We start from the raw sequence: 144,179 nt of genomic DNA, 5'->3' as shown, positions 1-144,179 counted from the left end.
AGTATAGGCTTTATCTTAATGTATTCTGTATTTCATGTATTTGTTCATTACTATTGCAAAATGGTATAACTATACAAAGCCTTTTTATTTAACTGCACTGCTGGCCATAATTCTCTGCTACTGTCCAACAGTTGTCGCAGCACATATAACCAGTACTAGAATAACAACTGTGCAATACATTTTATTGTAAACACACCCAACTGTTTCTTCTATGTACTTCTCTGAGATGAGTGACTGAATGAAAAGTAGTATATTGTTTCCATTATCCTGAGGGATGTGGGTTTTATGTTATGTGGTTGCCAGAAGCCATTCCCTTCTTGTCTTCAAGAAGTTTCTAGTGGCCTCTGAGCTAGCTGGTACACAGTAATTAAGTTTAATATACATAATAGGGGCATACAGACCTCAGTCCTATGCCAAGCCTATCGTGTATGTTATTCCAATGCGCAGAACCTATAAGGGATATAGGAACTACACTACATGGCGCCCAACCGTGATTGCGGACTTATTTAACAGTAGAATCTGAGTAATTCAGTCATGCTTATTCTCAGAGACCCTACTCACAAAACGCCAGAGACGTCTGGAGTGGGTAGGCACAAAATTCCGCCACAGCCGAGTAGGCAAACCTCCTATGAAGAAGCTGTTGGTTAATCAAGCTTGAAGGAAAAAGTTCCCGAACAATTGTGCCTTTTTAAAACCTTATCTGAAAACCCTTTTTTAGGACATTTTGTTTTCACAACACAATGTCTGCCGAGGAAGCTGCTTCTGTCACTGGGACACAGGTCTCAGACGATGAAGAGGAAGCAAATGCAATACATTTTGTACCCAAAATCAGGCATGGACTCACACAAAAACACTTCAGACATGATTTAACAGACCGAGGAGTTACAGTGATAATTATAGAGGCAAACGAAGATTATCAAACAGATGTGTTCTATTCCCAGCAGTAAATGCAATAACTCAGACTTTTCATTCTTACATACATGAAAAAGTCCCAGCGGTCTACACTCCTTTTGAGGAGATTAAGATTCCGCTCACTAACCAGAATCACAATTTCTGGTTTAATGGCGCCCTACAAACAAATAAATAAAACCAGGCTCAGTCCACTCCGTAGACTAGGAGCTACATGGCCAACATTAGCCTGCTACACACAACATCCTGACATTGATATAATGCCACAAGATGCACTACTCTTACAACACAAAGAGTTAGTGAAACTCTTACAGAGCCATGACACAACTCATCATGAGGACACTTGGTGTCCAGCCCACAGTAGCTACAAATAATACAGCTCCTACACAGAGCACCGCTTCTAAAAATCACTCCACAAAACACACACACAGTAATGGGTAAACTGCCCATGAAACGGAACAGATTCCTTTCTGGGTAGCTCAGAAAATCACCCAGTTAGAAGAAGTATTTCTAAATAACACACCATTTGAAAGCATATAGTGCTAACACTCTGCTTGCCCATAGGGATAACACCACAGTTAGAGGACTGCACCAATTGAGGTACAGTCTTTGCTGCCATATATACCAGAACTCATGGTATTCCTTCCTTAGCAGTAATTCCAGATGTCTTACGACAGATACAGAACAAGTATGGAGCTGAACCAGCTCTGACCTTAGGTATGAAATTACTAGGTAATTATGACCAGGTATCAACAATAATACTAGCTAACATTAAAGGGGAAGCAGCTTCAGTGGCGATCCACCAACACCTAAGAGAGGTCAGTCTTATAGACCAACCACAAGAACTTCCCAAAATAATTAAAACTGCATATGCAGAACTGGGAAGGGACAGTTTGGGTGGAAAAACTTTTAAAAATCACAGCTAATGGGCAGTCCTGAGAAGGACACTTCTAAGCAGACACATACTTCTTCTAAAGAAGAAGTGGGAAAATAATTTTTTAAAAAAAGCATTTTTCAGAAAAGATTCTCAGTCCCAAGGTAGGTCTCCTCAACAGGATCCCTCTGCAAAGAGGTATAACCTTTGGAATATGGATAATATTAGGAAAACTGCAGTGCTTAATTTGTAAAAAAAAAAAGTAGTACTGGGCTCTCAGCAGGAGGACACTAGAGCTTGCACCACCGGTTGCCCCTGGCAGCTCTGCCAATGACAGCACCTACACACTACTAATCATCACACTCTTAAAAGTGTGACAATTCATACTATTACAGGCCCCCCAAAGCTATAAAAATGGCTTTGGAGGCAAATACTACTAATTGCAAATTTAAATTTAAATAATGAACAGAAGTTGTTGTGCTAGTACCTAAACTGGCAGACATCACTACCATGTGGCAGACAGTCATAGGCCCCGGCACAAATTAAGCACTGGAAACCTGACAGGTATCAGGATACTGATACAAATTCCTCCAGATATACAACACAGGGAGTGAAGGAAAGTCAGCACACAAAGAAGAGCGCAAGCAGTCCAGGGACAAGCACGCTCAGGACTCTTCTAAAACAGAAGACAAGTCACACCTCAATTTAAAAAATAAAACAACACTTATCTTTACTTTAAGAAAGCAATGATTTGCGAGATTTCCTAATGGGACCTCGCAAACCACGTCAAAAACGTTTTATATACGCCGGTATATGTACTGCATACAAGGAGGCATGGAAAGTGACACAAATAAAGACTGCGGAAAGAATACGAGAGATTGATCGTATTAATTTAGAGAAAACACTCTCTGTAGTAGACAATGGTTTAACAACTCTGTCCTCCAGAATATATTCATTGGACGCCATTGTATCATATGCAATTGATATAATAGAACAAGACTTGCTAATGTTACAACATGGCCAGTCTCAAATACGATTTTCCAGTTTCAGTATTGTCTGCAGCATATACCAGAAGGCCTATATGAAAGGTTGGGTAAAGAATACATTAAGTCAACATGGACTTTACCTTACACTACATAAAGGGAAAGAAGTAGTCCTTAGGGTCAACAACTGCAGAAATTCACTAATTGGTACACTTTTGTGCAAAGGTATTAATTTACACAGAGCCTGTAATGGTACTGCGAATAACCTTTCATGCCATCTGCACGGGACTCCCTCCACAGTGATAGAACCAGTTTTCAGGCAACTATGTCAGGGAGCGTCCAAAGGGAGAAAGTATATTTTTCCTGAATTTTGCAACCATGTTCCCTGTTGACCTTAGACATGCATAATGCACAGGAGTGGGCAGTAGCCCAAGCTCCAGAAATGTATAAAAATCACGCTGGATGGGATGAAGGCTCAACCCACCATGTGATCCTGTTAATAGTTTCACCACTTGCACAAAGACACATGCTGTCCAACATGCAGATAGTGCCGCATTAATGAATAACATTATGCGGGAGAAAATACAAATAAACACTTGTTATCTCAAATGAATGTTTCTGTCAAACTTTAGCACCTGAAAACAGGTACTTAACAGCATTTAGTATATTAGAGTCCCAGAGACAATTTTTTGTCATCTCCCCCGTGGGTATAAGAACAGGTCAGGGGTATTTTCTGAAAGAATTACTGAATTGCTAAAGCACTTTGATGAAGAAGCGTTGTCCTATATTGTGTGATATTTGTCTAAACGGACAACCTTTTTGGGAAACACTTGACCAGGGGGAGTACCATTATTATGGGATTGGCTCTGGGGGCTACAAATTAAATTTCGAGAAATCAGAAATTGCCCACCTCAGTATTCTATTGTTGGGATATGAGCTTTCAAGTAAAGGGAAAAGCCTGGCAGCTAACTTTTAAAACAAAAGTGTGCACTGCTCCAGCCTCCAAATACATTAAACAACTTCATATCAGTACTGGGATTCCTAGATTTTGGCAGAACATAAATTTTTGATTTCACAAACCTTTCTACGACATTTTTCAAACATGACTTTTCAGTCAAACACTGGACATAAGAACACACCAATATTCTTTGTTCACACCGGGAAGATATTATTGCTTCCAAATACATACACAGACATGTAAACTGGCACCTATTGGTACTCAGTATCATTTTGGGTCAATTTGGGTACATTTATTTTAACTTTTAATAAAGGTGAAACTGTACCATTCACATACGATTCTCATCTGTACACAAACACAGAAATGAGTTTTAATTCAACAGAAAAATAAATAAATTCTGACAACCATACAGGCTGTAGCAAAAGAAAGAACACTGGCTAAGGGGAAGAGGCATGATTGTTGTCACCCCAGTACATGGGCTAGCATTCCTAATGCCAAAGCCTTTCATCCAGAATGGATACAAAGAGCTATCTCTTTTGCTGCATCAGACTTTGAATGCAGACTTGATTCAAGTTTAAAAACACAGGCATTCCTGCAATATGAAAAAGAACACCATCTACCAAATGAAATCTTGCCTCTAGATCAGTATGAATTTTAATTTACACTGATGGGTCTGCCCCACCGGCCGCTTTTGTTAAAGATCAGATGCTGGATGGCAAGTTCCGTCCTCTTTGCACCAAAAAAACTACCTCTAGGTAATAGCGTGGCTTGGTTGGCAGCTTTTAAAGTCCTGATACTTGCACCTTTAAACACGGATCGAGAATTCCCCACACTCATTGTGTGTGATTCCTTTTACTGTGTGCAATAATATAATGAAAATTTACACCATTGGGAACAAAATGGGTTTAAAGATGAAACAAGGTGGCACAATTAAAATACTAAATTATGGGAACAGTTGGTAGAGTTCAGAAACGACCTACCAAAAACTCACGTGATTAACACACTGAGTCATCAACGTGATGGCGTGCACGTTGAAGGGAATTCATTGGCTGTTGAAGCCACAAAGGGGGGCTGTTCACACAGCTTCCATAGCTGCGCACACTCGTCCAACAACGAGAATAGACGGTTAGAATATGGTGGCTGTAATTGCTTCACGCAAAGCAGCACAGCAGTGCCTAAGAAATTTCCACTCAAATACTCCTACAAGTTAGATGCAAATAACATTCCATATGCTCAGATTCCTGGAGTGGGGGATAGAGTATTTTCAAAATATGGATAGTAGGCAGGAATTAATCATTTAAAGCACACAAGGGTTTGGGCTCCGCGCATTCAGGAGTAATAGCTACTATTTATTCCTTGCAACAGTGCTATTGGTGGCCTGGGATCAGAAGACAGACTATTGGCTTTGTCTTGAACTGCAACATCAATAAACAAATGCCAGGCTACACCATCACAAGACCCGTGCAGGTCCCATTGCTAGACAGCCTCAGACTGTCCACTTGATCGTGTCGTGTAAAGGACCACTGCGGCCCCTCACATTTTGAGGTGGCTTAAAAATATATCTTAGTGGCAGTGGGTCCTTGCTCAAGTTTCCTATAAGTATGGCCTCAATACTTGGCTGACGCTCAAAACTGTTATAGAAAGATTTGCAAGTCCACAACAGGAGATACGCAATCAACGTTACACCCTGACTGTGGCCCCACACTTGGCTCTCGAGCCTGCTGAGAGGCCATGGAAGGGATGGATGCAGTATTGCGGTACTCCTCTCCAACGCCATCCTGAGGGAATTAAGGTAGAGCAGAGGAAGGACTGGGGCATAGAGCAATCCTTAACAGCTAGGGTATTAGGCGGGGTATTAGTGGGGTCAAATACTTATATGGATTCAGGGGGAAATACACACTCAGCCAAGAAGCTCTCTAGGAGGTGTCACCTCATTTACAAATATGGGAACCTGATCATACATGTGAAGGCACAGTGGCGGATGAAAACCATTCTGTATCTATGATCATTTGGCTGTTTTACAGGAACTAAAGGAAACAAAGAAACAAACAAAGATTCTGTCAAAGTGAAACAGGCCGCCACTGGGAAGTTGAGGTAATCACGGCAAGTCTTGTCTGAATCCAAAAGTCATGGATCTGGGCAGAGAGAGAAAAAGATCGCGGACACAAAGGAATTTGGGCCCTCATACAGAAATACATGTGCAACTCCTTAAAGTGAAAGGAACAAGAACTGAACTTTTGCCGCATCCTGCCGTGATAAAAACACCAGATTCATTTCAAATGAAAGAATCAACCAAAACCTCTGTGGCCAATACTGAGCAGTAGGCCTCGTGAATTCCACAATAGTAGATGTCCCTCTCACTACTATTCCAGAAAGTCAAACTGAAAGGCTCATCAGGTTTGAGCAATCAAATCCATGGAGTGGGGGACTATGCAACAATGCAATGGAACCAGTTCTCCTTGAACCAAGCTTTCAAATAAAAAATAAAAATCAAGACTACACTCAAGTTGCAATTTGGCCAAAAACAAATGTGTACACCAACGTTTTTTCAACAAAAGCACCTAATAATAAAAGCTTCTGCGTTTTCTCAACAAAAACTTCAAATAAAAAAGGATTCAATGTTTTTCAACAGAAGCATCAATTAATAAAAGCTTCAACGTTTTTCAACAAAAACATCAAATAATAAAAGCTTCAAAGTTTTTCAACAAAAGCATCAAATAATAAAAGCTTCAAAGTTTTTCAACAAAAACATCAAATAATAACTTCAACATCTGAATGATTTTTCAGCAAAGACATCAACTATTAATTTCAACATTTCAAGGTTTTCAACAATAACAGCAAGGATAACTTCAACTAAATACGATGCAATTTCAACAATTGAACTTACAGCTACTGGCTATTTCATTAACTGTGATACATTTTCCATGGCTCCACGTGAACAGGAGGCGACAGCCAGCCCAAAAACAAACAACAAACATACAAGTACGAACTTTTGAACCTTTTCCTTTCCAAAAGATACAGACCTGGCTTCTCCATGAATAGAACTATGGGGTATTTCTGGGTTCCTCTTTTTCTGTTCTGGCTTTGCTTAGAGCTAGCTCTTAGTATGACTCTTAGTGGACACTTTCTACAACACAGGAACTACATAAAACTGAAGCCACGTCCATTTTCAATTCAAATGCAAAAGAGACTTATAAATGTATCGACCTGAACAAACCTTAAAATTCTAAATGATGTACTTTATCATCCAGTTTTTAATTCTGATTAATGTATTTTGAACTTTCAATAATTTTCATTTATTTTTATCATGCATTCAGTGATGTAATTACATTCAGTACATTATTCTGAAAATTGGGTTACTGATACAGGGTGTAATATGCTGTCTGTTTTAAGAATAATTGCTACATTTTCAGATCATGAAATGTTAGAGATTTATTCATATTGCAATGCTTTATACCTGTTACCTACATTAAGGTTATCAATTCCTACAGAATTGAAAATGCATCTAGAAATGTGGTTGTTTAAACACCAGTAGGAACGTTGCCAAACACCACCATACATACATCAGCAGGGGCAACTTTAGATGCTATTTACAACACAACAGGACAGACCCAGTTAGGAAAGCATGGGTGGTTTGGCCTTTTGACACAAATACCTGTCACAGAAATGATTCCTGAACGTCACCAAGGGACTCAGTATACATAGGCCAGACCTACTTTATGTACAGATAACATCCAAAGGTAGTGAAATCCTACAGTGTAGGGAAGCTGTGCCCCAACACTGACAGTAGTAAAAACGAAAGTTTCCTTTATAAAATTCAATGCTTAAAGGCAGTCTGAAAACCATGCTTGTGCAGCATCTTTTAATTTTTCACTTTACATCAGCTAAAGAAATATTTTTTTCCTTTTTGCAAAATGGCACTCTTAAATACAGACTGCCCCTTTTTCCTTTTTGATAAATTCGGTCTTTCACATACAAGCAGTTTGATACACCTTGGGAATACCTCGAACATGGTTTCTAATTTAAAAGACCAGTCTGACAAGACTGCAACTTACCTGTTCTTGCAATAGAGAATGTGCATCTGTCTGATACTTCCAAAGGAAAACGCCAGTGGCAATTACCACCATGCAGGGTCTGCTGAAGTCCCATGCTTGGCTGTGTCCCAAGCGTATTCCCATCAAACCAAAGCATTCCTTGCAAATCCAGTGGGTGCCTTGTGCTTCATTTAGCAATGGATTGATACCTCATCGGCGAATATGGCTGAAGGTGAGGTACGAGTAAATCCAGGCACACTGGTACAATCTTCAGCACTGGCTGCCTCAGAACCAGCAACTGGCAGCACTGTCTTTCTGTGCTTCCACAACGAATATGCGAGGTATTAAAAAGGTCTGTTCACTGCAGCAAATGGCTACGAGAAATGTTGTGACTACCAGCACTTTTTATCTCTAGTTCTTCAAAACATGTCCTGAAACACATTTTTTCTGTTATTGTTTCAACTTTCACCGAGTGCTTGGAGCTTTCCCTCTAAATTGACTTTTTTAAAGAAAGCTTGGTCTTCTGAAAAAAGCATGAAAGAGTTTTCAATTTTATAAACAGAAACTTTTATAAGTAACTACTAAAGAGTATATATATCTTTTTTAATGACACTATAGATTTTTCCTGTCTCCACAGAGTCTATAGTAATTTTACATATTTTAACAGCTGCTATTTTTTTCAGCTCATTCAACTCTCATGCAACTACCTGCCAATTATATGCAAATGCCTATTTTAGTCACGTAGTTTGCTTTTAATGGGTTATTAACTCTTGTCCATAGATTGGAGTGGGTGTTATGAATGAAATTGAGACCTTAACATAGGTACTGTCTCAGAGGCACAAATCCTTTGTATCACAGAGACAAGCAGGCCCTTTCAGAGACAGGCAGGCCCTTTGACCTAGATTAGCCCTCATTTCACAATAACGAGCAACAGAGAGGCTGTCCCCTTATCTGATCACTGTGTGCTCTGTGCACAGAAAACGGTTCATCCTAAATACGTAATCTCCATGTCCAACAGTGACTAACCTACGTCACAATAAATTCTAGGAAACAGACCAAGAACACATCTTCCTCTGACCAACATTACGTCAATCCAAGACACCTATCCAGTATAAGTATACCTCCCTTTGCCCAAGCAAATGAGAGGAGACAGAGACTTCCAGGCCGACACTCTGACCGAGGCGCTGCAACCTGCGTCATGCCACAGCTCCAGCTGGCAGAGGTCCATCACCCATCTGTGGGTGTCCAGCTCAAGATCAGGATGAAGTCCCACTAAGGTAAAGGGGTTAGACTAACTCCTAGGGGGATTCTTGGCTCTCTAAGACCTACACACATGCTAGGTACACTTAGGTACATCTAGTTAGGCATCATAGGAGTATAGGATTTATCTTAATGTATTCTGTATTTCATGTATTTGTTCATTACTATTGCAAAATGGTATAACTATACAAAGCCTTTTTATTTAACTGCACTGCTGGCCATAATTCTCTGCTACTGTCCAACAGTTGTCGCAGCACATATAACCAGTACTAGAATAGCAACTGTGCAATACATTTTATTGTAAACACACCCAACTGTTTCTTCTATGTACTTCTCTGAGATGAGTGACTGAATGAAAAGTAGTATATTGTTTCCATGATCCTGAGGGATGTGGGTTTTATGTTATGTGGTTGCCAGAAGCTATTCCCTTCTTGTCTTCAAGAAGTTTCTAGTGGCCTCTGAGCTAGCTGGTACACAGTAATTAAGTTTAATATACATAATAGGGGCATACAGACCTCAGTCCTATGCCAAGCCTATCGTGTATGTTATTCCAATGCGCAGAACCTATAAGGGATATAGGAACTACACTACAGTTGGATCTCCCCCAAAAATACCTCATAGAACTCGAGTGGTACCGCATCAGGGCCACAGGCCTTACCATTTGCTAGAGACTTCACCGCAAATTCCACCTCTTCCCATTGAATAGGAGTGGATAATGCTTCACACTGCTCCTGAGACAACTTTAGAGTATTCGCCCCTGATAAAAAATCCTCTACTACTGTATCTCTCTGGGGCATGAGGATATCCTCCTTATACAGATTGGTATAATAGTTTAAAAACACTTTATTTATACCCTCCTGAGTGTCGTGCACTACCCCTATATCATCTTGGATTTTTATAACACGACTCTATACACTACGCTGGTGAAGTCTCCTGGCAAGAACCCTGCCAGAGTTCTCACTGAACTCGAACATCTCTGTACGATATTGCAAATATTTCGTTGCGAGGTCCTCTCCAAAAGACTCCAACAGCCCAGCCTTTATTATAGCTACCTCCTGTTGATCAGATTCGATATTAAGACCCTGCTTAATTTTACTAACAAGGTCTACTTCCGCATCCCTTAGCTCTTTCATTCGTCTCTTTAGCTGCTCTTGATCTGACTTCCACCTATATGAGGAGAAGCTTTTAGTCTCTCCACGCAGACCAGCTTTTAAAGTGTCCCACACTTTCTGATCGGTTGCAGTGACCCTATTGATTTTTAAAAATTCAACTAGCCAGTTCCGAATATGGGCGCAATAAGCCTCATCAAATAACAACTTTCTTTCAAAGGTCCACTCCCGAGGAGGTTTTCTGGTTCGCGGCCACGGACAATCAGCTATCAACGGATTATGATCCGAAAGGATCTGGGGAGGAGAAAAAATTGAAGAGACAGCTGCCACCTGCTCTGAAAGAAAAACATATGTTAATAAAGCATTTGTAAGCGCACTATCACCGATTGGTTTCTTGGCGCTGAGATCAACAGTAACACAAACACGGAAGGTAGATGGTAGGTTTAATGGAAAGCTTGTCTGTAGAGCCAGGTCTTCAAGGCTCTCCGAAATGAGAGGAGGTCCTGGCAGATCCGGATCTCAAGAGGGAATGAGTACCACAAGTGAGGTGCCAGTGTTGCAAACCTAAGACCTCCAGAGCGTTTGAGTCTGAAAGAAGGTATCTGGAGGAGGTCAAGATGGGAGGATCGGAGGTTGCGAGATGGGACATACTTTGTAATTAGATTGTCAATAAATTTGGGGCTTTTACAGTGCAAGGATTTAAAAATCATACATCCTGTTTTAAAAGCACAGCGCTGGGCCCTTGGAAGCCAATGGAGCTTCATGAGTAAAGGAGTAGCCGCATGCCACCTAGGTTGACTCAAAATCAATCTAGTGGCATAGTTCTGTACCATTTGGAGGCGTTTTAACAAATAAAGGGGAGACCTAAATAGATAAAGTTCGCATAATCCAAATGGGACAGCACGGTGGCGATCACAACCTGGGTAATCGCATCCAAGGTAAGAAGGCGTCGGACCTTTCGGATCTTTTTTAATTGAAAGAAGCATTTAGAGACCACCTGGCCTACTTGTGCTTTTAGTGAAAGTTCACAGTCCACAGTAACCCCAAGTGTTTTAGCCGATGGTGAAGGGGTCGGGCCTGACCCAGGTCCGATGGCCAGTAGTGGGGACCCCAATTCTTAGCGCTGTCTCCGGTAAGGATCAACTCGGTTTTTCCCGGGTTTAATTTTAGCTGATTTTGGTCCATCCAAGCTTTAATGAACCTCATGGTCGATTGGAAATGCAAGGTGGAGGTTTCAGAGTTACCGACCATGAATAGCAGCTGTAAATCATCAGCATAATTAAAAACCTTCACTTGCTCCTCTCTAAGGGCTTGGATCAAGGGGAGGATGTAGAGATTGAACAAGTGGGATGACAGGGACGAGCCCTGTGGGACTCCACAAGTAATGGACTGTTTTGAGCCAGATAGATCTCCGAGACGTACTGCTTGAGTACGATTCTCCAAAAAGGACATCAGCCAACCGGCCGCTGTGTCCCGGATTCCGGCCTGTTCGACATGGTCGATCAGAATGTTGTGATCGACCGTGTCGAATGCGGCCGACAGATCCCGGAGCACCAGAGCCTGAGGGGAACGTCTGTCGGCACAGTCCCGTAGCGTATCCAGCACTGTGGTTACCACTGCCTCGGTTGAGTGTGCCGGCCGGAACCCTGCTTGATGGGAATCAAAGCAGCTGGATTCCTCTAAAAAGTTGGAGAGGCATTTGGCAACGTGGGCCTCCAACACCTTTGCCAAGTAAGGCAACAAGGAGATGGGCCGATAGTTTGCCTTACAGGATGGGTCAGCCCCAGGTTTTTTCAGGAGCGGTATGACCGTGGCTTCCTTAAACGCTAGAGGAACTAAGCCGGAGGTCAGGGAGTCATTCAGAAGCGAAAGAGCAGGGTCCGGGAGGGCAGAAAAGCACTCTCTCACAATGTGAGGGGGGCAGCTGTCTGAGGGGGCACCAGATTTGACTCTTGTTAGTAATTCCTGGAATAGAGCCTGGGTTATAGGTGGAAAACTACACAGAGTGTTAGGGTTCTTCTTAATTGCCATTCCGAAAGTAATTAGGGTCTCAGACTGGGGGATACTGGCTTTAATATTTACAATTTTCTCAGTAAAGTAGGTGTTAAGTGAGTTACATAGGGATTGGGTAGGAATTGTCTTAGGGCGGACATTATCCATGTTTGTAAGTTCATTAAGGATGTTAAAAATGTCCTTGGATCTATTAGAAGATTTAAGGATACGGGATGAGAAATGGGCCGCCTTCGCGACCGAGATGGCATTCATATATTCCTTCCTAGCTCTTGTATATTTGATCTTTGACTCAGGGTTATAGTCGCGACGCCATTGGCGTTCTAACTGACGCAAGGCCAGTTTCCTGGATTTTAAATCAGAGGAGAACCATCTATGGGCGTCAGCTCGCCGTGCCAGTCTGACTCTTTTGTAAGGGGCATGCAAGTTACTAGCGGCTTGTAACCAGCCGGAAAGAATGGATTCTGAGGAGTTAATATCACCATAGAAGGTGTGGGTGGTATTGGCTAGTGATTGTAGAAATGCTACTTTATCCGTAGCATTCCAATTCCTAGCTAAGCCACCTATGGCCGGTGTGATAGTCCTAGCGGGGGCAAAAAGTAGATTGAATTTGAGAATTAAGTGATCAGACCAGAGACAGGGGAGGGTTGTCGGGGTAGTTACACAGGTGGTGTTGGTCCACACCTGGTCTAGGATGTGGCCCTTACAGTGAGTAGGGGAAAGCACTAATTGAGAAAAATTTAAGTTGGACATAAGTTCAGTTAGTTCGACCGATTGCGGGCTTTCCATGGGATCGTTATACCAATAGTTTAGATCACCTACTAAGAAGATCCTAGCATGATCCAGAACTAGATTAGCAATTTGGTCGCAGAGTGACATGGGGAATGTTGGCATCGAATTAGGAGGTCTGTACAGGAGTACACATGCCATTGTCATATGGGAAAATCTAACCAAACAAATTTATTGTGGGGAGCTGAGTAATATGTATAACCATCATCCAATTTATTTAGCAAAATCCATAAATCTATAACTCCATGCTCCTGAAGTAGCGTGTGGAGTGCTTTAAACACCTTTGGCTTCCTGCCAGTATAATTGCAGTCCTTAGTAAGATTAAAGTCACTTGTTAAATTAATATTCATATCACCACAGAAAAAGAGCGGACTCGGCCAGGGAGCTAATTCAATGTTTAAATACTTGACTACCTCAGGATCGTCTATATTAGAACCATAAACAGTACAAACCATTAATGGCCTTCCCCCAATCAGCAATTCAGCAATGGCCCATCTACCCATTCGATCTTCTCGAGCTCTTTTACAAGCCCCCACTCGCCTCTTCATCAGGATACCCACACCTCTTATCATTGAAGACTGTTTGGAGCATACTATAATTTCAAACCCTGGCAGCTTCAAACAGTCCCGCCTCCCCCATGGTATATGCGTCTCCTGTATGCATAAGATGTCAAGATGCATAGTTTGTACTATTTTAGAAAATAAAGCCCGCTTCTTAACATCATTGAGACCGCATACATTCCATGTACCTATGATAAGTTTATCCTGCCCCATCTGTACTATCCATGCTGAAACCGACTTTGTAACTTTCCCAATTTTTGGAAAATACCAAAAAATACACAAATATTTGAACAAAATGTAATGCCAGTTCTGCTACACCTTTCAAGACCCTACCTAATCTTGTCCCTGCCTCACACCCCCCTACACCAGCCCCCCTCCCTACCCCTAACCACCCACCCAAACAGCCCCACGCCCCATTCAGCCCCCCATCCCTTACAACACCCTTAAGTGGCAACAGAACTGATGTCCTTGGGATGGAATGAGCTGGTGACTCCCTCCCACAGGGGTTCTTTCACCCCATCAAAACGAACAGAAAAACAATAAATGGAAGGACTAAGGACAATAGCACTAGCTATTAACTACTGAGGATTTTTTTTTGTGAACATTCTGCTAATGCTTGCCTCACCTCCTTCCCTCTCTACCTAGTGAAAAAAGAGCTAAAGCACCCATAAGGCAGCTACCCCTAAGAACACTACAACACTATAACTAAGCATGAGCGCAAAATCCGCTCCGATCGCGGATTTTGCGGATTTTCGGTAAATTCGCGGTCCGCGAACTCTCGCGAATTTACCGAAAATCCGCAATCCGCGAGCGGCGGATTCCGCGGTCAAAAGTTCAAGCCTAATTTACGATGGCGCCGGCAAGCTGCCAGCGCCATCCTCAAATAGTTACTTAATTAGCTTCAACAGGAAGCTCTAATAGATAAGATAAAGCAGGGGCTCGAGCGCCTGCTTTATTTTACCAATTGGAGCTTCCTGTTGAAGCTAATTAAGTAACTTTTTCAGGATGGCGCTGGCAGCTTGCCGGCGCCATCGTAAATTATTTACAGCAGGCACAAAACGGTGGTGTCTTCTTGAATAAATATGAAGGGCAGGGTTCATTCTGGCACGACGGTCCTGGCACAAAAATTAAACCTCAACAGGAAGCACTTACAGATATCAATAAAGCATGTGCCCTAGTTGAAGCTTAAATTCAGTGACTCATTCATCAGCCCAAAAACAATCGAGAGCATTGTGGAGGCTGGGCAGGTGTGCCTTCTTCCCAAATATACCATCGAAAATCCGCTGTGATGCTGGCCAGAGGCATTTGCATCTTTGACTTTCACGAGCGCAATCCCCGTGCTGTTCCTGTGACCAGGAGCTTCTGTCTCTTAATCTGCTGCTCTGATCGGTCTCTGACCTTTTATACACACAAGAGGCATGTGCGCTCGCATGGAAGCCCCGTCCGTTTGGCCCCGCCCACACACTCGAGGAAGCCCCGCCCCCAAATCCGCCGATCCGCAAAATCCGCGGATTTTGCGGATCCACGATCCGTGAATTCGCAAATTCGTGAATCGTGGATCCGCAAAATCCGCCCATGCTTAACTATAACGGATTATATTGTGGAGAGGAATTCCTTAGCCTGTATTTCAGAAGAGAAAAATTTGGTCTGGCCTTGATGAATATTTTTTAGCTTAGAAGGGAACAACAAAAAAGCCTGCGCCCCTTTCGCCTGAAAGGGGGCAATCAGCTGACGGAGCTGCCACCTCTGTTCCACTGTAGCAGGACAAAAATCAGGCCGAACAAAAAAATGGCAGCCCTCACCGCGCCTTTTCCTATCCGGCCTTGCTAGATCATAGAGCATTTCCCTCGCTAAAAATTATTAAGACAAATCAAGATTGCACGAGGCTTATCGCCAGTCTTTTGCCGCTGTTTAAAAGGGAATCGATGAGCGCGGAGAACCTCCAACTGCCAATCCCACTGTGAAATTTCCGGAAGGGCCTCTTTGAAGAGCTCCACCACAAATTGTCTTACCTCTCCCCCTTCACAGCCTTCTGGAACACCTAAAATCCTAAGATTATTCCTTCTCGCTCTATTTTCCAAGTCAGTTAATTTCCATAGTATGTCCTGCTTCTGCGCCCCAATCAGTTCAGTTGTGCTTTTCTGTGCAGCAAGAGAATCTTCCAAACTAGAGATCCTTTCCTCTGCTTCCCCGATTCTAGCTGCTATCTCCGTGCATGTTTTTGCAAGTCTCCGGACAGAATTCTGGACACTTCAGCAGACCCCCTGAGTACGAGCACTCTCTTGGCGCGATATCTTGCGATGCGCAATAATTGTTTGGTAGATGAGTGTAAGCGTAATCTCAGATGGTGGTATATCAGATTCTTGAGCCTGCTTCAAAGTACCTGCAACTAACTTGCCTTCCACTAGGTCACATCCATCATTTAATGATTTGTCCACAAATGAGGATCCATGAGTCCCTGAGTCCTCTCTCACAGGACCCGAGGTCTCTGACCCGCTCTTTTCCGAACTGTACGGGGGTGCCGAGGACCCAGCCCATTGCTCAAGATATCATTCTGCCTCCAATCACCAATGTCACTGCCCTCGTCTGTCCAGTCACGGTCAAACTCATCCCCATCTAGAGACGGCCAGGAATGCTCAGAGAGGGAAAAATGTTTTCGCCTTCTAATTCCTTAGATATCTGGTTAGAAATATGAATGCCTTGATTAGCAGCTTCTCATTTTATCGACGGGTATACTGACTGCAGATGCACAGATCAAGCCTAGAGCTTCGTCTCCTGTTTGAACTACATTTCCCAAGGTGCAGTTCACTGGTTTGCTAAAGTCAGTACCGGATCCGATTCTTAAAATTATTTTGTGGAAGACTATCTGCCAAGGTCACCTGCCCAGACACCCCAGGAATCTTTAAAGTTTTATCCTGAGCAGGGGGCACACTGTCATCATTACCATCATTACTAAGACAGCCTGACATAGAAATCGCAGTTGTAGATGCCACCCCCGTCTCTACGGCAGTACCTTTCAGCGAGTCATCAGCCACTTGGCCATCAGGGTTAACCGCTACAGCATAGTTTTTTGATTTGGCGTTTAGTTTATTAAACAGGGCAGGGACTGTCTTCGCGCTGCCTCTCGAGTTGGTACCATTGCGAGCCGGTCCGACCTTCTTCTCACTGCTGGCGTTGCCCTTCGTGAGACTCGCTGAATCACTCCCTCCCTCTTGGCCAATCAGAGAGGCTGCGGTTGCAGCTGCCAGGGACCGTGCTCTCGCCGCTAATGCTGCCTTGGAAATCACCTTTGGCGCCATGCTAGAGCCGCTGACACAGAGCCGCTGAGAAGTTGGGACCGCACACCAGGCTGAAAAGCGGAACAACCGATATGCGCTAAGTGTACAAGACGCTGAAAAGCAGGTAATCAGTCTTTGCATCTCATTTCAATCGCTTGGGAAACCACCTAGGATGCCCGCAACCTCGGGTGAAGACTCCGTGTAAGAGAGCCGCCGGCTCACAAAGCCGAACGCGCGGCCGCCATCTTGCCCCCAAATTGGGAGTTGCATCTCGGCATTCCTCTTAGTCCTTTTTTTCCTTGGATGCTCAGTCCGTCAATCTTGGGTGCCTCTGCCTGCCTGGCGGATGCGGATTGGTAAGGTAAGTGTGAGTTGGTTTTCCCACTATAACACAGGGTAAAGGCCGGCCTGTAAGTGTAGATGGAAAAACAAAAGGGATATTGAAAAATAAAGGAGAAAATAAAAATGCATAAATTAATGAGGTGTGGAATAAGAACTCTTTCAAAGGCAGCATGGCTAAATCATGTCTACTCTGTTTCCAGCATTAACTTACAACAACAACAACAGGACAGAGGCAGGCCCACAGCACCCAACCAACCTCCACTTAGCTTAGATTTTGAGCCAGACAACACTGAGCAGTGCACACATATACAGAAACATAGAATTTTCCAAATTAAGTAACTAAATCAATGCACCGCTGTCAGTCGTACCACTACACTCACCCCCACCACTGCACAGAGATGTAGGTCTGGTGTGGTTGCTATTGACTTGTTTACCTTTTAGGCCACTTCATGAAACGCCTGAGTTATTCCATAAGTCATCTCCGATCCTACTGATTGACTGCGAGTATGGTATGGTAATCATGGTCCAACTCTATATTATACCAATTGAGTCCAGAATACAAAATGCAATGGATCGGCCTGCTGTAGTACAGTTTTGATATTAAACAACAAGGGAAACATTGACCTGAGTCACTTTTTTGTGTGTAGATTAAATACTAGTAGACATCATGCACAACAACAACACAAACACCAATCACTCAGAGTCAGCTTCCAATGCATGCCATCGTGTATCTGTTCTTACGCAGCAGTCTGTCTTGGCTCGGAAAGGAGGATAACTATAGTCAGGTTCTTTGGAGGTACTCTACGAGGAAGTCACACATTTCTTGTACTATTCTCCATCCAATGTCTGGCTTGAGGGAAATAGATTTAGGGCAAGTCAGGAATGGACTGGAGCAGGACTTGGAGTAGTGGACTTACTTCTTCAATGATTGCACACAGTTTCAACTCTAATCCAGCAGTAAAAGAGTAAGACGGTGGTGATGGATTTGTTGTGATTCGAACCAGAAAGACAGAGAGACACACAAATAATAAAATAAGTAAATTAGCATGAAAGAAAGTAACAAGTCGAAAGCCTAGTTGTTGTCAGGGAAGTCGTGCTCGTACTCAAACTCTTTTGGTTCACCCAGAAGTAGGTCATCTAACACACTACTTCCATGACCTAAGTCACTGTCATCATCTTCCTGCTGTGCTACTTCAGGTATGGTGTAATTCGGTGGTATAAAGTGCTGATTCATTTCATCATGGTTAACTTCTCCACATTTTAGGATGAGAGGCTGGTCATTCTCACTGTTAGAATGGCATCAGTGGCACTGAAAACACGCTCAGAAGAGACACTTGTGACAGGGCAAGTCAGATAGTTTTTCACCAGCCTGCTGCAAAATGGCCATTGGCGCCTTTTCCCATACCAATACACTAATGGTTTTGATCAATGTAGTCCTCTGTTGGGTCATCCAGATAGGCCTGGACCATCCCCTCAATGCTCAGGGGTGCTCCACTTTGCTCAGCCTCTTTTGCCTTTGCCTCAGCACTTAATAAGCCCTTGCTGTAATAACCATTCCTGTGCTGATTTTGGTGGGGCTGATGCTCCTGTTCTTCTTGTTGTTGATGTTATTCTTGGTGGTGTTGTTGGATTTGACTGCTGTGAGCCGACTGCACAGCCCTCAGTCTCTGAAGTTCAACTTGATGCCGGCTGCCCTGCAGTACTTGTTGTGGCCTGGAGTAGCGGGCCTCTAATTCCTAGCCGTTCCTTTTCTAAGCGACTGGCTTCCGCAGCTATCCAAGTTTTGTACTTGGAAACATCCCTTCTAAAAAAGGAATCAATGTGTTCAGTACTGGTTTGTACCGTGGATCCAGAATTGTGGCAGAAATGTAATGGTTGGATGACACAAAGCCTATTTCCACACTTGTATTTTCAGATAAGCGAAGGGTTAAGCTCTTCACCAACTCATATGCTTCTTTTTTTCTTCCACACCTGCATACATTGCAGACAACCCCTTCAGCTGTTTCTGTAGCATGTGCAACAATGGGATATCTTGGCCCATTGAACAGCCATCATTGTTGATTTCACATGTGAAGAGCTCGAAAGGAAGTAGAATCTCTGTCAGGCATTTAACTAAGCACCTTTGGTCCAGCTCAATGATCTTGCCTTTTACAGTAGCATCACCTCTTTGCATGACATATTCATTGTTTGGTCTGTACTGCTCAAACAGACGTTCAATCATATAATAGGTTGAGTTCCAATGTGTTGGCACCTCCTGGATGAGTGCTTTAACTGGCATTCTATGCTCATGTTGAATCATCTTAAGCTGCTTCCAGGCTTTAAAAGAATGACTGAAATGTGTGGAGATTCTTCTGCAGGTGGTCAGTAAGTTGCTGACTCGGTCTTCTTTTTCAGAAAGTCTTGAACAATGATGTTATTATAGTGCGCTAAACACAGCACCCTGAAAGCCACCATCGGACATGGCGTTATGACTGCCATTGTCTGTGGCAACAAAACCAATGTTAAGCCCTCTTGGGAGCAGCCAACCTTGCTGTCAAAGTCTTCCAAAGTCTTCCAAAATGTTTGCAGCAGTATGAGATTTCTCCATGGCGAACATGGCTACAGTTGCATGTTTACGAGTGGCATTCCAAATCTCAGCAGTGTCAACATCACCTGCTGCAGGTATCTTTTCTCTAACACCCACAAAAGAGATCGAGTATGCAGTGATGCACATGTAATAAGTGGCTTGGCAACTTGTCCACATGCCTGTTGTCAGGTGGATAGTGTGAACAACACTCTGCTGCAAAGCGTGTCCAAGCAACTCCAGCACGTCGTGATGCAGTGCTGGTACAGCAACTCTGGCTAAAAAGGACCGGCTGGGAACCTTTCATTTTGGGCAGATGGCTGTCACAAATTCAGGAAACCCCCCCCCTTCCACAAAAGAAAAAGGGTGGAGGTCCAGCATTAACATTTTAGCCAGCTTCGCATTGTACAAACTGCCGTTGGGTGTTTGCGTTCGTACGGCCCTCCCACCTAACCAAGCTGAGAATGGTAGGCTGGATTTTTTTCTTTTATTGTACCACTGATGCAAGTGACTTCTTGATGCCAGATGTTTATAGGCTCAACGCATTTTTTTTCATTGGGGTACTCTCTTGCCTGGGACCCCTTGGTGTCTCACTCTCAGCCTGACTCTTACTCTTTTGCCACTGCGATGTTGCTGATGAGGTACCACTGCACTGCTGAGGACAGGGCTACTTTGTGTACCAGAGAAAATGTCTCCCTCTTGTTCACCTTCCACCGCAATCGTATCTTCCACTCCTTCATCCCCATCAAAAGCAATGGCTGCAGTTTTTTGGCAGCTAAGGTGTGCCTCCCACTGGATCAAGTGGTGCTATTACAGGTGGGTTGTTTGACTTCCGGTACCATAGTTTGTACCAAGCATACCCCGACTAACACCGTGTTCACAAATGGAGCATATAGCAATGTTCACCTCCTTCATGCTAACCGAAAAGAAGTCCCAAACTGGGGAGGTCAACTTTCTGGCCCTGCGTCTGGTGCCACTTGCAATGCTGGATGAACTGGTAGGTGGGTGTGAAGTTTGACTCTATCTAGGACCTACTTCTACTTGAGGTGGATGCACGTGGCTGTTGGCGAAATATGGAAGCTGTAGGTGGTGTTGTTGGTATTATCTGTTTTGGTGGTATCCGTGCCACATCCCTCACAGCAATTTCGGATGGGGTATTGTTGGTCTCCACTGGGGTGCGACTAATGTCCATGATGATGACTGGCTCATCATTATCCTCCTCTTCTACATCTACCTCCATAACTCTAAGGCTTTCTAGAACCTTCCTTTTCCCTAGCCTTGTCTCGTGGTGTGTCTCACTCTCAGACTGAGGTGGTAAGATCCAAGTGGCATCTAGTTAATCAGAAGGGCAGCTTGCAGAAGACGTTAATGGACTAACCCTCCTTTTCCTTGCTGGGGATCTGGAAGACAATGGAACTTCTGAAAGTGTGGCTTGCTCTCTTTCCTCTGCAGTAAGCTCTATCTCCTGAACTTCCCCTACTTCGGGAGGAAAAACTTCTATTGGGGCAGTTGTGGCTGTTGTTGCCCACTTATCTAATTTCCCTGCATTGATTGGGTACTACTTTGTGATAACAATAAGTCAATTTCGACATCACTGCTCGTCGGTGTTGTCGTTATTAGCCTGGCTGCCTCTGCGACAAACATGGGCTTGGACTTAGGTTGGTGGGATGGGACCACAGATGTGGGGTTGCTGCTCCCAGATTGCCCTCCGGACACTGCTGTTGCAGGCACAATTTTTGGTTTCCCCAAAAAGATCTTGGGCGGCACACCAGTCTTGGTAAGTGGCGGTGTCTTCTTCTCTCTGGCAACTTTCTTGGTACTGGAAGACCTGGTATCGTTCTTTAGGGCTATCCTCTTCAGGTGTCAGCGGCACGCAGTGGCAGAAATTGAAGAGATGTTTGTGGTCACAGGTCACGTGACATTGTGCGCAGCAGGACTTCTGTCTGGCAGTACAATGGGTGATGAAGCCTCCTCTTCTTTTGTGCGCCTAAAAGCAAAGAAGCAAGAAGATCATCAGTGAAACTTGTTATACATTGTTGTTGTTCAATTACTACTAGTACAAACAAATAAATATACTATATAACTTTGTACGTGGTCACACTTATTAATATTATAAAATGTATTACCTCAGTTATTAAAAAAACGTATTATAGTGTAGACATTTGTGAGACTTTGAAAAAACAAGGTCGTTCATGGTTGGTGTACTAGTGTATAGTACACTGAGGAAGTAAAAGAAAGAAGAACAACAACAACAAAAATACAAATGTAACGGACCCTGTTTGGCATTGTGCATCATGTGAGATTCAGCATTCAGGGAGCTGTAGCTGACAATGGATAGAAGCAATAAGCCAAGAGAAAGTAAGGAAAGAGAAAGACATTCTGGCCTAATGCAGAAGCACACTGGCTGCCTTCACCAGCCACATAGCCAGGCCGCAACAACAACAAAGTAGGCCTCTGGCAGAAGCACACTGGCTGCCTTCACAAAATAGCCACCACTCACATGACCAGGCTACCCAAACAAGAAGCAATAAGCTAAGAGAAACAAAGGAAAGAAGTCATGCAGGCCTATGGCAAAAGCAAGCACACTAACTACCACCTCCACAAAATGGCCACCAACCACATGGTCACTCACAGGCAACAACAAAAAGCAGGAGACCTGAAAAAACAATGAACTCAAGCAAGCCTTTTATGGAAACAGACTTTACAAAATGGCCTCTGGCCACACAAAGAGGCTCAGCCTAGGCAAATGCTGGCCCACTAGCAGTGGCAGACTAGGCAACATAGTGCATCAATTCAAATCAATAATGTTGCAAATTTATTAGAAAATGTAGTGAACTGTGCTATATTTTTTGCTGGATAAAAGAAGAAAGAATTGCATGCAAATCAACAACAAGCAAGAAGGCATGGCCACCACAAAGAGGGCTTGCAAGCCTAACATAGAAGCACACTAGCTTCTCCTTCACAAAATGGCCACCAGCGGCATGGCCAGGTCACAACAACAAGAAAGGGAAGACAGACAATGCAGGCCAATGGCAAAAGTACACTGGCTGCCTTAACAAAATGGCCACCAGCCACATGGCCTGGCAGGCCACAACAACAAGAACGTGAAGACAGACAATGCAGTCCTAGTCCTATGGCAAAAGCACACTGGTTGTCTTCACAAAATGGCCACCAGTCATGTGGCCAGGCAGACCACAATAACAAGAAAGGAAAGACAGACCATGCAGGCCTATGGCAAAAGCAATCTGACAGCCTTCACAAAATGGCCACCAGCCACATGGCAAGGCAGGCCACAACTGTAATGACCACAGGAACTTCTCGGGATTTGTGCGATGCCCAAAGGGGTCAACCTCCTGACATCCTCAACTCTGAAATATACCCAGAGTAGTGAGGCGATCAAGCGAGGGATAGGGTTAAGGAAGGTGCTGCAGGGGAATAGGGATACCTGTAACAAAAGGAACATGGAATTAGTAAGACATACCAGACAGATTACTCTCAATGTGGTCTCACTAATAACACTCCCATACCTTCCACACTTCTGTGCTGGACTTCATAGTAGTAAGATTCTTCTCTCACCCTGGAACAGTTCTGTAGGCACCTATAAACCAAGCACAGGTACATCAATGATTCATTCAATATTCCCCCTGAGTATATACCAAGAATATCAAGGCTCATAGATACCCTAACTCATGCAGCAACAAAAAGGGATAAAAAAGGCCAACTCCAGATCACAAAAGGAAAAAATAAACAAATAGTGCTAAGATAACCAGAATACTTCCAGCAGGATTTCTTGCGAATGTCACGAGATCTAGTCCAGGACCCAAGAAGAATTATGCCAGAACTTGGTATCCTCTTGTAATAGTCAGAGGATTCCCACAAAAGTCATGAAAGAATGAAAAAACAAGAAAGTGAAACCTCAAATGCACAGCAGGGTTTCCAGTACCAGTAACAATGTACCCCCAGCCATAAGAATACACAGCTTCAACAAGTATCAGGAATAATCCGGGAAATAGGCAAAGGGAATCCCCTTCAACTCCACAGGCAAGGAAAACCTGCGAGGGAACCCCGCGAACATCTGGACAGTAAATTAATTCAGAACATATCCTTACCATTTCTCACATTGTCTACGGAAGAGAACAAGGCAATTTAGAAGCCGGCGCACGTCCGTGCTACTGCTTCTCAGGTTTTAAAGAGCCACGAGGAATCCTTCCGTACAGGCACAGGCAGAAGGAACAAAGGCTCAGTAAATCAAGCGCTCGTCTCTTGAGCGAACTCTCAGGCAAGGAGGCAACTCTTCCGCCGGAAGGAATGTTTCCGCATCAACAATGCGAAAAGGAAATTTTTGTGTTCCTGACAGTGGACACGATACAAAGAAATCTCCTCAAGACCAAAAATCCAAAGACACGCAGAGCAGCCGCTCTGCATAGGAACCTCCAGGTACAACTCGAATCCCGTACAATGTTCCCGGTGTTGTGCGTGATGAATAAAGTATTCCACTTCCCAGAAGGATGGCCTTCTGGGAAATGTAGTTTGGCCGCTATCCTGTTGGCACACCATGAGTTCAAGGCCTGACAACAACAACAAGAAAGGGAAGACAGACCATGCAGGCCTATTGCAAAAGCACTCTGAATGTCTTCACAAAATGGCCACCAGCCACAAGGTCAGGCAGGCCACAACAAGAAGCAATATGCCAAGAAGTACAAAGGAAAGAAGACATGCAGGTCTATGGAAAATGCACTACCACATGGTCACTCACAACAACAACAAGCAGGAGGCCAGGAAAGCAATTAACTCAAGCAGGTCTATATGGACACAGACTTTACAAAATGGCCCCTTGCCACATGTGGAGGCTCAGGCAAGGCAAATGCTGGCCCACTATTACAAACACACTCACAGACTGGACCGACAAAGGAGGCATGCTAAACAACACAGCTTTAATGCAACAATGCCAAAAATGAAAATCCCAAGGGCTAAAAAATGTTTGCAAGTTACATCCACACACAACAAACAAAGACATTTATTTAACACACATAAAAAAGTGAAATACCAAAAAAACACATTTTGCATTTCAATCCAATGCCATCAATGCCCTAGATGATGTTTAAATTCAACAGACACCACAGAAGCAGTTGTTTAATGAACCCATGAGTAGCTCCGAGCCTACTGTCTGAAAGACCTATTGGCAGACTACGGGCTAGTGAATTAAATAAATATTGCAGATTGATTTAATAAGTTGGAGAAAATGTAGTGAACTTTGCAACATGTTTCCTTTATAAATGAAAACTAGAAGAAAAATTACATACAAAGAAACAACTAGGCCCCTACTGAAACTACAGGCCACCCACCACAATACAGTTTGAAAAAACAATGAAAAGTACAAATAAATGTAGGTGGAATGCCCCAATCAAACAAACAACACCAATTTTTCAACTTACTTGTGAAACCTCAAATCCAAAAGTCCTTAAAACCAATGATATATGATGCAACAAACACAAAGAGGGATCCTTCCAGCTCCAAATCCAAATGAAAAGTGAACAGTAGATGGACAAAGCACTGGGAGGAGCCTGCTGGACAGGAACAGGAAGTTAGAGACTCTGGGGCTTATTCTTCCTCTTCCAAAAAAAAGTTATAAAAAAAAGGACTCCTTGCACAAAAATGTACAGCCAAATGTCAATCAGAGGAGTTTTTAAAATCCAAATCATCATTTCGAGAAGGTTTTGAAGCTTCTCAAGAGATATTCTTGTCCGGATTGCAATTTCTGCATGTTCAGGATCACGATCTTCACAAAACTTCAGCTGGAAGTCCGATGGCACGCACGAATGACATGTTCACGATTGCACACTCTCGTGGGCCCGTGCGGACGGATACCAAATCTCGTGGTGCTCGCGAACGGATGGGAGATCTCGTCAGCGATTGAAAACATCCCCGTAAGTCGCTTCCGCATGCGTAATAATGCATTTTGAGCATGCAAACTAAAAAAAAATTCCGATCCGGTGCAGAGCGTGGAGTTTTTGGTAACTCTGCTTTCTACTCGGAGTTGCCAAAAATCCCAAAACTCCGCAAGTGGAGCAGACTTTTACGGCCATAGTTAGTTTAAACTGTGGACTGTGGAGGCTTGAAACGTATCGCTCCTCTGTGCAAAGGAATTTGTGAGGAGTGAACTAAGATGGACGGTCCAGCCCAGGACTAGATTAGAAAGAATTGCAGCAGCTTTACAAATGAAAATTTTAAGCTGGCAGAAGCCTCCCACCTCTCGAAAAGTGAATTCAAAAAATCATGTAGAAGACAGTCAAGGTTGTTGGATTTAGAATATGTAAAGAGTAAACCCTCAGCAAACTATGGGCCATATTACAATGAGGTTTTGATAGCCTCCAATCGCAGGTCGGAGGCTTTCCGAGCCTCATTGCGGTCTCAGTTTTGACCGCCACATTATGATGCAGGCTGTCAAAACTGAAACCGTCCGGCTAAATTCTGACGGGCTGAAGAAGCCCGTTTGCCAGTCGGACACTGGCACGTAATACCAATGGATGCTGTTTCTGCTGTTGGGATTACGATGTTGGTTTCCAACAGGCTTTGCATTTTGGGCTTTCTGACATGGAAATACTGTTGGAAAGCAACATTGTGGGCCCCCAGCAGGGCCCCCTTCACCATGCGACCTCCGGGTGGCGTCCAAGTGTGAATCCCTGAACTGTGTGACAGGCACCATGAGGGGTTGACACAAGCTCCCATTTCTCTATGGAAGCTTGTGCTACAGCTGGTTTACGGTTGTAGCACAAGCTCCCATTGGGAAATGGGAGTTTGCAACCCCACCATGTATGGTCGCATTGTAATTAGGTATGCAAAACTGCCGACCAATGGTCGGGTGGTTCCCATACTGATATGGTGTTGTGTGGACGCAAGTCTGCCGGACTTCATAATAAAGCCGAGAATGTTGAAATCATGGGAGAACCAGTGGGTGTTCCAGTATATAGCCACCTTGACTAGTGCCCAGTTACACCTATTACTTTGAAGTTCTGGGCTGCTCTGAATGTGAGTTATCTAAAGCCTGAGCATTTCAATATTGAGAACAATTGTATGTGTGGTCTAGAATTTCAAAATGTTAATGTTCATCTTATATTAAATTGTTTACATTTTTATAGGATCCGCTGTGTGATTTTAAAAAAACACTTTTTATAAAATGTAATTTTTCTCGTCACACAGAAGCACTTGCACTTTTGACCAACATGGAATTTTTGGATGTTGCTTGTGCCCCTGCAAAGTTTATAAAAGCACGTTTGGACTATAAATATGGAGATCACAAAACTTTGGGCTTGAAGTCATATATAATGGATTGGCTGGCAGAAGTACTATATGGAGATATATCAGGAATCTAGCTGGCTGTGCAGAGTTGTCATTGTAGGGTTCTCTGGGTAGATGGGGTTTGGTGAATGGTAAGGGTGGAGTGGGGCTGTGGGGAGTACTATTTTATATACATATGTATTTATTGTTTTAAAAACTTTTTTGTCTCAGAATAAATACTAGGGGTGGGCGGAATTTGCATAATCGCGTTACGCAAATCTCCGCGAAACGGTAAAAAATCTCCGTGAACACGCAGAAATTCCGCAAACCCGCGGGATTGCTTGTTCGCGATGCTTTTTCACTGTTCAGAATCGCTGTTTGCTTGCTCGGGGGGAAATATCTCGCGAACACACATTTGAGAACGCGAACAAGCAAAAAATTTCGCGAAGTCGCGGAACGCAGAATTTAGGGCAATTTTGCGCTCTCCGCATAACACAAAATTACCCAAATTCCGCAAATTCCGCGAGCAGAACGGAAGTTACCGCCCAGGCCTAATAAATAAACTTGAACTGCAGAGGTCAGCACCAATCTTTGAATGGCCCCTACTGCAACAGGCTATCTCTGTGCAGATACCAGGCTGAGTTGAGCAGTAATCTCACATGTTCAGTTCACACGTGTGCATGTGCACACATGTTCAAGGGCATTAATGTGCAGCCAAGCCACAGCTTCTTCCCCACCTGCACAGCAGCAGACCTTGTTTTTCAAGATGGACACTGACGGCAAGCACTCCCAATTCAACAGAGTTTACAGTGAGTGAGACACAGTTAGTGAGACTCACTCACAGTAAAAGTAAAAAATTGGTCAGAACCAATTTTCCTACAAGGAGCCAGTGTGCTTTACCAGTAGAATAACAGTTGAGATGAGGGGCCATAATACGAAAGTGCCTCAGAATGCAAAGTTTATTAGTACCTGCTTTGACACCCCTAGGGCCCTTTGGTACTATAGAAGGAGGTGCAGAGCTTATGCGTCCCCTTCTGTTATACTGAAAGCACAGGCGCACATACAGCACCAGCGCTTTCTCAAGAGGGCATTCAATTCTTTGCATGGGTGTGTGACCCCATGGAAATGAGGGAATCCCTTTCCCTCTGTGCCTGTGCTGTATGTTAGATGCAGGTGCAGAGGCAAAGAAGGTGTCAGGTGGCACACTGACTGTGCACCACCTTAAAACTGGTGCACTGTCAGTGTGTCCCCTGATATCAGCACTCTGGAGGGGATAAAGGGGTTCCTATGGAATCCCCAGTCACCCAATTGCAGCTTGGTGCAGCCACTCACTGCACCAATCTGCAAGGGGACCTCTAATCCCCCTTAAAAGTGCAGGTGTTGAAACACAGAGCAGCTTCTTCAATGCTACTCTGTTTTTTAATTGAATGTGCTACCCCCAGGACAGTGCGAGTTAGTGGCTTCCCCGAGGGCAGTGCATTCATTGTCATAGGGTGTACTTTCAATGTTTGTGCACCTGGTTTACTGTGCAATATGAAGCAAACAGGGTGAGTGCGCCCTGTCCATGATATAGCCCTAGGTATCTCCTTATAATCAACAAATAAAAAAAGCCTGAAGGAAACATGAAATCCAAAACAAAACTTCAGCTCCAACAAGCCATAGACAGGGAGTTAGAAACATGGAGAGAGGTTCAGAGAGGGAAAGAAAACTGAAGATGTCAAAAATGAAGTTAGCAAATGAATTCAATGGTTCTGGTAAAAGGACACACTGAATTTAGAGATCTAAAAACATAATGATTCATGCACAGAGGTTTTGTTCTATTATGAAAAAGTTACCGGTTTAACAGTTAGGGAGATCTTCCTGGTTTACAATGCCAGTTAGTAGGAAATCATAGTGCTAGGTTGCCTGGGAGACAGGCAACATTTGGTACATTCGCTGTGACAGATCACCAACAGGCCCAATCGATCTCACCCTCTATGATAAACTAGTTTCACTCAGGAACTCTTCTCTTGACTCAACCTGCAGTGCCCATCAGATGATGTATTATATGTTAAAGAGATGATAATTCAACAAGGCAAATGGAACAAAATGAAGGAACTGAGATACAGAAAAACGAAATGTATAAATTAAACAGTAGACTCCCAAAAGGATAATATTGAATAAAGACAGTCAATGCTATCTTATTGAAAATGCCCAAAAATTGGAAAAAATATAAAAGTGGATTCCATGTTGTTGACTGTGATGTCGGTGATCACCAAGTGAACAAAACTGGGTAACAGATTTTGGTTGTTAGGTTAAAAAAAAATTACCTTTAGATTTAAAATCTTTACTAAAAGACAAAAATATTCAAGGGACAAGGATGGCAGCTGCAGCCAGAAAGGCATCCGTGAGGATGACCATATTTGTTATGGGGTATGGCTTAGACTCACACTTCACCACCAAAACTTTAAGGAGAATTAATATGAGGCGATCAAATTTCAGAAATTTGTCTTGCTCCTTCCCAAGCCAAATTGCCTTTTCAAGATCTGCGATCTCTGCTATTTGAAAAAATAAAAGATCTCAGTCATGAATTCTCAAGACTCCAACATATTTTTCCGATGTTGCAGGAGAATTACCACAGCTCTGCTTTCTTTTTCCCAAAAAATGTTTAATTTGTAAAATGTTGACTGGAATCATTCAAGGAATGTAACAGCTAATCTGACTGTAACTACTACACCTTGTAGCCTCAGGGGGATGTTCCATGGGAAGTTACCAGTAGAAATGTCCAGAATACATGGGCATACTGGAATTCTCAAAAAGTTCAATGGTTTTTATGGTGTAGGGATTTCTGTACAAATCATCTTCAGGAACTTGGCTTCTAACCCAAAGTTAGATGGAGTGCTTTAGAAATAAAAAGGACGCAAGGCAACCCAATTACGTTAGCTGTTTCCAAGAAACCATTTAGAAGGGCAGCTTTCAGATTCCAACAAGAATTATTCATATATCTAATATAGACATATATTACCTAGTGGCAGTAGCCAGTAGGTAGTTATAGTTAGGATGTAGTTTCCAAATGAGAAGTGTTTATTCATTAACCAATAACTTTAGCATTGTTTGATGAATCTTGGCAACATTTTCAAAACTAATTTGCCAGTCACTTCAGCTGCAATCTTGAAAATGTTTTGTGATCCATCAAGTGGGTGCTGAGAAAAAGGGGGGGTCCCAAAACGCTTGTTCGCCATGTTCATTTCTATAGGAAACTTTAGACATGGCTACAACCTAAACTGCTGAACAGAATTACACAATATTTAGGAGAAAGTTAGCTCCTGGTCCAGAAAGTTAAATGGTGTAAATCTGCTCAGTTGTTGCAGAGAAATTTAAAGATTTTGAAGATATACTACTGACACGGCAAAGTATCCCCTTCTGATACCAGATTGTCTGCCAACACTTCCAACCGCGTCCCAAGAAAAATCGTAAAACAAAAAGGGGGCAGGATAGAAACACCCTGACCCCCTAAACCTCTTGGTGGGGTACCACCCCAGGTCCAAAAAAGCATTCAAAAAATGAAAATTGTCGGGAGTCGCACCGGTGCGACTCCTGATGATTTAAAAAAAAAAAACAAGCGTGGGCTCCTGTGATTCGTTTAATACAGGCCCTAATGAAATTCAATAGTTATAGTCAGCTGAGTTAACTATAACTCGTGTCCCCCAATGCACTGCTCCTGACCTCACATATTACATCACTCATGACATGGTCAGTGACATCACTGATGACATCTCAAATGACATCACTGATGACATCATCCAGTGACTGTGAGTGTTTTAAAAAGGTTTATGAGTGTTAAATATATATCCTAAGGTGTATTGATGAATCATTGGTTGTATGAATGCCTGTATCCATGAATCCGTGGGTGCATGACTGACTGTATAAGTGAGTGATGAGATGTCTCAGTGAATGTATGTGTCACTGACTAGGTTGTCTGAATGTCTGTATCAGTCTGTCAACTACTCGACCGATTTGCATCAAATAACAAAATGCTCAGAGTGAAAAAAATTGACATAGTTCTCCTTGATACACCTCCCCTGGGAAGGTGTATAGGGGCATATTATCAAGGACAGGCGATACATTATCGCAGCTTTTATCGGCAGGAAACTGCTGATAAAGTGACGATAATGGCCTTGATAATATGCTTTATGAATTCCAATCGAAGCCCATGTTAGATGTGAACACATCTAACATGGGCTTCGATTGGAATTCATAGAGCATATTATCAAGGCCAATATCGCAGCTTTATCGGAAGTTTCCTGCCAATAAAAGCGGCGATATTGTATCCCCTGTTCTTGATAATATGCCCCATAGTTTTAACACATTCCTAGGTCTTCCACTCATGGTAACTCTGGGAATGCACCAAAATCTATTGGTTGATATGTGGGACCACCCATGCTCCACTAATGGAATGCCTCCAAGGTGCGGAGTAACACAAGGCAGTGCAAGTCGCTGCCTTGCTATACTCCACATTTACAAAGCAATGCCGGGCCACATGAGGTGGTCTTACGTTGCTTATTAAATCTGACTTAGGGATTGAGTTGCCCTTGTCACACCCCTTGCGACGAAAGGACAAAGATCAATAAAATGATAAATTGATTAATCTGGCCCTGGATGTAGTATGAAGTGTAACACTTTAGCTGTAGTTTTGTATCATTAGCATATAAATGGTTGAGATACCTTGTCTTTCAAGGTGGATGCTTAGGGAAGAGAGAACCTTGTGGGACTCAATGTTTGACAGGAAGCTGTTGAACCCTTTTGAAGCTGGTTAGAGGGAAACAGGATAACTTGTTGTATATGGTATTAAATATGTACAAGTAGGAGCCATTTGTATGAAATAAAACTTGTAGAAAAATGGTGTCGAATTCCATAATAGCATCAACGAGGACCTTGATTTAGGCAATTACTTTATCAGTGATATGGAGAGCACTGTTTACCACTTGCAGGGCAACCGTTTTGGTGATAGGGTAGGGGTGCAAGCCTCAAAAGTGTCACTGAGTAGGTTTGCATGATCAGTATGGTTCAAAGAGACCTGCTATTTTCAGGACCTTGCCAAGGAAAGTAACATGAGTAATCGGACAGTAGTTGGTGCGGTCTCAAGTAAGGATGGACATACATCTCTTTGGATGAAAACAATGATGTTGAAGCAAAGAGGGATAGCATCAGATTACAGGGATTTGAATTTTGATGATGGGAATTATTGATATAGTAAGATGTTACTTTAAGGTATTTGGAGAATGGACGAGAATAGAGGTTGGCTTAAATAGGAAGCTGAAAAGAATGTGGATAGTTTATATTTCTTGAGGAAGAAACTGTGGGCCTGATTCACAAAGGTAACTTACACTTTTTAGTAAGTTTACTACTTTTCAGTATCCATTAACTGCACCTTTGCAATAAACGTATTACACATTTGCTGTAAGTCCAACACTACACACACCCAAACACTTGTAATGTCACAACCTTCTATAAAAAAAAGGGAGGTATGGTCTTACTATAAATATGTTACTAAAATAGTGCAAGTTACCGCAAAAGTGCAGTTTGTGATTACAACTTTACAGAAAGTATTGTAGTACTGCAGTAGTACTATAAACTTACTACAAAGTGAGATTTGTGAATCAGGCCCTAAGCATTTGATTTACATTTTGTCAGACAGTTTACTCCATCACAAATATGATATATCCTGACCGCATTAACACAAATTTTATATCCTACAGCACTTGTAATAAAGCATAAAGGATATGCATCCTGTTTGGTACAGAGTAAACAATCGGTTAAATCGCACATCCAGGCGTAAGACTGTTGTGTTGATTGGTTTCTTAGCAGAATGATAAATAATGGATGATGAGAGTAGATGTTGCATCATTTAAATGTTTTTAAGAATGACTTTTATTCTCAGCTTTTGTAACGGTCTTGATGGAATGATTTGACTTGGCACTCTGGATGCCTTGTTTTGTGACAGTTCTTTCTTCCTTCAGGCTCCTTTGGAGATGAGTTTGGTACAGCTACATGCACTGTTGCTCCCATTGTGAGAAGCTACAAGCTTTGGGCAAATAAATCAATTATTTAATAGCTTCTTGGACCCCGGATGCACTAACTAAAAGATAATTAAAGGAAGATAATCATACTATTGACCAGATGATTTCTCAATACAACTCAGATACTGATATACTACATTGGTATCTGCAATCCCTGTATACAAATCCGTCTCTAATTTCTTTATAATAGGTGACTTGTGACACACCCTGTCACCTATTATGAAGAAATGATGCCAGGACTCAACTGTAGTAATTATTATAATTCAGTTCTGATGGCACAATGCATGCTACCAGCTACAGCATGCAGAGGAAAAAGGCCAGTCATGTCAAGGAACATAATTGAAGCAGCTGTTAAAGGAACAAAACAACATGTTGATTTTCTTTCTTCTGCTCTGTTTTTCTAACTGTGTATTGGCAAGCACAAAAGACATATTTATGGCAACATGTTTTTTTTTAATTAAAGAAACGTTAGAATCTTCCTGCTGTTTCTACACATTCTGAGCTCTTGCGCCTTTTTTTTTTAAACTGGCTTTTATTACACTGACTCTAATATGGTTTGGTTAGAAATATCTAACAACCTTTTTGATGAGTTTAATTCTGCACTAGAGATTCGATTTGTATGCTTCATGTGTGCACACATGCTCTCTCATTTTCATATAAAAGAGCGACCAACCAAAGATTTAAGTAGTTTGTGGGGTAGGAGATGGTGTGACCATGTATTATAGGGAATAAAGTACAATCTGTGGTACACGATATGAGTATTGCAAGTCACCTCGAAGTTCTATAACCATATAAAGGAACTTCGCCTTCAGCTTAGTTCCTCTTTATGGTAATGGAACCCCTCAGTGACTTGCAATATCCTTATTTTGTATAGCAGTGGCTACCTTATCCCATATATAATATTCCCCTAGATTGTACTTAGCACACAATCATTCAGGCCACTGTTCTTGTTAGATGCTTGTAATTGAACAAGTATCTCACTTTTAGTTATAGGAGTAGTTGGATTAAACCTTTACATAAAAAATGTACAGCTTAGACACATGACATAGAGCATTTGCAATGTAGTACAGCATGCAGATGAACTGTCCTATTCTATGTGGAAATTATTTTCTTCCTGGAACAGAACCGGGGAATAATACAACATATTATCTTGTGTTAGTGTTTTGTCATTTTCTTATGTTGCCAAACTTGGAAGCTTCTAGTGTTGATATTATGGTGTTCTCATTTTGACATACAATGCTTTTAAAATGTCATGTGCAGCATAATGGCCATAGTGTGATGCGATAATGTTGATATTAAAATGATTTCTAGGTGTCATATGTGTCAAGTTTTGCAAAATAGGTTGAAGAGGCCGTACAGAATTCTAAGCAGGAAATATATTACAATATGACGTAACCCAGCATTGCAACCAAAGTTGCTGCACTGAATTGCATCAAAGCGAGAGTGACTAATATATATGACGCTGATTTTCTCTCCCTCGGCACTGGTGCACTTTAGTCTCCCATGTGCCAATGCACAAGCTATTGCATCATAGTGCAAGGATTTGTGCGTTCTGTCAAGCATATGTTTCGTACTAGAAGGGAGCCCTTCCAGTACAAAAACTATGCTTTAATACTTTTCTCACTTGGCATGTGTCCTGTAAAATGCTGCACACATGCGAAGTTTGAAAGTATGGAGAAATTAAAACGTTTCCCCATTGTTACACCTGCCTCAAGGAGACATCCGTTTTTGGCCAAATCCATATCTGCTATTGATAGTAGATAGGGATTTGCATCAAAGATCATGGGTAGCTGCAGAGGATTGCCCATGTGTCGCCCATGGTATGCTCCCTTGATGTAAAGTAGTGAAAAGTAGTGCATTGAAATACTTTGGGGTCGATTCCGATTCGGGAAAACAACGTCCGTACGATGTGTATCCGGAGCCCTCTCCGTCCGAATCATACCCGTCCGTCCGAGTCGCGTAGTACGATCAGTACGTATTGCAAGGCTGAAACCGTGAACCGTACAACTCGTACACATGCCGTACGACCCGACAAGTACGATCCGGACCGGGGTATGAGGACGCGATTCGTACGGTCCACGTCAGGTAAGGGCAAGTCGTACGGAAAAACACACAAACGCATACACACCGTACGGTCCATACACCCCATGATTGCAGGGGTACGCACCGTACCCCTGCCATCATGGGGTGTACGCACCGTACCCCATGTACGATGCGTGTACGCACTGTACCCCATGTACGATGGGTTTATGCACCGTCCCCTATGTACAATGGGTGTACGCACAGTACCCCATGTACGATAAGTACACCCATCGTACATGGGGTACGGTGCGTACACCCATCGTGCATGGGGTACGGTGCGTACACCCAGCGCACATGGGGTACGGTGCGTACACCCATCATACATGGGGTAGGGTGCGTACACCCATCGTACATGGGTTACAGTGCGTACACCCAGCGTACATGGGGTACGGTGCGTACACCCAGCATACATGGGGTACGGTGCGTACACCCCATGATCGCAGGGGTACGCACCATACCCATTTCGGCACGAACTCTGCTTTTATGGCTGTTTTCAGCTCCCGTAGTAAAAGGGTCGTACGGTGCGTACCCGACACGTATCGTACTTGCTGGGTCGTAAAAACCAGCCGCGAACCATACAGATGTCGCGTACATCGGGTTCCGAGGGAGAATCGTACAGAGATTAGAGTCGTACGGTCTCTGTACGACTCGTACGGAGTACGGCTCCTGGTACGAATCGTACTTCGTCATACGTACAGGGGACATTGCAGGGTACGATTCGTACGGTAAAAACGCTCCGAACGGCTATTCGGGGTGGTTTTTCCTGAATCGGAATCGGCCACTTTGTGTTACTTCAGCCAACTTTCCAATGTAAACCCTAATTTGTGTTGAAAAGTAAAACTCAGCTGTAATGCGTTGTGCAGGGTATGTGTTTTAATAGTAACCCAAACTCCACTCAAAGTGTTAGTAAATCTGGGCATGGACATCATTTAGGGGTCACCAAGGGATGCAGCTGTGAATCTTGGCTTTACCCTTATGTCTCCTGGCACTGTCTTAGTGACCTTTGTCCTCAGAAGTGGCAAAAATCAGTGTGAGGTAGACAGGGGCAGCTCATCCTTTTGTGTGTTGATTGGGGCTCCATTGTCCTGTTTTCTGCCAATTTTACATTACACCAATTACTAGTATTATGTCCCAAAATGTTCGAAGTTCATGTCAGCACCATAATATAGGTGGTATCTAAAATGTATACCTGCTGTTTTGTTATTAATCATGCAGTTACTATGGTACGTCAGTCAAATCACTTATTGTGATGTCTTTAGGGATAAGGTCGTTTGACATGACCTCCTGGAAAAATTCATGCTCAAAGGTCATATGATGTCAATCCTAGTGATGTCATTATAGTTGAACAGGCATGTGATGTCACTTTGGATGCCCTGACATTTTGTTGAATCAACGTCCATGAATTTGGGGCAAAATTTTATTTTAGAAACAGTATTTAGACACTTCGACCCTTTAAGGTATAAATGCTGGTCTCTAAGACCATACTTCTAACACAGTTTTTATTTTCTTCCTGAATTAACATACAGATGCAGTTTTTTTAGCTGTGTGTGCTGAGTAGGAAAGTGAATGGTTAACATGATTTTTAATCATACTGGAAAGCTGCAGCTTGCTTCCTTCTAAATTAATGATGATTTGCTTGGTGACAATACAGGCACATGTCAATAATAATTTGCACGCTGACAGTGATGGACTATATGTAGTTTTTTACCCAAAATAAAAACGTTTATTCACAGGCAAATTATGAAGTGCACGTATAGTGTTTTTACTTCAAGCGAACCGGTGGCTTGATTTCATAATCTTGTGTATTTCCATTCAATCTTCTTTTTTTTTCTTTTTTTATTAGGAAATGGATTTAGGCAGTGTGCTGTAACCTGCATGATTTGTGGTTGTGTTGACAATCATCATTTTTGCAGCTGTTACATTTACAAGGCTGTCCTTACCCAACTTAAATTTCCATTATTACTTTAATTTTGTCAGTCAATTTGACATCCTCTGAGCATCTGTCAGAGGGGCCAAGGCAAATTAAGAGTATGAGACCCCAATTATTACAACTGGGGATTTTAGGCACTAATGTCTTAGAACCACCCTAATGCATGCCCCTCAAATGGGAACCAAACATCTTTTTTTAAGCACTTGACTCTCAGACTCAGGATACAACACAGAGCAGTCCAATGATTTCTTAGAGGCGTTCTGTGGTCTAGAGACTCCCCATTCAGCAATCCAAAAACAACATTTTAGCTGTGCAGTCAGTGCCTTTTCTTATAAAAAGAAAAGGCCCTTTAAAAAGCACTTCTCTAAAACTAGACTAAAAATAACACAAAAACAAACACAAATGGCAGGTGGAAATTAGGGGTGGGTGAAGAATTCCGCACCACCTGTGGAGTTCACAGAGTTTTTCCCACTATGTGACATGTGTGGAGCATGGAGTTCCAAAACACTCTACCAAGTGAAGCAGAGAAGAGTTTTTTTCTTTCGAGTGGCTCGCCCATGCTAAGTTGGCACGATCAGAAGAAAAAAGTATGTGCTAGACCTACCCCCTGTGAGATTTCTCAATGGGTATGGTCACAGCAGGTCGCATTAGCTCACATTGAGAAATCTGTACAATGTCTGCTCAAGCACCAGATATCAGCGGCACAGTCTGATGAGAGCCATAGTGCAGTTCGTGCTGATTTTACAGCTTGGGACAAACTCCCATCACTAAAAATCTGTGCAAGCCGCACTACTTAACAGGCTCCGCCCCTCTAGGAACTCTGTGGAGCATGGCAGAGTTTTGTATTGGATGACATTGATGAGTAGCTGTGATTAATTTTGATGTACCTTAGCTCATAATAGCCTTTGTGGTTTTTTTACCATGTTTATATTGTCTCAGTTGTATGATGAAATATAGCCAACAAAAATATTCCCCGAAAAAAATATTGAGGACACAAATATTTACATTCCATACTTAAAATCAAAAATATCAACAGCAAAACTATAGAAAAGTGAAATATTGTGGCAAATTATGGTAAGTATAGAGAATTCTAATTATTCTACACTAAATTACCTTTAAACCATGTATACATTTGCAAATTATATTACATTTCAATTAATATACTTAGAATATGAAATATATATATATCAATATGCATGATTTACAAACATCAAATTTAAGTAAATCCTTCAAAATAATTTGCAAAAGGATAATATAAAGATAATATTTGTAAAATAAATTTATAAAATACAAATAGGAAACAAGGAATAGTTTTTTTAAAAAGCCATCAAATTATAAATCTATAACGATGCCAAATTTGCAAAATAAATATTTAAAAATATTTAGCTTACTTTTAAAATGTATTTAAAAATGTTTATGAAACTAATTCAAAAAAATAAAAAACAAATGACACTTGGAGTGGTCAAGTTCACTACTCCCAGTCCAACCTGAGTAAAAGTAGGGAAGTGTTGAACTTTGGAGGGATCAGATTTTCTATTCCCATTCCACTGTACGCAACAACAGAGAAAATGCTGGGCTTTGGAGGGTTTTGATCTACTATTCACACTCCAATGTAATGAACAGTAGGGAAAGTCATAGACTTTAGAGGGGTCAGATTTACTATTCTCGCTACAATCTGTGCAATTGTAGATTTACAATCGCGGCTGAAACATAAGCAATAGAAGGGTAAGTTCTGGACCTTAAAGGGGCTAGACGTGCTATTCCCACTCTAACATAAGCAGTAGTAGGGAAAGTGTTGTTATTGGTGTGGGGGTGGGTTAGGATTTAATTTTCCCTATCCTAAATTGATACAGAATAGATTACATATTTTAAATATATAGGCCTTGATTCACAAATGTAAGTTAAACTATTGTGCAAGTTCAAACTTTGAGGTAAGTTTACTACTTTTGGTATTTACAAACTCTGAGGGTCTGATTCACAAAGGGAAACTTACCCTTATGTGTAAGTTTACAATTGTTTGCTATTCACAAAGGTATTTTGCTGGTAAAACATATATGATTGTCAATCAATCAATCAGGGTTTTGTAGAGCGCACTACACACCCCTGAGGGTCTGAAGGCGCGGGGGGGGGGCGGGGGGATTGAGCAGCTCCATTGGGGTCAATCGACGAGCCTGATCTTGAGGTCCTTTCTGAACTGGTGCAGTGTTGGGGTTTGTTGGAGGTGGAGTGGGAGTTTGTTCCAGGTCTTGGCTGTGAGGTAGGAGATGAATCTTTCACCTGCTCTGGTCCTGTAGAAATGAGGGACGGTGCCTAGGGCAATGTCAGCTGAGCAGAGGTTTCTCTTGGGGTGTGGAAGGTGAATTCGTCCTTGAGATATTGGGTTCCGGTGTTCTGGAGGGCTTTGTAGGCGTGTGTGAGCATCTTGAAGGTTATTCTTCTTTAGACGTGGAGATAGTGGAGGTCGAGGAGATGTTTAGGGCAATGTGGTCGTGTAATGGGATGTTAAGCATGAGTCTGGCTGCGGCCTTCTGGGTGGTCTGGAGTTTGCGGAGGAGTTTTTTGTTGATTCCTGCGTAGGGAGCATTGCCGTAGTCCAGTCTGCTGGTGATGGGTGCGTAAGTGGCTGTTTTCCTGGAGTTGGTGGGTATCCACTTGAATGCCTTACGAAGTATGCGGAGGGTGTTGAAGCATATGGAAGATACAGGGTTGATCTGGTGATTCATTGTGAGTGAACAGTCAAGTTTAATGCCGAGGTTGCATGCGTGGTCCTTTGTGGTGAGTGGGTTTCCGAGGGTGGGGGCCAACAGGTGTTGTCCCATGCGGATGGGGTGCAGCCAAAAATGAGGACTTCTGTTTTATCCAAGTTGAGCTTCAGGAAACTGTTGCTCATCCAGGTTGCAACAACTTCCATCCCTTTTTGGACATTGTATCTTGTGATGTCACGTTCCTTGGTGAGGGAGAGGATGAGCTGGGTGTCATCGGCATAGCAGATGAGATTGAGCCTGTGGTTTCTGACGATGGTAGCAAGGTTGGTCATGTACATGTTGAAGAGTGTGGGGCTGATGGAGGATCCTTGGGGTACTCTGCATCTGATCTCTGTCAGTTCTGAGAGTAAAGGCGGGAGTCCTATTCTCTGTATTTTACCTGAGAGGAAAGATCGTATCCTGTCTAAGGCTTTTCCTTGGATGCTGGTGTCATAGAGTCTGGTGGCTAGTGTGTGGTGGGAGACGGTGTCAAAGGCTGCCGATAGGTCTAGGAGGATGAGGGCTGCCTTGTGGCCTTGGTTGAGGAGGGTTCAGATGTCGTCGGTGGTGGTGAGGAGGGCGGTCTCGTGCTGTGGTTGCTGCGGACTCCAGATTGAGAGGTGTCCAGGATGATGTTGCTTTCAATAAAGTGTGCTAGCTGGGTGTTGACAGCCTTTTCAATTACTTTGGTGGCAAAGGGAAGCATTGAGATGGGCCTGAAGTTCTTGAGGTCCGCCGGGTCTGCGGAGGGCTTCTTTAGGAGGGGGTTGACCAGCATGCTTCCAGTTGTCGGGGAATGTGGTGGTCTTGAGGGAGTAGTTGATGGTTCAGCGCATCTTGGGTACAATGGCAGTGGCGGCCCTGTGAAAGATGTGAGGCGGCCAGGGGTCAGAAGGAGCTCCGGAGTGAATGCACTTTATTGTCTTTAAGGTGTCTTCTGTGGTGAGAGGGGTCCAGGTGAGAAGGGTCTGTTGGATTGCGTTGTTGGGGTGGGAGTTGTGGTAGTGCCGTGGTCTTGGTTGTCGAAGTTTTCATAGAATATCTTGATCTTGAGGTGAAAGAAGGAGCTGAGTTTTTTGCAGCGGTCCTGGAAGGGAGGGATGTCAGTTGTTTCGCTGTTGAATTTGGCAAATTCCTTTATGCTGGTGCAGAGTTCCTTAGAGTTGTGGGCGTTGGAGAGGATTCTGTCTTGGATTAAGTTTTTCTTTGTTGATTTGATGAATTGGTCGTGTGCTGTGATGGCTATTTTGTCGACAGAGTGTGCTTCCTGGGTTGTGCTGTTTCTCCACATCTTCTACAGTCATCAGCAGGAGCGATTGGACTCTCAGAGATCCATAGTGAACCAGTTGGCTTTCTCGTTGTGTCATCTCGTGGTGTTCTGGAGGGTGACAAGAGTGTTGGCGCAGTTGGTGATCCATTAGTGGATGTCCGCTATGTTGGCATCTGTTGTAGTTGGGGGAGGAGTGGAGGTGAGAGTGGGGGTGAGGTGTTCTTCAGAGACTTTATTCCAGATTCGGCATGGCAGACTGAGCATGTGATTGTGTGTGGTGTGTTTCGTAAAGGAGAAGTGGATGCATTGGTGGTCTTTCCAGGGCAGTTTCGTGATGTGGCTGAAGCGAAAGTTGTTTCCTCCAGCGAAGATGTGTTCGAGTGTGTATCCTGCTGTGTGAGTGAAGGTGGAGGCAAGTTGCTTCAGTCCTATATGGTGAGGTTCACCAGGAGGGCGGTGGTGTTGGGATCGCTGTGGTTGACCAGTTGTAAGTTCAGGTCTCTGAGTAGTATGTAGTCCATGGAGGCGAGAGCATGGGATGCGATGTGGTCGGCAATGGCGTTGATGAAGGGGATGCGGTGTCCAGGAGTTCTGTAGGTGAGTGGTCTGCGGAGCATCGTTCTGGGGTGTCTGTGGAGTCTCTGCACATTAATAGATAAGACAGTACAATCAGGCCTGATTTAAATTTACTTAAAGAGTGTAAGTTACATACTTCCCCCCTCAGAGTAATCCAGCTGGATTGCGCTAGTGTAGGTGGAAGAGATTCCTCGCTAAACTGAGACTGATCTTTACAACGCGGTCTTTACACCCTGATAGCTTTACAGCGCGGTCATTACAACGCAAGCTGTTACAACGACTTGCGCTGGATGGCGCTCTACACTAAGGAATAGTATGATTTACTATTCCAACACCTTCCCTACTGTTCCACACACTGGAGTTGAAATAGTGAATCATACTATCCTAAGACCAGCGCCTCTAGCGCAAGTCATTGTAAAAACTTGCGTTGTAACGAACGCGATGTAAACTATCGTGTTAGTGAATGTATGTGATGTAATGTCATACATTCTTGTTAAACATCACTCTGAGCCTCTCTAAACCTCTTACTACTCTCTAATCACATTCCCTTTATTTGTAGGTCTGCCAGTTTTTCATGTAGTCCCCTGTGTCCCTTTCATATTTACTACTAAAATCTATACTTACATGTGAGGAAACTCCACTGTCGGGCCAGAGAACTCAACACCTATAAGTATTTGTAAAACATATACTTTGTGGTACATTTTGTAGTATTGCAAAACATACTACAATTTCAGTTTGAGAATTAGTCCCTACAAAATTGATATAAAATATAAAAAATGAAAAACATAAAATTAAGATATACAATTCTTAATAAAATTATATTAAAAATATATCACAAGAAAATTAAAATAGAATTAGAATAAATCCTGCACTCTTTTCTTAAAATTCCAATCAGAAAACCGAATGTAATTACTAACTGAAAAAATAACAATACATGTCATTTTAAAGAATAGTAACACTTTAAAATGATTATACAAAATATTTAAACATAATATAATTAAGTAATCTCCAAGTTATTAAAATTACTGAAAATAGTTACATTCTTAACGCAAGTAATTAGTTTATCTAATTACCAAATAAAAATGTTGCCATATTTTTAAATGATCAATAATATAACAAAAAATACACACAATTATATCATTACTGAATTAAAACAAAACTTTATATTCAAATAAAAATAAATATGTAAAAGGCTTCCTAACCTATTACCCTACAAACTCAACAACTTAAAAAAAAACTTTAACTATTTTACACAGTCAAAAAACGTACTAAAAGTAGTTAAAGATGCTTAACAGCACAATAATAACAAAGTAGAACACATAAATTAAAATGACAAATAAATAACTAAAGAAGTTACAACTGTCTTAAGAACCAAATGATATAAAAGACTTAAAAAAGATATTACTTTCCATATTCCGTCCCACAATATTTTGGACAACAGTATTTTTTTGACACAATATTTGTGTCTCACAATATTTTTTAAACAATAATTTGGCAGAATACCATTTTCTCTGTTTTAATTTTACAAGTGCTGTTTTTGCATTTTGTGGAAAAGAGAGTTAAGGTTTAGTTTGACGGTTTCACCTTTGCATCTGAAGGCAAGGGTGGTTTAAAAGGTATCGACCTATAATTTGTAGTGATTACTTTATCTTTCTATTCTAATTTCACTTGTTCAGACTTTGATTTCAATTCATGTGACTCCTCCAAACAGGCTTGATTGCTTCCCGCAGAGTTAGTGCAGATGAACTTCGGCCTTTATTGCCCTTTATGTAGGTATGAATATCGAATTAGGGATCTCCTTATGAGAAGGCTATATGTATTTCAGAACATGCATACACCATGCACACACCATAGTACAGGTAGTGGAACAATATTCCTAAATTGAGTCCCAAGTATGGGCCCAATTATGTCTTTCGTTGCAGTCTGCCAAATTAGGAGTTTCCCGTCTGGCGGGCTGTTTTTCTGCGTTCCCTCATCTGTGGCTCAGAAAATGGGCACTGCATTGAGAATGGCAAAAACAGTTCCTGCACCACATGGACTTTAAAGTCCATGCTGTGCAGGAACTGGGGTGCATGTATACAGGGGGGGCCATTTGTTTATTCTCCACCACAGTTTTCATGGCGGTGGAACTGCCAGTAAAACTGCAGCGGAAAGGGAACTCGTAATATGCTTGGCAGGACTGTGGTGGTACTGCCAAGCATATTGAGGCCTCAAGACTGCCACACCACCACTAGGTAATGGCAGTTCCCTGGCAGTGGTCACAGGGCGGTCTGAATGGCAAACTAGTAATATGGTGGTCAGAACACCGGTGCGGCGGTGACTGGGGCTCCACCACAATGCCAACATGAGTCTGATGGTCCTCGGACCTCTAGACTCGTAATTACAGCCTATGTGTGGAAATGGTCAGTAATCAACATTTCTATTATGTGGCAGTGCATGATATCTGAAAGAAAAAACACTGAAATTAGAAAGTAGAGGATTTTCAAGGATATGCTATGTAAACAAGACACCAATGTTGTATTTTTGTCATTGATCTATAGGCGTTGACATACAGACATCAATTAAGAAATCATTATTTAATTGATCAAAAAATATGGCTCTGTCATTAACATCACAAATATCCAGTTTTCCCAATATATCTAGGATAGGGTCTGATGCTACTTTACAGTCATTTCCAATCACTACTGTCATGGAGCCAAACTCAACTAGCAGTCTTATTAACATCAAAGAGAAGTGTGTTTTGTGTCAGTTTGCTACATGTAGATACCTGTAATACTGATTGCCTATTCAGTGTTCACAAAATAGAATTTTCTCTAGGCTCCGAGCCTTTCTGTAACTTCTGTGTGTAGCAATTGCCTCATGACAATGGCCATTCCACATTTCTTCAAACTGATGCAGGTCGCAAAGACCACTCTTTGATAGCCCGTTGAGCATCTACAGCTGATTACCATACCCACCTAGTTCTTCTGTTTCAAGCATTCCTGGTCAGACAAGTGAATCTTGTGCAACAGTGCTATGTCTCAACTTTTCATTAAAGGTTGTGTAATATTTCTTTTGTTTTGTATAATGAGACAGACCATTATCATTCAGGCAGTTAGTTGCTAGTGTTTTAATCAAAGTGTTAGTTGAGACTGTGAGTTGTAACATGGTGATTGCCTATTCAGTTTTCACAAAAGACAAGTGCCTCTAGGTTCTGAGCATTTTTGAGACTTCTGTTTGTATCAATTAGATGGGGACAATGGTCATTACACATTTCTTGGAACTGATGCAGCTAATAAGGGCACTCTCAGGTAGCTCAATGTGCATCTACTGCTGATTATCGTTCCCACCTAGTTCTTCTTCTGTTTCAAGCATTCCTGGTCAGACAAGTGAGTCTACTGAAAGAGTGCTATGTCTCAACTCTTCACTAAAGTTTGTATAATACTTTGTTTTGTATAACGAGATAGACCATTATCATTCAGGCAGTAAATTGCTAGTGTTTTAGTCGAAGTGTTGGTTGAGACTGTGAGTTGTGACATGGTGAGTGAGGTCCTTATGATATTTAATAGGCCTACAAATGGTGTCTGACTATGATGCCCTGGGTTATGTGTGAATTGAGTTTTATTGGTGTTAATGTAGTTGTGCAGGGCAGTGGTCCAAACACTCCTAAGAAGTATATGTTTTAGTTATGTCTAATAGTCTGAGACAAGATAAAGGCCAGGCAAATAGCAGTGGAATTGATCCAGTGGTCTAGTCAGTAAGAGCTCTCTCTAATAAAATAGAATCAGAATGAAAAGGCAATGCTTTAAATGCTGAGTCAGCAGGATCCGTTAAGGAAGAGGTAAGTAGGCAGAGAAAGTTGTGTGAAGATAGAAAAAACAGGAAATCAAAGCAAAGAAACAGGAGCAGAGACAGCAACCTGTGGGAGGGGAAAGAGGCATTGTAGGATCACAAAGGTGCGGAGAGGAGAAAGAGAGCAGAAAGAGCTCTCAGAGCAGAAGACCAATAAAAAGAGGCCCTGGAGAATACCTGAGTCTTCTTATCAGCCCAATAGTTGTGTTTTTCTATGACTACAATTAAAGGGACGCTAAGCATCTGCTGAATCATAGCAGAAGGATATCAGCTTCAGATCATTTTTTTGTGACACATTTTCCTTTTTTTAACTATCAAGGTTTGTTAATTTTGACCATTATTGCATTCTGTTTACATATATTTATTAATGTAGATCCAATCTTCCTACCTTCTTCCTCCCTCTTCCTCTATTTCCTTCTCCCTAGGTGCTGTGCAAGAAACAGGTTTTCATTCAGAAATCTGAACACACGCCTCTTCCAGGGTCACTCATTGGGTGATTGCTGGGCAACCATTAGGCTGGGCCTGCATGTTAGCCCATGAGCCTGAAAGAGGGTGACATGACATAATGAAAAGCCTATAATAGCCCTCTTCCCTCAGAACCTCAGCGTCAACGGGCAAAGAGGACACGGTTGTCATGATTTCCCAGACTAACAGCACCAAGTATTAAGGGGACAACCCACAGAAAACCAATCTTTCTCCCCATCTGGGTTGTAATTAATGGAAGGAGAATGTGCAAGCATGGAGGAGAAAAGTTGTGGTTACCAACACCTCCAGTAGCAATCATAGAATGGTCCTCAAGAAGTGAAACATGTGTCAGCTTGTGCTCATTCCTTTGGCTTTTGTCCCTGGCAGGGGGCTTACCTGTCCACCGCTGGTTCTGTGGGCTCTCCTGATCTCCCTCCCGCCGCCGCAGCCGGACATCTTGCGGCCGCCGTGTGGAGGGAGACTACACCTCCCAGCCTGCACTGCTTCCAGCTGGAAGCCGACACCGTTGTTCCCGGGCCGTCTGTGGCCGTCCGGGGCTGGCCAGGCTGGACTGGGCCACCCCCCTTGGTTTTCCAGGACGGACTCAGCCGGACATTACTGCGGACTAAAGGTATTTATCATATCTGACTTACTTGATTCCTGAATAATGGGTATAAATACTCCTGTAGCCACACGGTCCAGCACCAGACAGAAAAAGGGCATTACCACTCCACTACCAACCCTGAATGCTATAGACAGAATGCTACAGAAAACTTTTGGGGTAATTGTAACTGCCATTGAAAACACAGAGAGACGTCTCTCGCTCCCCCCAAATATGTGTTTTCCCCAATTACATAATAACAGTACTGGACCACAGACAAACTCTATTGACTCCATACTATTGGACTCTTAAGTAGACCTACCAAGGGTGGAGAGTAAACATCCTAGCTCTCCAGTGCAAGATCTACTTCCTGTATCATTTTCCATTACTAGTAGGCTTTCACAAACACCGACCTTGCAGCAAGAAGGCTTAACTGTGGAATCCCTACTTTCATCAGCTAATTCCCTTTTGGGGCCTTTTATGCAAGATACTTCTCTAAATATATCACCTAGGCCATCTAGTAGGAATACTAATGAGGAAGCTAACCATTCAAGTAATAGTGGTCTAATATTAGGTCAGGAGACATCTGCAAGCAATGACTACTCTCCACCACAAATGGCTAATAGTCTTTCTCACTCTCGAGCAGATACACGAGGTACAGCAAAAGGGAAAAAGACAGAAACTGCACAGAAAAGGCAGAAACCAAGAGCATTAAAAATGGTGGATTCTGAAAATCCTGATTTAGGTTTACCCATAGGTAGAGGTGTAGAATGGGCTGAGGGCATCCAAGGGGGTCCAATTCAAACTACAAGGGATGTTGGAGAGTCAGTGGCACAAATAGAGCATCTTGTTAAATCCCTAATCCTCCCTCTCCTTGAAAGGATAAAAATGGTAAATGATAAGTTAGAGGGATTTGAACAGCTAACCCTGGATCATTTTACCTCATTAAAAAACTTGATAAAATTGGAAGTTAGAGGGAGAATGGTGAATATGGCCTCCCTCCCTAAGGAACCTATTAATACTATAGTGACTATAGCTGATGCAGTCATTAGGAAATCCGCAGAGGTAGGAACCCCAAAGGATTTGACTAATAACAACCAGACTAAAAAAGTCCCTGGCAAGACCACAAAATGTCCAGTAACCAATCGAGGTAAACCGTATTGGAAAAGGCTGCGTGTACAGAAGATGTGCAAAAACTGAAAATTAATCATGACAGCAAGCAGATAGCTCCATTGGTTACGGTTGATTTACCACCAGAATCACTCCCTTATGTAATAGTGCTCACTGGCATACCAGAACTAAAGAGTGGGAAACCAGAATCTTACCAAGAGCTAAAAAATAAGGTGATATTCTGGCTGAATAATAACAGGCCGATTCCCAGACATATTAACGGAGAAGTATTGTTTGTAAGAAGGGTTAATTGGATAGGAAATAGATCAAAAAACATACAGGGCGACCTAGTTATTATTAACTTTAGGGATCCCGATATGGTAAGATTAATTTGCAAACAATGTTGTTTTACGGATAGGGGCCCCATTCAAGTAAAAAATCTCACCTATTTCTATGGTTCGAATCCTATGCGATCCTTCGGACATGTGAATACTAGGGCTCATGAAGTACTGTTGGGAGGTTTTAATGCCTACCCTCCGGTGGCCATATAAAATCGCTTTACAGAACTATATGGGCTAGAAGAAGTTGATTGACTCGAAACAAGTAAAGAGAGGGAAATAAGAGCCATAACAGTTAACCATATCCAGGGGAACGAGGCTAGGTGTAACACAAGGAATGTAGCCAAACAGGGCTGCTACTCGGAGTCGATGGACAGGTTGGGTAATCCCAACCCCCCATCATTATTAAGTGAAAGGGACACTCATACGGTTCATAAACAGTTTTATGGTAAGGACCTTGTTGAAGCTAAGATAATCTCTTGGAATATTGCTGGACTAAGGAAAAATATGTCTGACCCAGTATGGCATGAGTATATTAACTCTGGGGACCTTATTCTATTCCAAGAAACTTTGGGAGTAGAAAACTACTTTAAAGTAGGATACAGGTAATTTTATATACCGGCCCTAAACACAAACAAAAGCAGACCATCTGGTGGGCTGATAATCTGGGCAAGAATCACACTGGGCACCGTCTTCAAACAAATAGATTTTAATAGCCCTGATATCTTAGTTATAAAATCCCAAGATATCAAAGGACGGGTAGTCTGTATTATCAACATCTATAACAGACCACAGTCGTCTAATAAAGAATCAGAGACGATAGCCCAACTAAACAGTATTATCTCTAGCCTAGACCGTAAAAGTGTGCTGATTATAGGACGAGACTTCAATAGGAAGTTTGAACCAGTTATGGGCTTAGAAGATATTTATGGGTTATGGAGAAGAAGACAATGCTAATATCATCCCCTCTCTTGATGCAAGCCACACTATAGCTTGCACAAATGGTGCCCTTCAACTCTTAAAAATAACAATGGAATATGGGATTCGTGCCTGTAATGGGAGCCTACCAACAGATTGCCCAAGTAAACCGACTTTTAAGAAAGGTTCCTATGTAAGCCACTTAGATTATATACTGGTTTCCATGTGTCTATGGACAATGCTTTTGGATTTAAAGGTGGACAGTTGTACCGAAAGTGACCATTTCCCCCTTATCTTGACTACTCATAGCTCATTACTTGTGCTCCCAATGGAGCTGGCCTCTTCCCATTATAATTTGTCTGATGATCCCCTAGAGTCCAATAACCGCAAGTCGTTAAAATGGCCCGCCGTTATGGGCAATATGGGTATGATCAAGAAAATGTATGACCTCTATGTTACACTAATGACACCATTAGCTGACAATAATATTGAGGGCTTATCTTTAATAGAAGTACATGGGAACCTGATGTTGCAGCTTAGAGGGATCCTCTCAGAAGAGACTAAAAGTGCTAAACCTGGCCGAAATAATCATCCGAAGCAAGGACTCTGGTACAATAGAGCCTGTCGTCAGGCTAAATCAGAGTTAATAAAAGCTGTAAAAGGGAACCAAATAAATAGTATTAGGGATAAAAGAAAGCATTATAAAAATACTATTTTATCAGCAAAAAAGGGATGGGATGAAAAAGTCTGGTCGGAACTGCTTCTAGCATGTAAATTGAAAGACCAATCCTCATTCTGGAAGCTTGTCGCCGGGGGTAGTAAAAATGGAACCCAATCGAGGGATAGGTTTCTTGAGGAAAGCGTCTGGGTGAATCACTTCTCAACACTTTACTCATGTGCTGGGGCGATGAGGAATGGACAGATAAGAGTATAGTTTACATATTTGTGACTTACTCTTAGAGTTTAGCTTGGCTGATACTATACTTGCCATTAAGGCAGTTAAACAGGGCAAAGCCCCGGGTCCAGATAGAATACCTGGCGATCTCTGGAAACATGAGAATATTTTGTGGGCTCCTTACATTAATCTGTTCAGTAATGAGATTCTAAAAGGAGCTCCAATTCCCGAGAGTTGGCGGGGCGCAGAAATCGTTACTATTTTTAAGAAGGGAGACAGACTCAATCCAGCACACTACAGACCTATTAGTCTGATAGACGTGCTTCAAAAAATTTTCGCTCGACAACTGTTGAGGAAGCTGAACATGTGGATCGAGGAAAATTCTATTTTTACAAAAAACCAGGCAGGTTTTAGAGCTAGAATTAGCACGGTGGACCAGGTTTTTAGATTCTTTTGTTTTATCTGGAAATACATTAATATAAGGAACTCCCACTTACATGTCGCTTTTGTAGATCTTAGGGCGGCCTTCGATCTGGTCCCGCGGGGGAGACTATGGAAATCACTAAGGGCCATGGGTGTCCTTGGTGATATTCTCCACCAACTGATCAAGCTGCACAAGGGGAAACTACGCAAGAGTGAGGTGGGGACCCAATGGAGAGCTAACAGAGAATATAGACATATAGAGAGGCGTAAGGCAAGGTTGCGTTATGGCACCAACCCTCTTCTCTCTATATGTAAATGACATCCGAGACACACTCTTGGGCTGCGAGCATGACTCTCCCAAGTTGTGTGGTCAAGCCGTTCAGGCACTACTATTTGCGGATGACACAATTTTAATCTCACAGACCCCCAAAGGCCTACAAAATTTGTTGAACAAATTTCAATCTTATTGCACGGACAAAAGCCTTGAAATCAACTCTTCTAAAACTAAGGTTATGGCGATCAGTCCTTACAAAGGTTTTAACAAAGTATCTATTGTAAATAATGAAAAGATTGAATATGTTCAAAATTTCAAATACCTGGGCATCACCCTCGACAACAAAATGAATTGGAAGCCACAAATTGAAAAATCGAGGCTACTACTAACACAAATTCAAGCCCCCATAATTAGGAAACATAAGTATAGCTTCGTTAGAGCAGTCTCACCAGCAATTGAGCTATTTAAGCACAAAGCTCAATCGGCTGCTCTGTACGGGGCAGAATTGTGGGGCCATGCAGGCAGAGATGCCCTTTCCGTACAAGAAAATAGTTTTTTAGACAACTTTTAGCTGTTCCAGGTTGTACTCCTTTAATTCCTTTATTCTGGGACTTGAATATTTGTCGATCCGACGATTATGCCTCTCTACGCCCATTGTTATACTGGGTCCGCCTGTGGTCTACTGATGAGCTAGTGGACTACAGAGAAGCACTAAAGGAAATAATGCAAATAAAGAATGTTACCCGGTTGGCATGGTTAGTGCACATTGAAAATTGGTTTTTAAAATTGGGTTTATACAATTTCTGGACAGATCCAGATTCCCTTACCAACCTTTCCAAAAAACTACTGAAGGCAAGGTACTGGGAATATATCCACAGTTGTATATTACAAAACCCTAACATTGGAAAATTGACCCTTACATTTTTTGATGTTAAAATTGAAAGTCAATTTGAATGTTTCATGGACGAAATATTGCCTGCAATGGCAAAAACATTGTACCTAAAGTATCGCTATGGCATTCTACAAATTAAAGTTGGAACATCAAAGTGGGTGCCTGATAAGGGGTCTATAGTAAATACTAAACCAGACATGTGTGAATTGTGTGACATAGGCACAAGGGAAGATGAGGCTCATGTTTTATTTCTTTGTCCTGCATATCTGCAGGCTAGAAAAAAGTGGATCAAACCCATTTGCCTTCTTTTAGGCTTTTGAACAATTAAAGATGGGGAAAGAGTGCTCAAGGGTGATACATCTCAGACTATAGTATTTAGTTTGAGTTGTTTCCTCCTTGCGGTGGCAATAGTTAGGAAAAGACATGGACTAAAAATGCTATAGGAGTATACTAATATGATATGAACTGGTTTTAAATGTAACTTACTGACTTGTTATAGGCCAAACGTTTGAGCACCAATGTCACTTTTTTAACTCTCCCCTGTATAATGTTTCCAGACTGCTAAGATTTGGATACTTGTTTACCGTACATTTTTTATACTAGTTCCTGGTATCTTATACGTTTTTTTACTCACTTGATGAACTTATATTGTGTCTGTAAGGCCTTCTACTTTGACAAATTATGTGTCCTGGAAAGCTAATCCCTAACTGAGTAGTTATTTTAAGTATATTGTCTCAAGTTTTTTAATTGACACCCTATTCTATTTATGATAAATGTTTAAATATTGTACTATATTCTTTTATGGTTGTTCTAACCGAAATAAAGAAATAAAGAAGAAAGAAACATGTCAAGATAATGCTTTTGCAGCATTCATATGACATTGAAATTGGGCGCTGCGATTAACCTGAAATCTTTAACAAAGGCGCACAATCACCCCGCAGCCCAGCTCTTTTAAGAAAAGAAATTCAGCAACTCTACAAACATGGCGTGAAAAGCACGTCATGTTTGTAGACTTGCTGAATTTCTCTTCTTAATAGAGCGCAGGTGTGGGGTGATTTACACTTTAATGTGCTTGGCATAGTATGCCACATTACTTGTATTTTCCTGTTTCTAACATTGCATCCAGATATATGTTACAACAAGTAACATCATACCCAGCGGTATTGTGGGATAAAGAAACTGGGGGGTCTCACAAAGGCGCATGGCCAGTGTAATTAAGGGCATGGCTTAAGACACATACGCAAAACATCTGTGCTTAGCGTAGTGTACCACCCTACTTGTATTTTGCTGTTTCTGTCTTTGCATCTAGTTATAAGATACAAGTAACATCATACCTACAAGTCAGGACTATCGGCTTTGTCAATGGTTGTTAGTTGCATAAGATGAATAAGCAGCAACTATGGCTTGTTTGTAATATTTAAAAGGCTTCAAATTAAAGCCCTGGTGACACTACAACAATGTTGCTTCTCTTGAGTTTCAAAAAGAGAAGGGAAATCCAGAGAGAAAATGACTCTCTTTAAAGGATTTCCCTTCCCCTGTAAGTAGGGTGACTAGATCGTGCGACCCAAAAACCAGGACATTTCGCAAAAATAGAGGAAGGACTACACATTAACATCAAGAAAGTAGCAAAATAATGACAGTCCTCATCCTCATAGAAACACAGAACAGACACTAAGAAAATAAATAAAATGTAGGGGCATATTAGCAAGAACCTCGTTAACATTATCGCCGTTATAGCGGCAGGAAACTCCGCTATAGAATTCCAATAGAAGCCCAGGTTAGATGTGCAGAACATCTAACCTGGGCTTCTATTGGAATTCTATAACGCATATTAGCAAGCCCATTATCGACGTTTTAGCGGCAGTTTCCTGATGCTAAAACAGCAATAATTTTAACGAGGTTCTTGCTAATATGCCTCGTAATTTTTAAAACCAGCATCATGTTGGTTAATTGAACTGCTTACTTATAACTGCTGCTTACAAGCCCTGCTTTGGAACACCTACAAAAAATGCCTCTCACTGTTTTTAATTCACTCTCTCAAAAAACCGGGACATGAGCCACTTTTACCGAAATCTGCCGGGACAACTGGAAGCAAGTGTTAGTGAAGAGAAAATTCCCGACAGATGGATCAGTCATTTACACACTTGCAGCTGCCATCTGCTCAGACCTGTATCTTGGCAATATTAAAAATCTTGGCACGGCCTAACCAGCCTTCCACCCTTCTTAGTTCATTCAGGTGAGCACGGTTACATAGAGAAAGCGTTTAGAAATGACAAGATGGTGAAAAAGGCTCCTTCTAGAACCCCGCAACGTCGATATGCAGAGACGCTACTTCTGACGTATTGCCATATCACACTCTCTGCCCTCTGTGACATATCTTTTGTCCTTTTTTCTTCCACTCCCCAGCTGCTCTCGCCGTCTCCTTCTCTTCTTTTTCTTCTTCCTCATATCAGTCTAGCTCCACGTTTACCCAATTTCACCTTCTCCCCATCCCATTCTTGTCTCCATTTCCCTCTCCCTGCTTGTTCTTTGCTTTCTCTCTTACTGGTTTTCCATTCTCCGTTCACCCTCCAAGTTCTCCAAAGCCTACGGCTGCCTTTCTCTTTCCGTACCTCTCTTACCAATTTCTCCATTACCACTTACCCATTTCTTGTCTTTGCGCCCTGACTTTTTTCGTACTTTGTTCCCCTCTCCCCCTTTCTTTGCCACTAAATCCTATTTCTCACTAGTCTCCTCTGCTTTTCCTTCGGGCTATGTTACAATTTTGAAAACACATACCAATATCCCTGAATATTACATGGAAGCACATTTAGTATTTAGACCAGTGTGCCTCTGCAGTGTTGGTGACCTGGCCAAAAAGGACATGAAAAAGCTGAAATTGGATCACAAATCCAAAGCTGTTCTAATCAGGGGTCCCAGAAATACATTTGGCCCAGGCACTCAAAATCCTTAAGATGTCCCTGTGCATTTGTTAACGTTTTCATGTTAATTGCAGCCCCCATCATGAGCTGCAATTAACACGAAAAACTTAACAAATGCACACAATCACCCCGCAGCCCAACCCGATTAAGAAAAGAAATGCAGCAACATAGCTCCCAAGGTTTCAAATTGCAATGTGGGATGTTTTCATAATTTCACTGTAATTATTAGTGCCATTTGAACAGGGCCGGCGTTAGCGCTGGTGGCACCTGGTGTGGCAATGTTTGTTGGCGCCCCAATGACCACGTTCGCCACGGATACCCTCATTACCAACCTTTAACAGTGACCCTCAAGTCTCCACAACCCCTCTCTCTTCATATTTTATTTTTTTAATACGCTACTCATACCAGTGTAAGGTGTTAAGCACTTTACATCGCATACACATTACACAGAGACACTGAATCATAGTGTGTAAATCAATGTATAGGAAATGTTACATCAGACAGAGGAATAAAATGTCTCTTCTTAACAGAGATGGGCTGCTAGGTTTTTAAGCAAACGTTTGGAGTGATATTTGGCGCTGCACACAAGCGCAGTATGGTTCCTGGCGCACATGGCCACGGCTGCAGCGGACAGAGACCCTACACTGCCGCACACAGAGGAAAAAAATTAGAGGGAACATTGATTGCAAGACATTTTATTGAATTCTAAGCAGAAACCTTCCAGAAACAGTCACCTGAGATTTCCAAATCTCAGAAGGAATTGTGAGGCTCAACGCTTTAAATACTGTGTCCCAAGTACCACTTCCTTTCTATGTAACAGTAAAACAGACAAGAAGGAGACACCATCACTTACCAGACAAGTGCCCAAAGCCAACAAGCCAGTGTCCATGTCCTGCTCCCACCTGATCCTGAATAACTGGACCTGAAAAGAAATACTCTTTCGTGTACATGTGCATAAAGTATAGTGAAATTCCAGTGATAGTATAACAGTGTGTGAATTATTTACGGTCTACACAGAAAACAAATAAAGAAATCTGAGAAAAGAGACTTGTTTTGAATCAAGCCTGGATTTTGACCATAACATAATTCATCTAGCAAGTAAACCCAGGCACTGTTCTGTGACAGGGCTAACACTCTACTGAGATTTTGTGAATTCTGTAAAACTAAATCTGACCCCAGTTGAGAGAGAAAGACTCAAATACCATTTGATCATTCTTCGCAAAGAAAGAATGGGTTAGCAGCACAAGGAATCCTGGTATGTTACTGATTAAATAGGAATATAAATGTCACACTTGAAATTTTTTAAGAAAGAGAATACAGTGCAGCACACGAGACAAAACCCCCGACCTATGGATTGTGTTGCAAGGAGGGAAGATTTCAGCAGTTGTGGAGAAAACACTTCAGACTGCTCTTTCTTTCTTTCTTTCTTTTCCCATCCCCCATTCCCTCCAGTGTGATCCAAGAGATCATGCACGAATCCACTCAGGAGAAAACTGATGGGGGAAGAAGGTCTATCATTTTGCATCAGTCTTGCAGTGCCAGTCAACACAGGTCTATCAATCTGAATTAATTTCTAAAGAAATACAATCTGTTCAAAAAAAGTTGGTTCGAGATAATCGGGTTCAAACAAAGGGAGACTTAACTTATTGTGTGACCGTAATACCTCCACCAGAGCTACCCTCTTGGGATCAAGACCACGTCCTTTAGTTCAGACAGTGACCCCTTGAAACAAACATATAGGTATGAGGAGCATATTTTAGTCCTTCTATTATTAGTCTGGTTACCTCTGGTGTGACTGTTTGCAAAATATAAAACAATGTAATGCCTGTTACTTTCTGATTTCTGGTACCACTTCTGTTAGTCTGTTTTTTCCGTTTTCTGCTCTGTGATATTTCTCTCCTCTCAACTCACTCCCTGTGTGATTCCGTACACCGCCCTCAACCTTACCACTTACTGGCTTTTCGCCCCTTCCATTGCTCTGACTTTCCTCTTTACAGCTTATGTTTTTTTCTCGTTTCTACTCTGTGCTATCTCTCTCCCTAACTCTCCACTCATACATATACTGTGTGATACCGCATCCCTCCCTCACCCCCCAACACTCCTGACTATGCTCACCCTTTCGTTGCTCTGCTTTGCTTGTTTGCAGCTTCTATTTATTCCCTGTCCCCCCTGATCTCTTTGCCCCCTCGCATCTTCCTTCACAGGCCCAACTGACTACCTAAATCTGCCCAACGGCTGTATACTCCTTTGACTACAGTCAAAGAACCCCAATGGAAATTGCTGAGTCACAGCAGAAGGGCGAGATATCAGCTTGAAATCTGTTTTTTTGTGACAAAGTTTGCTTGTATTAACTCTAAAAGATTGTGTACATTGTGAAATTCGGTTCACCATTTGTAAAACCTTACTGCAGCAAGACCCCATATTCCTGTCTTCCTCCCATCCCTCCTCCATTTCCCTCTCCCTACCTGCTCCCAAGACACAAGCTATGGATTAGAAATCAGAACGCTCCCCTCTTAAAGGTGAACTCTTTTAGGTGGTTACAGGCTTTGCCTACAGGTGAGCCTATGAGGGCGTCATGTGACCTCAAAACCAGCCTATACTAGCCTTATTCCAGAGTATCTATGTCTGGGCGTCAAAGCTAAAGAGTGGAGTGGACAAGGGTGACTTCCCTGTTTGGGCCTGCAACATGCGATTCCCCCTCGTCCACCTCATCTACCCTTAGCGATTCAAGACCACCTTCATCAATTCAGACTGCCAAACCTTGAGGCACACTTGAACGTTAGAGAAGCTCTTTAATCCTTCTCTTAATCTGGCCTTAACCCAGGACTGACAGTTTTCAGAATAGAACATAGAGGAATAACTGTTACTTTGTGATTTCTGATACCACTCACTGGTTCATTTAGACCCTGCTCCTATTAGGTCTGCACCCTCTTGATCCTCACCGAAAGACAGCTTTTCTTGCTGAAGTCTTTAGTAGGCCTGTCTTTCCCTCTTTGTAGCCTCTGTTTTTCTGTCTTACTCAATGCACTCTCTATCTCCTCTTCCACTCACCTCCATGTGACCCCACATTCCCTCCACGCACCTCTACCACTTACTGGCTCTGGTCTCCTTTCTCTGCTCTGCTTTCTCTCTTAGAACCCTGTTTTTTCTGCCTTCTACTCTATGCTCGCTCACTCTCCATTCACCCCTGTGTGATCACACACTCCCTCCCTCACCCGCCACCACTGACTGACCGTCCATCCCTTTCTTTGCTCTGCTTCTCCTGCTTCGAGCCTTCTGGTCTGTGCTCTCTCTCTCTCCTCTCCCTCGCCTCCATGCACTTAAGCAAGCTCCCCTCACCCCCAACCACTTAATTCTTGCACTCCACTTTCTTTGCTCTGCTTTGCATCTTTGCAGCCTCCTGTCCGCAATGGTGAATGGTTACAAGGATCAGTTGTGCAGGTGACTGATGAAGAACAGAGAACAAATGAAGTAAATTACAGATTCCTTGCATTACACTTTCAAATATGTTTTTTCATTATTTTTGTATTCATAATTACAATTCTAGGCACAGAGAGATGAAAAGCATTATATAGAAGTACTCAGGATTTGGTTACATGGTAATCATAATTGCCCTATACCATTTCCTACAGGCATACTTAAAGTCGTTAATTTGTGTGGGTAGTTGTAGGCCGTAGGAACAAGCAGCCAATTTAAGAGAAAAGGACGGATTATTAAGCATCATACAATCATAGATGACGAAAAACCTACAAGATAACGAGAGATGCTATGTAGGGTAGTAGAAGAAAGAGGAATGACACGTAGGCAGACTTGATCTAGGCATGGAAAAAAAAGACGTTTTCTTTTTTACAAAATATTTACTAGGTGTTGGACTTGGCCCTTCCTGCAGGGTCATACCCAACATTTTGCCATTGCCCTCTTATTTTCTAAATCCGTTTTTGTTGGCTTTTAGTACTCTTGGCACTTTACCACTGCTAACCATCAATCAATCAATCAGAACATTTGTGAAGCGCACTACTCACCCGCGAAGGTCTCAAGGCGCTGGGGGGGAGGGTTGCTGCTACTGCTCAAATAGCCAGGTCCTGGGTCTGCTGTAGGAGGATGGGGAGGGTGTTCCAGGACTTGGCGGTGAGGTGGGAAAACCATTTGCTGCCGGTGGTCGCTCTTCAGATGCGGGGGACGATGGGAAGTGTGAAGTCAGCAGGGCAGAGCTGGCGGTTCTGGGTGTAGAAGGTGAGTCGACTGTTGAGGTATGCCGGTCCGGCATTGTGGAGTGCCTTGTGTGCGTGGGTGAGGAGCTTGAAGGTGATCCTCTTGTTGAAGGGAAGCCAGTGCAGGTCACTCAGGTGGGGTGTGATGTGGCTGTGGCGAGGGATATCGAGGATCAGGCGTGCAGAGGCATTCTGTATGCATTGTAGTCATTTCAGGAGTTTGGCCGAGGCTCCAGCGTAGAGGGTGTTTCCATAGTCCAGCCTGCTGCTGAAGAGGGCCTGGGTGACAGTTTTTCGCGTCTCTGTGGGGATCCACCTGTAGATCTTGCGACACATGCAGAGGCTGTTGAAGCAGGAGAATGAGACGGCGTTGACTTGCTTGGCCATGGATAGTGTTGAGTCGAGGATAAACCCCAGGTTGCGTGCATGGTCAGTGGCCGTTGGTGCTGCTCCCAGTGCGGTCGACCACCAGGAGTTGGCCCAGGCTGAGGGGGTGGTGCCGCGGATGAGGACATTCGTTTTTTCCTAGTTCAGCTTCAGATGGCTGTTCTTCATCCACTTGGTGACAGCATTCATTCCTTCGTGGAGGTTGGTTTTGGCGGTGAGGGGGTCCTTGGTGAGGGAGGGGATCAGCTGGGTGTTTTCAGCGTAAGAGATGATGTTGAGGTGGTGAAGTCGGGTGACGTGGGCGAGCGGTGCCATGTAGATGTTGAACAATGTCGGGCTGAGGGATAATCCTTGGGGCACGCCGCAGATGATCTAGGAGGCTTCAGAGCTGAAAGGGGAGGTGGACGCTCTGGGTTTTGCCAGAGAGGAAGGAGGTGGTCCATTCCAGAGCCTTGTCTCGGATCCCTGTGTTGTGGAAGCGTTTGCGTAGGGTGCAGTGGCAGACAGTGTTTAAGGCGGCTGATAGGTCCAGGAGGATGAGGGACGTAGTTTTGCCGCTGTCCAGCAGGTCCCTGATGTCATCGGTGGCGGCGATGAGGGAACCATTGCTAAAGTGCGTGTGCTCTCTCCTTAAAACACAGTACAATTGGCTTACACTGAATTGCCATATTTCATTTACTTGTAAGTCCATGGTAGATTGGTACTACATGTACCCAAGGCCTGGAAATTAAATATTACCAGGAGGGCTGCTGCACTTATTGTGCCACTCACTTAAGTAAAAGGAACAAAGGAGGGACAGAATGCTGAACAATGCAAACTTTTACCCCAGTGTCAAAGATTTGGGTTTAATCCATCTTTCTTTTGCTCACCATGCCACTCCAGTTTGGACCCAGTCTTATGCAAATCAGACTTGACCCTGTTCCTTATTGGAACAATCCAGCCCGAAATGCCAAGCCAGGTCCTCCCTGAACCGGAAACAAGCCTCCTGGGACCGGTTTCGGGGCATCACCCCTCATAAGCCGGGCCCTCCTAATACTGTACATGTTTCTTGTAGAAATAAATGAAGGACTTCATTAAAGTCCCCATTGTCTTCACGGCAGTACAGGTTTTGTTACCGTGTGAATTGAAAATCGGGTGACAAGAAAACCTTGTCATCGAAGCAAAAGAAACACTGTAGGATTTCTTGTCCTCTGATATTCATTTCACATTGAAAGAATGTATCACTAAAATCAACATAGTAGTGATTTTATTTCTCACATTCTACCTGGTTTGGCTTTAAGGCATGCATCTACACTCATACATATACGAACACTTGTTCATGCATGCGTTTACGTGTTAGCATATTAAATCTAGAACCAACACCTTTGCAAAGGCTTGTTTTTGTACGTGCTTGTGAGTGTGTTTGGATGACAGGATATATATTGGAATTCATCCGATTTGTTATTTTGACTGCATGTGATTGCTGCTCATTCCAGCAGTTATACTCGAGTGGTGTGTTTCTGTTATAGGTCTGAGGTTTGCTCAATTATATCTATCGAGAGTGATTTTTTTCAATAAGGGACCTAGCACTGTAATTATTTTGGTCAGGAAGAACTACCTCTCTGAATTTCAATTTGGATACATTTTAATGAATAACGTGAACCGTTGCAATATGATTTTATTTTAATACACAGAATGACTCTCCCCTAAACAATACGCAGTTCTCACTTTCATCAATATCTTCCCAAAGTACATCATATCTGCATTTGTCAAATACATAAAATAAATAATCTTATTGACTATTATGATTGATTCTCTGTTCATCGGGCTGGCCTCTATCTCTGCTGGGCTCACTTTTTATTCTTGAACTCTTAAGTGACTTAGGCGATCTTTACAATTTTATAAAACTCCTAAATACATTTAAAAACAGAAATACTATTGAGATACAATAAATATCTCATCTGCGGACATTCCATTCTTTTTTATTCAAAGAAGCAACTAAGTCTATAGAAGCAGATACATTTTTTTTAAAAGGAATGATAGTTCATGTAAATAATGTTATAACAACTATATTGAATTGGGATTCAAAACATTTTATGTTTTCATCCGTGTATATTGTTTTGATTCTTCTCCCATTATCTGGATCTTTTTTGCTTGGAACAAGACGTGCTTATTTACTTTGCTGCTGCAAACTCTATACTACAGTACAGGTTCGAAATTTAAGCATGGACTGCATTTGCATAAGCATTCCCAAATGATTGGATTGTTGAATTCATATGTCTATTTACTCTGCTTACTATTGTTAAATTAATGTACTATTAATTGGTACATTGTACTTACCCAAGACCATTATTACAGTTGTTTTGCCAGAAGCTCTACCTGCATTATGCTGGAGGTTAAATTGACCATCTGGGCTAAGCCCCCTGACAATATATTTCAGTAAAATAGCATCTGTTCATGCCACAATCATAATGCACTTCAGAAGGATTGACTTTTTGTTAACTCCCATGCTGGCTATCAGAATTTCCCAAAATTGATGCTAATGCAAAATGCATTAGTGCTTCTGTTTGTTCTTATTTTAGGCAATCACTATAACCACAGAACCTATACATTTTTGTTTCTTGCTGGTCAAGACATGAAAATCACTACTGCTAAGTTAATTGATGTTTTGGAGGTCTAAGGTACCTTTAAGAGACAAAAAAAAATTAGAGTTGTACTGCATCAACTGTTTCCATACCAACTGACTTAAAGGGACAAAATATTTGTCTTTGCGCATCCTTGATCCACATTTTGGTGACATACACTTACAATAAGCTGTCCTCTAGAAAGACTGAATACCATTATTTTAATCTTTTATGGATACTGCAATGTCACATTATGTATATTTCCAAATGATCAGTAAAAATTTGAATCGTCTTCATCTTAGTGTATTCGGCGACCCAACAACATGGAGAAGTGCATGGAGCAATATGATTTTTTTTAGACCTAGTCCAAACATTACTTTGAGGTCTTATACCAGAATGCGAATCCTTAAAATCAGGATCTTTGGGCCTGATGTAGATATTGGCAAGACCAGTGATGGGGTGGGCTTTTTTTGCAGTCTTCTGACACTCCTACCTGGCGGTCCACCCACCTGATTACGATGCTCGATTTCAATGGGACGGAAGATTGTTGTGTTCCCTCCGACTCTGCAAGGACTACACTTCACGCCTTGACAGTGGGATGGGCTGCAGGTGGCGGGAGTCCAGCCTGGATTCCCACTGTTGGCATTTGGATGTGGTACAAAAGGGGGTGGTGGTGGACGAAGCATCTGAACCAATCAAACACTCACACCCAGTCAAAATATCTGGGTTTAATCCATTACCGTTCTTTAGCCCATTCTGCAACCCCAGTTCAGACATAGCTATATGCAAATCAGTCTGACCCTGTGCCTCATGGGAGCAGTCCATCCCGAACTGCCAATCCATGCCTTCCCTGGACCAGAAACAAGCTTCCGAGGACCGGTTTCTGGCATTACAGCCGTCTTCAGCCCGGCTAGCTTGAATCCAGTGGCAAAGTGTGCAAGGGACTCACGTCTGAGCATACCCTGCCACACTTATGGCAGCCAAAAGCGGTACAAAAGGGGGTGGTGATGGACGGAGCATCTGGCCCAATCAAACACTCACACCCAGTCAAAAGATCTGGGTTTAATCCATCACCGTTTTTTAGCCCACTCTGCCACCCCAGTTCAGACATGGCTATATGCAAATCAGTCTGACCCTGTGCCTCATGGGAACAGTCCAGCCCGAACTGCCAAGCCATGCCTTCCCTGGACCGGAAACAAGCTTCCGAGGACCGGTTTCTGGCATTACAGCCGTCTTCAGCCCGGCTTGCTTGAATCCAGTGGCAAAGTGTGCAAGGGACTCACGTCTGAGCATACCCTGCCACACTTATGGCGGCCAAAAGCGGTACAAAAGGGGGTGGTGATGGACGGAGCATCCGAACCAATCAAACACTCACACCCAGTCAAAAGATCTGGGTTTAATACATAACTATCTTTAACCCACTCTGCCACCCCAGTTCAGACATGGCTATATGCAAATCAGTCTGACCCTGTGCCTCATGGGAACAGTCCAGCCCGAACTGCCAAGCCATGCCTTCCCTGGACCGGAAAAAAGCTTCAGAGGACCTGTTTCTGGCATTACAGCCGTCTTCAGCCCGGCTTGCTTGAATCCAGTGGCAAAGTGAGCAAGGGACTCACGTCTGAGCATACCCTGCCACGCTTATGGCGGCCAAAAGCGGTACAAAAGGGGGTGGTGATGGACGGAGCATCTGAACCAATCAAACACTCCCACCCAGTCAAAAGATCTGGGTTTAATCCATCACCGTTCTTTAGCCCACTCTGCCACCCCAGTTCAGACATGGCTATATGCAAATAAGTCTGACCCTGTGCCTCATGGGAACGGTCCAGCCCGAACTGCCAAGCCATGCCTTCACTGGATCGGAAACAAGCTTCCGAGGACCGGTTTCTGGCATTACAGCCGTCTTCAGCCCGGCTTGCTTGAATCCAGTGGCAAAGTGAGCAAGGGACTCACGTCTGAGCATACCCTGCCACACTTATGGCGGCCAAAAGCAGTAAAAAAGGGGGTGGTGATGGAGGGAGCATCTGAACCAATCAAACACTCACACCCAGTCAAAAGATCTGGGTTTAATCCATCACCGTTCTTTAGCCCACTCTGCCACCCCAGTTCAGACATGGCTATATGCAAATCAGTCTGACCCTGTGCCTCATGGGAACAGTCCAGCCCGAACTGCCAAGCCATGCCTTCCTTGGACCGGAAACAAGCTTCCGAGGACCGGTTTCTGGCATTACAGCCGTCTTCAGCCCGGCTTGAATCCAGTGGCATTTGGATGTGGGATTTTTCTAAGGGAATTCCTAAGGGAATCCCACTCACTTCGAGTCAGCAGAATGACACTAACTTTATTTCGGGTACAGAATGGAGTTTTATCCTCCTCTCCTTCATACTGGACTGCCTGTCCTGTGTGTGTGTTGGTGGGGTATGAGGCAGTATGTACACATAATGCACACTACACATATCCTACAAGCACATATATACACAGACACAATATATATATATATGTTTTTCCATAAAATGTAAATGTTACTTTCCTGTCTCCCCACTACCATGGTCGCACCCTGTCAATACTCCACCGCTAGAACACCACCAACCTATCGGGGACATCGAAATCCGTTCAGCGGTACCCTGCCACCAAGACGCAGATGGCGGTAACTTCATCAGCATATGAGATCGCCGCCACGACGATCTTGCCCTTTGTCGCATATATATCTAAATACAGCAGGCATAGCCTGTCGACTCCACAGAGTACTAGGGACCACCGCAAGACTGACAAGATCTAAATCACGCTCTAAGTCACAAAATCAGCAACAATCTTTATTACCAACTCAAGAAAAGATTTTTTTTTATGTTCTCAGTTTATATTTGAAGGATTTTGTGATTTAAAGTTACATGAAAATAGGAACATGGATGTTTAAATGTTGTGTACAACTATCCTTCATTCACAAAATTAATTTACACATGTTCTAAATACTTAAGGGCAGAATCAATAAACAAGAATAGAGTTAAGGAAACATTCAGAAGACTCAAACATCTTGAACATTATTTACAAAGACTTAATAATCTTACTGAAGAGGAAATTCTAGTCCTCCAAGAAACATGTACTTAGACCCCATGCACAATTGCATGCTGTGTCAGTCATTCAAAATGCACCACTCAGCAAGCTGGTGCAAGAAATAGCAAAGGCCTGCAGATAGCATGTAAAATCGTAAACTGCATTAAAAGACAAATATGTGAAAAAAGGTATGAAAACCTACTGATGTGTGACATCGCATTCTCAGCGACTCTACATTAAGGGTAGTGCATGATTAAATTAACTTCACAATTGGTGCTTGGATCTGTAAAGTCACTCACAATGACTCAATCTAAATTCATTTGTAATATTCACTGTATACTGAAGGTATCCAAAGGATATTGGAGAAGAAACCTCACCCACAACTTATTGTGCCATGCTTCATCACAGGAATCTTCTGCCCACTAGAGTAGGTGAATGCCTTCCTGGTGTAGTCAGCCACAATGGCAGTTTTTAAATAATCATTTGTGTGGACATAAGCAGAGATCCAGTGTTAAAAATATTTAAAGGTAAACACCAATTATCCTTTTATATTTCGTACTCAAGGTATCTAAGGGATATTGGAGAAGAAACCTCACCCACAACTTATTGTACCATGCTTCACTACAGGAATCTTCTGCACATCAGATTAGGTGAATACCTTCCTGGTGGACTCAGCCACAATGGGAGTTCTTAAATAAATATTTGTAAGGACATGAGCAGGGATCCAGTGTTAAAAATATCTAAGGGTAAACACAAAATATCCTTTTATATTTCTTACTCAAGGTATCCAAGTGAATTTGGAAAAGAAACCTCACCCACAACTTATTGTGCCATGCCTTATCACAGGAATCTTCTGCACACCAGAGTGGGTGAATACCTTCCTGTGGACTCAGCCACAATGCGATTTCTTAGATAATTATTTGTATTGACATAATCAGGGATCCATTGTTAAAAATATCTACGGTAAACACAAAATATCCTTTTATTAGCTGTTACCCTTAATATGATTAAAGATAAGTTATAGAAGGATTGGTGGTGAAGTACAATGGTTTACTCATACCATTAAATTGCCAGCTAGATAGAACAAGTTATCCTGGTCTAACTGCTGTACTCTCTTATTCAGGGCATACCTATTCCCAGCCTACTTACTGAAGTACGCCATGCAAAAAACTAGGCATAAGTCTCTTAAAACTGTCTTGGGTGATCCTTCGGCAAAAACAACAAAAAGAAGGACATACCCAGTTATCAAATAATCCAATAGATTTTGTTCACGAACAAAAGCTGTGCTTAATTATGTGTTTTTCCCATTCCGAACTCATCTATACTCCCCCCCACGCGTGGTCACTGACAGCAAACAAAGTGTGCAGTGATTATTTGAAAAAAACTGCAAGACATAAACTCCATGCAGAGCCACAAACAATCTTTCACACACATACCTTTGCTTGTACATGACTTGCCCTATTATGGGAAATTGTCAAGTGCCATGTACATAGCTAAGGTGTGCCTCTCTTTTAGTGACACACTGGATTGTCAAAGACGTGGAAGAGTGTTTACAAACAAAAATAAATTAGTCTCTTCCTGTTCAGGATCCAAAATCAAGGTAAAGGAAACCTATACCTAGGACAGTATATCACTTTTATTCCTTTTCTTTGAGTTCCCTCACCGATGATTTCAATACAAATTGTTTGTGTTTAGCCACAACTGGATCCCTTCCAAACATACTATCAGCAAAAGCTTATATATCCAAACTAACCTTTGGCACTTATGCTGGGTGTAAAAGTTATTTGGTATTCCCTTCCTGACACTGCATAACTCTTCCTGCTGGAATCAATGAATTTTTACAACCAGAGCAGTAAATAAGCTGTCTTTCTCATTATATGCATTCAGTAATATTTATGCAGATCTTGAAAGTCATGATGCAATGTCAAATGCCCCAATTAGTACACAAAACTATGGCATTGTTCCAAAAAACATTTATATGAGAACTCCCAATGTGGCTGAGACTGACAGGGTGGCATTCAGATAAGAAGATTCTTATAATAAAGCATACCATGTTAAGTTGTGGGAGGCTTCTTCTCCAATATCCTTTGGATACCTTGAGTCTACAGCGAGTATTACAAATGAATTTAGATTAAGTCATTTAGGGCCAAATGTAGGTCGCCAATTACCGGTCGGTAACGGCCGATTTCGGCCGTTACCGACCGGTAATTGGTTTTTGAGATGTAGGGGGCCCGAATTTTACAGAATCAGTAAATTTACCGAATCGGTAAATTTACCGATTCGGTAAAATACCGAATTGGTATATTTACCGATTCGGTAAATCCAGATGTAGCTGGCACTTCAAAGAGTGCCACAGGCCCTTTAGGAGTCGGTATTTACCACCCAATCCTATTGGGTGGTACAATACCGAATTCCAGTGTACATGCACATCTGTGCATGTACACCTATGCCATGTGACACACAGACATGCCCTTAGGGCATGTATGTGTGCCACATGGCACACATGACTGCAATTGGGGTGGTACAGGGTGTCAAAGTGACACCCCGTTCCCCCTGCCAGGATTCGGTATTTACCGATTTGGTAAATACCGATTCGGTATTTCCCATTGATTCCTATGGGCTTCAAGGCCCATAGGAATCAATGGTAAATACCGATTCGGTATTTACCGAATCGGTAAATACCGAATCCTACAGATTCGGTAAATGCAAAAGAAAAATTACCTACATCTGCCTACTTCCAATTTACCTACTCTTAAATACCGATTTGGTATGATTCGGTATTTAAGAGTAGGTAAATCGGAATTACCTACATCTGGCCCCAAGAGTGACTCTACAGATTAAAGCACCAGTTGTGAAGTTATGTTGGTATAGGAGATTGTGCTTGAATTTAGATCATCTTACTCTCCATCTATGAATGTATAATACATGTTTAAGACCAAGAGAAGAGCCTCGAAGGTTTCCTAAACCTCTTCAATTCTATAAGAGTTTCCATATCCCAACACACCAAGTCAAAAGCCAACATTCTAATATGTGGAGACTTCAACTGTAAAATAGGTGATTGGGGAACGAACTCAGAACAAATCACAGAAATTACGTTTGCTTTATGAATCCCGGGATCAAAAATTGAAGCATGGCAAAATGACACTGAAACCTTGGACACCTCACCAAATCTGATGATTGAAATTAAGCAACAAAATGAGTACATCTGTTTTTAAATGACAGGATCTTTTTTTAAATATGGTCAGTTTGAGCAAGATCTAAAATCATTGTTGTGTTTGGTGTTTATTCTCACAATATGATTTTATTTTTATGTAGAATGTAATACCTTGATGCACATGCTTTTGTACCTGTTTGGTGGCTGGATGTATGAGATACTCAATAAGCATCTACAGAGCGTGGACATTTGTTATGATTGTTGACTATTGAAAAGAGTAGAGAAAATGCCTGTGTATATTGAGTGTCCCTGAGCTGCTGAGTCACTGTATTAAATACACAGAGACAGCTATCTGGGATGTCAACTAGAATTATGATAAGTATTTATTTTAAGACAGTGGCTATCAATTTGTACAAGAGTGAAAAATATTCTGAGCTGAATTCATAAATCACGAGTCTAGCGGGCACATGCATCAACGATAATTGCATTCGCAAACGGTGCGAATCGCAATTTTCGGCCGTTTGCGAATGCAATTATCAAAATTGGAATGCATCATGTATTTCGCAATTTTAGGAATCGCAATCATGTTGCGATTTCTAAAATTGTGATTGCATTTCAGAAATCGCAATTTCAGATTTCTGAAATGCAATGCATGATCATTTTTAAATTGCGAATTAGCAATTTGGAAGTGGTAAATTAGCATGAGGTTGAACCTCGTGCTAATTTACCGAAAACCTTCAATCATGCACAAAAATGCATTTTTTAAAGTTGCATTTTACACACACAGATGTCCTTGGGACATGGGTGTGTGTAAATTGCACTTAAGTTTAATTTCAGGGGGGCAGGGAGGGGTTCTTTGGACCCCCACCTGCACCCTCGGAATTGCATTTTGAATTTGCGATTCGCAAATTGAAAATAGCAAATTGTAAATGCCTTCCCATTGATTCCTATGGGCCTCTTGGCCCATAGGAATCAATGGGAAGGGTTTTCCTTAATTGCGATTCGCATATTGTGAATCGCAATTAAGGAAAAATAAGAAATCGCAAAAAAAATTGCGATTTATTCATGCATTGCCGTTTGCGAATTCTTAATTGTGATTCCTTAATTTTCGCAATTAAGGATTCGCAAACAGCAACATTAATGCATGTGGCCGTAGATGTCTTCTTCAGTTTGAAGCCAAGTTTTAATATTAATTCACAAAGTTCAGAGGTAAGCCTTTGAAGCTAAAACAGTCATAGGTTCACAGGAGCATTTTGATATTCAACAGTAAATTCATTTTTGACCACATGAAAGCATTTTCCCATGTAGAATTAGACACAATGCACTTTTGCATGAGCCTAAACTCAGGAACATGCGTATCTGCACTCTATCATATGTGTTTAATTTTTTCCTCTATGGGGAAGATTTGGTTCCCTATTGGCAACCCACTTGTCCTATATTCTCTTGACAGTGCCAATATGAACTGAAGATTGGAGCTCCTCCCACTTGTACCCACGACAAGAAGTAAACTCCAAAGGTCAGGATACTGACCTTCTCTGGGGCTATGAGGACACAATAATCTGAAAGAGATCCTTGCCTGAAAATGGCCAGCTGACGAGTGGCAACTCGACCTAGATAGCACTTTACTGTTAGCATCTACCTGACACCATGAGAGTCTATAAGTGCCCACCCTTGAGGTACCGAGGGGCTTGGAAGTGCACTCCTGTGTTGTCTTGTCACCAGAAGAAAGTTTGGTAATTTTGAAAAAACATTCTTCTGGAGCTCCAGAGCTTAAGTAGGGCGAACAGGAAAACTGGCATTAGACTGAATTTCAACTTTGTTCCACTCAAGGCTCCTTAGTTCTAGAAAAAACAACTTAGTTTTATTCTGCACTGGGACAGCGAGAAACCTCCAAAGCGTCAGAGCTTTAGAGTAACCAAATATTACAATTAAAACAGCTGCCCCTCTTAGGGTGGAGTTTTCTTCTCCAAAAGTGACAAAATCTTTTCCTGTGCTGGAACTTAGAAATGTTTTGACATCCAGATTTTCACCAGGGGCAATCCACCTGTTGTATCTGACCAGGGTTCTATTGTGGTCAGCCTAAACGTGTACCTATGTCTCACCTATGTCCTATGTGTCCGTTTAGATCAGGAGCTTACTCTCAAACAAAATGGCAACCAGGTGGTGGGAGCTTGCTTTCATGTAATCGGTATGCTGCGAAAAATCTTCCCACTACTACCTGATAATACTAGGAAGACGCTGGTCCAGGCGCTTGTTTTGAGTCGCCTGGACTATTGCAATGGCCTGCTCCTGTCGGCCAACGAGGGAGTTATGAACAGACTTCAGGTGGCTCAGAACACGGCTGCCCGCCTGGTTCTGAATGCCCCTCCCCGTACGCCGTCTAAACCTCTGCTGACAAAACTACATTGGTTATCTGTCCGACAGAGGGCCAAGTTCAAGGTATGCTGTACCATCCACAAAAGCCTGAATGGAATGGGCCCTGCATATCTGAATACTAAATTTATACCGTACATACCATCTTGGACACTTAGATCTAGTGAACAAGGCCTTTTGTGTGTTCCCAGAGCAAAGAAGACCAGACATGGAGCAAAAACATTATATATAGCAGGACCCTCTCTCTGGAATAGTCTCCCAATATCCCTCAGGCTATGTGTAGATGATCTTCCTTTTAGGAAAATGCTAAAAACGTTCTTGTTTAAACAGTAGATCACATTAGCTTATAGCATCCCTTCCTCTATACTCTCTGTAGATGCAAAAAGCGCGGAGATACTCCTTCGGGAGTGAAGCCAGCGCGATACAAACTCGCAAATAAATAAATCTACCACTTCCATGGATGATGATTGGCCCTTAGTGCTTTTGCCCCTATATCCACTTACATTTTTAAAAATGTATATCTCCAGTTTCCACATATTGTATGTTTGTTATTTTGGTCTTATGTTGCTCATAAATAGGTTGTCTTCATTTTGACAATGATTGTGGAATTTGTTTGTATTTTGTGTAACTTTTTCTCTTGGATATGCACTGCCTAAATACTTTATACATTGCCATTGATATGAATAGTACTGGTTTGTGTCACATTACCAGTGATTATGCACAGGTTTATTTGGCCTAATTTGTGTGAAAACTAGCAGATGGAGGCCTCGTCCTTTGAGCTGGACACTTGTCCACCCCGAATAGTAATCCACTTTTCATATTACACAATGGCGATTGCCAATGTGTAGTTATAGTTAGGTTAGAGTCGCCATAACAAGAGACTTTTTTGGTTTGCTATTAACGGTGGCTTTGTTTGACAAATCTGCATGAAACTTTAAAAATCCGAAAGTCTGCCCACCTCAGCTCCTTTCTGGAAAGTTTTGTATCAATCTGTCAAATGTGGATAAAAAAATAGGGGTCCCAAAACATTGACTTTCCATGTTAATTATTCCCAGGGGAAATGTAGCTTTTCGATACAAAAAAAATGGCTGAACAGTGAAAACAGCAGAGGGCAAGATGGCCCGGACCAGTCACAGGAGTAGGTCGCTCCCACCTCCCTCTCCCGATGGTTGTGAAGAATGGCAGTCTAGTGGGGGAAAAATGCTGAATGAAGACTGGTTGAAGAACGCTCTACGTAGTGTGCTGGTGATATTACACAAGAGAATTCTCAGTAAGGTCTGGGCCGACCTGAAAGGCAGCGTGTCGCGTCCGTCAGCGCTGAAAGTGAGCGGGGGCCTCAGGATGCCGCCACAAGCAAAACCTAAAGATAACCTGAGGGATGCCGAATGCAAGGATGGTGCTAACACTCTACCGGACACCTACGCCGTGACAAGAATGCAAGCAGCTAAGTTGTGCAGCGTTGCCCCAGAGTCAACGCTGGAGGTCCTGCAAGCCAAAAAATTAAAGGAGAAGGAGAAAGTAAAAGATAAGGAGAGGAACGCTGAATCAAAAGCGGAGATGAGGGTGGAAAGAAAAGCGGCTGCAGCAGCGAAAGAAAAACTGGTTAAAGTGACTCTGAAAACTATTGAAAATAAGTCACAAAAGGCTGCGACTATGAGGCAACCTACCTTGCAAGAAGTCTTTACAGCAGGCACCGGAGCTGCATCCAACCTCGTGGTCTATGGCGGCGGTACTAAGAAGCAGCATGGAGTAGCTGCAGGGTCATCCTCCTCTACAGAGGTGCGCGCGCAGAGAATGTGGAACATGGATACGCCGAATGCATAGCGAGACCGGCAGGTACTGGAGGTGGCAGTACATCCCGTAGGAGAGGGGAACTGTGCTGCAGAAGATGCTGGGGCTGCTGAGGACATAGGAGCAGCTATGAGGGGGTTAGATGCCACTGAGTTCAGAAAGGTAAGCTGCGCCGCGGCTGCGGTGAGCATAACAGAGCCTCCACATTTGCTTTCATCTGCCCGAGTGGAACAATTAGCAAAGAATGAGACAGAAGGGGAGGCAGGGGATGTCAGCGGCACTAACGGCACTAACGGCACTAAGGCGATTGATGGTGTGAATACTGACCTGAGGAATTCTCTCGCAGCCAAAGCAAAGGCAGAGGAAGGGAGAGCTCAGGGGGACTCAGTAACCCAGAATACACAAGTAAACACGAAAGTGGAGCAGCAGGCCCCAAGGTCCCCAAACGAGGACTGTTTTTTCTCAGTGAATGACGAAACAGGTGTCTCTGGTAACTCAGAGGGGGCTATATCGGGGAGCGAGTCAGATAGCAGCGCTGATGGAACCTCTGATGATGTAGATAAAGATTCAGATCTGGAGACTTCAGAAGAATCAATACAGCAGGTTTTAAAACGCAAAAAAAGAAACAGCAGCAGCAGCAGCAGCAGCAGCAGCAGAGAATTCATCGTCGTTATAAGCGGCAGGAACCTGTTAGTCCAACACAAACCGAAGCAACAGAAAAGCTATTATGGGATTACTCAGCTACATCGAGTTTATATCAGGAAAAGGATTTGGCTCAGGGGGGGTCCAGTGCTCAGCAGAGAAACCAGCACAATGATACTCCCACTATGAAATTACTATACTCTACTCTGTAGCAGATGCAGGTAGAAGCAAGGGCAGAGAGTAAAAGATCTAAACAGGTGAACAAGAAAATCCAGAGCTCCCTCAGCAAGATGAACAAGCTATATGCTGAGATGGCAGGTAGGGTTACTGAGGTGGAGGAAAGAACCGGGAAACTGGAGGATGAGGTGACTAGATGGCAGGAGTTCAGGGAGGCTCAAATGAAAGCTATGGAGGACATGCACTGGAAGCTCGAGGACAATGAAAATAGACATTATCGTATCTTTTATTCCCGGCAAGACTTAAAATAATAGGGGAGGGTAAGACAAGGATGTTCTTCTCGGAGATTAAGGCACAGGCCTTCTTGGATGAATTGAAGGAGAAAAGGAGTCGGGGGGCTCCAGGTTGGGTATTCAAAATGCCTGAGATGTGGAAGATGTACTGTTTATACTGATACTGGATTCCCAAATGTGGGCATAATGATAGGTTTTGAAGGGGGATTTGATTCGATTTGATTTTATAAGGGGGTTCCAAGGGGTTCTTTCTCGCTTGCTTCTTTCGTTCTTCTCTTTTCTGAAGTATTATTTAAGTAGGAAATGTACAGTATTAGATAGCAGTAAGGGTTTGAAAGTAGGGAGGGGGAGGAACACGACACTCCGGGGGGCTGAGAAGCAGCCGCACATAGGTCAGGACTGACCCATTTGCCTGTAAGGGGGGGGGGTCAGGGGGACACATGACAAGGGGTAGGTGCAGGGGTAATCAGGACCAGGGATGAGGGCATGGAAATGATAGTTTCAAGGAATTATAAAAGAGTTGTCAACATTGGAAATATATGGATTGTGAGATTATGTCTAGCCTAAATGTGTACCAACACTAACCTCAACGCTAATATCAAGATATTGACACTAAATGTGTGTGGTCTTAATGATAAGGTTAAAAGGCAGAAAGTCGCACTGATGCTTAAGGAGTCACGGGCAGATTACATATGTTTGCAGGAGACCCACATGGAGGGAAATAAGCCGTTTTTGCTGGAGCAGCTAGGGTTCCGAGTGTTAGCCCACTCTAAGCAGGGTGCAAAAAATAGGGGTGTGGCCATTTTAACTAGAAGGTCGGATACTCAGATAAGGAAAAAACTGGAGGACCAATGGGGTAGGTGGGTACTGATAGAATGTAGGATTGGGGAGGAGTGGGCCACAATAGGTTCAATATACGGATCAACTGAGGACGACCCAGAGGTGTTTGACTTCCTGGACATAGAGCTGGCAACATGGGCACCAAAAATAATTTTAGCTGGGGATTTTAATATAAATGGAGCTGATGGGCTAGGCCTGGATATAAACGGACAATATTCTTGTAGGAAAAAGAGGGTTTGTTGGGCAATTCAGAGGATGGCGTGCAATAACTCACTAATTGATGTATGGGGGAAGTTGAAACCATCGGAACCAGGCTACACCTATTATTCAGCGCCGCATAAAATTTGTGTTAGATTAAAAAAAAATTTACTTCCGGTTTACCTTTATCTAATTTGCATATAGAGAGACTCCCAGGTATAGTATCTGACCACAACCCACTTATCCTGACAGTTAAAGGAGAAGGTTTTAGGAGACAGGAAAGGGCCCGGACTTTTGAGAAGGAGTTATTAGTAGATCCAAACTATGTAAGTCATATGCATGTATGGATAAAGAATTTTTGGGACATTAACAGGGGTAGCACTACGGTAGTAAATGCATGGGACGCCTTTAAGGCAGGGATCCGAGGCGAGACTCTGAGTTTTAGCCTGGCCAAGCAGAACAAAGAAAGGGAACTCTCAGAGCAGCTAAGGAAAGCAGTGTCAGACGCAGAGCAGAAGCTGGTGCAGGCTATTAGAGAAAGGAAAGATATAGATCAACAAGTTCTACGGGTTACTTTGGCGAAAGTGGCTGCAGAAGAAAGAATAGCTATAAAACCAGCAAAAATCTTCAAAACGAAAAGAGAGAACTGCTATGAATATAATGAAAGGGTTGGCCACACTCTTGCAATAAGAACCAGACAAAGAGTAGCTAGGGGGGAAATCAAGGAAATAAGGGACAGTGGAGGCAATATCATTTCGGTTGAGAATGAGATTAGGGAGGTCTTTACGCATTTTTACCATAAACTGTATAAGGAGGAGAAGGACACATCAGTAGAGGGCATAAATAGATATCTTCATGACGTACCAAGCAGAGTATTCACCGATGAGGATAGGGAAATGCTGGGGGCCCCGCTGAGTGAAGAGGAAATTCTGGAGGCTTTGTTGAGCTTACCTTCTGGGAAAGCCTCCGGGCCGGATATGATTCCAAGGGAATTTTACAAAGTGTTTTTTAAGACACTGAAGATAGATCTAATAAACACAATACTTGAGGCTCAGAAAGGAGCATCAATCCCGGCAAGCTGGGCGGGGGCAGATATAACAATAATTCTTAAGAAGGGAAAATCACCTGTTGAGCCTGGGTCATATCACCCGATAACATTAATAAACTCGGATGTCAAGATTTTTTCAAAATGCCTAGCTATAAGATTGGCAAGAATAATAGTAGGATTGGTAAGCAAGAATCAACACGGGTTTATTCCAAACAGGGGCTCCACACAACATATAAGGAAAGTAATCACCTTATTTGACGCGCAGGGGATAGTACAGGGGGGGCAGGGGGACCCACGCAGTCCTCCTGCTAGAAGCCGAGAAGGCTTTTGACCGCGTGGCCTGGGAGTTCCTATGGGCGGTACTGAGGAAAGCAGGATGTGGGGAAAGTTTTGTGAAAGCAATACAGTCACTCTACAGGGCTCCAACTGCATGCATAAGGGTGAACGCGGCTCGCTCAAGCCCGATTGGAATTTCACGAGGTACAAGGCAGGGCTGCCCGTGTTCACCCTTATTGTTTGCGTTGTACATAGATCCGCTGATTTCGAAACTGGAACAAAATGTTCTGATACAGCCAATGATAACAAAGACCGGCCTCTGCAAAGTCCTTGCGTACGCAGATGACGTGGCAGTTATTACACCCACACCCACTGAGGCTATCAGGGAAATAGAAATTGAAGCAGATCAGTTTGGACGGGTGGCTGGCTATGCTCTGAATAAGGCTAAAACACAAATAATTCATAATGCACATACAGTATGTACAGACTCACGGGTGGTTGGCAGAAGGCGTTTACTTGGGAGTGGCTATCATGGCAAAACTAGATAAGCTAGTCGATATAAATATTAGTCCAATGATAAGCAAGGCAAAGCAAGACCTAGACCGAGTGCATAATACACACATGTCTATAGTGGGACGTGTAAACTGTGTGAAAATGAATCTCCTGCCTAAATTTTTATACTTGTTTAGATCGATTCCATTATTTTTTAATGCTGATTGGTTTAATACAATAGAACAAGTATTTAATCATTTCATCTGGTCCCAAGGCAAAACAAGAAGAGCACTGAGATTTATGTCATTACTACGGGAGCTTGGGGGTTGGGCTATGCCGGATTTTAAATTGTATTACTGGGCAGCAGCGTTACAGCAGATGACAGGTCTTTTGGGTGGTGCCGAAATGGAAGAAGAAATTCATACTGGGTCCACGGAAATATATGGTTTGGTGTTAGGAGTAGAAACAGAGAACGTGTTCCTGAAACACACAGAGCCGAGCTTCTTCAAAAAAACAAAATCTAAAACAGTGGAGGCGGCATATAAGATTTGGAGGGCCTTTAAGAAGAGCTTCGGCTTGGGCAGATTTAATGCACATACTAGATTGGTTAAAAATCCCACAATACAGCTAGACATCTTTGCAGAAGTAATTTTTGGGGGGTGGGAACGACTGGGGTTAAAGAAGGTGGGGGATCTCAGAGGGCCAGAGGGTATGCAGCAATTCGCAGTCCTTCAAGGTGTATATGGAATGAACTCAAGAAGTTTTTTCAAGTACTTACAGATAAGAAGCTTCTTAGTAGGCAAGGCAGGAGGGGCGTGAGGATTTGAAAGCAATACAATATTGCAGATTATCGAGGAGGGGCAGGGTTGCACAATCAGGAGGCTGTACGCAGACCTAATTAAGAATAGAGGTGATGACCTAGAAAAGGTGGAAACAAAATGGATGAACAGATTAGGGATAGTGCGGGGGATATTTGGGAAATCATTACAGCTGGGTCAAGAAATCCTTCGCTCATCAGCCCTGCAAGCGCAGCATTTTAAAACTTTGTACACACTGTACTATACACCTGCCAAAATAGCACAATGGGGGGGATCGCAAGGGATTACCTGCCCCAGATGTGACAGCATGGAGGGGAATATAACTCATATGTTTGCTACCTGTCCTAGTTTGCTGCCCCTCATAGAAGCCATGGAGACATTTTTAGACGTGGCATTAAAAGTGAGAGTAAAGATAAAACCAGAGTTAATTCTGTTAGGGGATGCAAAGGATACTCCCTAATCTAACCAAGAGTACTTTCTCTTTGTAGCAATGGCAGTATTGCGGTTGTGTATAGCTACGGCTTGGAAGTACAGAACACCCCCTACGTTGCAGCAGTGGGTAGCAAGGCTGTTATATAGTTTTAACAAAGAAAGTGCGATATATGCACGGAAGGGGAAAAGGGGTAGAATAAGGGGGCGACAAATTTGGTTTCCGATTAATGAATGGAGAAAAGGGGTGGGTTAACCCCATTTATATGTATATGTTTATCTGTAGTCCTTTTTCCTTTTCTCGTCCTATGTAAATATTCTTTTTCTATCTTGTCTAGACCTTTTGCTTCCATTTTCTTCCATGCTCTCATGACAAAATGTATCAGCAATATACTGTAAATGGATTATGTTGTTAGTTCCTGATTTAAGATTTTGTGGAAATGGTCCTGTGGGGGAAGGGGAGGGGGGAAACTATTTAAAAAAAATCCCAATAAAAAAAGATACAAAATAATGGCTGAACAGAATTACAACAAATTTGGTAAAATATTATAAACTTCAATCAAAAAGTAAGCTTTTGTGATGTGTTTGCTTAGCAGTTTGGAGCAATTTGAATTTAAAAAGGCACTGGGATGAAGCTTGAAGGGATTACAAAGCTAAGTATGTCTGAAGTGTTGTTTCCGCTGGAGTCCCAAAGTACTGTAAATGAAAAAGGTATAGCCCTCTGATTGAACGTTTTCTCCAGTCCGACTTTTCAATACAATGGGACTGGTATCAGTTTTGCGGTATCGAATCATCTGATTAGCTGCTGTAACTTAAAGAAAAATGTTGTGGCCACCATTAGAGGAATCAGGAACTCCATTCCTATTTCCTGAAGTTTTAAAAAAAAATGGGGAGCAGAGTAGCGCCCACTTGGCACCTGCGGGGGCTCATAAAGATAGATCCCTGCAGCAGCCAAAGGTTATTTCAAATTATGCTGCACGCACTTGGTTCTCCCATGGGGGCCAGCGCAGACCCCAAATGAGATACTGTGGTACTCCTGCAGGAGATGCTGCATGAGCTTCAGCCCTATGATGCTGTGGTTCAGTGATATCTTCACTAGGGGAAGCTTGCCAGTCAAACAACTTTATTCGATTATTTAAAATCCTAAAAGTACAATAGACAATACAATAAACAAAGTCTTATTATCATTAAATACATATGAGCAATGTTAAAAAATAATAAACATATTTGCATCAATTACATAATTCATCGGGGCTAAAAGAAATGACAGATAAAATTAGAATTTCATTGAGGAAAAAATAGGAGATTTCATACATCATTAAGAGTAGGATATCTTTTTTTCCTGGGGCGTACAGCTGCGACAAGAAAACTAGCAATATTAAAAATGTTCAGTGTATTATCAATCATTTGAAGATAAAATAATGCTGGTCTAACCTGTAAAAAACCCTTTCCCCTCAATAGAGGGACTAAAAACCTCCAATGAATTTCATTTTAATAGTCACAAAACATCATAAAGTGCAGTGTGTCCTGTGGTGAGAAATTATCGCACTGACACGGGCCTATATCCCCTGGTTTACACCACCCCAACAGGTTACCCAGCGAGAAATGAATTAAATTGAAACAGAACCTGGTCAGGAGCCAGCGATGGAAAGGCTTGGTCACGATTCTCAGATAAGGCTCAATTGATGGAGAAGATTTGATCAAATAATGAACCCTAGAAGAGGGTTTTTGTAGCTCCTGCTCTTCCTGTTCCATCATCAGTCTGTTCAAAAATTGAGATTTAACCCATTTCACATCTTTTTTAATCCCTTCTGGTACATTAAAAAGTATGACAGCCACGGAATGCTGCTGGCTTTATCCAGGGAAACACAATCCCGCAAAATCTGATGGTTCAAGGTTATTTCTGGATTAAGCCAGGTTTTAAGCCAGCAGTCCAACGGAGCTATTCTCAGCCTATCGGTCACATAAACTAGCCCAAGGTCCTGATGGATAGCAAAGGTTGGGGTTGATTGGGGTACTGACAGGAGGGTACGTACAAATCTGTTTTCAGCCGCCGGCACCCCTACCAGCTGTTCATAACCCCAAAGCCATACATAGCAATAGCCAGGCATTTGGATCTGTAAATATTAAGGGTGGCTTAAAAAAAAGCGCTGTGAAAACCCTAGTAGAGCTGTTGTTGATCTAACTACTGTATTTTTTTTAACTTTGTGTTGGGGGACCCAAGAGCATCTGTCATCGAATAGGACCCCCAAATATGTAAAAGAGGTCACCCTGGACACCTTTGCTCCATTACAGAAAAAATATATTACTTTTCGGGTTCTTTGGCCCATCGTCATGACGTGTGATTTTGAGATGTTCACTATCAAGTCCAAGGACTTCATATCGGCCCCGAAGGCATCCAGAAACCTCTGGAGGCCTATAGCAGTACGGGCTAATAACACAGTGTCATCCACGTATAGCAGAACCGGAATTGTCGTTTCTCCCGCACGCGGAATGTACAAGCTTGCCAGATCTAAGGTTTTATCTAACGCATTAATATAAAGAGTAAAATGTAGTGGCACCAGCATGCATCCCTGACAGGCGCCTCTACCCGATTTAAAGTGCCTTATGCATTTGCCTTCCTGAGTAACCCTGACTGTTGCTGAAAGATCCCTATGTAGATCTGCCAGAAAGTAAACTAGGCAAGGATCAATTCCCATGTCAAGCAGAATGGTCCACAGCTTCGATCTTTAACCAGATCGGACGCTGAGGTGAGGTCCATAAAAGCCATCTGCAAAGAGCCTTCCTTCAGCTATGGTATATTTGCCTATTAATAAATATAAATTAAGGCACTGATTCATAGTACTTCTGCCTTGTTTAAAACCGTACTGTAATTTAGATTAAACCTCATTGTCATTCACCCAGTCCGTGATTTTATCTAGGATCACTTTGCCTAGTATTTTAACTGCAGAATCAATCAATGATATTGGTCTATAACACACTGGATCCCCTCTCTGTCCTTTTTTAAAAACTGGTATGATTGTCGACAGGGACCAGGATGCAGGAAACCCCCGAGCACCTGAGGCATTAAAAACTGTTGTTAAAATCTTAGCCCACAATTTAGGATCACATTTATACAGGTCCGCAGGGACACAGTCAGTGCAAGGTGCTTTATTACTAGATGTCTCTATTATCGCCCTTTCAATATTCTCCTATTTGAAAACCAGCAAGGTTAAGTCAAAATAAGTTTCTATACAAGGGAAGGGGTCCAGAAACACATTAGATCCATAAATTGCCTCAAAGTGAGCAAGCCACTGCACCTCTGTGATGTTACTTTCCAGGGCTTTGTTCTCTAGGGTGTATTAACAATAGACTAGAATCTCGAGCTGTTGTTTAGGACTTCAACAGACATAAGTGCGTTCCAGGCCTCTAATTTGATCTCATTTTTCTGGGTATGTACAGCTAACTTATACTGCTTCATTAAACTGGCTATCTGTTCCTTGTCTCCAGGTATATTTTTCAAGGCTTGTACTAGGTTTCAGTGGGCCCGTGAGCAGTTTTTATCAAACCACCTTTCACCTGTTTTTAGTCTGGGTTTGGATATAACAGTCAGGTCAGATGCTATGGAGTGGTGTGGCTCACTGGTTAGAGGCGGCAGACCCGCAAGCAGAGGACGGCCCGGGACCAGGGTTCAATTCCCGACGCGGCAGGGTCGTGGACCAGGGTCAGCGGGCTCGATAATTCTCGCCTCGGTGCCTACTCCAGTCAGGGACCACACTCGGCAACTCTGGGCATTAGCTTGCCTCATCTTCACAACGGCCTCCCAGACCGCCGGGGATGCTTGGTCGCACCTTAGTGATACCCATTAGGGACCATCTCTCAGGGTGAGCCAGGACGGGTTCCCCAGCGGTCGAAGCGCGGAGATACTCCTCCGGGAGTTGATTCTAGCGCTATATAAACCCACAATTAAATTAAATTAAATTAAATTAAATCTGGCCACAAATACCTTTGAAGGCTCTAAGGACCTCTCCATTGAGGTGGTGTAATCTACACATTTAGCGATGTTTTCTTTGGCCTTCTCACATAAATCCGCAAAGAAGAGTTCAGGAATTACCTTGGACCATTTGAGCCTTCTCCCCTTATCACTTGTTGCCACACAGCTCCCAGTTTCTTACCCGCTGTTCCCGGAAGACCACAATCTTTATCTAGCTCTAAAATTACTGAGTTGTGATCACTAAAGGGAGACAACCAGGCATTATAGAACACTACCTCAGCTAACATTGTGAGGGACAAAATATTTAACCAATGATAGTGTCCCTCTCCTTGGTCTTAAATATGGGAAAACGATCATCAATGCTCGGTTTGAAGAGGTCAGTTCCAGCCTAAAGGTCCTCAAGAGCCTCCCCCTGCTGCGTGTGCTCAAAGTGAGGTGTCACTGAGTGGGCAGGTCCTAAGTGCTCATCAACATGACAGTTCAAATCACACAAATGAATATTAAAATTGCCCATAAGTATTGTATAGTAAAAAGTGGATTCCTTCAGCCTATAATCTTCTAAAAAACATTTCAAATAACATAAATGTTGATTCAAAAAATCACTTTCCCCAGAGTTATAGTAATTAACAAATAATATTTTCAGATAGTTAGGAGTGACCAATTCTACTATCAAACTGTTATGGGAAGCCACCTCCAACCTCTTTGTAGACCCTTTTAGCTTTAGTGAAAAAAGGAGCACTAGGCCCCCCTTTGCTCTGCCAGCCGGGGCAGGACGTGCAGGTAAGCAATACGTTTTAAACCCATCCAGCCAAAAGTTGCTCGCCCTGTGGCACTTTCCCTGGAGGCCAATTATGTCATATTGTTTTATAAAATTAAGCCATCTTGGGTGATCTCTTTTAGTTCTAAGACCTGCAATATTCCAACTGATGATCTTACAATTGGGGGCAGTTTCTATGTCCATGGCCAGATCATTATGGCTTGGTTCAGATGAACAATCATTGGGTATCTCCAGTTAATCATTCTCATCAAGCTGGGACAGTGGGGAAAATCTATTTGTTAGAGCTAAGCCAACTCCTTTGTACCCTGTTGGCAAGGATAATAAATGTGGGGCTGCTAAGTCTCTCCAGCAAGGGCTTTCTTGGCGAGGCTCAGAGTCTTCGTTTTGTGAGTGGCAATTAAGGGTCTGATGGGAATTGGGTATTCCTCAGTCTGAGAACTAACAGATATATTTGGACGTCTTACTGAGGGGTAGAGCCCTAATACCCACCTCTCCAACTCAGAAGCATCCCAGAACAGCCTATCAGCTAAATTCCGTTTGTTAAAATTAACGATAATGCAATCACCGTCAACTTGTTTAGGATGATTACCAACCCACCCCAACCGTCTAGCCTTTATAATGTTAGAAGAAATTTCGGCATTGCCAATGCAATGTTGATCACACCAATTTTTGGTTTTTCGGAGCAGAGCCAGGGTGGATTCATTGTCATGATCACCAAGCGGGGGTACCCCTACAAGAACCGCTACCAGAGGGGTAGCTTCTGGGGGGAGATTAACTCTACAGCTGTTGGGTTTTTTGTTCCTCTCTTGTATGGTTGGAGTCCCACTAGTAGCTAGAGTCGTGCCATTAACAGGCACATTTAAAAGGCTCCGGGCAGCATGGGTGGGTATCCCCCCTACATGGTGGACCTGGACTACCACTGATCTATCCGGGGATCGAGAATTTGACCTAGTCCGTGGTTGGAATTGGGGTGGACTACCCGGGTATTTTTTCACCAATATAAGGCCTTGTCTCTAGTTGGGTCTTAGTTGACATATTTAAACTGGGGGTATCATGCAGTGTTTTAGGTTTCATTAGAAGGGAGTCAATGCGCTCACATTTATTCTAAATGCCCACAACACAGGTATTCAGAGTATCGTTATGTCTTTAGCATTACTAGTAAGTATAGATTCCAACCGTGAGCTAACTATTTCCTCCACCAGGTCCCACAGTGTTAATTGAGTGTTCTAACCCAAAACATTCCCTTGCATAGAGTTACTCTTCATCGAGCCTTTGTCCCATTTAATATTTTTTTCAGTGGCCCTCTTTTTCCCAGAATGCCCCAGCATCAGCCCTTTTGATACCCTTTCCAAAACAGGCAAAGGTTCTTTAGTTGCACCATCCACGCCCCCGATCAGCACAACATCTTGATTCGGTGCTTCTCTCACAGCAACCGCTGTATTTATCAGCCCCCTTGGCTCCAGAGGAACATGGATTTTAGTCACAAACTCAGTTATAACATTCCCCTCTCCAGAATCTTAACTCGTACCCAGACCCAGTTCTTTATCTGCATTTGCTATCTCCTTGTTTAAAGCTCCCACCGCCGAGGTTAAATATGAGAATATGGACGCAGACTTTCTTGGGATTTTTGCTTTTAAACCCCCCTGGTCTTGGCTGCATATCTGTTTCCGCTTACCCATGATTAATGTTAGAGGGATGGGCCAGCCTCTTCCGGTCTCAGACGAGCCCGCTCTTGGCCTGGGCTTTGTCCTTGCGCGCCCAAGCACGTCCCGTGGAGCAGGAGCCACAAGAGCCTTTATGCGCTTCGGGGCACGCAGATGAGTGACAGCGCCTCCGGGCGTGATGTGCAGCAAGGTAGTCTGGGGGCCAATGTGCAGCAAGGCAGTCTGGGGGCTGAAGTTCCCCCCTGCAGAGGTGAAAAACTCAATTCCTGTGGAGCGGGAGCCGCGAAGGCCTTTATGCGCCTCCGGGCGTGCAGATACTGCTGCTGTTTCATGAGGTGAACAAGAATGCTAGTACGACAAGAGTACTGCAGTCCCCAAGAAAAGAAAAGAGAAATATATGCAAAAAAACAATGTGGGATGGGTGTTTTGGGGGCTAGACACACATGGATGGCTGGTCACATTCAGGGGCGTAAGCTGCAGGACAAGGATGAAGGCCAAGCCCTGCAAACAGCTTCTCCATTGTGCATGGCTGAAGGCCATGTGCAGCAGGCATTGGCATCAGTGGAGGGTTGGACACAGGTCCTTGCCTGCGGCCTATGCCAGCTGTGCATGGGGTCCTACTTAGAGGTTGGTCATTTATCTCACAAAGGCTTGTGAGGTGGGTCTGTCAGGCACAGGGCCATGCAGGAACTTAAGTTCTGCATTGCCCCCCCCAAGGTGTTGGGTGTAAGGCATTGTAGACCATGTGCAGCAGCAAGATATGCTGAATATGCTAAAAAAAAAATCTCTGGAAGAAATATAGGCTAAATGGACATTATAGTTAGGTATGGTGATAAGATCTTCCCTTACATTTAAAAACAGAAATTCACTAAAAAAAGCAAATGTTAAAGTAAGGTCATAGTTAGTTATGGTAAAAAGATCTCAGCATACGTTAAAAAATCTCTAGAAATTCATTGAAAAAGACAAAGGGTAAAGTGAAATTACAGTTGGATGTTGAAAACTAATGTTTACATTTTTTTTTAACTTACAATTATCAGGTATAGTTTACATGGATAACTACTTACTGTGCCCATGCTATGCACTACGTTTGACCTCATATAGTATATCATTCATTATAAGTTAAATGACAACATGGATGACATCACTGAAGACATCTCAAAGTAAGACATTACAGATGACATAAACAACACACAGTTACAACGGTAATGGCGTGCAACCGCAGCACTCAATATAGTTCCAAAAAGAACAAAACAATGCTTACTTCCAAGGCCAATTGGTAATAAACCCTAACACTACAGAATTTTGCAACCAGGCAGAAGGAGCACGAAGGTGAGTCTATTGTGATTACTTTGTCTATTAGGCTTGAAGTGAAGACAGAAATGCACAGTCACAAAAGATTACAATACCTCATGGCTTCCAAAGGAAGGCATGTCAGGACACGTCTTTCTCGATGTTCTTTTATTTAATTTTTCATTCTCACAAGGAATAAAGACAGAGCCAACACATTTCTTCCCAAAACATAGGGACTTCTTCAGGGCGTATGAGAAATCCTATAATCATATGATTTCTCGATGCATACAGCAAAACTATATAGCGTGCCAACAAACAAGTAGCCACGGTGTACTTTCCCAACCCAATTGGCAATGTGTAAAGCAGACACCACTTGTAGTTTCTACGTGTTGTCTCTCCCAAGTGCCCTACATGTGTACCGGGGCAAAACATGATAGAATCATACCAGAATTTTGACACCATCCTATAGGCCATGCTGCTCCTCTGGACAATGTTATTTTCATCTTATTGGGATTACCTTGACCCACAATCTTATGTCAACTGGTTGACAGGTTTATATTTGCCACTCAAAAGATACCTTTCATCAGGCCCTATGTAGAACCATCCATCATTTAGAAAAATACACTGCATACATCCTTGAAATGGACACAAAAGTTATACAATCTTAGAACCATGCTTGCACTGCCAGTGTGAGATACATTACCAACCTCTAAGTAGGACACATCTACAGTTTACATTGGTCAACAATGTGCAGTAACTCAAATTCTTCAGCAATGTTCTGAAAATAAACATTCATACCTTATAAACATCCTCACTGCATAAAATGTGTATATAGAACTGTACTACAACTGTTTAACATGGACACCTACCCAGATAGCCACTGGACGATAATCTATTGCCAAAAAAAGCTTTGGCATTTTTGGAACAAGGTTTGGCATTAAGTCTCAAAACACTACTAGACATACCTATGCATCCTGCATCAGTAGTACTCAACCTTTACCTTGTTTAACATGGAGTAGTACTCGAACACTAAACTCTAGTGATTTGCAAATGGAGAACCATATACATTTCAACAAGCTCAATTACACTTGCCTATATGGATTGTGCTAATTCCATGCTATTGATTCAGGCATGTACACTCAGTAATTCTGTGCTGCATACAACCATTACGTTATCATTGTTATCATCAGTGATGTAATCAATACTGTCATTTGAGGTGTAATCAATGATGTCATTTAACATATCAAGATTGAGGAATTATGTGGGGTCATAGGCAGAACATGGTTGGGGCACAAGTTATAGTTAGCTCAGAAAAAGAAACTAGTGAAGTTCAGTGTTTTTTTTACATTTTACATTTTTAAATGTTAATTTTTATCCTATTTCAACACCTAATTATAACTTCTCTTTAAGTTGAGGGCTTTTGATTTATATAAAGAGAGAAAGAAAGATTGATGACACAACGAGTAACTGTGTAATAAGGGGCCTTTACTGCCATTAATGGGCTCTGGTGACATTTGCATGTTTAAATGTTACCTAAGCCACAAGATGCCAATATGGGACTTTATAAAACGTGTGCGTCGTTAAGTATTTTTACATTACATGATTTATGAATTTAGTGTGTGGTTTGGTGAGGATGATGAGATAATATTTATAACATATGCAACACTATGTATTATTATCAGCTTAGTTTGAAATGCAAAGCACTTTGTAAGGAATCCAAACATGCATTCTAAAATGTGATGTGATTTTGTAGTACAATGACAATATAGAGTAGGTTCAACAATACCTATATAAAGAAATAAAATATAGTGCAATGTGGGACAGTGGCACTTTTTATGGGCAGGTTTCTGCATTTACGTTTATGTTCACACAGTGGCAAGGATTAATTGATTGCTGCTTTCATCAAGGATTGGCCTGCAAGTAGGCGCTTGTTAGGTGTGCTGAATAATGGTCTACCAGTAGAGCTGTAATTGTGAAAGCATTTTTTTAACTGGCACAAAACAAGAATAAGAAATACTGTGTTACCCATCCAGTAAATTTTTTATTTGTGTAGGGAAGCTGTATTTGTTTAGGGAAGCCGTCTACCCTGCAAATAAATTCAGCACAGTGAATTAAGAAAAATAATTTAAACTTCTTTTCTGTGAAATATGAACTTTGTAATGTATATGTCAAAGTAATTTAAATAATTTAAGATTTATTCTTTTGTGGTGTTTTTTTTTCCCTGTATCCATTTTTTTCTAAGGTCATGTGTAGCAGTACCGGTAAGTGACAATGTTTGGTACTTGACTTACTCCAAGACTGAAGCTGGAGTAGATTTACACCAGTTTTAACACATTTAGGGGCATATTTACAAGGGCTTATTGCCACAGGAATGTCATTTTTGTGACTTTCCCGTGGCGATAAAACCTTTGCCTTATTTACAAAGTGGCGTCATGCCACTTAACGTGGTTTAACACTGCCTTGTAAATAAGGCCCCCTTACATGTTACACTTAGCGTGCAAGGGGTGGGCAATGGGTATTGCCGTGGGCGTTCCACCACAACACACATTGATTTTGACACTGCCCCCTATTTACAAAGGTGGCGTAAATATGGGGCAGTGTCAAAAGTAAGACCAATAACAGCCTGGTCTAATCATGGCGAAACAAGGAGAAATCATGAATTTATTATAGTTTTTGCTGTTTCTATGTGTGTTGCATTGCGCAGGACACTTAGAAACAGCAAATCACCATCAATGGTTATTTATGTGCAGGAAGCTGTCCCTTCCTGCACATAAACAATAATTAAAAAATGACAAGTTGCAACTTCTTGACATAACCACCGTAAGTGGGGGGCCACTACCCAGAGTAACTGAATTTGATCTGGTAAGGGGACTGATTCGAAGTGTGTTAGATTGTGCATGAAGGTGAGTTGAGGGAGCATTCTCATGGACCAGCTCTTTTAGGGTGGTAAAGAAGAAATAATTTTATGTGCAGGAAGGAACATCTTCCTGCACATAAACAATCATTCCTTCATTTATGTATATTTCCACATTTATTTTTAAAATCTGCATTAGCACCTCCACCCACCAGCCACGGCATAAACGTGTTTGATAGCAGAAGGATGTAACTCCTATTCTATAGTATACCCCCAACCTTTCCAGAACCGCTACTAAAACCTTTAACCCGTTCCGTGCTGCTGTTGGCCATTGGCTGACGGCAGCACTACCTCCCCAGTGCTGCCGTCGGCCAATGAACATAAATTCATACTCACTGAAAATAACCAATTTAGGTTGTCTATAAATTGCTGGAAAATATATATAGATGATTGTGATCTGGCACTTAACCAAAGTTGACTGAGTTTACTACTTATTTACACCAATACAAACTGCATCACAGTTTACTTGCCACCATCAGAAACAAGACATACCTTTCTTGGATCTCCTAATAAAACATGAAGAAGGAAAACTAATTCCAACTCTCTTCAGAAAGCCCACTCAGCGTAATATGTGTCTAACATACCAGAGTTATCATTCTCATGCTTTGAGGGATGGCTTTCCATAAAGACAGTTCCCCAGAATATGACGTAATTGCACATGCAGAGTGGAATACTTTAGAGAGGCCACTATCCTACAAATCAGATTGAAAGAGAGGATGCCCCAACAAAGTAATCAGAACAGCACTTAAATGAGCATGGTATAATCCTCAAGAGGACCTACTGAAATCCAGATCTGACAAATGTGATTATAAATTAGTCTGTGTCACAACATTTTTTCCACATAAAAATAAGGTGAAATTGTTCATAAAAAACATTGGCATTTACTGAAGGACATAGATGGGCTGAGAGCGCTACCTCTATTTCCATTCAAAGAAGGAAGAACATCAAGGATCACCTTGTACATTCCTCACATTCATACACACAGACGCCCAATTTAAATGGCTCATGTGATCCTGAATCCCTAATAGGCCATTATACATGTGGAAATTTTGTTGCGTGCAATTTTACTCAAAATACTTACCATTTTTCCCACAACGGCATAAATATTGAACTGAGTCATTTGTCTAACTGTAATACTTTGAATGTAATATATTGTTTATGGTGCTCATGTAACTACTTCTTCATAGGCCTGATGGTACAACAAGTGAAATAACGCAGTGGTCAACATCGCAGCAGGTTCAAACCCAAGGTGATATATACTCCTTTGGTACAACAGTACATAGAAAAGAATCACAGTGCTGAAGCCATCAGATGGCAGGTCAATCACCAGAGAGGCACGGTGACATTCTTTGATGCTCCAAAAAATTGAATGTAAATGGATTATAAAATGTGACTCTAAAATCAGAGGATTCAACTCAGAAGAGGAATAGTGCACCTTTGTGTCATCAGCAAGAGACTGAAATGCTCTTTGAAGAGACCTAAATTCCATATGAATCATGAATTCCTATGTCTTAGTGTATCCAGACATTTGTATGTTAAAATGATTTTGCATTGCCCCTATTATATAGAGACATTTTGATTTGTATATTCCTAATTATTATTATAGGTCTCCTCCTCATCATCACTAATCCATCAATAGAGAATATCTCTCATTAGATATATTTAAATATTTTCTTTTCCCTCATTTTCCCTTAATAACCATTAAAAAACAACCCTTGTTTTTCTCTTCTTAATCCCCATGAAGTTACAACTGATTGAGAGGCACGTAATCAAATAAATTCCATTGTTTCATACTTATGACCAATTCAGCTTTTTTTCTCTCTGCTTTTTACTATGTTTTACAATTTACCAAGCCTTTTGTTTTCCTCCCCATCAACTCCTGGTTACAGTCATTTATGTTGAAACTGCCGGGCCCCATCCTGGACACTGCCAGTGGCGCAGTTAGCAGTCTAGACTCTCATCCCTGTCTCAACTGAGACAGTGATGATTTGTGTGGCACAGTGCATGAGCACTACTGTCCGCCTTCCAGAGGCAGCCACCATAAGTAGCGTGAGCAATCATCTCACCTTCTATAACGAACTAACACAAACACTGATGGCTTGTCACACTGCAATGTATTTCAAGCTGCTGCTCATTTCCGGCAGCCTCTATTGGAAGTTGAATACTACTGCCAAAAGTTGCGAGTTTATAGCTAATAAGCCTCAATACATTTTTATATATTATTTTTTAAGCTTTAATTACCAGTTACTCACATTTCGGATTACACCTAATTATGTACTTGCTCGCAGTAAGTACATATCTTACCATGTTTCTTTTCAGTATGTTCTATCCTCTGGTTTTGGACCATGGTCATTATACTTCCTGGCCAATGTAGGTATAATCACGCATTCCTTATCAATACTTAACTATTTCAAATATAATATTTCGAGACCTCCCTCACATTTTATGATTAATTCTTCCACATGTTCCAGGTATCTCACCTCTCCTGATAAGGCCCCTGTATTATATTGAGGCTCGAAACGTTGTCAACATAAGTAGCAAACAAACAAAAAGATTGGACATTGCCTAATAGTTGTTTATTAACCCTGTTGTTCGTCAAAATCACAAAACAGGATTGTGATTATATTTTATTTCAACTTGTTTAACACAGGGGGTTGTGGTTTCCACTTTTACTGGGAGACTCTGTACTCTTATAGAAATATGCAATATTAACCTTGAATAATAATTATGTTCAATATATGGTGTTTTTTTTTTTTTTTGTCCTCATCTAACCTCCATTATATTGTATAAGCATCCTCTCGTAGTAGCAGCCCAATTGCTTATATCTTGGGGTCTGATCTCAGCTGATGTAGTATGGACCAGGCCCGCATTACACATCGTAGGCTGACCAAGAGGTGTAATCATTGGACAGGTCTTACCAGCCATACCAGTTACTCTGAATCTAATAATTTCCAAAATAGGCCCAGCTCATTTCTATTATTGTAAGAATTAACCTTTTGATCCAAGTATCTGACTGAATTCCACCATTCCCTCCAAGAAGGAGAGTCAACCTGACGCCATTTCTTACATATTTCTCGACTTGCTAAGAGAGGTAAATAAAACACAAGTTTACGCTGTTAACCCGTACAGTCTGCCTCCCCCTCTAAGGGCTGTGCTATACCAAAAAAGATTACTACCGGGATTACCTCTATATGTTCACCCAGTGCTTCTGACAAGGTCTTACCCACTGTAGGAGAGTAGGGTGTGCTATCCTATGGTCACCCCAAATTTTTGCTTTTTGCTTCACTGGTTTTCGACTATTGAGGCTGTGGGCCTGCTAATCAGACCCCCAGCCTGCTGTTCTCTCTCTAAATTATTAGTACATGTGCTATAGGTACATACCACAATTGGAAATGGACTCCTTGTTAGCCCCTGTACCATGCACTATAGGTGCTCAGGGCATAGGTGCCACCAAGGCCTACCAGGGGCTTCAGCATATCTTTTGCCACCCCTGGCTGGTTCTTAAATTGACACAACTGGCTGATCACTCAGCTGGGGTAAGGTGGTGTAATCACCCCTTGCTTAGATATAGTATACCTATATCTAAACCTATATCTGGACACATATAAACCTGTGAGCCACTCCTATGGAAGGCCTTATCAATCCTGGAGGCAGAGTGCGTGGTTTAATGTGAGATGGAGCTCTAGCGTGAGCTGAGCCTGTCTGCAGCCGTCGGGAACAAATCCCTAAGCTGTTTCAGGATAATGCCATACCATATACTCTTAAGCGCATTATAATCCTCGCAGTTATATAGCAACTTTGGTTTGGCTTTATCAAAACATGTCGTGTAAGGTGTCATACGATTTGGAATACTATCCCCTCGCCAGTTCTGGCGACGGGGATAGCATTCCACCCCTCTAGAGGGGTAAGACATGTTACTTTACTTAAATGCGGTTAATTTCTAAAAGGACCTTGGATCCACAAAATGGATGCCTCTGCCACAGACACGAGTCTGACCCCCTGAAGCTGACCGAAACTCAGCCAAAGGGGCCTGGACAAAGGGTTTCCTGTCGCAGGGAGGTGTTACACCCCCCCAGACAGGAGATAGTGGTTTGTAGCAGGGAGGTTTGAAAGAAACCAGACACTGCATGGGGAGCACAAGGCTGCCCCTTGCATAATCCGGCCAAACCGGTTCTGGGGCACTCCAGCCCTCGTGCCAGGGCGGCCTGGATCAAAGGAAGGGGGTGTATCCACCCACTTCCTGGGTCCCACCCATAGGAGGGGACCTAGCAGGTAATCCAGCCCCCAAAATTAGTATAAGACTGGGAGCAGTGCCAAAGCACTTCAGATTATCCTGATGAAACATAAGAAACGAAACTCTGGACCCTTCGACATCCTACTCAATGTAGAAGACTGAAGAATCTCTCTTGTGTCAAGGAGTTACCACCCTGTGCAAACAGGCACCATCCAGCCCTCGACGTCTGCTTTGTTGCAGTTCCCGCCGGAACTCGAGCAACAGAGATCGACGAGATCAAGCTTGCCTGCCTTCATACAGCCCGATCCACAGTCTCTGCAGAGCTGAGACCCGTGGATGCGACCGGAAGCGTGGGGCACGCCATCTTGAAAAGACCACGAGACGCTGACCGTGCAGCCCACGAGTGACCCTCGAAGCTGTACACCGGGGTTTGAGAAGCCTCAACCCTGAGCCACTCTTGCACCGAAGTTCAGCCCTCCACACTCGATGAGTGCTGCGTGGGACCCTTCTGCTTCTTTTGGCTCAATGCGTTGGCCCGGTCACTTGCCAGCCGGCTTGTGGCCCCTGTACCGACGAAACTTGAAAAACGACCTGCGATTCTGGTTGCTCCAGATTGGCACCAGCTCCCCTGAAAAGGAGCCCCCACTCTGACCCTCCTGGTTCGAGTGAAAAGCAGTCTCCCGGGTTCCGCATGGATTGCTTTTGCCAAGTGTTGTTTGCTCCAATCTTGAAGCCGACAGCGCCGACGGCGAGAGCCTGCGTGGGACAGATCGTGACCTGCTCCTGGATTTCGTAGATGCCCCAGAGCCCACTTGACAGCGGAGAGAAGCTCCTCGACAACCACCTGATTGCGCCCGACATTGCCTGGTTCCGTCCTGGTTCCACCCTGGTCACTGCTGAGTGACCCAGACTCTGTCCCCTCTGCTTTCAGGTACTTTTCGACTTCGATCCACTCTTGGATCCCACCGGACACTTCTCCTTCACAGCGCCTGCAGCCTTTTCAGCTCCAAGCACCAAGAATCAGCGTGACGAAACCCGACACTACTTCGACCCTGTGCACCCGCTTCCTGTGGGTGAGGTAACATTGCAACGCCGGTGTGCCTACACTGGTACATACCTCTAGGGTCTGTGTCTTAAGTTTTGTCCCTCTAGGTTCAGCGGAAGTGTCCTTAACTTCTATTTGTGTAACTTTTACGCACCATTGACTAACATTGGTGCATGCGTGCGCTTTCAGCACTGCACCCGAATCCCGCGGGCTTTTCCCGACTTCAGCATTGCTTGTCCCGACTGCTCCCAGGGATTCCCTAGGCCCTAGGCCTAACCACTGTTCGATTGGTATCTCTTATACCACTTGTTTAGTATATGGTCTGAGTGGCCCCTCACCCTCATCCATAATTGTGCAACTTTGTATGTTATACTGTGCTTTTGATTTAACGCTTGTGCCCCTTTATTCATAAAGAGTACTGGGGATTATTGTGAGTAATAAATACATATATTTTTATAATATATACTTGTGTGGTGTCCTTTCATTTGATATTACAGGATTGTGATTGGTAAAACAGCTCGCTTAACACGACCTCTTGAGTTAAGCATTTAAGGCTGCTTAGTCTATGCTACCCTTAAGATAGCTTGTCTATAAGGTTGACTTACAACCAGACACCATAAGGGGATATTTGGACTAATACAAGGTGGTTCCAGAATTGGAGTCATCATATATCAGGCCAACTTCTCACATTGGTGGCAGCAGTGGGATTTGAGCTTGCTGTTTGTTTTACCATTGCAATCTTTTTATCAAATTGAAAGATCACATCAAGTACCTTAGGTACATATCAATCAAAAGCTTAGCATATTAAGTTCTACTGAACTTAGTAGTTGTAGGGTAAAGGGATTAGCACACCCTGACTACAACTCACTAGCAAGGTACAGTAGGAAAACACTTAGTGTAGGTAAGTGCACCACTTGCACCTCACTAGCAGTCATGTCTGACACAGGAAATGCCTCAGGCTCTGCTCCTGTGACAGTTGACCTTACCAAGGCAACTTCCAGCTATGACAAACTAACCCACAAAGACTTGGTTGCCTTGTGCATCTCAAGAGGGTTAAAAAGGGGCAGAAGTCCCACCAGTCCTTCCCTGATAGCCATTCTAGAACAGGATGACTTAGAAAAGGCGAATGCAGTTCCCTTAGAGTCAGGAGATGGAGTGAACCCGCCTGTAACTGATACCCCTCCAGAGGAAGAAGAAGAGGAGGAAGAGGAGGAGGAGGAGGACTCAGATGTAGAGGACCCAGAAAATCAGGATCAGAGGGGTAGCCAGGTCATAGTTGCCAGGCTTAACCAGGCCAACTTAGACCTACTGGGAAATGGAGAGGGCCAGCACCTCCCCAGATCCCACCATATCATTCTCCCAGGCAACAGAAGAGTGAGATCCCCCTCAGGGGACTCTCATATTTCTAGTGCCTCAAGAGAATCTCAGAGAGGTATGACTGCCTCTCAGAAGATAGAGCATAGGGCCAGAATGAGGGCTGTCAAACTCCAAATAGAGAGGGAGGAGGTAGCCTTGGCTCAAGCTAGACTTGCCTTGGCAAGAGAGCAGAAATTGTGTGGTTTAGATGCCACTGGTGGCAGCAATATTCCTAGAGAAAAAGACAGGAGCTATGATAATAGAAACCTGACAAAAATTGTGCCCCCCTACAAGGAAGGGGATGACATCCACAAATGGATGACTGCACTTGAGAGAGCCTGCATGGTACAGAAGGTTCCTCAGGATCAGTGGGCTGCAATTTTATGGTACTCCTTTTCTGAGAAAGGGAGGGATAGGCTCCTCACAGTTAGACCTGAGGATGCCAAAAACTACTCTGTCCTGAAGAGTGCTCTTATTGAAGGGTTTGGCCTGACCACTGAGCAATACAGGTTGTTGTTCAGAGACACCCAAAAAGCACAGACTCAGGACTGGACTGATTTCGTTGATTGTGCCACTAAGGCTCTGGAGGGTTGGTTGCAGGGAAGTAAAGTTTCAGACTATACAGGATTGTACAATCTTATCATGAGAGAACAGATCCTTAATTACTGTACAAACCAGCTGTTGCATCAATACCTTATTGACTCTGATCTGACCTCTCCCCAAGAATTGGGAAAGAAGGCAGACAAATGGGTCAGAACAAGGATTAAGCAGAAACCCCAGAACCAAGGTGGTGACCAGAAGAAAACAGACCAGAAGGGTGGGAATCAGAAAGATAAAGAAAATGACCAGACGTCTTCAGGCCCCCAAACTAGTAATAAGGAGGGTGGTTCCCAAAATGGTAACAAGAAAAATAAGAATGATGGCCCAAAGAAACCTTGGTGTAATACCTGCAAATCAGTTTCACACTGGGGCAGTGAATGCACCAAGAAAAATCCTGTACCCACCACTGTAGCTCCTAAAGCACCTGCACCCCCTAGTACAGTTAACAGTGGTGGAACACAGCCAAAGGGTGTAGTAGGGTTAACCCTGGGTACTGAGGTAGTATCTGGCCTAGTCAGAATCCCTACCCAGGCAGTTCTCCTATATGATGTGGACCTAGCTTTGTCCACTACAGTGAGTCCCAGTAACCTGGGCAAATATAGGCAGATGCCTTTGATAAATGAGAAACTGGCTCAGGCCTACAGGGACACATGTGCCAGTGTCACAATGGTGACACCTGACGTTGTAGACCCTGGACAGATTGTACTAGGTGAAAGTTACCTAGTGACCAATGCAAGCAACTCCACTACTTCCCATAGTGTGGCAGTTGTGAACTTCTCCTGGGGAGGGGTAGATGGCCTAAATAAAGTTGTTGTGAGTGCAGACCTTCCAGTAGACTGTCTGTTAGGCAATGATCTTGAAAGCTCAGTTTGGTCAGAAGTGGAGTACAGGACTCATGCAGAAATGCTAGGGATTTCAGCTCATGTCCTTGCAGTGACAAGGTCTCAGGCTAAGAAGTGCCTTCCTGAACCAGTGGTGGATCTTGGAACAATAGACCAACCACAACCCAAGAGAAGGAGCAAGAGGGTTAAGGCTTTGTCTTCCTCCTTGCCCCAGGTTGAGGATCGGATTTCAGAGGAAACTGATTCTGCAGTCCAAGAGGAGACTGTCTCTGAGGAACTTGAGCCTGATCAGGTTGAGTTTCTGGGGACAGGGGACCCTCAAGGGCAGACCTGGGGCAGGCTCAATTAGGTTGCCCTTCCCTTGAACCCCTCAGACAGCAAGCTGCTGATGAGGCTGCAGGGAATGCCCAAGGTACCCATAGTGTGTATTGGGAAGATGGACTCCTTTATTCAGAGGCTCGAGACCCCAAGCCTGGTACAACCAGGAGGTTGGTCATACGTTTGAAGTTTAGGGGTTTCTTTCTTACCTTGTCCCATGATATTCCCCTTGCAGGACACTTAGGCCAGAACAAGACGTGGGACATGCTTGTTTCACACTTTCACTGGCCTCATATGTCAGAAAATGTCAAGGAGTTTGGTCGCTCCTGTGTCACTTGCCAAGCAAGTGGTAAGTCAGGTGGCACAACAAAGGCCCCCCTCATACCACTACCTGTGGTGGGGGTACCCTTTGAAAGAGTTGGAATAGATATTGTGGGTCCCATGGATCCTCAAACAGCATCTGGGAACAGATTTATACTGGTGGTAGTGAATCATGCCACCAGGTATCCAGAAGCTATTCCCCTGAGGACCACCACAGCACCTGTGGTGGCAAAAGCCCTCATTGCAGTTTTCTCAAGAGTGGGCTTTCCAAAGGAGGTATTGTCAGACAGAGGTACTAACTTCATGTCTAGCTATTTAAAAGCAATGTGGAAGGAGTGTGGAGTAAACTACAAGTTTACCACACCCTATCACCCACAGTGCAATGGGCTTGTGGAGAGATTCAACAAGACCCTCAAGGGAATGATAAAAGGTTTACCAGAGAAGCTTAGGCGGAGATGGGACATCCTTTTACCCTGCTTGCTCTTTGCTTACAGAGAGGTCCCACAGAAGGGGGTTGGCTACAGCCCTTTTGAACTTTTGTTTGGCCACCCTGTGAGGGGTCCACTATGTTTGGTGAAGGAAGGATGGGAGTTACCTCTCAAAAAGCCTAAGCTAGATGTAGTGGACTATGTACTTGGTCTCCGCTCCAGGATGGCTGAGTATATGGAGAGAGCATCCAAAAACCTGGAGGCCAGCCAAGAATTACAGAAAGCTTGGCATGACCAAAAGGCTGTTCTGGTTGAGTTCCAGCCAGGGCAGAAGGTGTGGGTGTTGGAGCCAGTGGCCCCAGCAGCACTCCAGGACAAATGGACTGGACCCTACCCTATCATTGAGAAAAAGGGAGAAGTCACCTACTTGGTTGACTTTGGAACTCCTAGGAGCCCCCACAGGGTGCTCCATGTAAATCGTTTGAAAGCATTTGTGGACAGGGAGGACATGAGCTTGCTCATGGCCACAGATGGGGAACAGGAGGAAGAGAGTGACCCTCTCCCAGACCTGCTTTCTCAGAACCCTGATGATGGTTCAGTTGATGGAGTAGCCTTGGCAGGCAGCCTCACTGACCAACAGCAGATGGACTGCAGACAAGTTTTGAAAGCCCACAGACATTTGTTTTCACTCACACCCAGTCAAACTAACTGGTGCACCCATGAGGTGGACACCGGTGACAGTCTGCCTGTCAAGAATAAAATCTACAGGCAACCTGACCATGTCAGGGATTGTATAAAGGCTGAGGTGCAAAAGATGTTGGAGCTTGGAGTGATTGAGCCATCAGAGAGCCCATGGGCCAGCCCAGTAGTCCTTGTGCCAAAACCTCATACCCAAGATGGAAAGAGAGAAATGAGGTTTTGTGTGGACTACAGAGGTCTCAATGCTGTCACTAGGACAGATGCACATCCCATTCCAAGAGCAGATGAGCTCATTGATAAATTGGCTTCTGCCAAGTTTCTGAGCACGTTTGATTTGACAGCTGGCTATTGGCAGATCAGGTTAGCTGAAGAGTCAAAAGCCAAAACAGCATTCTCTACCCCTAGTGGACATTATCAGTTTGTGGTAATGCCCTTTGGTTTGAAGAATGCACCTGCCACCTTCCAAAGGTTGGTGAATCAAGTCCTTGCTGGGCTGGATGACTTTTGTGCAGCATATCTAGATGATATTGCTGTCTTTAGCTCCACCTGGGAGGATCACCTGATCCACCTGAAGAAGGTTCTGGAGGCCCTGCAAAAGGCAGGCCTGACTATGAAGGCTACCAAGTGCCAGATAGGGCAGAGTAAGGTTGTGTACCTGGGCCACCTAGTAGGTGGGGGTCAGGTTCAGCCACTGGAGAGCAAGATCCAGACCATACAGGACTGGGCTCCTCCAACTACCCAGACACAAGTCAGAGCCTTCTTGGGCCTGACCGGGTATTACAGAAAGTTTGTGAAAAACTATGGGTCCATTGTGACACCATTAAATGACTTGACATCCAAGAAGATGCCAAAAAAGGTTCAGTGGACAGTTAGCTGTCAAAAGGCATTTGATGACCTGAAGAAGGCCATGTGCTCTGCACCTATCCTGAAGAGTCCTGACTACTCCAAACAGTTCATTGTACAGACAGATGCTTCTGAGTTGGAGGTGAGAGCTGTGCTCTCACAACTTAATCAAGATGGTCAAGACCAGCCCATTGCTTTCATTAGCAGAAGGCTGACCCCCAGGGAGAAACGTTGGTCAGCCATTGAGAGGGAGGCCTTTACTGTGGTTTGGGCCCTGAAGAAGCTGAGGCCATACTTGTTTGGTACTCACTTCCTAGTTCAGACTGACCATAAGCCCCTCTTGTGGCTAAATCAGATGAAGGGTGAAAATCCCACACTGCTCAGGTGGTTCATTTCCCTACAGGGGATGGACTTTACAGTGGAGCACCGCCCAGGGACTGACCATGGTAATGCAGATGGTCTCTCCAGGTACTTCCACTTAGAACAAGAAGACTTATCTAGTCAAGGTGAGTTTAATGTCCCTGCGTTTGGGGGGGGGTTGTGTAGGAGAGTAGGGTCTGCTATCCTATGGTCACCCCAAATTTTTGCTTTTTGCTTCACTGGTTTTCGACTATTGAGGCTGTGGGCCTGCTAATCAGACCCCCAGCCTGCTGTTCTCTCTCTAAATTATTAATACATGTGCTATAGGTACATACCACAATTGGAAATGGACTCCTTGTTTGCCCCTGTACCATGCACTATAGGTGCTCAGGGCATAGGTGCCACCAAGGCCTACCAGGGGCTGCAGCATATCTTTTGCCACCCCTGGCTGGTTCTTGAATTGACACAACTGGCTGATCACTCAGCTGGGGTAAGGTGGTGTAATCACCCTTTGCTTAGATATAGTATACCTGTATCTGGACACATATAAACCTGTGAGCCACTCCTATGGAAGGCCTTATCAATCCTGGAGGCAGAGTGCGTGGTTTAATGTGAGATGGAGCTCTAGCGTGAGCTGAGCCTGTCTGCAGCCGTCGGGAACAAATCCCTAAGCTGTTTCAGGATAATGCCATACCATATACTCTTAAGCGCATTATAATCCTCGCGGTTATATAGCAACTTTGGTTTGGCTTTATCAAAACATGTCGTGTAAGGTGTCATACGATTTGGAATAATATCCCCTCGCCAGTTCTGGTGACGGGGATAGCATTCCACCCCTCTAGAGGGGTAAGACATGTTACTTTACTTAAATGCGGTTAATTTCTAAAAGGACCTTGGATCCACAAAATGGATGCCTCTGCCACAGACACGAGTCTGACCCCCTGAAGCTGACCGAAACTCAGCCAAAGGGGCCTGGACAAAGGGTTTCCTGTAGCAGGGAGGTGTTACACCCCCCCAGACAGGAGATAGTGGATTGTAGCAGGGAGGTTTGAAAGAAACCAGACACTGCATGGGGAGCACAAGGCCGCCCCTTGCATAATCCGGCCAAATCGGTTCTGGGGCACTCCAGCCCTCGTGCCAGGGCAGCCTGGATCAAAGGAAGGGGGTGTATCCACCCACTTCCTGGGTCCCACCCATAGGAGGGGACCTAGCAGGTAATCCAGCCCCCAAAATTAGTATAAGACTGGGAGCAGTGCCAAAGCACTTCAGATTATCCTGATGAAACATAAGAAACAAAACTCTGGACCCTTCGACATCCTACTCAACGTAGAAGACTGAAGAATCTCCCTTGTGGTCAAGGAGTGACCACCCTGTGCAAACATGCACCATCCAGCCCTCGATGTCTGCTTTGTTGCAGTTCCCGCCGGAACTCGAGCGACAGAGATCAACGAGATCAAGCTTGCCTGCCTTCTTACAGCCCGATCCACAGTCCCTGCAGAGCTGAGACCCGTGGAGGCGACCGGAAGCGTGGGGCACGCCATCTTGTAAAGACCACAAGACGCTGACCGTGCAGCCCACGAGTGACCCTCGAAGCTGTACACCGGGGTTTGAGAAGCCGCAACCTTGAACCACTCTTGCACCGAAGTTCAGCCCTCCACACTCGACGAGTGCTGCGTGGGGCCCTTCTGCTTCTTTTGGCTCAACGCGTTGGCCCGGTCACTTGCCAGCCGGCTTGTGGCCCCTGTGCCAATGAAACTTGAAAAACGACCTGCGATTCTGGTTGCTCCAGATTGGCACCAGCTCCCCTGAAAAGGAGCCCCCACTCTGACCCTCCTGCTTCGAGTGAGAAGCAATCTCCCGGTTCCGCGTGGATTGCTTTTGCCAAGTATTGTTTGCTCCAATCTTGAAGCCAACAGCGCCGACGGCGAGAGCCTGCGTGGGACAGATCGTGACCTGCTCTTGGACTTTGTAGATTCCCCAGAGCCCACGTGACAGCGGAGAGAAGCTCCTCAACAACCACCTGATTGCGCCCGACATTGCCTGGTTCCGTCCTGGTTCCACCCTGGTCACTGCTGAGTGACCCAGACTCTGTCCCCTCTGCTTTCAGGTACTTTTCGACTTCGATCCACTCTTGGATCCCACCGGACACTTCTCCATCACAGCGCCTTCAGCCTCTTCAGCTCCAAGCACCAACAATCAGCGTGACGAAACCCGACACTACTTCGACCCTGTGCACCCGCTTCCTGTGGGTGAGGTAACATTGCAACGCCGGTGTGCCTACACTGGTACACACCTCTAGGGTCTGTGTCTTAAGTTTTGTCCCTCTAGGTTCAGCGGAAGTGTCCTTAACTTCTATTTGTGTAACTTTTACGCACCATTGACTAACATTGGTGCATGCGTGCGCTTTCAGCACTGCACCCGAATCCCGCGGGCTTTTCCCGACTTCAACATTACTTGTCCCGACTGCTCCCAGCGATTCCCTAGGCCCTAGGCCTAACCACTGTTCGATTGGTATCTCTTATACCACTTGTTTAGTATATGGTCTGAGTGGCCCCTCGCCCGCATCCATAATTGTGCAACTTTGTATGTTATACTGTGCTTTTGATTTAACGCTTGTGCCCCTTTATTCATAAAGAGTACTGGGGATTATTGTGAGTAATAAATACATATATTTTTATAATATATACTTGTGTGGTGTCCTTTCATTTGATATTACAGGATTGTGATTGGTAAAACAGCTCGCTTAACACGACCTCTTGAGTTAAGCCTTTAAGGCTGCTTAGTCTATGCTACCCTTAAGATAGCTTGTCTATAAGGTTGACTTACAACCAGACACCATAAGGGGATATTTGGACTGATACAAGGTGGTTCCAGAATTGGAGACATCATATATCAGGCCAACTTCTCACACCCACATTGTCCCAGTATTTCTTCAACACTGGGCAAGAGAAGAACATATTGATATCATCTGCCTCGTGGGTACGACATCTAGTACATCTGGCATCTCTTCCTCCCCTCATTTTGGATATCTTAGGCGAGGACCAATATATCCTATGAAGGGTGACAAGATGGTTCTTTCTTAGTGCAGCAGATTTAATTAAAGGGTATAATATATCTAAAGATACTTGCCATAAGGTTCACAGCTCTCCATCTGGCAAGCACTTTTCCCAAACCATGTACGGGGGGGGTCCAACTTTCTGTCTGCTGCATTCAGGAGATAATTATACCAGAGACATATCTCCTTTCTTGGATTTAAATCTTGGAGGTCATCCTCCATTGCGTTGTCTCTCAGGAATTGCCAGTGTTGATTCTTGCACCATATAGAAATTAGGTAGTATTTAAATCTGGAAAGCCTGTTGTTCATTAAGTTCTTCCATGTATCCCAGGGAAGGCAGCTGTTTCCTTTAACTATGTCACCCAAACGCTGAAACCCTGCTTCTTTCAGGGGTTGAGATAGTGTGTCATTCAGGCATTCTGGAGTGCCCGGGGAAACTCACACAGGGGCCCACTCTCTGAAGTAGGGAATGCCTAAAATAGTACGGCAGTCATACAATAATTTGGCAGCAGCATGTAAAACCTTCAGAAGAACTTTTTAAAAAATTAGGGGCGCCAATCTTGTACATAAAGCCTTCAACTGGACCCTCGGGCAACATGGCCTTGAACATACGACCAATCAGATTGTCATCTGGTCTGGATAGAAGCATCCTACTGTTTTTCAGTTGATATGCCCAGCAATATAATTGTAGATCTGGTAAACTCAGGCCTCCACGTGCCAGCTTTCGACTGAGCTTTTTCCACGATAATCTGATTCCCTTACCAGCCCAGATGTAAGAAGAGATCTTTTCCTGAATTTTATTTAAAAGGTTTTTATAAAAAGACAGGGGGATATTATTAAAAAGGTAAGCTAACTTGGACACTACACACATTTTAACCAGGTTTCACCTACCATAATGTGTAAGTGGAAGATTCTGCCATTTCTTCAAAAGGAGATTAACCTCTTTCGAGATTCCAACTACGTTTGTTTTGGGGAGTTCTGTCAGCTCCTATGTGACGGTTATTCCTAGATACATTAACTGATTTGAGACCCTGAAACCCTGCACTTCTACGTTCCAGGACATAATCTCAGTTTTATTGCTCTTAATCTCATACTCTGACAGTTCTCCAAAAGACTGCACTTCTCTGAATAAACTGGGTAGAGCTTGATTGCCATTAGACGTAAAAAGTATCAAGTCCTCAGCGTACAGAGCTAGTTTCCTCAAAAGGCTGTTATTGGAAAAGGGAGATATTTCTTTATTTAGCCTTAAGCTTTGAGTGAAATATATATATAAATCAAAAAGGATAGGGGACAACGGACAACCTTGTCTGTGGGAGGTTTCATGTTACACTGTGTATTAACCTATGGGTTTAGCTTGAAGTAAGACTTTAGTGATGGGGTTACTCTAGGGGCTGGTAGGACTGGCCTCTTTTTCCTGTCTCTTACAGGAGCACTCTTCCCTGTCTTAGTAAGGGGATTCCTGTTCTTCTTATTACCTAACGGGAAGGCTACTGGCTGTCCTGCTTGTGCCCCTATCTGGGAGACCACAGCTTTACCCAGAAAGTTACTAGATCATAGTTTATATCTTCTTCCCAGTATTGGTTCACTGTCTGTTATTTCCACTAAGTCTTTCTCCTTAGGTGGTCTTGCCGGCTCCCTCTCCAACTCACTCCCTTTACCAGTCAATATTACATTCATTAAAGGTGGAGAGGCAGTATCCATGCACACTGTGCTCAAGCCATACTTTTGGCTCACCTCCTTAGTCAGCTTTGTTTGTTCCACCCGGTCTCTGTCTAATGCAGCCATCTCCCGCTCTGATTACTCAACTCTCCGTAAATCTCCACGGAAGCCACTTGTGCTGATTATGCCCTGCGTGAACCCAGAGCGGAAGCTGGCCTCACCATGGCAGGGAAAGGTGCGGAGTGCAGCTTAAGATTCTTCGAGCGCACCAGCCGCCCTAAAAATCGCGGGCCAACACACATCCAGCCACCAAACTCTCCCCAACTGGGGAAGACTAAAAAACAAAAAAAGAAGAGAGCTTACTGCGTTTCCGGTAACGTATTGCTGACACCACTGCCGCCCCGCCGTCCCGTTGCTGAGCAAGCACCAGCATGTGCAGTCCCGAGAGAGAACAGATGAAAGAAGGTAGGTAGATTCATAAGGATGCGGAAGGGTTAATCACACAGATTTAGTCCATTATGGTGTGGATGAACAGGAACGACTCCCGGCCAGCTCCCTAGCTAGCTGCCATGTTCCCCCTAGGCATGGCCCCCATATGATATGGTGGTCTTGAAATCCATTTCTTCTTTGTATTGAGTGCATACTGTAATTTTGACTGATTATTGTCGAATTGAGTCAATGATAAAAATTAAAAACATTCTGATAAAAAAGGTAAATGACCCGGAGCACACTATCTGCATGCCATTTGGAAGGAGGTGCTGTGCAGGTCACATCTTGACATGTTGTGATTGTCTGAGTGGGTGCTCACAACCACGCAGTCCATGATAGTTGCCTGAGCAATCAAAGGGACCTGGAGCCTGAACGAGTGGCCTAGGTACCTGCCACAAAGTGAAGAGGCAGGGGGATGTAAAACCTGCCCCATATATTCAATTGCTCTTGGAGGAGGTTGACCCCATGGGGGAGGCCCTAATACCTACAGGTGAAGATATAGCTGTCCTGGCAGACTTGCCAGGGTGGCAAGCTACATGAGGATTGTCCTAGGCAGACGTTTTCAAGGCACAGAGGTAGTGCCCCACTCTTGAAAGCCTATGGTGGCACTCCTCCTAACATTCTGAGAAACCTGTGTGCTCCAAAGACCTCCTTAGGGCTGGGACATACCTCCAAACCGATCTGGCCAGGGTGCATTCCCACAAGGTTTCTCCCAATCTGAGGTTTTCCACGGCAGCAAATCTTATTTAATGGGTCCTCATAAAGATGGTGGAACATCTCCTGGGACTGACCACACCAATGCCAATGGTCCTCCAAAGTTTTTTCTCCCACTCTGAAAGAAGTAATATGGGCAGCACCAGTACTTAAGGCATCTCACTCCAGTAAAGAGTTATTACTGTAGACAAATGCTTCAGAGCATGGTATTAGGGCTGTTATTTCACAGTTGAATGAGGAGGACCTTGACCAATCTGCAGTCTTCATTAGAAGGCAGTACCTACACAGGGAACCATGGTGGAGTGTAATTGTGAGGGAAGTTTTTAGCAGTGGTCTGGGCACAGAAAAAGTGAGACCATACATACAGACCAAAGACCACTCAGAAGGAAGATGCAAATGTGAGATAGAAATCCTAAACTGATAGGTAATCCATCTTCCTACAGAGTATTTACTTCATGGTGGAACATCTCCCTGGGACTGACCACACCAATGCCAATGGTCCTCCAAAGTTTTTTCTCCCATGGGGTGGGTAATTCTCCGCAACTTCTTCTGGGGGGTCCATGTAGGAAGTGACTATCTTTTTTGTAGTGTGCCCTCAGACTATTTCCTTACCTGTTTTTGCTAGCCGTAGATCTCTGTGAACTTTACCCCTGCTAACCAACAGTAAAACACCTCAGCTTCTCCTTTCAACATGATTAGTATACCCCTATTTGGCATAGTTAACTTACCAATAAGTCAGTAGTAAATAGGTGCAAAGTACTACCATTTTAGTCTGACTGCAGCAGCTTTTAAACTGTTGAAATACACCCTTTAGAGTGACCTAATCCTTACTTAAAAAAAATAATACGTCTAACAATACATCAGACAGTGTGCACCTATTTAAAAGTAGTACAAGTAGAATTGTAGGTCTAGATTTACAAGACATTCACACAAAGCAGCGTAGCACCCAAAGTTGCTGTGTTGCATTGTGTGAGTGGTAGAGAGTAGGAAAGCATTAAATCTACTATGATGTCATACTTTCCTGCTCTCTCGATAACGCTGGCATATAATTAGACTGCCTTGGATCACACACACACCTTTGCATCATAGTGTTAGAGTCTATCTTTGGCTTCACAGGAAAGATACCTTTCCAATCCAAAATGCTATGCATATACACACTGTAAAACATTTTCACTATGGATGTGTGCTCTACAGTGCAGCACGCTTTCAAAGTTGGTACAGTTAAGAGAGAAATAAAAACATTTATCCTTTTGGAACGCCTGTTTCAAAGTGGTATTTTTTTTGCTGCAAAACCCTGTATACCATTGTAAATAGATAGATTTTGTGTCAAAACCCATGTCTGGTTGCATAGGTACGCCTATTTATCACCTATCAAAGGCCTTCTTGATGCAGTGCTTTGAGCTGCTTTGTTCTACTTTAGGGCCACTTTCCAGCGCAAAACAGGTTTTGTGCTAAAAAGTAAATCCCCAAAAAATATGTTTGCAGGTTTGCATCACTTTTGTGATGCAAAGTCAGTGCAAAATGGTTGTAAATCTGGGCCATCAAATTAAACATGTCTTCTCAAAAACTATTTTCACTGTTGCAAGGCTGGCCGTTGCATAGGAAAACACTGGGGTGCAATAATAAATAAAATAATGCTATTTCTTGCTAGGAAAATGCAAGAAATGTCAATAATCAAATTTTTGTAATACTTCTTAAAAACCTAATTCACTGGTGAAGTCAGATGTTTAACATGTATTAAGGAAAAATTAACTTTTAGGGGCAGATTTATGAAGGCCTTGCGCCACCGGTGCGTCACTTTATTTGACGCAACGGCGGGGCAAACAATGCGCCCTATTTACAACGTGACGCATCTAGGAGATGCGTCACGTTTTAAAGCCCTGCGCCATAAGGAGGCGTTCCTGCGCAGGGGGGGGGCGTTCCTGCGCAGGAACACCTCCTAAAAGTGGCTGAGTGAAATCTATGAGATTTCACTCAGTCACTTTCAGGACAATGCTGCGTCAAAACCCTGCGCCTGCTTGAAGCAGGCGTAGGTCTTGACGCAGCATTGTGGAGATGGGGCACCCCCGAGCCTTGCTGGAGCTGCGTCGCGCTTGCGACGCAGCTCCAGCAATGCGCCACCTTTACGGCACAGATGCGTCACGCATCTGTGCCATTTTTGCCCCATGGTGCGCCGCATTGTAAATGTGGCGCACCATGGGTGGCGGAGCAGCGGCGCAGGATGACTGGCGCATCCCTGGGGATGCGCCAGTCATCATAAATCTGCCCCATCGTCTTTTAGAAAGTTATTTTTTCTGTGCCTAAAGCCCTTGGAGAATAATTTGTATTTCCCTGGCCACATCTCTGAGGTAGGCACACAGGTTCTGCACAGGGGGAGAAGGTTTTCACCATATTGGATTTAGGCAGAGAGGGGCACTGTAGCATTGTTTGCTATAGGGCACACAGGAAATGATGCAAAACTCTGTGGGGTTACCCCTGGGAGTTTTTACCCCATTGGTTAGGAAGGAGTCAGGAGTTACATCCACCCCCTGGTGGGTGCTAGGCATAATTCTGTCTTCCACTGTACCCTTTTCAGAACAATACTAGACTTGCAGTAGAAGAGGGCTGTGTCTGCTGTCTCAGACCCGAGCAGAGTCCTGAAGGAAAGCTCTTCCTCGTGTACCCAGGAGAAAAATGTGGGCTCCAATGGTCATGAGGTTGACCTCCTGTGAAAGCTACAGGAACTCAACAAGTAATTAGTCATTTCCTGCACCTGCCCCGCAGACCAGTTTCAACTAGAGCAGCCCTGGCACCTGCTGGAAGCTTCTGCTAGAGCGAGTCGTGACCCCAGAAGTTTTGTTCCTGAGGTCCTTGAAGCCTGAGCTATGTAATGGGTACTCCTCCTAACATTCTGAGAAACCTTTTTGCTCCAAAGACCTTCTTAGGGCTGGAACATACCTCCAAACCGATCTGGCCAGGGTGCATTCCCACAAGGTTTCTCCCACTCTGAGGTTTTCCACAGCAGCAAATCTTATTTAATGGGTCCTCGTAAAGAAGGTATGAAGTCATTTGGGGAACTCTTCCACTTGTTTTTGGTTGTTTTGGTGCAATTTTATTTATTAAAATGTACTCTATTTAAAAAAAAAGAGTGTTTTAAGTTTATTAGATTTTGTTTTGCGAAGTTCTCAGTTGTGATATTACATATCATATCCGCAGTCTCATCATTAATAATAATTAATAATCACATATGGTTGCTTGTTTCCAAATTTGCTTTTCGCCTTTGAAATTGAAAATGTTCATGTCTGTACTCATTGTGGGGAGATGGGCATGCTTACACTGACATCGCATCTTTCAACTATATTTAAAGCTTGTTGTGGTTATTCAGAAAGGCATTTTGGAGGAATGAAAGTGGTACTCCTGTAGCAGTCTTTAATGTATTCTTATATATATTTGTGAATTGGGCAAAAAACATCTTACATGGGAATATAATGTTAATATTCAGGGAACATTCATATATATATATATATGTGCAAACAGAAAGGGGTGTGCCCTCTTTGCACTTTTCTAACAGGAAATTAGGGGGCCAATCTACAAAGGCATGTTAGAAGGTGTAAAATAATTCTCCTTTAGTCTTCCTACCTTGTACTCATAAATACTTTTCTGAATGAATACCTTAAATGTCAAAGTAATGCTATATTGGAGTGAAGTTTAATTGGAGTATATTATCTCTAATTATTAGGGGTGCACGAAATTTGTCTAATTTTCTGTCGCAAATTTATGTGCAATTCCGAGAAAATTAGTTTTAAAATGTAAATCTGTCATTTATCATAATATTTTGGGGTGAAATTAGTCCTTCAGTCAAACATTATGAAGTAAAAATTGCACACAAAAGGAAAGTGATGTGAGCAACAGCTGATGATGAACTGGCTCTTTAAGTTATTTCTGCACGCTTCCGGTACCATTTTGCAATGAATGATGCAATATTACACAATGTGGAGTAAAGGCGGATTTTCGGGAAAAATTTGTATAATAAGTCTAACAAGAAAGTCCAGAATTAATGTGAATTACACAGGCATAATTTTAATTTCGCCAAGGCCTATTATAAATTTTTGGGGGAGGTAAAACATTTTATTTCAAGTCGTGGAAGAATTGCTTGCACTGGGTAATTAATGTATTTTGCACTGTAAGCTAATAGATATACATTATAAATCACTTTTTTTTCTCTTAGAGGAGATGTTGACTAATGTATTTGCGAGAAAGGAACTCAGCTGAACTTAATTAGCGTTTAAATATTTTAATATTTCATAGACTTGGGTCCTATTCTACAAACTTCAGGCTGGAATAGTGTGACCTGTCTTTAAAGGCGTTTGAAATGTATGGGATTTTGAACGAATCTATAATTGCATAACTTTCCTTTTAGAAAAAGCATTTTCTCTTTAATTTCATGGATGATTGCTGTTTTCCATCTGAAAATATCTCCAAGCTCCCATGAAATTTATATGTCTATTAAACGTCTACTTCTGTTAACATTAACAAATGGGACTTCCAAAGGCTTGGTTACATTCAATTAAACGGAAAATAATTTGGGGAAGTTGAGAGGGGTTTGCATTGACTTACCATTGTTAGACTGCTTGGTGCAGAAGAGTTCACACGTACAAAATTCATATGAACATACTTATACTCTCCTCCACTTATACCTCAAAAGATCCACAACTGAAAATCATGAGTCCTGAGAAATAGATCACAGTAAAATTAAAACGTTATTTATCTGTCATTTGGATTTAAAGGATAACGTTTTCTGTTTTTGCTCAAATTAGGAATTTTCAAGAACTACAGCGTGAAAAATTGGGTAAAATGCTAAGCAGTTTCTCAAACAGGCCTTCAAATAAGTTTAAATAGTTTGCATTCATTTAAGGTCACTGTTAGCAGAACTATAAGGAGCATGTACAATTGTTAATAAATGTTAGTCTTTAATAGGTGTAATGTATATAACAGTAGATAAATTATGTAAACAGCTGTTATTTATTCAAATTATATCATCATAATGGGACGTGCATGTGGCCATTTTGTCTACTGTGTCATATAATATGGTTCATTTCTACTAAACGAAATGTCGCTAGAATAAGTTAATAAATGGAAAAAGATTATGCAACCCAACTAACAACAAAAGAACAAACGGCTGACCAAGGTCAAGCACATAAAAAACATATATACAGTCTATTTAAAGGTGGTGCAATCGCTTCCAGCATCCGCCGTCCAAAGATGCAAAAAATGACAAAATGTTCCGGAATAAGGAGGTGCACACGATGCGGAGTTAATAAATCAGGCCAAATTTATCCAAACTATGCCAGTGACCATGCCGAGTTCTAAACTTTCCGCTCCGTAAGACAGGACAGCATGAACCATTTACTATGAAGCTCCTGGAAAAGGGAGCTACCCATGGACTTGTGTGGTTTTACATTTACATGAAATAATGAATAAAGTAGATACATTTGGCCTGATTCATTGACTCCGCATCATGTGCTCCTTCCTTATTCCGGAAACTTATGCAACCCCACTAGTTGATTAGGTTATAAAGGCATCACAGCTTCATTTAATTGCGTGTCTTATCTCTTGGAGTAGACCAGCACCCACAGCATTCATTTGTGTTACAAAGAAGTAGGTTGTGTACTTGTTCGAAAATGTAATTAGCCTCGATTAAACATTATTGGCCAAGTAAAGGTGGTTGGTGTGTATGCTGATTGTCAAACATGAGTCCTGGATGCCACATCTGTGTCACATGTTCAGGATACCCCCATAGGATTGGTTTACATTCAGTGGGCTCAGTTCACAAAGCCATTTTTAGCTTCAAAATACATCAATGGCTGAAAGTGGCTATTTTTATGAATGCCAGATTTTCCCAAAGGGGAAACTAGCCCCATAAAATTGATTTACCCCAGTATACCCGAACTCCATAAATGTTTTCCGTGTGAGTTTGAGAACTCTCACATACATGTTAGATTGTACGAATACATAAGCTCTGAATCTACACACATTAGACTCCCCTACACTCCCCTACACGTCACAGAAATGCCATTATGCATTTACATGTGACACTGTACTTATGGTGTGCCATAACTTTATTAAAATGTGTGAATATTCAAAAGCATTATTGAAATGTATTCACTGTTGTAACCACAACATTATAAACTTGTGCACTAATGGTCAGCTTAACATGGAGTTGTAGTCTATAGTCACGTCTGCATTGATACTTTAAGTAACATTTGCATATATTCTGAAGTTGCCTTTGAAAGTGTATTTATGGATGTGTGTACCCACCTATTGCATTTGTTTTTGAGTTACAAATACATACATATAACCATGTATTTTAAAGTACATGTTTAACTGCTTAGTTAAAGTTAGCTTGACTAAAGTGCTTAATCTTGAAAAGTATTTTGGTCTGCCAGTTTGTTCTATTCCTTTGCAGGTGCATTCTCAGGGTTTCATTCATTAGATAGAAAAAAGACGTGTTGTTGTTTGTACTTGTTTCTTGATAGTAAGGTCTGAGAAGAGAAATGTTGGCAAGAAACTTGAAGACCTAGTAAGCAGATGGAGCCTCCTATTAATCGCGTATCAGGAATGTAGGGATGTTCAAGGCTGCAGTAACTGTCCAAGTTCTTTAGGATTGAAAAGTTTGGTAATGTTGCAATTGTACAGCACAATGAGAGAATTGATTTGTTCCTGGTGGGAAGAGAAACGATTGTTGTTGAAGTTTTACTGGTTTCAATTAGGGCTCACACTGCTAGAAGTTACGGCAGATTACCTTAGACTTTGAAGGTTACAGACCACTCAACTTCCTTTATTTTTGCCAGTGAAAAGCTTCACTCTAAACTTTTGTTTCACATTTCCGAATTTCCTGGAATCCTTATTCTACAAAACATCCTTATTCTGAACGTAGAGCCCTGATTTGATAACTTTAGAACTTATTCATGTTTAGGAGAGATAATCTGAGTTTCATTAAGGAACATCTACTCCTATTTCTCCATTTTTGTAATGATGTGTATTTTTTCATATCTGATTCTACTGAGATGGAACCTGTTGTGATATTTCAGCTTGCAAGCTGTAATTCTGTATCTTTTTAATATTCTCTTGAATTGCATATATACTGGTTTAATTATTAATTAGTAATAAAACCACTTAACTTCAATTACTGATTCATGGTCCTTATTGTGGGGCTATATATATGTCTTTTGGATTTAAAGGATAACGTTTTCTGTTTTTGCTAAATTAGAAATTTTCAAGAACTACATCATGAAAAATTGGGTAAAATGCTAAGCACTTTCTCAAACAGGGCTTCAAATAAGCTTAAATAGTTTGCATTCATGAAAGGTCACTGTTACAGAACTATAATCAGCATTTACATTTGTTAATAAATGTTAGTCTTTAATAGGTGTAATGTATATAACAGTAGATAAATTATGTAAACAGCTTTTATTTATTCAAAATATATCATCATAATTAGGCGTGCATGTGGCCATTTTGTCTACTGTGTCAAATAACATGGTTCATTTCTACTAGACGAAATGTCGCCAGAATAAGTTAATAAATGTAAAAAAGTATGCAACCCAACTAACAACAAAAGAAAAAATGGCTGACCAAGGTTCAGCACATAAAAACCATATATACAGTCTATTCAGAGGTGGTGCAATCGCTTCCAGCATCTTGCGTCCAAAGATGCAAAAAATGACAAAATGTTCCAGAATAAGGAGGTGCACACGATGTGGAGTCAATAAATCAGGCCAAATGTATCCAAACTATGCCAGTGACCATGCCGAGTTCTGAACTTTCAGCTCCGTAAGAGAAGACAGCATGAACCATTTACTATGAACCTCCTGGAAAAGGGAGCTACCCATGGACTTGTGTGGTTTTATATTTACATATACATAATATAATGAACCTGGTGCTTCCTGGACTTGAGGATTTACATTACGTGCCCACTTCTCAATTGATGCTTATCCGATTTAAAACCGTATATATAACGTTATAACCTGCAGACTGAGTCCGAAGCTACATGTTTCTGAGCCCTGACGAAGTTCCCTCTGGCAACTGGGAATGACACGCATTGGCTGTGTGCCAGTTTTTATGATTAACTTAATAAAAAGAAGCAATTTTGGATAAATTTGGCCTGATTCATTGACTCCGCATTGTGTGCTCCTTCCCTATTCCGGAACATTATGCAACCCAACTAGTTGATTAGGTTACAAAGGTGTCACAGCTTCATTTATTTGTGTGTCTTAACTCTTGGAGTAGACCAGCACCCACAGCATTCATTTATGTTACAAAGAAGTAGGTTGTGTACTTGTTTGAAAATGTAATTAGCCCCAATTAAGCATTAATGGCCAAGTAAAGGTGGTTGGTGTGTATGCTGATTGTCAAACATGGGTCCTGGATGCCACATCTGTGTCAAATGTTCAGGATACCTCCATAGGATTGGTTTACATAGAGTGTGCTCAGTTCACAAAGCCATTTTTAGCTTCAAAATACATCCATGGCTGAAAGTGGCTATTTTTACGAATGCCAGAATTTCCCAAAGGGGAAACTTGCCCCTTTAAATTGATTTACTCCAGTATATCCGAACTCCATAAATGTTTTCCCTGTGAGTTTGAGAACTCTCACATACATGTTAGATTGTGGGAATACATAAACTCTGAATCTACACAAATTAGCCTCCCCTAAACTCTCCTACACGTCACAGGAATGCCATTATGCATTTACATGTGACACTGTACTTATGGTGTGCCATAACTTTATTTACATGTGTGAACATTCAGATGCATTAATGAAACGTATTTACTGCTGTAACCACAGCAATATAAAGGTGTGCACTAATGGTCAGTTTAACATGGAGTTGTAGTCTGTAGTCACGTCTGCATTGATACTGAAAGTAACATTTGCATATATACTGAAAGTTGCCTTTGAAAGTGTAATTATGGATATGTGTACCCACCTATTGCATTTATTTTTGAGTTACAAATACATACATATAACCATGTATTTTAATGTACATCTTTAACTGCATAGTTAAAGTTAGCTTGACTAAAGGCCTTAATTTTGAAATGAATTTTGGTCTGCCATTTTGTTATTTTCCTTTGCAGGTGCATTCTCAAGGTTTCATTCATTAGATAGAAAAAAGAACTGTTGTTGTTTGTACTCGTTTCTTGATAGTAAGGTCTGAGAAGAGACATTTTGGCAAGAAACTTGAAGACCTAGTAAGCAGATGAAGCCTCCTAGTCATCGCGTATCAAGAATGGAGGGATGTTCAAAGCTGCAGTAACTGTCTAAGTTCTGTAGAATTGAGAAGTTTGGTAATGTTGCAATTGCACAGTACAATGAGAGAATTGATTGGTTCCTGGTGGAAAGAGAAACGATTGTTGTTGAAGTTTTACTGGTTTCAATTAGGGCTCACACTGCTAGAAGTTAGGGCAGATTCCCTTAGACTTTGAAGGTTACAGACCACTCAACTTCCTTTATTTTTGCCAGTGAAAAGCTTCACTCTAAACTTTTGTTTCACATTTCCGAATTTCCTTGAATCCTTATTCTACAAAACATCCTTATTCTGAACGTAGAGCCCTGATTTAATGACTTTAGAACTTATTCATGTTTAGGAGGGAGAATCTGAGTTTCATTATGGAACATCTACTCCTATTAATCCATTTTTGTATTGCTGTGTATTTTTTCAAATCTGATTCTACTGAGACTGAACCTATTGTGACATTTCAGCTTGCAAGCTGTAATTCTGTATCTTTTTAATATTCTCTTAAATTGCACATATACTGGTTTGATTATTAATTAGTAATAAAACCACTTAACTTCAATTACTGATTCCTGGTCCTTATTGAGGGGCCAAATGATCTTCACAAAAGTTGAATTATTTTATTTTTGCGAACTCCCTTTGTGTCTCAGTCAACTTAAAAAGATCCATCAGATGGGAGATTGCAAATCATGCCCTCTTCCCGACTTTTCGTACCCTGGAACTGGTCAGAGATTGATACTTCAAATCGCTTGAGTAAATCAAATAATAGCATAGTTAGGAGAACGGAACACCTGAAACTATATAGTTTGTATACAAGGAGTTTTGCTATGGGGATATATATTCTCTTGGAGGCAAAATAGAAAAGAAACATGCACATCAGCACTGTGATGAAACCATGTTGAAAAGGTCCCATGCCTGTCCCAGTAGTACACTTGGAAAGAAAATGTGAATAGCTCAGATTTCTGGATTTTCTACTTGGTAGGTTTGTGAATTGTAAAAAGATGCAACAGTGCTTTTACAGGTGTAGATTGATGGATTCTTTTGTGACTTGAGCTCAATTAAACCAAATGAAAGTCAATTACATGGTTATTCTAAAAATATGTTACAACTTGTATCATCTGGACCTACAAAGGACACACCTGGTGTATACAGTTTTAGCATGGCTTTCTGATAACCTAACATAGCATTCCAGGAACAAAGAATCCAGAGAGGTCCAGCTGCTGACAAGACGTGGATATAGATATCAGTCCACCTTTAGCCTCGGTGGAGGTCTGCTAATCACTAAGAGCAATTTGTGGCAATGAAATGTTCCATTATCTCCCAGAGGTGGAGTAGTTATCTCATTGATAGCAATTACTCTAAGCCACTCTGTTCATATGAATCTCCCACAGTATCCATTAGTGTAACATAATCTAGGCATCACTGTTACAACTAGCGGATCTATTTCAAAACCGAAATATACGTTCAAAACTAAAAGTACGTTGCTTATGTCCTTACAGAGGGAGACTTGCCTGGCAGATTCTATTGGAGCAGGACCAATATTGATTTGTATGTGACTGGTTTCTTTCTAACGTGGCATGGTGGAAAAAAGAATGATGGACTAGAATGCGGCCAAGGCTAATTATCAGTGGATGAAAGACATATATGTTTGTTTTAACCATTACAAATTCTGTGTGTATCTCAGACTGATAATCACTGAACATCATTTCACCAAAATAAGAAAAATGGCCTCAATCCAAGCAGGTGAAACATCTTTTTGGATAATTCCACAAATGAGAAACACTTTATCCTTAAAAATATTTAATTCATTCATTAAACTAAAACAGCAGATGAAATAGACACAGGGGACAATAAACCAAAATGAAAAGTGAGAAGGGACAGATGGTTTTGGAGTATTATTACAAACTGTAGTACTAGGTAAGTGTATATCTGCTAAGGAATAGTTTACCAGACCATACACAGATTTAGAGGTATTATGGTATAGGTAGGGTGGAGGTAGAGATTTATAGCTAGGAAAGAAGTTCCAGGACTGGTTAAATGTATTAAGATTGAGCTGGGTATTGAGGTACCAAGGTAAGGCATTACTCTATTTCACATGATGGTAAAGCAAATTGCATTACAAATATAACCATTTCTGCACAAAATCACAGGTTATGTTGAATGGAAGGGACCATATTAATCAAGAATCAAGCCTCAGGATGCCTGAATAGCAAATATAATGAATAATAAGCACATGTGTGAATTGCAGCGATTTGATAACGTTCTATAATGGTGTACTGAAACAATGATAAAACTATTGGACAAGAACATTGAAGTTAGTCAAAAAGTGATCATATATTGATCTGAAAAATTACAAATGATCTATTATAAAAACAAAACTTAAATCTCCTGGTATATTTAATAATATTGGATAAAGCACATTGCTGCAGCTGTTGGTTGAGAACAGAATATGCAATCATGGGTATAAAGTGGCAGATGCTAATAATGACAAAGTGATTGGAGGTTTGTGCTAATTTAAATCTGAAATCTGAAAATTCTGATGCAAACAGGACGGCAAGGCATATTTCATGGCTGAATGAGTGAGACTGATTTATTAGGTCAAACTTTAAATTATCAGACCATCACCTAGTACAAGAAAGTGAAAGGCAGAAAAGGGCGACTAATAGAGGAAGAGAAACATATGAAAACAATGACACAGAGAGAAAGAAGTGTATGGTGGCGAAAGAAAGAGGCATGCAGTGGTATTAATTTTTGGCCCCCTTGGCATTTATCAGCCTTCCATTTGACACTGACAGTGGTGGACTTTTATGGAAAAAACTGGATTCTCTAGGCTTACTTATTTACAAATAAAGCGTTGCAAGATGAAAAAAGAGCTAAGATGTTTGTGATACTTCCATGAAAGGAAGTACCCAGTAGCTCAGTCTCACATTTATGTATGGAAAAATAGGGTGACAAAGCATGGGAAGAGAAAGAGCAGCATAATATGATTGTAAATGCAATTTCATACAAACATGTTGATAAAAAGCCTGGAAAAGCAATTCATACTTTTTTGATGAGATATCTGCTGAAAAATGGTGTGTTATAAAGAGAATTGAGAAAGAAGAATGTGTAGACCTGAATATAATAAGTTTGAAATAACCAGACTATAATTACCTATAAAAAGGAAAACAAATTGCAAAGCCAGTTCAGATGAGTATTAATAACGGACTTTTAGGGAAATGTTCTGAGTCCTTGGGCCGAGTAGAAGAGAAGGCCAAAATCTAAATGACCTACACACAAATACCACTTTGTAGTACATCACATACCACACAATGGTATTCACAAACATGTGGGTGTGAATCTACACCTCCAGCCCTCCTTTTTATGGGCAGAGTGCCACACATATTTTTTACTTAGGGGTCAATTCCGATGTCATTCAGAAGGGCTCTGAGTCAGATTCGGGTTTGTCGAAACTGATCCAGAGCCCTTGTTTCCGACCGATTCGGACACACTTCCAAATGACCAAGTAGGATGCCTGGAAAGTATTAGGGCAGACTGAATCGGTTACGAAAGGCATACGGACAGGTTGAGTCTTTCCATGGCCGATTTGCACAGCTCTATGGACTCTGTTTTTGAGTGAGCGAATACGATAACCGATTCGGACAGCCTTTCTGATTGGGTTTGCCTGGAACTAAAAGGCTGACGTAATCGGTCTTTGTGGCCACTTAGTGCCCCCCCTTCACCCAGGGCCCTCGAAATTGGGCCTGTGGGGGTACTCATGTGTCCCCTCTTCCCAACCAAGCACAGTGTTGAAGGCTCCATGAAGTGCCCGCCACAGGGTGCATGGTTTTCCCCAGCCACCCCTTTCTTCAGTGGGAGCCGGTGTTCACAATCGGAACACAGGCTCCCATTGAAGTCAATGAGAGTCCGACTGAATCATATCCGGATGCATACGGTTGCATCGTATTTGGTCGATCGGACTCCCACGATCCGAGTCATATGGAAAGCATTCCAGAACCGATTCGGTCAGTATGTTTTCCGAACGAGATCAGAATCGGTCCCTTAGTAGTAAATGTGGGAAGGACCAGAGGAGTTGTGAGAATGAGCAAGGAGGGGTTTAGGGATGGGTAGGGAGGGATTTAGGGAAGGACATGCTAATACAAAAACCTACCCAAAAAGAGTAAGTCCATTGCTATCCACAAACTACACTTATAAATATACTACATGCCAAAAGTGAACAAAACAGTCATAAATGTACTCCAGCCGAGTCTTCAAAATAAGTATAGCATCATACATTGCAACTCACAGGTACCTCAACATCTTGCAATAAAACATAATGGAGGCAGGGCTTTAAAATAGAACTCTTTGTTAACCAAATGTTAAAATTAATTAATTTCTTTTGATTTTAAAACAAAATATAGAAGTCTACTTTAATGTTAAAAACTACATATAAGTAAGACATAAATACAAATTTATTATACCTTGTTTTAATAAACTTTATTATATAAAACTAATTTAAAAATAATTTTTAAAGGCAATAAATTAATTAAAATTAAATCTGTACATAGCACTCAGTTCTATTTAATACATAAATGCACATAAACATGGGTATTTAGGTTGTCATTTTTACAAAAAATATTTTTAACAGTTCCAATTTTAAGGTAATATTTGTTAAATTGTTTAAATATTAATTCAAAATTCAAAATTAGGTTAATAATGCTGTAATTAGGTCTACATTTAACCTACATATATAAAATTAATTTCGATGCGTATTAACATAAATATTTTTAAATGAACGCCTATGCGTGGTGGCCTAGCAAACGGGTGCCCATCTTAGTGTACCAGTATAATCTCATAGATGGTTCTCAAGGAGAAGGGTTGGCTACCAATGAACCCTAAAAAAGCCAACAATGGGTTCAACATTATACAAGATTGACCTGCGCACTCAAAATATCATAAATTTGAATTGTCCAAATTTAAAGTTGGGGTTTTTCATCACGTTTCAACATAGTGGCACATTAGCCTTTGACTTCATCAAGGCTTCAAATAGATATGCCACACATCAGGTATTATTCTAACTAATATAATGCTGGTACCATCACCCACCAACAGGTGCAAAGAACAATACCAAAACCTAAGTGGTGGATCATGAAATAGGATAGCCTTATACCCACTTTGTAGCGAAACCTCAGTTCATAAAATCACTTTACATTAATGAATGTGTTGCCTCAATTTAGACGTGAAAAGTAGATACCCATGATGTGCTTACTACATGGAAAAAAGCATGCTGTACATAATACAAGAAGTACTGACGGCAGGATGGTGTCTGTCCCACCGACATCTGATGCCCTGGTCTGATCACCGCATTACGATGCTTTTGTTTGGACAGCATAGGTGCAGGGACCAACAGCAGCTTCTGACGGGCTCAAGAAGCCCATCAGGCAGTCGGACAGATCTCATTCCCACAATGGAGGTGGTGCCTTCTGAAGCACCGCCATGGGGATTACAATCTACCTTTCCACCTGCCTTGTGAATTTGGGGGCCCCTAGAAGGGCCCCCTTTCCACCTGGCCGTCCGCTATGGGGTCTGGGGAGCACAATATCCCTGCACCATGTGGTAGGCACTGCATGGTGCCTGCCACACAGTGCAGGGATGTTTAAAAACATCCATTTGTTCCTATTACAGCTTGAGCTGCCGCCCTTTTTCAGCCGCAACACAAGCTACAATAGAATAATAGTTGTTTCCGACCAGCCCAATGGGCGGGCGCATCCTAATACTTTAAATGGAACCGCTGACTAATAGTCGGACGGTTCCTTCTCTACTATGGTGCCGGTCAGACGAGCATCATAATGATCCCCTAGGTGTCAAACCTCAAAATATGTGTTCATCCCTACAGACTCCTCTATACATAACCCAGAGTTCAACAGTGTTGCATAAGTATGCAAAAGTCTTCAAAATCACCCAACCTCCGGTAAGAATATTTTTAAGAGGCAGTAATGTAAGCATGTAAGGAAACATGCTCACTACACCACTGGATTCAAGTTAGCCTGGCAGATGAAGGGTGATGCCCTGAAACCGGTCCAGGGAGGACCGGGCTTGGCAGTTCGGGCTGGACCGTTCCCACAAGGAACTGGGTCAAGACTGATTTGCATATGGCTGGGTCCAAACTGGGGTGGTGTGGTGTGCAAAAGAATGACGGATTTAACCATAATCTTTGTGACTGGAGGTGAATGTTTGCATTGTCCAGCATTCCGTCGATCAATTGTTTCTTTTCCATACGTCACCCTATGTGGGAAGGGTATAACCAGAGGTGGGTCCCGTGCTCACTACACCCCTGCATTCAAGATAGTCTGGCTAATGAAGGGTTATGCCTTCAAACCAGTCCCAGGATGCTTGTTCCGGTCCAGGGAGGACCTGGCTTGGCAGTTCAGGCTGGACTGTTCCCACAAGGAACAGGGTCAAGACTGATTTGCAAATGAATGAGTCCAAACTGGGGTGGTGTGGTGAGCAAAAGAGTATGGATTTACTCAGACTGGGGTTGAATGTTTGCATTGTCCAGCATTCCGTCCATTAATTGTTTCTTTTTCATATGTTGCCCTAAGTGGGAAGGGTATAACCAGAGGTGGATCCCGTGCTCACTACACCTCTGGATTCAAGATAGTCTGGCTGATGAAGGGTGATGCCCTCAAACCAGTCCCAGGATGCTTGTTTCCGGTCCAGGGAGGACCTGGCTTGGCAGTTCGGGCTGGACTGTGCCCACAAGGAACAGGGTCAAGACTGATTTGCATATGGCTGGGTCCAAACTGGGGTTGTGTGGTGAGCAAAAGAATGATGGATTTAACCTAGATCTTTGTGCCTTTGGGTGAATGTTTGCATTGTCCAGCACTCCGTTCATCAATTGTTTTTTTTTTCTTTTGTCGCACTAAGTGGGAAGGATATGCCCAGGCGTGGGTCCCATGCTCACTACATCACTGGAATCAAGCTAGCCGGGCTGATGAAGTAGATGCCCTGAAACCAATCCCAGGATACTTGTTTCTGGTCCAAGGAGACCTGGCTTGGCAGTTCAGGCTGGACTGTTCCGACAGGGAACAGGGTCAAGACTGATTTGGATATGGCTATGCCCAAACTGGGGTGGTGTGGTGAGCAAAAGAATGATTGATTTAACCCAAATCTTTGTGACTGCGGGTGAATGTTTGCATTGTCCAGCATTCCGTCAATCAATTGTTTCTTCTTCATATGTTACCCTAAGTGGGAAAGATATGCGCAGACGTGGGTCCCATGCTCACTACACAACTAGATTCAAGCAAGCCAGGCTGATGAAGGGTGATGCCCTGAAACCAGTCCCAGGATGCTTGTTTCCCGGCCCAGGGAGGATCTGGCTTGGCAGTGCGGGCTGGACTGTTCCAACAAGGAACAGGTTCAAGACTGATTAGCCTATGGCTGGGTCCAAACTGGGGTGGTGTGGTGAGCAAAATAATGATGGATTTAACCCAGATCTTCGTGACTGGGGTTGAATGTTTGCATTGTCCAGCATTCCGTCCATCAATTGTTTCTTTTGCATTTGTAAGTAAACAAAGCATATCCGCCATCCAAACAGCACAGCATGTCTTATGAGATAAACTCATCCCGTTAATCAAAAATAAACACAACTGTGCAAGATTAATCCCCACAAATTCCTATACACATAGCCAATATTGCATAAGTGTTCAAAAAGACTTTAAAATAACTCAGTCCTCAATAACGCTATGTGTAAGAGGCAAATATTAAAGCACGTAAGTAAGCAGAGTGTGACTACACTCCAAACAGTACAGAGCATGATATTAGATAACCTCCAGTAACTTCTGTTAATTCTACATGTAAAAGGCAATTATTAAAGCAAGTAAGTAAGCAAAGCATGTCCGCACTTCAAACAGTACAGCGTGTATTGTTGGATAAACTCGCCCAGTTCTGCAAAATTCAACCAAATGTTCAAGCTCAATGGAAAAAAAGGATGAATACAAAGTAATGCAACAGTCAATGTATAATGATACAGACTATCCCATCATCACTCCAACACTGACAGAATATAACCACTACAAGATAGTACTCCATACAGGGGTACTTCTGGTGTGGTACTCCAGCGGCATATTGGGTCTCATTAAATAGGGTAAGGCATTAAAGAGTCACATGGCGGCTATATTAGAACATACTAATATTCTTGTAGAGTCAAACAACAAATGTTCGATAGCTCAGACTGTATATAATGCAACAACTTGCCATGTCTCCTTTTCCCTTAACATATGTATTATCCTTTCACTTTAATCCAATGCCAGATAAAATCTTTGTAAGAGTAACATGCGGCATTTAGGGAACACTATTAAAAGCTCTTGTGACTGGTGGCCATCTTAGAGTGTGCTATTGGTCTTGCAAAATCAGTCAGCAATCATAAATTTTATTGACAATTTTAAAAATGTAACTCTCAAACTGTACACAAGACAACGATCTGTTACGTCACAATATCTCTAGTACTCTAATTATTTTGGCAAAATTTCCAATGCCAAATGCTATCTTGTATAAATCACAAACACTATTAGGGGTTACTATTGGGGGGCAACTTGGAGTGTCCTATTATTCTCACGAATTCAATTAACAACAAAAGAATTGTCCCTCTAACTAATCCTAGCAAACTGATTTGTCATGACATAATATCCCTGTCTTAGCACATACTATTTTGGCATAATAGTCCAGCGCCTTTCTCCATTGCTGTATATCCAACAATATGTTAATTAATCTAAGTATTCACAAAGAAGTATTATACTGTGGTCTCAAAAGGTCAGTGAAAGCTATAGTGGTTAAGGTTATCCTGAACAACCGCTAATAGTAATGCTTCCATCTAGGGGAGTAAGACTTCACCTATCCCACCACCCATTATGCATTTGTAAATTGACCCTAATTGTTAAAAAGTGTACCAAGATTGGTCCCTCATATTGTAATTATTCTGAAATATCTAGTAATAAATACACAAAATAGTCATGGTCTCTGAAACAACATTTTCTTTCAGTATTATGCAAAGCATTACTCAACTAAATAGACTTTATTCACAGAGAATCAAACAGACCAAATAATCCAAAACAACTCCTAGAAATTAAAATATACGCCTGATGTTACTGGCACAGAGGATGATGTAGCAAGTCAAAATAAGTTCACCTGTAACAACGTCATATATACACAAATATCATATATTCACCCAGAAAATATTGCAATTCATGGTCAATGTTATATCCATGATCCACTGTTTTCAGTTACATGATCCAAGTTGCCTCACACTGTGTGACTCTTTAGTTCAAGATTTCCACCCCATACATCATAAACAATGTGATCAATACCATGAAACTTAAGGTTTTTTGGGTACCACATACCAATGCATGAATAACAATAGGGTACTTGCATTCATTTTGTTTCAAAGCTCTAAAGTGTTTGGAGATACATTCTCTCAGTGTACTAATCGTACTCCCAGCAGACACCTGTTTACATGGGCAAATTATCACATAAAGCACATATCAAGTTTCACAATCAATAAGATCACAGAAACTCCTGTGTTGCCATAACAGAATTATTTCTTTTTTGTCACCTGCCCATCTACCCATATTGCAATGTCTGCATTTGTAAAAACCTTTATTCATATCAGATAACTATGATTTCTGCATTCAAGGAGTAAGATAATTGGGACTGAACCTGTTAGCAAGTATCTTTCTTTTACGGAAGATGATACTAGGATTAGGAGATAAAAATGGTTGTAGCATCTTGCCTGATGTTACTAAATGCCAGTAATTTTTAAAGATATACACTTCCCCAGATGCTGGGTACATACCTCACTCTGTGTTTTTTACATGTTGTCTCTGGTTTTATATTACTTAATGTGGAAGAGCGTTTGAGTTGGCAAGCTTTTTTACTAACCGTCATGACCACATATTTGTCATACCCCTTCTTAGAAATCTGTAGTCAATATCAGGTAGTGTTGCCAGTAATTCCATTTCCTTTGCTACAGCCATTAATTTAAGTCTTGGGGTGTGAGCTAGTGGCATGCAGTTGAAAATTGCATGCATTGCTCGCTCGTGGTTGCCAACTTGACATTGAGGACCGCGAACGAGCAAAAAATGACCGCTACCCTACGCGTTTTGGCACTGTGTTACGTGCAATTTGCGTGCGCGAAGTTGCGCAAACTACGCACACTCCGCAAGCGTAGAGTGATTTTCCACCCACACCTACAAATTACAGGCCCATAAGCCTCATCGATATTGCTCATAAAATATTCTGCCGCCAATTCCTGGGGAGAATAAATGATTGGATATGGGAGGGAGATTTACTATCACTCCTGCAGGCAGGATTCAGATGGAAGACAAGCACTTTAGATCAGCTGCTTTGCTTCCTTCTGATCCTGTGGGAATATGTGACAATCGGGAAGGGCACCTTATACGTGGTATTTGTAGATCTCTGCACTGCCTTCGATGTAGTGCCACTGGGTAAACTTTGGACAGCCTTGAACAAACTAGGGCTCCCAACATATCTCCTATAAATCATCATGAGACTACACACAAATGACTAGGCTCAAATCAGATAGGAAAAGCAAGGTGGTCTATCAAATCGGATCGGGGTGAATCTTGGAGTGAGGCAAGGGTGCATTCTAGCCCCAACCCTCTTCACATTTTACATAAATGGCTTGATCTCAACATTAACAGGCTGCAGGGGTGATCCCTCCAAGCTTGCAGGCCAAGAGGTGCCTCTTTACAGATGACACTGTGCTCATCTCACAAACACAAATGGGGCTCCAAAATCTAGTGGACAAGTTTGGGAGAGCCTGCATAGACCATGGACTAGAACTTAATACCCAAAAAACAAAGTTCATGGTTTTTAATCGTCACAAGTCTTTTAACCGCAGCTTAAAATTGGGCTCAACCCTATTAGAAGAGGTGAAACAATTCTATTAGCTAGGGCTGTGGGTCTCAAAATCATTATCATGGTCATCACAACTATTGAAAAGCCAGTTGTCAATGCATCATGTGGGGATGGCTCTAATCAAAAAATGAAGGAAGCCAATTTATAGACCATTGACCCCCGCAATCCAAGAATATCAAGCAAAAGGGACTAGGGGCCAGAGCCAGACTGGCTACCGGTCATTTCTAAGTAAACAATGAAAAACCAAATGCTTTAACCCCTTGGCCACGGCGGTAATTCCGCCGCGGCGCTGGGGGGGATGGGGGGATCGCGCGGCGCTTCCATGTTTGTGACGGAACCACTCTGTCACGAGCCACGGGCGGGCTGTGCTTGTGACGGAGTGGTTCTGTCACGACTCCGCCCACTTACGAATTTGCCCGAACAGGCGGGGAATTAGTGCCATGTGGGCAGAGCGGGGGCGGCATGACAGAACCACTCTATCATGAGCACACGCCAGCCGTGGCTTGTGACGTGTGATTCCGTCACAAGCATGGAAGGGGTTAAAATCATTTTTTTTTATTTTTTTATTTAGAAGTCCATGCAGGTCTCCAGTCACAAAATCAGCCCCCACCACAGTGAAATCGGCCCCCAGCTTAGCAGTTCACCAAAATGCCTGGTAGCCAGCCTGGCCCTGCTAGGTGCCGGCCTCTATTGTGCGGAACTCTGGGGACACACTAATGCAGCCACTATTGAATAACAGAAAATAATTTCATTAGATCTGTGCTGGAGCTTCCCTGAAATGCCCCACTAACACCTATGCGTTCAGATCTGGGCATGAAGAGCATTGTCCACGCAATTGCCCTCCTGCCTCTAACTTTTTGGATGTGCATATGGCTTAACTACATCAAGCAATGGTTGGGCAAACTTGGCATGAGTGACTATGGCTATCCCCCGGAAATATAAAAAAAAACTCGATAAATCTCCTCAAAAAGAAATCTTGGAGCCAAGTAGAGGATAGCTGGTTAAATGGGAATAACGCAGGGAAATTAGCAATCTTATTCCTCAGCATTAAAGACAAAATGCAGCAAGAGGATTTCCTGAACCAAATAGAGCCACCACTCACAAGATCACTTTATCTATAATGTAGGTATGGCATCCTTCCTGTTAACAGTGTTGTTAGTAGCTGGAAATGGTGTCAACATCCTACCCAGTTGTCTGGTGTATAAAGGTTTTTCTTGAATCACAAGTACACTTCTTATTTTTTTGCCGCATGTACAAACAAAAAAGAAGGACCTGGCTGATCCCAATCTGTCAAATTCTGGCAGCTAATTGTCTAATAGAGATTTCTCAGAATCTTGAAATGCGATAGCACAGAATATTTAGTCTTTGGCCTGTCTAGATATCTGCTCTTTGCAGTTGATGACACAAAGTAGAACATTAAAGAACATCAAACAAGCAATGCACAGGGTAGTGAGTATGCTACTACAGGAAATACTAATCTTGTGTATGGATGAGTAATATTTAAGGGATTGTAAAGGAAAGGATCTGTGAAATGTAGTAGTTTCCCATTATCCCGTTCAAAACATTCCACATACTTATTTAATGCACCCATGCACAAATGTTCATGACATGATTATAGCATGTGATGGCTCATTGTTAATTTGATATTTTAATGTACTTGTGATGGTTAGAGTAATTGCGATTTTATTGTATATATTCTACTTTTACCATGACTTGTTCATAGATGTTTAACATGTATAAGCACTAGGGGGCAGATTTATGAAGGCCTTGCGCCGCCGGTGCGTCACTTTTAACATGGGAAAAAGTGACGCACCGGCGGCGCAGGGCCTTACATAAATCTGCCCTTAGGCACTTTATCAAATAATAGAGCACGCACAATAGCAAATAGGACGCTATGGTAAGGCTAACAGTTACTTACAAAAAGAAACAGCCAGTGGGGAATGTTATCATGACTGATGGACAAAGAAAAGTTTTCAGACATAACGCATCTAATAGCATATTTCTTAAGGAGTACCCGATGTGGAACCTGCTTCTCTACCCTCCCCTCCCCACCACCTGTTTGGAAATGTATTGACAAAATGTAGTGTAAACTGATGTGCTTTTATCGTTTTTATAATGAAATTAAATAAAGATATGCAAAACATAACATAAAACTAAGAAACATATCTGTGTGTTCCATAAGCTCAATAAACCTGGTGTTTGAATAGTGTTTCAATTCATCAATACCATTCTCATGTATGTATTGCTATGTAAAGCTACCACATCCATAGTCAATAACATGGCATGGGCGTCTTGGGAGATCAATTAATAGATAATAGTACTCATCTTCATTAGGTAACCCTGAACTATACCATTCCTTTAATTTAGCATTGATTATTTTGGTAAGAGTCATAACTGGATTGGGTTTACATTTGAGGTAACATATCACAACACTCAATTGAGCTTAAATCTCATTATAATAGTCAAAGTTTTTCATAACAAGCATGTTATCTCCTTTGTCTGCCTCTCTAATGACAATATACTTGTTACTCTGTACTTCTTTTTGGGCTTGACGCTCGTTCGTATTTTCTTTGCACCTGTTGATGGGTGATGGTACCAACCTTATATTATTTAGAATAATATCTGACTTATGTCATATGTATTTGTACCCCTGATGAGGTTGGAGGGTAATGTGATATAACGATGAAACATGTGTTGAAACAACACAACTTTAAACATGGACAATTCTAATATTTATAATATTTAGAATGCTGATTCTAAATTTGTATACAATATTTTTAAATGTTTTTGAAGTATAACAGCGTTTTATAAAATTCACCCATTCTCTGCCACGCGGCGATTCCCACTTCATTGGTGGAGCCTCTGCCTAAGTGTGAAAATTTACCAATAAAACATTTGAACTCCTAAATCTGTCTGTTTCAGAAGGTGGACACATGTAAGTCTACCCTTTGTAGAAAATGTACATTTGGCAATGGCGAATAGCCCAAATGAGCAGCCCTGCTTAGACATATCATGCACTGCACTAACTCTCTCTAATACCATAGCCATTAATTGTTGGACTATACCATTGTTTAGCAATTCTGAATTGTCAGAGCTTCTCACGACCCCCTCAGAAATGATCTCTCAGAGGTACATGACCCTAAACACGAAACTAAAACTTTCAAATAAATTAAAAAAATAAAAACTGGAATGGAAGAAATACAACATGTTTATGAGACCATCTGTTGTCTTTCATCCACGACAGTCGAGTATGTTTAGCCATATGGGACTCAAAAAACATACATAGCTGAGACCACATGACTATTTGCAGGTAATCACGTTCCATTTTACCCAGATAATCTCTCAATGCCACCCTCACCCTGCAAGTCATGAAAACTATTTGAGGTTCTGTCCAAGAATTTAGCTAATAGGATTTATCAGCCTCAGGTGGAATCATTTTAGTTTGGTTCTAAGAGTGTTCTTAACATCTTAACCTTTCAAAGTTTACAATCATTTATTTTGCAATAAAATGCCATATAACAAACAGATGAAAAAGCTGAAAACATTAAAGTACCAAATTACATATTACAGAGCTATAAGAAAACTGTTTGAACAATCTCTAACAGTTAATACCTAATTTGATGCAAGGTCTTTTGCCTAGAATTAACATTAAAATCCGTATTCATAAAATCACAAATATCGGTTTATCCTCTTATGCAAGGTGTAGGTATGTCTAAGAAACATTTTGTAGTACTGAATTGCCCACTATCATGCACACATGCAGTTAAATCTGAGCCTCCCTTCACATAAGTATGTATTCAGCATGCATAATATTATGCAATCAAAAAGTTACTTCACAGGAAGGAATGCTCCACAAAGTGGAGGCTCAAGAAGGCAAGTGTCGACTCAAAATCAGAGTATCCAGGGAAAATCAAGGATTGGCCCTGGATGGATAAGAAATTCACCAGAAACACTCACAAGTGAAGTGCTGCTTCACAATTGAATACAGACACACTTCTTCCATTAGCACTCAGTGGCCTAGTTGATCATGTTTATAGTTATCAAGCCTCCGAGTAAGAACACTATATACATGCCAAACTGAAGAATTACACTCAATCAATCAATCATTTGTAAAGCGCACTACATACCCGCGAGGGTCTCAAGGCGCTGAGGGGGGCGCTACTGATCTAACAGCCAGGTCTTGAGTATCCTCCTGAAGGTCAGTAGGTCTTGGGTCTGTCGTAGGCTCAGTGGGAGGGTGTTCCATGTCTTGGCGGCGAGGTGGGAGAGGGATCTCCCACCAGTGGTTGTTCTTCGGATGGGAAGGATGGTGGCGAGTGAGAGGTCAGCGTAGCGTAGCTGGCGGTTGGGGATGTAGAAGGAGAGCCATCTGTTGAGGTAGGCTAGGCCAGTCTTGTGGAGTGCCTTGTGTGCGTGGGTGAGGAGCTAGAAGAATATCCTCTTGTTGACGGGGAGCCAGTGCAGGTTTCTCAGGTGGGGGTTGATGTGGCCGTGGCGTGGTACGTCGAGGATCAGTTGTGCCGAGGCATTTTGGATGCGTTGTAGTCGTTTGATGAGCTTGGATGGGGCTCCCGCGTAGAGGGTGTTTCCGTGGTTGAGTCTGCTGCTGACAAGGGCCTGGGTGACTGTCTTACTTGTATTTGTCGGGATCCATCTGTAGATCTGGCGGAGCATGCAGAAGGTGTTAAAGCAGGAGGAAGAGACGGCGTTGACTTGCTTGGTCATTGAGAGCGTTGAGTTGAGGATGATTCCCAGGTTGCGTGCGTGGTCCGTGGGTGTCGGGCTGCCCCCAGTGCAGTCTGCCACCAGGAGTCGTCCCAGGCTGAAGGGATGGAGCCAAGGATGAGGACCTCCGTCTTGTCCGAGTTCAGCTTCAGGCGGCTGGTCTTCATCCAGTCGGCGACGGCCTTCATTCCTTTGTGGAGGTTGGCTTTGGCGGTGATGGGGTCCTTGGTGAGGGAGAGGATCAGTTGAGGTTGTGCTGTCGTGGTACGTGTGCGAGCAGGGCCATGTAAATGTGGAACAGTGTTGGGCTGAGGGAGGATCCCTTGGGTACGCCACAGATGATCTCAGAGGCTTTGGAACGGAATGGGGGGAGGCGGACGCTCTGGGTTATGCCGGAGAGGAAGGAGGTGGTCCAATCCAGAGCCTTGTCTCGGAATCCTGTGGCGTGGAGGCGTGCGCGTGGTGTGGGGTGGCAGACGGCATCGAAGGCGGCAAAGAGGTCTAGGAGGATGAGTGCTGTGGTCTCGCCGTTGTCCAGCAGGGTCCTGATGTCATCGGTGGCGGCGATGAGGGCAGTCTCAGTGCTGTGGTTGCTGCATAACCCTGGCTGGGAAGGGTCCAGGATTCTGTTTTGTTCGAGGTATCAGGTTAGCTGTCTCTTGACGGTTTTCTCTTCGACCTTGGCCGGGAAGGGGAGCAGAGAGATGGGCCGGAAGCTCTTGAGGTCTCTTGGGTCTGCCTTAGGTTTTCTGAGTAGGGTGTTGATCTCGGCGTGTTTCCAGATCTGTGGGAAGGTCGTGGTCTCGAGGGAGAGATTGATGACATTGCGCAGGTGTGGTGCGATGGAGTGGCTTGCTCTGTTGAAGACGTGGTGTGGGTATGGGTCTGACGGAGAGCCGGAGTGGATTGTGCGCATGGTCTTGATGGTGTCATCGATGCTCACGCTGGCCCAGGCTAGCAGGGTGTCGTGGTCGATGGTGTGTGGAGGGTCTGTTGTGTTTCTGTCTGTTGGGGCTGTCTGGGTGTTGGAGCTGTTGTGGATGTCTGCTATCTTGCGGTGGAAGAAGGTGGCGAGGAAGTCGCACAGGGCTTGTGACGGCGGGATGGCGTTGGTGTTGGAGCTGGGGTTGGAGAGTTCCTTCAGGATGTTGAAGAGCTCCTTGCTATTGTGTGCGTTGTTGTCGAGGTGGTTTTTGAAGGAGGTCCTCTTTGCCGCCATGATGAGGTGGTGGTGGTTGCGTATGGCGTCCTTGTGTGCTGCATGGCTGTCCGGAGTTTGTTCACTGTGCCATTTCTTCTCTAGTTTCCGGCAGGTTTGCTTGGAGGCTAGGAGTTCTGGGGTGAACTAGCTGGCCCTCTTGCTGGTGTCTCTGTGGGGGGGTTTCTTCAGCGGGGTGAGGGTGTTGGCGCAGTCCTCGATCCAGCATCTGAGGCTGTGGGCAGCGTCGTCTGTGTTGGAGGGTTCGGTGGGTGGGCTGAGAGCGAGGTTTGCGTGTAGTTGGTCTTCCGTGATTTTGCTCCAGCAGCAGCGGGTGATCTGTTGGGTGCGGTGGTGTGTGGTGAGCTTTGGGAAGGCGAAGTGGATACAGGGGTGGTCGGTCCACAGGAGTTCGGTGGTGTGGCTGAGTGAGACGTGCGGGCTTGAGGAGAAGACGGGGTCGAGCATGTGGCCAGCGGAGTGAGTGGGCGTTGTGACGAGTTGCTTCAGTCCGAGGTTGGAGAGGTTATCGATCAGGGTTGTGGAGTTGTTGTTGTTGTTGTTCTCAAGGTGAAAGTTTAGGTCTCCGAGGATGATATAGTCAGTGGAGGTCAGGGCGTCAGTGCTGATCAAGTCGGCGGTGGAGTCACTGAACTGGGGGCGGGGTCCAGGGGGTCGGTAGATGAGGGTGCCTCTGAGGGTGAAGTTAGGGTCTCTGTGTGGATCTGGAAATGCATGTGTTTGGTGGTGCTAGTTGAGACCCTGATGCTGTTCTTGTGGACGATGGCGATTCCTCCTCCGACTCCGTTGGTGCGGTCTCTGTGGGTGATCTTGTAGCCGTCTGGGATGGCTATGGCGATGTCCGGTGCGGAGGAGTCGTTAAACCAGGTCTCTGTCAGGAAGGCGACGTCCAGGGATGTTGTGTCGAGCAGGTCCCAGAGCTCGACGGCATGCTTGCATGCGGAGCGGGTGTTCAGTAGTATGCATCGGAGGTGGTCGGGGTCTTTCTTGGCGGGTGGTTCGTCGGCTCCGAGGCTGGTGTAGCTGCAGTTCCGGCAGGTGAAGGGGCCGTGTGTGCGTTTCGGGGTGGCCTTGAAGCAGGTGTGGGTATGTCCGGAGCTGAGAACGTGCAGAGTGCTGGCGCCGAAGTGGCGGCGGTCGTTGGGGCGGGTGCGGGGGCCAGGGGTTCTGGTGCTGGGCGCTGTCCAGAGGCAGATGGGCGCAGACGGGCTTGCCTTAGGCGCAGCTGCGTCCGGCATATATGAGGAGGTGGGAGGGATGAGCAGCTGGGAGGTGGGAGGCGGGGGCAATGAATGGGCAGTGGGCCGTCAGGGGGGCGTGGCCACAGGGGACGCAGCTGCGAGAGTGGTGAGGGACAATGAAGGTAACAGAAGGAAAAAGGGGCACAAAATCGAGGGGAAAACGAGTGGCACAGAAGGCAAAAGGGCACAAAACAAGAGGGGAACAGAAGGCAAAAGGGACACAGAAACGAGGGAAAAACGAGTGGCACAGAGGGCAGAAGGGCACAAAAAACAAGTGGAACAGAGGGCAGAAGGGCACAAAAAACGAGTGGAATAGAAGACAAAAGGGGCACAAAAACAAGGGAAAAACGAGTGGCACAGAGGGCAGAAGGGCACAAAAAACGAGTGGAACAGAGGGCAGAGGGGCACAAAAAACGAGTGGAACAGAAGGCAAAAGGGGCACAAAAATAAGGGAAAACGAGTTGCATATAAGGCAGAAGGGCAAAAAACGAGTGGGACAGAAGGCAAAGAGGACACAAGCTAGCTGCATACATACAAAATCAACTACAGGAATACACTCACACAGAAGTAACAAAAACATATGTCTAACTAGTGGAAATCTGTAGTAGAAGAACATGCCATACAACTAATATGTATATATACACCCTTAAAACAGGCCTATCGTGAAATGCTGGTACCAATTATCCATCCGCATCATTGGCATTCATAGGTGATATTGCATGACCATGGTGCTTATTGTAATGGTAAGCTTTGCGTGTTTTCAATACCTATATTCCTTTATAGAATACAGAATTCTGTATGAGCAACATTCCTTGGACAGAGAATGTCATCTGAGATTCTCGTCAGTTGGAGCTAGAGATGTTCGTGTCTGAGGTTAATAAATCTTACCTCTCAGCTTTATACTTTGTCTTTCATCTTTTATGTGGTAGACACCACATATATTTGGCGACGATCGAGAAACCTCTTCTGCCTCAACACGAAGCCTGCTCGCCTATCCCATTACTCCTCCAGCGGCAGATAAATTTATAAGGAAGCGTCGTCTTCCCAGCGGCTGATTGTTAAACATCTTCGGTGAAAAAGAGAATATTACACCGTGAGGAGTGTGGTGGGAGGCCGTAAAAGGGCTTAATTCAACTTTAATAGAAAAGTCAGGAGAAATCATTCCAACCGCTTTGCGTGCCTGTGACGTTTCATCTTGCTCGCGGGTGCGTTCCACAGAGCACGGAAGAATTTCCTTTGCAGTAGCGTATGCGTGTCAGTGACGCGATACGCTAACAGCTGATTACCGATCATTGTGACGCACAACGCTGTTAAAATAAAAGGGAAGGCAGTGTTCACGGAGAAGGAATTGGCAATGTTCCATGCATAACAATGGTACATTCATCTGAAAGAACATACTTTTAACGCTGCATTGCCAGGATACTTCCTCTCATTGTTCTCCTTTTGATGAAACATTCTACTACTTGCTAAAAGAATGTTGTTACACGCATTGTGAGTGGATTAAGCTCTAAGCCCAATAGAGATATAACCTTAAAAAAATATATATATCTCTAAGTTTAAAAAAAATTTTTTTTTATAGGAGTATAAAATATTTTTTTTATTTTTTGTTCCAAGAAGGTAAAATATAAGAAATTTTAAAAAAAGGAAAATGCAGAATGTAACTCAGCCAGCATTTTTTCTAACGAGTCCAGGAGAGCCCAATGTAAAATGGCAGAAGTGGAAGAAAATATTTGGTAACTATGCGAGAGTATGTGGCACGAACTTAAGTGCTGAAAGAAAACATTCTTTATTGCTACATTGCTTGGGTGGTGAAGGTCAAGATGTATTAGAACATTTACCGGAACTAAGTGCATCTGAACAAAGGAACTTAAATGAATATGAAGTTGCTATTGAACAATTGGATCAACATTATCTTCCCAGGTTAAGTACAATAATGGAAAGATACCATTTTGGTTTGAGAGGCCAGAAAAAAGATGAGTCTGTGGAAGACTATGTCTCGGCGTTGAGGAAGTTGGCCTCTTCTTGTAAATTTGGCCAGACGTTGGAAGAAAGAATAAGAGATCAGTTTGTTTTAAAATGTGCACATGACAGTATCCGGAAAGAACTTTGGTTAAAGGATGAACCACCATTAGAAGAAGTGTTAGTTATTGCGAAACAAGTTGAACACATGACTAAATGTGTGGATGAATTAAAAGGGGAAAAGGAAAAGACGACGGACTCAGAAAATAAAAATGAATCTAAAGTTGAGGAAATATATATGTCAAGTAAAAAAAGAAGAGAAAGCAACTATAGATAAAAATGATTCCGCGTTGAATAATTCTAATTCTAATGTCATGAATGTTAACAACAAGTTTTCTTGTTTTAGATGTGGAAATTTTTGTCATTTGGCTAACTCTCCTATTTGTCCTGCTTTGAAATCTATGTGCAATAGTTGTGGTAAGAGGGGACACTTCTCGAAATGCTGTAGAACTAAAATTAATAAGAGGGAGGGTACTAATAGAAAATGGTCTCAACCTCAAGTAAAGACGGTGACTTTTCAAATTAATGGAAGCTCTTTAGAACATCCATCACATTTGGTAAAAGTTAATGATGCATTAATTGAATTCAAATTTGATTCTTGCTCACAGATTACCATGATTGATGAAACTTTGTTACATGAAAATTTTGGAAAAAATGTTAAACTCTTAAGAAGTGACATTTTACCTTTGGGTTATGGAAAGAAACCCATCAAGTTGTTGGGTTATTTTGTGGCTACCATTGAGTTGGGAAGTCGTATTATTCCTGGTAAAGTGTATATAGCTAAACAAGGTGATGCTCTACTTGGGTGGAAACATCAACGTGATTTAGGGGTAAAACTTAATCCTAATGCTTCACCTCAAGTACAGATACAGGAGGTGGAGGATTTCTCTTCAATGTTTGCAGATACATTTCCTGGAGTGTTTAATGAGAATTTGCGATGTTTAAAAGGTTGCAAGCATTGTATAAAATTAAAGAAAAATGCAGTTCCTATAATAGCCAAAGTAAGAAGAATTCCTTTGGGTGAACAAGAAAAGGTACATAAGGAAATTGATAAACTCATTGAGAATCAGATTATAGAGCCTGTAGAAGCCACAGAATGGTTAGCACCCATTGTTATAGCTAAGAAACCTTCTGGCGAGATTCGCTTATGCTTAGATTTACGTGCCTTAAATAAGAAGGTTGTCGTGGACAGGTTCCCTTTACCTAACATTGATGAAATTGTAGGAACTTTAGAAGGAGCGAGGTATTTTACCACCTTAGATTTAGCTTCTGCCTACCATCAGGTAGAATTAGATGGGTCTTGTCAAGAGTTGACAGCCTTTATAACTCCAATGGGCACATTTAAATTTAAAATGATGCCCTTTGGGCTGATTTCAGCTGCTTCAGTATTCCAACGCATTATGGCATGTATTCTCAAAGGTCTGTGTGGTGTAAAATGTTATCAAGACGATTTGTTAATTTATGGAGGTAACATATTTGAGCATAATGAACGTGTATGTGCAGTTTTAGAGAGGTTGAGTGAAGCTGGTTTGTCACTCAAGAAAAAGAAGTGTAAGTTTGGTATGGAAGAAGTGAATTATCTAGGGCACTGTATTAAGAGTGAAGGTGTTATTCCAAAAGGTGAATTAGTTGCATCTATTGATAATATGGCTGAGCCAATTAATAAGGAGGAATTGTTGTCTTTTCTTGGTATGGTGGAGTTTTATGGGAAATTCATCATGCATTTTGCTGATAAAACTAAGAATATGAGAAGACTTACTGCGAAGAGTGTGGTTTTTGATTGGTCAAGTGAATGTAAGAAAGAGTTTAATGAAATTAAAGAGGAATTGAAGAAAGCTCCATGTCTTCATGCATTTGTTCCAGGTTTGCCGACATATGTATTTACAGATGCTAGTGATAAAGGTCTTGGTGCGGTTTTAGTACAAAGTAAACAGGGTAATGATTCTCTCATTGCTTGTGCTTCAAGATGTCTTAGAGGACCAGAGTTAAATTACTCTGTTATTGAGAAAGAGTCTTTAGCGATTTTCTGGGCTCTGAGAAAATTTAAACATTTAATTTGGGGCACCAAGTTCATTGTTATGTCAGATCACAAGCCGTTAAAAGAGGTTTTTTGCAAGAAAGGTTTAGATTCTATCTCGTCTAGGATTAGGAGATGGATTATTTCTTTGCAGGAGTTTGATTTTGAGGTACAGTACATACCTGGTGTTTCTAATAAGGCTGCAGATTGTTTTTCTAGATTGGTGAAAAGAGATAGTCTGTATGCTGAGGATGTGTTTGAAGAAGAGGATGATGGTATTAACGTGTGTGAAATTACAGAGGGTGCTGTTGAGGAGGATGAGTGGAAAACTGAACTGGAAAAGGATGAAGTGTTAGTTAAGGTGATGGGTATGTTGAGGGAAAACAGGCGTTTGGACAAACCTTGGTCTCTTGTTTCTGAGGAATTATCTATAACTGATGGCATGTTGACACGTGGGGTGAGACTTGTACCTCCATCAGGATTAGGAAAAAAATTGTTATTGCATGCACACTCTGGTCATTTAGGTATTGTAAAAACTAAGGAGATGTTACGTACTCAATTTTGGTGGCCTGGAATGGATTTGGAGATAGAAAGAATGGTTAGAGAATGTGCTGAATGTTGCGCAAGTGATAACATTTTTAAGACTAAACAAATGCCCATGGTTTGTAGGAGTTTACCAAATCATCCGTGGGATGAGATAGCTATTGATATTTTGGGTCCTCTCTCCGGTGTGTCTGACACTCCTTATTTGATTGTTGTGATTGATTTGTATTCACGTTGGATTGAGGTGTGTGCAGTTAGTGACATAACGTCAGATTCTGTTATCAAGTTTTTGGCGGAAATTTTCAAGAGGGAAAGCTTTCCTAATAGCATTTTATCTGACAATGGTTCACAATTTTGTTCTGGAGTTTTTCACTCTTACTTGAATAATTGTGGCGTTGTTCACAAGCGTTCTTCTTTATATCATCCTGAAACCAATGGTGCTGTTGAGAGAGTGAATAAAACGTTAAAAGAATGTATTCAGCTTGCAAGAGCCAATGGATTAAATTGGAAAGAAGCTCTTAAGGATAGGATTGATGCCTATCGGTGTTCTCCTCACTCCACCACTGGAAAATCTCCTTTTGAGTTATTTAAAGGTAGGATTCCTAATACTCTGTGGTGTCCTGGTTGGATAAAATTGAATGAAGGGTTTGTGGATAACCGTATTGGTGCTTGGAGAGAGGGGGAGTTAGAAAAGCAACCTTGTAGGAAAAGGTATTTTGATGACAAGAAATGTGTCCAGTTCCAAGAGGTCAAGGTAGGCGACTTTGTCAAGATAAAAGCACCTGTTGGAAGGAAATCTTGGTCTAAGTACACCAATGTTAGACCTGGTATAAAAGTTTTTAAGAATGCTATAAATACACAGGATGGGAGGATTTGGAATAAAAGTCGGGGGTTGTGGTGAAATCCAAAAAGTGTGTTCAAGATGATGTGGATGCTGATAATAATATGTTTGGTGCTGTCAATGTTCCTCCACTTTGTTCTAGATATTCTTCTGGAGTTCGTGTAAGGAGTCAAATGATACGCAAAGCTCCTGCTTACATGAAAGATTATGTGTAAACTCCTCTGTGTTTTTCATCTTTAGCTTCATTATGTTGTTCACTCTTTTCTTTAGTTTCTAGTGTATATACTATTTTGTTTTTGTTAAGAAGGGAGATGTGTAATGGTAAGCTTTGTATGTTTGCAATACCTATATTCCTTTGTAGAATACAGAATTCTGTATGAGCAACATTCCTTGGACAGAGAATGTCATCTGAGATTCTCGTCAGTTGGAGCTAGAGCTGTTCGTGGCTGAGGCTAATAAATCTTACCTCTCAGCTTTATACTTTGTCTTTCATCTTTTATGTGGTAGACACCACACTTCTCAGCAGAGTTTGAACACTGAGCATAACACTTAGGTGTATGCTCACTTTTAGTTCTCAGAATTGAAGAGATCATTCACATATAAATTCTCAATCTTTGGTTAAGCATAACATAACTGTAAGGGCATACATAAATCAAACAATTGGATACATCATTAAAATGGTGGGTCAATAATGCGGTTCTCATTTCCTTTAGACAATCACTATTTCACAACTGAATCACAAGTGAACACACACACTCTTGTGGCATCATTGAAACCAACATAAGCTTGTTTCAGTCACATTTAAAGCACCTTCATGGTATATTTGGTGTGCTAATGTATGTCCCAGAAGTGGTGCATAAGATAGTCATGGTTCTTTGGAGGTGCACAATTGCTATTAATTTCTCCAAAGCAGTTGGAGAACACATGTCGAGGAATAAGGGGAATTCACAAACCATCTAGGCGTATTTTTTTTTCTTCTGAGTACCCATTGTGATAGTTCTGTCAAACCTAGCTGGCAATGCACTATGATTTCAGATTGATGGCTATGACCATAAGCCAATTATCACACCTTGAGTCATCATTGATTACAGGATGTGCTCGACCTGTAGAGGGAGACACATTGCCGACTTTTGAAAAGTGTAACAATCCAATTCAATTAAATCCAAAGACTTTATTTCGGTTTTACACAAACCATAAAAGTACGTATACATTAAAAAACAATTAAAAACACATTCATTGTAAACACATATCAGATAAAGTGCCAAAGTGAAAAAGTGCAATATCATCTTTACAACGGGGAAAAAGTGACTAGTGCATTCATCTCAAAGAACCATTATATGCCCAAACAATTTCTTAGCCTAACAGTCAATTTAAAAAATTCAATAATATGGAGAATACTGTCATTATGCAAAAGTTGTAAGTACATTAAGGCCGGTCTGATCTGAGTAAAATTAAGTTTTTTTAAAAGAGTGACCAGATAGCGCCTGCGTGGATATTCATGAAATCTACATAAAAATATAAAATGCAGCATGTCCTGTGGAGACTCTCCGTCGCAGCCACATGGTGCTGCCAGTTTGTTAAAAACATCAGTTTTTGGTCTAATCAGCAGGTGATGAAAAAGATTTAACCTGAACCTTTGTAACAGGAACTTTTCATGAGAGGTCAATGAGCCCAACAGATGCGGCTCTGCAGTATCACATGTTTTCAACATGACAAATTTTCTCACACTTTGTTTCTGGAGTTCAACTTCTTCCCTCCGGGTCTTCCTATCCAGAAGGAAGTCCCGTTTAATTACCTCCAGATCACCCTTTACAATCTTACTAGGGTGTTCAAACAATTCCAAACGACCAAGCTTAGCAAAGCAAGATTTCACATATTTTATCCAAGGGGAACCCATTGCCTTGTCCTGGGTCATATAATCGCTCACAATCAGATGTGTCAAGGATATATCCTGATTTAACCACAGTTTAAGCCAACAGGTTAATGGGCGTAAGGAAAAAATGTCACTAAAATATTGCGTCCCTAACTCTTCATGTACCGAGAGGTTAGGTGTGCCTGCAGGAACACACAAAATGCGCTTCAGAAAAAAGTTTTCAGCAATCTGCAACTGCTCACCGTCAGTGTACCCCCAAATTTCACTGCCATAAGTAGCAGTTGCTACCGATTTTGCATTATAAAGTTTCAGCATGGCACTAGTAGGTTTTTTACCCAATTTCGATGCGAAATTAAAGATGGAGGCATTAACCCTGACCAGTTCCCCTTTCTTTTTTGCAAGATGAGGACCCCAATTAAGCTTAGAGTCAAAAAGGACCCCAAGGTATGAAAATGTTTTTGTTATAGGAATCACTACATCATCAAGTTTAAATGAAAAGTTCCTTCTTGGTTGTTGGCCAACATGCATGACAAATGATTTTGAGTTGTTGACCATAAGGTCTCTATCAGTCATGAACAGTTTAAAAGCATTTAATAAAGCTTGAAGGCCCCTCTAAGTTCTGGAAATTAATACCGCATCATCTGCATATAAAAGTACAGGAATCCCCCGCCTGGCAACTCTAGGTCAGTCGGACTGTACATTCTGCAACACACTATCAAGGTCGTTAGTATAAAAATTAAAAAGAAAGGGGGGCCAAGATACAACCTTGGCGAACACCCTTTCTGTTGTCAAAATTTTTTGTTGTGCTCAGATCTTGGGAGTATCTCACATTGGCTCTAGTATTACTATGTAGGTCAGCCAGGAAATTGACAATTCCACTATCTACACCCTTCACCCTCATGGACTGCCAAAGCCTTCCCCTGTTTACACAATCGAAGGCTGAGGACAAGTCCATGAAGGCGAGGTGGATGGTGCCCCTTTGAACCACAGTGTACTTGCTAAGTATTAAAAAAAGGTTGAGACACTGCGTCACTGTTGATCGGCCACTACAAAACCCATACTGCACGATGGACATGATATTATTTTCCAACGTCCAGTCAGAAAGTCTCTGCAGTAGGATTCTTCCTATGATTTTGACCAAGGAGTCTATTAGTGAATTAGGCCTATAACAATTTGGGCTGCTTTTGTCCCCTTTCTTAAAGACCGGGGCAATCGTGGAGACCCCCCATGATTGTGGGCAACCATATTTTACTGCTGCATTAAAGACAGACTCTAAAATAGGTGCCCAAAAACTTGGCTCAGATTTAAATAGATCCGGAGGAATCCCATCGGGACCAGGAGCTTTCCCAGCTGTTAGACCCTCAATGCCCTCCATAACCTCCCCACTAGAGAAACTAATCATCTGGCCATTGTCACTCGGGGCGGGGATGGGCCTTTCATCCACCGGGCTACAGTACAATTGCTTGAAGTGTAATTCCCACTCCTCCTTTGAAATATAGCATTCCAGGCCATCACCCGGTACCTGGACCAGGAAAGGTTTCTTCATTACCGCCCAGAATCTAGAGCTACACCGCAAAGTAGAGGGGTCAAGAATCTCTCTCCATGCCTCCTCTCTAAGGAATTCCTTGTGTTTAGTAATGGTAGATTTATAATGTTTACAACACAATTGAACTGTCTCCTTTATTCTCGGTTTAGCTGCTAGTGCCAACCTTAAATTTCTGGCTGCTTTAGAACAATCTTGATTAAACCACTTAGGTCCCTCAGATTCTAATTTCTTTGCTGGGACCGACAATAGCTGTGTCACCTTAACCGACAAACTTTGCTAGGCTTCAAGAATCTTCCTCAGTTGTGGACCTTCTTGTGTGCAAACCAGAATTTCATCTGCACAAATGGTTTTAATATCTTTATACAACAAATCTGGGGTAATTTTAGACCATTTAAGACGACGTCTCCCGTCAGTTGTGCTTACCCTACCGGTAATGAGATTTGGGTCTGCGTTAGCTATCCAGGGACCCCTCAAGTGAACAGTGAGTGGGTTGTGACCACCGAATTCACTATCTTCAATAACAAAGGAATCCACAAAGGATTGCATTGGCGAAGATATTAATACATAATCAATAAAAGTTCCCCTGCCATGCCCCTTGAAGGATGGAATCTCAAAACACTTTGTAGGGTCCATCAGTCCCATGGTCAATGATAGATCTAAATCGCTAAGTAGATCATTAAAAAGTTCCCCCTCTGTCGTGTGTTCCAGATGCATACCCTCTAAACGCGGACAATGCAAATCCGAGATACTTTTCAGAAGAAGATCCCCACAAGGGTGAACATTAAAATCTCCCATTATCATAAGATTATGGATACAATCCCTCATTGAATTTCTAATAAAAACATTCAGTACTGATATCTGACTGTTAACTGAGCATGGATTGACGGCATTATAAAAATTGACCATACCAGACATACAGTTTTCTCCCATTAATATTAGACCAATAATACCAGAATTGCTTGTTATGGCTCTGCGAATTTTACACGATAACGCAACAGAGATGAACGTAACCATTCCCCCCTTTGGTCTTCCCCTAGTTGTTTGCTATTGCAGGAACATAAAATTCTTTGTACCCTTCCAGAAAGTGGTTACATTCGACTGACCAAGTCTCCTGCAAACAGATAACCTGAAACTGCTTAATGTACCTAATCCAGTTGCAGTCCTCCATCTTAGCACCCAATCCAGCAATGTTCCAAGAAATTACATTGCTCCCATTCAGTTTTGCCCATGTGCTTTCCTCATGTCCCATTTCATTCAGAGTCTCTGTTACTTGTCCATCAGATTCCTCACGTCAATCGCACGCCTCCAGGCCTGAGAGTAAATCAAATCTATTCTGCGTTACAACATTGAACCCATTCATGCCAAGATTATCAACATTGTACCGATATGCAGCTTCAGGAACCGGAGGCTGAGTAGGGATAAATGGACCAGTTTTCCCACGATAAGGAGGGGTTTTAATTAGATGGGCATAAAAGTAACCAAGGGGACGTACACACACACACTGTTCGCATTATGAACTAGAGAGGCTGCTCCTAATAAAACTGTAGCCACATGTTTGGGATGTTTAAAATTGACTACAATGCAGTCCCCACTAGCTGTTTTTAAGGACGGGCCAATCCAGTTCACCCGAGTTGACAAAATTTGGTCAGCGTATGCAATTGGGAAGCCACATTTGTTACTCAACCATGATACCGTTTTATTTTTTTATGAATCATGGGATTCCTCATAGGGCTGAGTTGAGTGAAAATCAATGGGCGGAACATTTGTTAAAACAGCCACATAAGGTGCACAGTCAGGAGGAAGATTAGTGTAGCGACTTTTCTTTACTTGTCTGATATCCGGGTTACCCTCAGGAGCTAGTATAGCTAGTTTATTCTGACCGGTTGTGGATGTAGAACTAGGTGGTGCAGATTCAATTACAGCAATTTTCTGACTAATCTGCTGTGAAGGCGTTCTACCAGTACCCTGCTCATCTCTATTATGACCCTTCTCCACATCCCTAGGTTTTACGCCTGGAGTAGAAGACAAATGTGTTGTTATCAATGCACCTAGTCTATTAACTTCTAGGGCCACACTATCCAATTTAGCTGTCAGGGGTTTCATTAATTCCACAAACTTTGCCTCTAATTTTTCTTCGAGGGTACTGATCAAAAAGGCAAATTGCTCCAGATTAATATTTATGCCAGCTACATTGTTACCTGCATGTGAATCAGGTCCACTAGCATGGCTATTTGGCACCGGTTGTGCTGTTTCTACTCTTTTCTTTCCATGCTTCCCCCCGCGTTTGGTCAGTGGCTTTCTACATGATCTCACTGGTCTAGGGGAAGGGGAAGGCAAAGGCTGCTCTGATGCCTCAATAGATATGTTGGATACATTTTCCTGGAAGTCAGCATGAACCTGCGCTTCAACCGCTATAACAGACATATTGCTCACTTCAGGTATATCAACTATGCCTGAATCTACAGCTAATGACGGCATATCATCGTCTGGCACCCGATCACTTCCACGTCTTAATGAGGCCCTACGCTCGCTATTGATCTGAGTTACCTTTTTTACCAAATAGTTACCCATAGTACCTAGCCCTGATGTGGTCCTATCTTGTTTTGCTTTAGACATCGTCAATATAGAGAAAAAAAAACAAGCTTCAAAAGCACTTTACCCCTTAGCCAATGAAATATGATAAAGGGCTCACTTGGCAGTGCAAGTCCTTACGTGGAGACTCAAAGTCCGTGGCCCTGCCCGGCCTCCTCTGGCCTCTGAGGGCCACAGAGGGCCCGCCCGTGGCCCGGGCTTCGCTCGGCGTCCCGCGACGCGGGGCAGAGCGCAGTTTAAAGGCACCTCCTGGCGCTCTCGTTGCGTGGCAAAGCAGCGCTGCCGGGTGTTGTAGTCCCGGGGCGGCGGCGCAATCCTCAGCAGTATGTGACTTATGGCAGTGGCGGCTACACTGGAGGGCTTCATCGCCTCCCCTCCGCTCCGGTGAGTGTTCATGGTTCTTTGGAGGTGCACAATTGCTATTAATTTCTCCAAAGCAGTTGGAGAACACATGTCGAGGAATAAGGGGAATTCACGAACCATCTAGGCGTATTTTTTTTTCTTCTGAGTACCCATTGTGATAGTTCTGTCAAACCTAGCTGGCTATGCACTATGATTTCAGATTGATGGCTATGACCATAAGCCAATTATCACACCTTGAGTCATCATTGATTACAGGATGTGCTCGACCTGTAGAGGGAGACACATTGCCGACTTTTGAAAAGTGTAACAATCAAATACTGACCCTTGGTCCTACTATTGTACCATCCTCTCATTAATAAATTCTGATTCACCCTTCTGA

Source organism: Lissotriton helveticus, chromosome 4_1 (genome assembly GCF_964261635.1).
Source record: "Lissotriton helveticus chromosome 4_1, aLisHel1.1, whole genome shotgun sequence".
In the NCBI taxonomy this organism is placed as follows: domain Eukaryota; kingdom Metazoa; phylum Chordata; class Amphibia; order Caudata; family Salamandridae; genus Lissotriton; species Lissotriton helveticus.
This window is presented reverse-complemented; position numbering follows the sequence as displayed.